The sequence below is a fragment of the Humulus lupulus genome, chromosome 1, assembly GCF_963169125.1.
Source record: "Humulus lupulus chromosome 1, drHumLupu1.1, whole genome shotgun sequence".
Taxonomy (NCBI): Eukaryota; Viridiplantae; Streptophyta; class Magnoliopsida; order Rosales; family Cannabaceae; genus Humulus; species Humulus lupulus.
This window is the reverse complement of record NC_084793.1, coordinates 166,997,195-167,141,373: the sequence shown is the minus strand read 5'-3', so window position 1 is coordinate 167,141,373 and position 144,179 is coordinate 166,997,195. Positions and strand designations below refer to the sequence as shown.

Below are 144,179 nucleotides of genomic sequence, written 5' to 3'. Positions count from 1 at the left end.
TGAACTCCTGTTTGTGTTTATTGGATCTTTTTATTCACTCATTAAGGTTTCTTAGTATAGTGAGGCTAATGACTTTTGTTTTGGACATTCAATATCATTAATGGATGGGAACATGATTTACAATAATGGAATTCATACTTTCCAGATTTTTTTGGACTCGCGTTGCGAGATCTAAAAACATTCTTTTAGGACTCGCATTGCGAGTCCTAAAAAACCTCAGTTTTTAAGGCTCTCAAATAGAGGACTCGCGCCCCGCGAGTCCTAAAAAACCTTTTTTATAGTAGTAGTTAAAATACATAAAAATTCAGTAGGATATGGGATCCAATTGTTTGAAAATAAAACATAACTTAAATCTTAAAATTCATTACAAAACATAGTGCGGAAAATACATAGAAACATAATAAAATGAATAAAAGCAACTTCATCCTCGAACCATTCACGCAGTCCACCGAATCCATTCTCCCTCAATACACAATCCCAAGCTGCCAAGAATCTTACCGCTGCACATATAAAACAAAGGAATTAGCCTAATGCCCAGCAAGGAAAATCTACTAAAAGCATGAAACATAAACAAAAACATAACCTATAAACATATAACATATAACTATAAACATATATCGTAATTCTAACCCATGTACATGGTAATCATTGGGGTTTGCTAACTAAGCAACTATAAGCCTCAAACTACAATGAGGTTTGCTAGCTAAGCGACTATAAGCCCTAATAACATAAAAGTGTTTGGGTTTGCTATTTAAGCAGCTATAAGCCCCAATAACATATAAAAAAATAATCATATAAGCATATAATACTATCCTATTTTCCTTACCGAATACCGGGAAGTGAGAACAAGGACGTGATTTTGAAACACTCCTAAAAACAATTTATGAGAAAGGTGAGTACTTTTAAAAGAAGGAGGTGATAAGATAAATGAACTAAACCACCGAGAAGATACTTACCGACAAAAACCCTCAAGTTCAAGGAACTTAGATGCCTAACCAAGAATGGAAAATATTGAGTTAGGATTTGAGTAGAGAAGAACTATAAAAACTAATGAAATATACAGAAATGAACTACGAATAGGAATACCTTTGAATGCACTATAACCGAACTACACCTTTATAGAAAATCACACTATTAATCTTACTTCCCATGTGTTTAATAAGCTTAACATGATAAAGCTTATAACCCCAACCCAAGTGTTTAGCACTCTAAAGTAAACCTAGCTACTTTAAGGCTCTGAACTCAGCTTGAAGAATGAAAGAAATGGATGGGTACTAGGTCCTATTTATAGAGTTCAAGAATGAAAAGATCTTCTTTTAGCTTGAATAAAAATAATGACTTTTTAATTGAAAAATATTTGAACAATCGTTAAGTAGAGGCTGAAGACTCGGTCAAAAAGATTCTGAGCTTATCAAGAGGTTATGGAATAAAATGAGCTCGGTTTCAAAATTATTCAAAAATAATGCCCTAGAGCCGATATATCGCCCATGCTAGGCAATATATCGCATGGGCTTATGTTCCCGAGGCTCGTCGAAGTGTTCGTGCGAAGTTTCGTGTTTTTCGTATTCCCCGAGTGGCGATATATCGCCCCCTAGAGCTGCGATATATCGGCATACGCTGAAATATTATACACGTAATTGCACTTTTTCAGCCTAATTTGAATTGAGTAAACAGCTTTGACTGAGTCCTATAACGATTTCAAAGCTGCTGGCAGACTCAGGGATTTTCAAATATTACTCTAAATAAACTATTCCTAAAAAATACTTAATTTCTTAATAAACATGCACATGAAAAGTGTCATTATCTTATTGGGTCTATCTAAACCTTATAGTATAATAAATATAATCTTTATAATCAGCTATATTAATCAAACCTTATATTATAATTAATATTTTTAAACTATATGTTAAACTTATAAAATCTACAAGTGTTGCTACGAGTGTCCAACTAAGTCCCGGCTTGAACCAAAATCCACAGTAATAAACATACTATAACTACTACTAGCTATTATTATTACTACTTCTATCTAACTTGCTAAGTAAAGTTCTTGGACTCTACAGCGGGTGAGTAAAAATCTATTTGAGGGTGTCGCCCTGGTGGCCTGCATTCAGCATGCTTAATGTTGATCCTAACCCTTGTCACTCCCGGTCCTTGCCAATCCCGTCCTTTGCCGCTCCCGGCCCTTCCCGATCCTAGCCTTTGCTGCTCCCTACCCTTGCTGATCCTGGCCTTTTTCGCTCCCAACCCTTGTCGATCCCTTCACAAACACAGGTATGACGTAATAAATACAAACCATACACACAATAATAAGCACAATTAAGCTTTACAGGCACAGATAATTTTCTTACCTTGTGTCCCGAGCTAACAACCCAAAGCGATCCCGAGCACCCTAAGCTCGAGCCTGACCTGGAAAACCTGGCCACAGCAAAATGATATATATCCATCACGATCTAAATCAGTAAAAGTCTTTGGAACAACATACTAGCCTTTGGGACCTCGAATTCTACTAAACCAGGTAGTAAGATCCTTCCCGAGCCTTAAGATTTGAGTTCCCGAGCTTATAATCGTATTTTGATCATTTCCCCTAATTTGAGCCATGGTCCGACCCCTAGGGCCGCGACCCGCTGCAAGTCAGAGAACTCTAGCTCTCTTGTCTTGGGACACAGGTCGTAGCGCACTTCAGCCTGCGCCGCAGTGCCTGGGCAAAAATTCAGAAGCTCCCAGCCTCTACGCATACATGGGCCGCGTCGCCTGAAGAACAGGGCTGCGACTCAAGCCCAAAACCTATAATTTCCTACATTTTTTCTTGAGCCTACCTTACTAAAATATACCCTAAACAATAATCAAACTCAGAATTACATCTCAGCCTTATAACCACACATTATAACCATCCAAATACAATAAAAAAAACAAAGCTAAACCCTCAACCCAACATAGCACCCCTATCCTTAAGTTCAATGCTGAAGAACACACAAGGCCAACCAGAAAATTTACGAAAATAGAGGATAGATCTTACCTCAGCTGTGTAGTCCTGACCCCAGGCTGCTCCTAATCTAGTTCTAGTCCCAACCTTCAACCACAGCCTCAAGAACTCAGAGAGTTCCCAACCTTCCTTCAATTCTCCAAAGTTCCTCCAAGAGTGAGAGAGAGAGCCCCCAAACGTGAAAGAGAGAGTGAGAGTGTGTGCCTTATCCTTTTTTTGTTCTGATTGTTCTCAAGGCTTCTAGCCTCAATCAAGGTCAGCCAAACACTAGCAAAAGACCAAAAGGCCCCTAGGTCCAAAACTTACCTTCTAATGCCCCCAAGGACAATACCGTCATTTGCCACAATTTTTCCCGTTAAACCTCAAATAACTCTATAAATCCTTGACGTACCTAATAATTCACCAAATAATTACTTGTTACCCAGTAAACCCCCAAACACACGCCAAGTTCCCAAAATACTCCTAGGCTCATCCGAGCCAGGTATTTAACCCTGTTGTGACTATTCCACTAATCCCCTCCCTAGGTTCTTCTAGGACCACACATCTCAAATATATCCCCATAACACTGGGGTCTAACTCACAATACATACATAATTACATTTATGTCCTTAACTGGCAAACATAACAAAGATGCCCAAATTTACAGAAATGAGCCCACATACATGTTTAATATACATAAACATGCATATCTAGGCACATTACCATACAAATCACTTGTATCACACAATCACACATATAACTCATAATCACACATATAATTCCAATTAGTTCCTCCAGGCACAGTAATCAAGGTAATTAGCCTTAATAACAAATTCAGGACGTTATAATTTTTGTAAATTTTATTTTTGAAATTTAGATTTGAAAATTCTGTTAACAAAGAAAAGAAAGAACCCAAGTGTTGCACCTAGAAGGCACACAGCCTAAGCTTCTAGCCAGGCGTGCAAGCCCCGCAGCTCCCCTCTAGCCTTTATTAATCATGCATCTTTTGGAACACATGATTATTTAGGATTTTCCTAATTGTTTATATGAATTGTTTGGAGGAATCAATTGCATGCAAACTACTAAGTATTAAATTAGTTACAACTTGGTAACTCACACCATAATAAATGAAATAGTTATTATAGGCCTTTAAGATAACCAACTTTATTTAAAAAGTGTTTTAGTAAAGTTAGATGAATGTAATGAGAAATTATCTAGATCACATTAATTGTAGAAACATGCTCTTTTATAATTAAATGTATTTTGTAATTAATTACATTCATAGGGCTATTAATAAACTAGTAATTAATTTAGAATTAATTGATTAATTAATAAAACACATTATTTCTGAAATAGTAAGTGAGAGAAGGTGAACATCTCAATGTGATATATGGTCTCCATTATTAGTATAACATTGTGCGATATGAATAGGGCCTCGAGGTGGCTTTGTTTCTGTCCCCATAAGGAAGGTTTCTAAACATATTAATACCAAGGTTGGCTTCTTCCGGATATAGGAATGAGTGATGTATTTTAGGCTTGACCAACCCTAAGGCGGCACTCTATAAGTTAAGTCATGAATTCTGAAATAATGAGTTACACTTACAAAGATGCAATTAAGTTTTTGAAGTGGATAATTGCATCTTGACCAAACCAGCGGTACTTTATTTTTAAAAGAGAAAATAAAGAGTTATTTTGAGTTTTAAATTATAAAGATAAGATTGTCTTATAAACTATCTGAATTTAACATGATCGACCCTAAGGTGACAGTTTATTTGTTGGGTAGTTTTATCGTGGAATAGAAAATGTTAGTTTATGTGTATAGATTGTTGCTTTCATGCATCATATTTACTTTCCGAATTATTGATATTTTTCAAATAGTAATATTATTGTATTTTATTTCTTGTAGTAATGTCGAACAATCACAATCCAATAACTGCTTTACTTTCCCTTGAAAATCTTAATGGTGATAAATTTATAAGATGAAAATCGAATCTGAATGTGATGTTAATATGTGAGAACCATAAATTTTCCATGGCCAATGAATGTTCTGAAGAGCTCATTGCCAATGCCTTGAAGAATATTCAGCGCAAATATGATGCCTGGATTCAATCCAACAATAAGGCTAATTGTTACATGCTTGTGAGCATGAATCATGTTCTAAGAACAAAGCATGAACCCATGGAAACTACTTTTGGGATAATGGAGTCTCTGCAGGCCATGTTTGGGCAATAATCTGATCAAAGTAAACATGGGGCTACTAGAGCCTACACGACTACTAAGATGAAGAGAGATGTTTCTGTGTGTGAACATGTCTTGAGCATGATTAATGTGATGCATGAAGCATAAATATGTGGGGTCTTCATTGATGAGCGTACACAAGTAAGCATAATACTTGAATTACTCACTTCTGCTTTCTCTGCGTTCACGACCAACTATATTTTGAATAAGTTGGAATTCAACATGACCCAGCTATTGAATGAACTAGAGACATTTGAGTCTCTTAACAAAACCATAACCAAAGAGATTGAGGCAAATGTGGCAGAGTAGACAGCTTCAACCTCTAAGGATAAAACCAAGAAGAGGAAGAAGAACAATGACAACGAAAAAAGTAAGGAAAAGAAGGCACCAAAATCCAAGGAGAAGAAGACTGACAAAAACTCAAAGAAGAAAGAACCAAAAGGAAAATGTTTCCACTGTGGAGTTGAAGGTCACTGGAAGAGAAATTGTAAAAAGTATCTCGCTGAACTGAAAAAGAATGGTAAATTTGATTTGCATGTACTTGAAGCTTGTGTAGTGGAAGACGATATGTCATCCTGGGTTTTAGATTTAGGAGCCACTAACCATGTTTTTTCTTCTATGCATATACTTGAGTGGTCAAGGGAACTGGCAGATAGCGAGGTGACAATGTGAGTTGGAAGTGCAGCGCTCGTTTTAGCTTGAGCAAATGGAACAATCTATTTAAATTTTGGGAACAATTATCTTGTTTTGAACAATGTTTGTTTTATTCCTGGAATTTCTTGAAACTTAGCCTCTTTATCTATGGCATGAACAATTTTTTTATATTTCTTTTAATAATAATGCGATTGTTATTTCAAAGAATGGTTTCAAAATTTGTCCAACGGAACATACAAACAGACTGTATATGTAATGCCCTAATTTATTATAAACATAAACATTGCTTTTTATTGAATGAAAAATAAAATAAGTAAATGGATCCATGGTTTTACAAAAATAAAATAATTGTTTTTAATATACTAAAATGAGCAACATTTAATTAAACTTTAAAAGAAACATGCTTTAATAAAAAATAATAAAAGGCTCGCTTGATCTTCCTCGACTATATGGTCCCTGCGAGTACATCACGAAGCTCCTAGGATCAACTCGTCACCGACCTTTCTATCTTTAATTACCTGAAGCATCTACATCATAATGGGTAAGCTTCGAAGCCCAGTAAGGAAAATACAAACAAGAGTCAGTCATGTAATCATATAATTAAACATGTCATAAATTTCACAGGCATCATAACAAAACTTATTTATACTAACCATACCACATCGTAAAACCCTAGGTCATATTATATCCTAAGTCATAATCATAAATCATAATCTAAATCATAGTTCATAGTCATAAGTCATAGGTCTTAAGTCATAATCATAACTATAGGTCATAGGTCATAATAACAAGTCAGATATAATAAAAAGATAAGTGCTTATACAAGGGTGGCAATTAAGCCCCGGACATAAGTCTGCCATACACCGGATATCAACTTAGGTCCGTCATAAAGTTTTGGCAACTGAGCCTACCGGACATAAGTCTGTCATGCATCATTGGACACCTTTGGTCCAAATACACTTACCCCTTTATTGTAACTGAAATGTTAGGTCATACAAAACATAAACTAGGACATAAACTAAACTAACAAATTTTCCTCACTGAATTCGGGATATTGAAGACAAATGCGGGATCAGAAATTCCTAAAACCAAACATAAAGAAACCATAAGTCCTCTAGAGAAAACAAGATGAAGAGAAGATCTAAACCATCAGAATAAAGACTTACCAAAAACCTTAAGTTTCAAAGAAATCGAGCACTTAACCAAAAATCATTATAACGAGTTAGGTTTTAAAATAAAGGAAAGATATGGAAATGGACTAAACCCGAAGATTAAGAGTACCTTAGATAGCTTAGAGATTTGATCTATACCACCAAAACTAAAATTGTTATGCCCTACTACCTAGAGACCATTACACTGTGTATTTTAAATAGTGCTAAACTTGCGAAATGAGTCATTTGGCCATAATCGTGTAACTAAATGTAATTAATGGTTTAGGGTTAAAAAATTTGGTCAAAGATACAAAAGTTTCACTAAAATGTTTATTGTATACATGGTATCCCAAAATACATTTGAAAGGTTAATTACAATAAAAGATTTACAACCTCCCGACCTAAGCGGGAAAATAGGGTTTAACCCTAGTTCCTCTTAAAACCCTCGGTCGTGGTGGTCGAGCAGTCGCATATGTACACATCGTCGCCTAAGCTCTCCAACTTAAGGATGGTCCAGCTTTCTTTTACCTTCACCTGCACCACATAGCACCCGTGAGTTGAGGCTCAGCAAGAAAACTTAAACATGCTCATAAACAGTTAATAATGTGTCACCAAATCATAATAAGCATGCCTAGCAGTAAAAACCCTATTCATGCATGCAAGAAATTACAAATAAATGATTGTGGGATTATTCTGGGGCTTGCAGCCCTAATAAGAACCATGGGGTTAACCTGGGGTCCTTTGCCCTTAATACATGACTGTGGAGTCATCCTGGGCTCCCTTTCCCTATTAGATGACCATGGAGTCAACCTGGGGTCCTTTACCCTGAGTAGATGACCATGGAGTCAACCTGGGGTCTTGTGCTCTAAATAGATGACCATGGAGTCAACTTGGGGTCCTGTGCCCTGAATAGATGACTGTGAAGTCATTCTGGGGACCTGGGCCCTAAGCCATGTAACCATCAAGTCACCTAAGCCTTTGAGCCCTAACTCTGAGTAACTAACCATAGACTAGCCAAGCGCTTTAGTTTTCTTCGAACAAAGGGTCAGACGAGCATATAATGCTCTGTTGATTAGATCTAATCATATCGACCAGCGCTCGATGCTCTATTACCGCTCTTGGCTAATAAGTCAGTGCTTTACGACCAGTGCTCAGTGCAATTGCCATCCTTGACTAATAAGTCAGTGCTTCCTCAATGAGGTAATGCAAACAAGCACGTATCATAGGTCAAATATCAAGATATAAGGCACTCAACATGCTTAATCAACAATCACAAGCACAATCATAATCTTGCACATTTACAGAGACTCAAGCTCTAATCAATTCCTTATTAAACATTCATGCCATGCCATAATCATTTGTATCACATGCATCACATATTGGGTGCAATTTTCTTACCTTTGGTCCAAGCACAGGTTACCAATATACGACCCTCGAACACGATCCTGATTCTGAACTCCTAGCGATAACCTAGTCACAACCATAATATAGAATCCCATAAAAAACGAGTAAATAAAGACATTCGGACCGAGTCCTAGCTACCGGGACGTCAAATCCTACTAAACTGGGTAGTAGGATCGATCCCAAGCCCTTAGGTTTAAGTTCCCACATTTAAACAAAACTTTGGCCAAAACTTCCTTTAAGCGCCGCGGCCCCCCAGCCCTGAGCTGCGGCCCGCCTTCAGACAGAGGTCAAACCCCTTCTTTGCCTGAGCCTCACGCCGCGGTGCGCCTACCCTGCGTTGTGACCCTAAATTCCCAAACAGCAGGCCTCCTTCTTCATCAAGCCTAGGTCGCGGCGCCCAATAACAGGGTCGTGGTCCAACCAGGAACCCAGCCAAAAACCTTTGTTTTCTTCATTAAAAATCTTCCAAAAACCTATCTAAATCCCAAAATCAAAGTTCCCAAACATCCCAATGGCCCAAAAGCATTAAATCCCAAGCCTTAAACAACCCAAAAACTCATCAAGACATAAGATCCAATTAAAGCTTAAACGCTCAAAAACTTAAAATTGAAAACTTGGATTGCCTCTGATTGAATCGTTTCAATTAAATCTTCTAGCTAATAAGCTTCTAATCTTCCCTAGAATCGTTATTACTCTAATGTTGCTTGAATCCGAGTCCTAAAACTTGAGTTTCCTTCGAAAATGCTAATGGTGTCAAAAATAGAACAGAAGAGAGAGAATGTATTGAACGTTCCTTTTATGTTTCTGGCATGTTACTTCGAGCTTAAGTAACCTCAAGCCAATCCTAATGCTCGGGGTCCCAAAAACGCCCCTGGGGTAAAATAGTCAAAATTCCCATAATTCCCTCCCGATCTCACTAGCTCCCAATATATCATCAAATAATCATTCCCCTGCCCAATATCTCGATAATGTGCTAAATACCCAATATACCCCTTGACTTACTCCTAGTCAAGTATGGGCCCCGTTGTGACTTTCCCATTAGCTTACTCCCTAGGATTGTCACGTGCCGAGTAACCCAAATATATCCACATAGTAATATATTCCCACACATATATCACATATATGACAAATATACCCATAACATGCCAAATTACGAAAATCGCCCAATTAATAATAAATAAGCCCACATGCATATTTAATACACCAAAACATGCATATCAAGTCATATTATAATATAACTCACATAATTACATAATGATACACATATATATCACATAATCACATAATTCAATAATTTGCCATCCTAGCCCCCTAATCAAGGCCCTAAGCCTTATTAGGAAATTTTGGACGTTACAAAACTCACACAAAATCTTACTTCCCAAGTGTTTAGAAAAGCTTTAAATTTGAAATTTTAACCCCAAAACCATAGTGTTTCTCTCTAGAACGAAATAGCAGCTTGAAAGCTCTGAAAAATGTTCGAAAGATGATGAAAATGGCTGAGTGGAAGGTGATATTAATAGAGTTCAAGGAGTGAAACTAACTCCTATTAAAATGAATAAATAAATGATTAAAAATAATATTTTCCGCTCAACAGATGCCCTGAACCCGGTCAAAAACATTCAGGAACAAGTCCAAGTTGTTAAGGGCTGTTTCTAGCTTCAGATTCCATGGAATTTAAAAAATGGCCACTGGAGCCAATATATCTCCCCCTATAGGCGATATATCACCTGCACCATATTCCCGAGGATCTGTGGTTTCGTTCATGCAAAGTCGACATTTTTTCCATAAAAGCATAGGCGATATATCGACCCCTATAGCTGCAATATATCAGCTTAAACTTATATACTAAACCACGTTTTTGCACATTTTAAGCACACTTAAAGTTTGTTTAAACCATATCGACTGATTAGTACGAGATCCTAACATCTAAGGGAAAGTTCTAGACTTCCTAGACTTATCCATGATTATTCTTATTCAATTAAAACCTTAAATCTATAATAAACATACATGTGACAAATGTCACATTCTTAATTATTCTATCTAACCATAGGTTATAATAAATAATATTTATAGGAACATCTACATTAATCAAACCTTATGATAAAATTAATATTTCTAAACCATAGGCTAAACTATATAAAATCCAAAACTAGTTTTATGAGTTTCAACTAAATCCCAACATTGAACTAATATCCACTAAAATTAAATACTACAGCGTAAGATAATACTATCTAACTAAGTAAAATTTCAAGGCGTTACAGTATATGCTCAAACCTAATGAACGAACACTAAATAACTTGGAATTATTTAAAGTAGTTAAACTGCAAGGAAACAAAAGACAAAAAGTTTCAAATGGGGATGACACATATATTTGGCATCTTAGACATGGTCATATAGGACTAAATAGAATAAACCGCTTAACAAAAGATGGACTTGTGGGAGAACTAAGAGTTTGAACACTTTCGGTTTGTGAATCTTGTCTAGAAGGAAAAATGATCGAATGTCCTTTCTCAATAAAATGCAATAGAGCTAAAGAATCTTTAGAGCTTGTACACAGCGATGTCTGTGGTCCAACCAATGTACAAGCAACATTTGGGTATGAGTATTGTTCACTTTCATTGCACGTTACTCAAGATGTGCTCGTACTTATCTAATGCTTATGAAATCTGAAACCTTTGGTAAGTTTCAAGAATTCAAAGTTGAGGCTGAGAAGCAAGTAGGTAAGACTCTTAAAACACTTCGATTAGATTGAGGTGGTGAATATTTGGGTTTAGAATTTAAAGATTTCATGCTGGAGCATGGTATTCTATCCCAACTCACAACACTTGGAACACCACAACAAAATGGTGTTTCAGAAAGAAGACACAGGACATTGTTGGACATGGTCAGGTCTATTTTAAGCTACTCTTCACTTATCCCTCTCTCATTATGGGGATATGCACTTCGAACAACGACTTACAATTTGAATGTGGTCCCATTTAAAGACCATAAGAAAAATTCCACTAGAACTGTGGAATGGAAACAAACCTAGTTTGCACCATTTCCACATTTGGGGCTGTTCTGCTCATGTTCTTAGGCCTAAATCAAGGAAACTTTATTCGAGGTTTGAAGTGTGCATATTTGTGGGCTATGCTCCAAAAACAAGAGCCAGTTATTTCTATAGTATCAATGACCAAAATGTATTTGTTTCTACAAATGCGACATTCCTTGAAAATGATTATCTGAATAACTATAAACCTTGGAGCAAAGTAGTATTGGAGGAACTCACAACTGATAAGATTCCATCACCTACATCCTCATCATTAAATGATAACGACTAACCGAGGAGACCACTATTCCTGGAAAGGAAACCCCAGTGGAACGTCGTCGTGGGAGAGGATTGTGAGACAACATGTTTCGTACGAACATGGGGCACATGTCCTTGTTTCTGATACAGGAAAGGGCAATCCATAAACCTTCTAAGAGGGTATGGATGATCCTAAAAAGGAGAAATGATAAATGAACCAAAAGTGGAATCCATGTATTCCAATTTTGTCTGGGAACTTGTAATCCCACTTGTAGATGTCAAGCCCATTGGGTGCAAATGGATATTCAAGAAGAAAATAGGTGTAGATAGGAAAGTGGAGGCTTTCAAAGTAAGGCTAGTAGCCAAAGGTTACACTCAGAGAGAATGTGTTGATTATGAAGAAACATTTTCTCCTGTGGCCATGCTGAAATCCCTTCGCATTCTTTTATCCATAGCTGCCACGTAGGATTATGAGATATGGAAGATGGACGTCAAGAGAACCTTCTTTAATGGCTTTCTTGTTGATGGTATCTATATGGTACAACCAGAAGGGTTCATCAAAAATGGGGAAGATCAAAAGGTGTGTAAGTTGCTAAAATCCATGTATGGATTAAAGCGAGCAAGTAGATATTGGAATATCACATTTGATGAAACAATGAAAACATATGGCTTCGAACCTAATGTCGATGAAGCATGTGTATATAAATATATTAAAAGAAAAAGGGTGATTTTCTTATTTTTGTATATGGATGATATTCTCCTCATTGGCAATGATGTAGATACACTGTCAAACGTAAAGAAGTTGTTTACTAAAAAGTTTCAAATGAAAGATTTGGAAGAGGAGAGCTATGTTATGGAAATCCAAATCCTATGGGATAGGAAGAACAAGCTCTTGGCACTTTGTCAAACTAATTATATAGATAAGGAGCTTGAAAGGTTCTTTATGGAGAATTCAAAGAAGGATTAGTTACTGACCATACATGGAATTACTCTTTATAAAGAGCAATGTCCAAAGACACCTCAAGAGGAAGAGGATATGAGAAAGTATCCCTATGCTTCAACAATCAGGAGTCTTATGTATGCTATGTTGTGTACTAGGCCCAAGATATACTATGTAGTAGGGATTGTGAGTCATTATCATTCAAATCCAGGAATGGAGCACTGGATTAATGTAAAGCACATTCTCAAGTATCTTAGGAGAACGAGAAATTAAACACTTATTCTGTTTTCCAATCACAAAAAGACAGTCGTAAGCCGACATCTAGGTCAATACTCACTCTTAGTGGAGGAGCTGTAGTCTAGAAAAGTATTAAACAATCCAGTATTGCAAATTCAACCATGGAAGCCGAGTATATAGCTGCTTGTGAAGCAGGTAAGGAAGAAGTTTGGTTGAGGAGGTTCTACATTGATATGGAAGTAGTTCAAGATATGGATAAGCCATTAATCCTGTACTATGACATTAGTGGAGCGATAGCTAATTCCAAGGAACCTAGAAGCCACAAGAGAGGAAAGCATAAAGAAAGGAAATACCATATGGATAGAGATATTATGCACAGAGGTGATATGACTGTAATGAAGATAGCGTCGGAGCAGAACCTGGAAGACCCATTTACCAAGACCTTTCCTGCAAAGTCGTTTATGGGTCAGTATGCAACATGGGATTAAGGGAGATGCCTCACTTGATTTGAGGGCAAGTGGATGATTGTTAGGATTAATTTCCTAAAAGCATGTAAAGACATTTTATTGATTTAAATAAAAATACTCTTTTATTATATTTGAATGTTATAATTATTGTTTGAATTAATTATATAATAATATCAAGAAAATTACTTATTCATTCATGTGAATATAATCTTATATTAGTACAAGAAAATTATGATCATATATAATAAATAAAATAGCCAGTAACATAGTAAAGTATGAAATCTTTAATGAATTGTTACTAGTGCAGTTTACTAAGCATTCGGGATACAAACGATCTAGATTTGGATTACTGATGTGGATATACATCTTTAGTAAATGTGTCGTATATAATAGAGATTATATATGACAGGACTGATGATAATTAATTATCTTTATAAACTTGTCGTTTGACATAAAGATTTAAGTCTTATCATAATAGATGATCATTTGTAGATCAATGATCATTTTCCATAATTATATTTGATTTAATTAATATCATAAATTAATTATTTTTTCAACTTTACTTAAAATAAACAATAAAGTTTACTTGAAATTTAATTATTATTTTTTAAAATTAATGTTAATTTTCCTAAGACAAACAAAATTTGAGCAACATAATGACTATATTTTAAACTATCCCAAAATTGTATAAAACCTGCAAACTACACAAAAAAAATATACAGAATATTCCCAGAGCATACACAACATAAAAAAAAGATTAATTACATATATCAAATCATTTTTTCAAGAAAATCAAAAAAATTTATTTAATAAATATTTATAAACAAAAATACAATTTATAATACAAAAATACAATACAGCATAATAATATAATCTGTTTTTTAAGGAAAAACCTAAACATATAGAGCATTAAAATAAAAAAAATACATATTCCATTTTTTTTATTTTACAAAAACTATTATTTTTTAATTACTAATAACATAAATTATAAAAATAACTTAATTATAGAGAGAAAAAAATTACAGTGGGTATGCTCGGGGTCGACAGCAGTAGCGGGGTCATCTCTACTAAAAAGAAAAAAAATAATAAATATTTAAATAAAAGAACATATCGTATGGCTCGGGGTGGGATGGTGTTGTGAGGTGGAGTTTCAGGTTGGGGACCACGTCTTTCTTCGAGTTTCACCTCTGCAAGGGGTGAGGAGGTTTGGTAAGAAGGGCAAGCTAAGCCCTAGATTCATTGGACCGTTTGAGATCCTGGAAAGGATTGGTCAGGTGGCTTACAGGTTAGCTTTGCCGCCATCCTTGTCTGGAGTTCATGACGTGTTCGATGTCTCCATGCTTCGGAAGTATGTCTCAGATGTGACTCATGTATTGAGGCATGAAGATTTGGAGTTGCAAGCAGATTTGGCTTATGAAGAGCAACCAGTTCAAATCTTGGACCGGAAAGATAAGGTGTTGCGGAACAAGACGATTCCTTTGGTTAAAGTGCTATGGAGGAATAGTAAGGTCGAGGAGGCGACCTGGAACTTGAGACAGCTATGCCGGGTCAGTATCCGGAGTTGTTCAGGTAAATTTCGAGGAAGAAATTCTCATTAGGAGAGGATAGTTGTAACGACCCAAATTCACTAATTAGGCTTAAGGGCCTTGATTAGTGTGCCTGGAGGGCATAATGGAGATTATGTGTGATTTTAATAATTAAGATGCATGATTATGATTTAAAGCATGTTATATGGCTATGTGTATTATGTTATGTGATAATTATGCTATGTGATTTGTACCACGTGGGTGTGGTGATATCAATGTGATGCACGTGCCGAGACGGTCCTAGAAATCTAGATAATGGTAACTGGTGATTTGGTAACCTGCGTAACTGTTAGTAACCATAGAGAGTAACATGTTTTGTTGGAAAAGTGGTAAAATTGTAAAGTTAGTAAAAGGACAAGTGTGCCCTTGAGGTTTAGTTAGAAATGGGTATTTGTGGAGGGATAAAGTGGTATTTTCTCAATGGTTTAGATAAGTTTCAGCTAAGGAAAATGCAATCACGTATAACACTTTGGGAAATTGGTTTATGCTGAATTTTGGAGACCTAGATATAGAGCAGAAGAAAAAGAGAAGAAGGAAGCTGAATTTGGCTCTTGGAAGGAGAATCAAGGGGTTTAGAGTTATCAAATCAAGCCTAGGCCAAGAATACTCAGAGGTAAGGATTTATCTAAGATTTGTTTAAGTTTCAAGTCTGGTTTTTAGAGGATAGGCATGAATTGAAGCAAGTTGGTGGCTGGTTTTGCATGAATTCACAGTTGGAATAATCAAAAGAGAAGGTGATTTGAAGCTAGAGTTGAGGAGAATTCAAGCTGGGTTCTTGACTGAGGTAAGAGTGTATCATGTTTAATTTTCGTAGTTGTTATGGTTTAAGAATCTAAAGGGGCTGGTTTACACTTTTCTCAAGCTATGGCTCAAGGGTTTGAATATGAAATTTAAGTGTGAATTCTGTTGGTGGTTGTGTAATTGAGCTAGATTATAATGTTTATAGGTTGTGGTTTGGTCTATGTGGACTTTTAAATTTGTTTTGGGGCTTAGGTATGAATTTGGGATGGTTTGGAGTGATTTGGGTTCGGGAAAAACGTAAGGAAAAACCCAGAAATCTGGGCTCGCGAAGGAGCGCCGCGGCCCTGTTCTTGGGCACCGCGACGCGAGGCCGCTTCTGGGCAGAGCAAGCTCTCTGACTTGCTGGGCGCCGTGGCGCTAGGCCAATTTCAGGACATGGGATTTTGCAATTTTGAGCCTTTTCTCCAGGGGTTCGGGGGATGCCTTCGGTGCATTGTTTTAGGGATTTGGGGGTTCCGAGAGTGTGGGATTGGTTCCGGGAAGTAGTTTTGGATTGATTAGTGACAAAGGATGTTTCATTTGTGTTGTGATTAGGTCTTTGGAGAGGCTCAGGGTAGTGGACCGTGCTCGCGGCTTCGTGGCATCATAAACTAGTGTATTGAAAGGTAAGAAAACTGCACCCGGTTGTATGATTGTGATGGAACTAAGTGCTCCCGAGAGTTGCATCGTGTCAATGTTGGTATTACGCCATGGGACATGTAAAAGCGGTCTAAGGGTGCCGTACATGATTTTAGCACGCAGGGCGCGAATTGGCCACTGGTAGCCAAGAACAATGGGATAACGGAGGGAGCAGCCTGAGGGTGCTAGCCCTAGTTATCATTTGTAAACTGTGTATGTTATGAACTGATATGCCTAGTATGTGGAATACTTGAATATACTGACTGATGATATGTCTGAGTTTATGCGATGCAATGTGAAATTTTGACTTGTCTGCTAACTGTTCATGCTCTGTTGTTGTTGTGTTTTCTTGCTGGGCCTTGGCTCACGGGTGCTACGTGGTGCAGGTAAAGGCAAGGGCAAGCTGGACCAAGCCTGAGGTGGAGAGCTCCGGGGTGGAATGTACATGGCCAGCGGTTTGATCGCCACGGTCGAGGAGTGGACTAGGGCAGGGATCACCTAATTACTTGTTTTTCCTTAGCATGGCCGGTTGTTGTATATAAACCTTGAGTCTTTTGTAAATGGTCTTTAAACTTAGTATTTTTGGGATCCCATGTAACAGATGATACTTTTTAATGAAAATGTGGCTTTTGAGACCAAAACGCTTTTAACCCTAGTTCCTTTAAAGTTTCAATAACACGATTTTATTTAAATGGCTTGATTAGCAAGTCTGGCACTTTATAAACACACAGTGTAACGGTCTTGGCTATCCAGGGCGTTACACAAACATATATATTTTTAGAAAAAATTCTAGTTTAATTATTAAAATTATTTCAATTGTACACACACAATAATAGAAGCATTTTATTGTCTAAACAAAAAAATAACAGTTCATATGCTCAACATACTACTAATTTTGGGTGTTATAGCTGCTCACCCTTGAATTGGTCAATGACACGGAGTCAAGTAAAACGATAGAAAATGAGATGAAATCAAGACGAAACGATAAATGACACAAAATGTTTATAGTGGTTCGGCCCCAATAAAATGGTAACAACCTACCTCCACTCAGTGTTTCCAAGAACTGTGATCAATGAACTAGGGTTCACGAGTTTCACAAGCTTTTAGATGAATACAATTATCATGGATAAAAACACTCTATTCCTCTCTTAGAATTCCAAAGTTCAAAAAAAGTCCCCTCTCTTGAGCCTTTTGATTCTTATTTATAGGCTCAAGGAGTTCTACCTGGGCCAATGAGCCTTAATTACAGTTAATACAGGCGTATCTAAATAATAATGGAAATTACAATTAATATGTAATTATAAGATTACATATCTGCAGGAAATAGAGGAAAAGATACGACCAGACTGGTCGCCCATAAATATGATGTCTGATGAGCCAATGATCTTTTGGTCGATGGTCGAACATATTATAGTCACTTAAACTGCCACGTGTATTCCACGTGTAGGCTAATTCTACCACGTCATCAGGTAGTCCTTATTTGGGTAAACAATAGCGAAGGAGATCGAAACAGGCATGCACTACCAAGAAACTAGGTTAATTATGAGTAGTGCTTAACATTTACAATATTTTAACACTTACGGTTTAAAAAAACTATTTATAAGTTCCATAATTAATAATATATACTAAATATATCTAAAAATTGATATGCTTAACGTACTTTTCGGGTGTTATATCGAACTAGATCGAAACATGCACTACCAACAAACTAGTTTAGCTAGTAGTACTACTTAACATTTTGAATATTTGAATACCCCGGGTCTAATCGAACTATTTATAATGTTCATAATTAATAATAAAATACTAAATATATCTAAAAATTAATGAAATTTGATGACATACAACAATATTTATATATCACATGAATTTATCTACTTACACATTCAATACAATTACTATTAATTCTTGTTAATAATAATAAAAGTTCAGTGGTATTATCGACTATTTCTTTATTCCTCAAAAAATGAATAATTATTTAAAGTTTTAAGAAGTTATCAATAATGAAACATACATACATATATATATCAACAAAAGAACAATACTAGGTTGAGTAAGACCAAGTTGGTATATATTCATAAACTTATGTGTAATACAACAATTTATTATATCTATGATAGCAATTTTTAAAAACAAGTGATAATCGTATGGTTATATAAGAATAATTGACAATGATCACAAAAATCTTAGTTCAAAATTACAAAGTAGATTATTATTATTGTTGATCTTAGATCAATCTAACAACTTTATACCCTTGATTAGATGTTAAATAATTATTAATTAATGAATCATACAATATAAAACTATAATCACTTATAAAAAGTTTAAAAAATTGTGTATTTCTATTATTTAATACTTTTACCGGCGCAACTTTATGTTTTCTCGGCGCGTTTATGACTTTTATTGGTGTGTTTAGAGGACTTTTTTCCGATGCAACATCGTAATGCGTCGGAAAAATACAACCCTCAAAACAAGGTTCGTATAAAAATTACTTTTTCCGGCGCAATAATTCCTTGTGTGCTGACAAAAAGTAGGTCGTAAAATGTGTGCAAATTTTTGCTAGCGCAATTCGACATGGCGCCGACAAAAGTTTCTTTTGTCGGCACGTTTCGTAATTGCGCCGACAAAATCCACTTTCGCCAACACAAATTGCCACTGGTGAAAGTGATGTTTTTTTCCTGCGCAATTCTAAAACGCGCCGGCAAGAGTCCCGTTTCTTGTGGTGAGGTATTCTCTAATCTATTTGGATGTTATATAATATATTTAAAAATCCTGAGTGGTATTAATAAATTTTTAAAAATCCATTATGCTGCGTACTCTGATTAACACTTTCAATACCAACATGAAGTTGGTATCTTTGTCGGGAATCAAAACTGCCAAATAATCCTTACTCCTATAATTACAATTCTGGTTTGAAGAATTACCCTAGTTTTTTCATGGAGTAACAATTCAGTTCCCAATATGCCATTTGGACCAAATGCACCATTGAGATTTCAGCAACAACCAAGGCCACAAGAGAATGAGAAAAAACCAACAATCTAGACATTCTTCTCCGATATTTGCAGAAAACTGATGCGGTGATCCAAAACCAGAATGCTTTAATTTAGAGTCAAAGTGCATCCATGAGAACTTTAAATATGCAAATGGGCCAATTATCTAGTGCGATCAATAATTGTCCTCACGAAACATTGTCTATTGATACTGAGATGATTCCTGGAAGAGAAAGGATATAGCAATGTAAGGCAATTACCTTACGAATTGGTAAGAAGATTGAAGGTAATACTAGAACAATGGATGATATGGTTGATGAATCTTATAAAGGTCCTAGTAAGTTGGTGTTGGCTATTTGTGGCTAACACTTTCTAAATCAACAATGAATAACAAGAATAAATTTAATAATACAAACCCTAGAGACTAATCAAGAATCATATACATAGTATGAAGGCAAATCTCAAAAATTCAAAGATTAAAGAAAGATCTTGAAAATTATGTAAAATGGAGAGTAAAATTATACCTCATAGATAAATGAAATCCTCACATAAAATATTATAGAACTATAAAAGGTTTAAACAAAAAATATAATAGGAAATCCAAAAACGAAATCAAAATATTTTATCTCAGATAGTTAGGGTTCTAAACATTGAATTGAACAATTGAATCTTCAAACGTAGGGAAGCATGAAAAGGCTTATACACGAGGATTATTGTTGTTCAAAGTTACTTAAAGCTTAAACAAGATGGAATGAGATATGGGATTTAACAAGCCTTTGAATCTCACACAAGTCAAGCAATTCTTGGTGAGATTCTTGGAGAAAATGAGTGTTCTAAGAAAGCTGGAGAGAAAGAGAGAGAGAGATAGAGAGTTGAAAAGTGTGATCAAGAACAACTCTAAATGACCATTTTATATTGTAGATACCATCATTAAGCTTAACCAATAGGAAACAATCTTTTAAACACACCTTTTTGGAGCCAAAACACACATTAATTTAATGTGACAAGCGACATGTTGCCTGTCGTAGCCATTAAATATTTTAATGGCTACAAGTAACATGTCGCCATATATGCTACAAAATTTCTTCATCCCTCTGCCTAAGGTATCCAAAAGTGCCTTTAAACACCTCCAAATTACTCCAAACTTTTAGGGTAAGTTTAGATACCTCAGTGAATAATTTTAGACCTATAAAAGTTAATTTCATATGCTTACAATAACAATTCATATTTTCACTTCAACTTATGTAAAATCGTTTAGTGTTTTGCATTACATTGTGTAAACAACTTAACCATTATATTTATTCAATCAACATTCCCTAACTTGATTAAACACATTCCTCTATTATAAACTTAAACAATATTGGTGCATAAAGTTAAGTATCTTTCGATTTGAACTTTACTATAGTGAAAACATTAAAAATCCTTATGAAAGTGATTATTATCTTAAAGATTGAACAAAGTACTCCTTATTGATAAGACCGGCAACACCTCACAAACCTCCACTTGACTATTCATTTGTTGGGTTTTATGCCCTTGTAAAACCCTATATCTTATGTTACACATTTCATTATCAATAAAGAATAGAAATCATTTTGTTTGTCAATGCTTTCCTCACATGTTTAACTAGTTATAATTATGTGACTAGGTCACGATGGATTATAATTGTAATTATATGTTTAAAAGAATTAGTCCTAAGATTAAATCAGTGCGCAAGATTTTCACTAATTTAGTAATCTACAATATGATCCACTTATACAATGGTGTGGTGCCTTATCCAAGACATTGACCAAGTAAATAAGATTGGATGTATCCAGTTACATCAGACTAGGACCATCATTAATTATTGATAGATAAATACGTATCGTTATTGTCGAATCTAATTAGTGTCACAACGTTGACCATTTGTCAAATCGATCTCAATTCTGAGTGAGGGTATTTCTATTAATTATATTATCTGAAAATTTTGACTTGTTCGTTAAAAGCTTACCCTACAGCATAGCCTATACTTACATCTCGAAGATTCAATGATGTAATTGAATGAGAGTATTTATCATACATATGAAATCTATAGCTTCCGTAATATAAGTGAAAAGATGATTTTGAAGCTTAGTTCAAATGGTTAATTGATTAAGTTTCATTTTTGTAATTAAGTTTATGGAATTATCATTTACAAGAAATTTAGTGGGGATTTATCAATGAGGGTAAAACAGTAAAATTTAACTAACTCATTAGTAGGTCATCGATAGAGGATTGACTAATGGTAATGGTTATAACAATGAATAACTTATTTACGTTAGTGGAAATACGTTCTATGAATTAAAGAGTTCAATTTTGAGTCTGTAGTGGAGTCATGAGAAATTAATCAGTTATGAGATAATCTATTCTATAAATAAACTCACGAGAACTTATTGTAGCTTGTATTCATGGATTCATGGTTCCCACGTCGTCTTTGATTAAATCAAGTCTAAATGTCTCAATCAATTGATTTAATTATAAATTTAGAATATCAAATCGACTAATTCAATTTTATGATATTTACATGAATTGTGAATTAGAGAAAAAAAGAGAGTTATTGTAAATATCTAGCATATTTATTAATAATGATAAACTAGTCCTAATATTAATAAATAGTATTAAACCAAGGTTCAAATTATAAATAGTTAATTTAAATAAGAATTTATTTATTTAATTAATTATAATATGGATACATATCATGAGCCTAATCCACATGGTGTGGTTGGCCATGATAAGGCTTTATTTAACATTTATTTTACAATTAATTTAATTAATAAAATATGTCGAAGGTTGTGTCTATAAATAGAATGTTATAGCTAAGGTTTTCATATAATATTTTGGGTAAGTGCTTATTTATAGAAAAATCCTAGCGATTACACTTTTCTAGCCACTCTCTCTTCTTCAAAAGTTGGTGAGGAAGATTGTGGTTGTATTCTCTAAAATATTTAAGTTCTTGGCAATTCCTAGCAATCATAAAAGGACAAAAGGATAAAGAACTGAAAGAGTGGAGTCTCTTTAATTCTATTGCATATAATTAAGTAATTTACATTATCTCTATGTTTATAATTTAATTTTAATAGAAAGCATGTTCTAGGATTTCTATTTATGTTTTGATTAAATCAGAAATCACATGATAATAAACAAGATTCAGTATGTTTTTCCTACAACTAGCCTCAGAGCTCTAGGTTGCTAGCTTATTATCATGTTCTTGAATATGTATGAATTGAAATTTTAACATGTTTGGAATAATAAATGGATAGTTGTGTATTGTAAAAGCACATTTAGATTTTATGTAATTTTTTTCCCTAAAATAGATTATTTTTTTTATGTTTTTAAAATGTTTAATTTTTATATGTGTTTTATTAGTTGTATAAAACATCTATAACTTATTAGAAACACCTTTAGAATTGATTTTGGCGCAATTTTTTTTTTGGCATTTTGCACACGGTGTGTGTGTTGGGTGCTCGTGGTGTGCAAGCGTGAGTAGCCAACCAAAAAAATAAAATTTGTTACAAAAAATTTCAGAATTTGTTAATTTTTTGTGGAAATATTATTTTTTTAAATTTATATTTAATTTTTTTATGGTCATTAGCATTATCATTTTTTTATGGCTGCCTTATTTTAATTAATTAATTAAATTTTGTTTGATAAATTCTTGTATTTCATTAATTATTTAAAATTGATAAATGCTTAATTATGATTTATTTTATTTTGGAAATAATTGTCATAAATGAGAAACATGTCATGTAGAATAATATGCTAGGCTCATCCAATTATTAATATGTTATGCATCATTATATTTGAAATTTTTGCAATTGGACTTAGATGTATGTTATGCTGATGGCCCATATTTTTTTAATACGTGGAAAATTCAAATAAAATTTTTCATAAAATGTTAGTTTTTATTTGGGCCCAATGGAAAATGTGAAGTTAAAATTTCTCTCTTGTGGGTGGTTCCACTTGTGAATGCACATTTGCTTTTCATGTTTAAATTGTCATGCAAGCCCAATTGTTAAGACCCATTTAACTGAGTTGGACTTGATTGTGTTAGGTTAATTTTTTTAGTTGGACCTAATAATTGATTAGAAACATATTAATTCTAATTTTGAATCGGTATTCAATGAGTAATTTTAGATTTAATAGAAAAATTATAAACTATGGTTTATTAATTATTTTAATAATTTGGAAAACCTAAGGTAGTAATTTTTAAAGAATAAAATACTGAAAATAAAAATTTAAAAATATTAGCTATTTAAAATTAATATTAGATCTCCACCGTTAATTTAACAAGGTTAGAGTTTAGTGGGACCTCATGGAGCTTTGATTTGGTCTCCTTACGGATGGTGTTCATTGGACTTATAACATGATTAAATTTCTTAGGATAGATGGTCATAGATAAAACTCTTATAGACATATCCCTTTTGTTGACGCGGTTCTTCGCTAACAGGTAATTAAGAAGATAAGAGAAAGGGATTAGTGCTTATGTTGAACCGAAATAGATGAATGATCTTGGAAATGGAATGGTGACACAAAATATGTTTTTTTAGGTGGTTCAAAGGTTAAAATCCTTCTACTCCACCAGTCGATATTATTGCTATATGCTTGGTATTCTTTTTCAGGGTATTCTTTACATAATAGAATCCAACCCTTTGTAACTCCCAGGGTCTCCATATTTAAAGGAGAAGGCACCTGGGAGTGGGTAAGAAGGTCATCCCGTGACCTTCTTACCTATCATGTCAACTCTGTGACATTCATGATTAATTCCTAAACCTGACACATAAGTGTGGTCAAATTAATAGGTAAGGGGATAATGGGCCGCACGGCCCAACCTAGTCGTGGGTGTCTGAATACGCACGTTCATGCTGCGTGTCCGAGAAGTCAGGGATATATAAGACACGTGATGTCTGATATATGTACGTTTACCTTGCGTGGTTGACTTTATAAAGGGTCACAGCCTCCAACTCTAGCTCGTACCACGAGCTGGATGCTTCCCTCGACCTGTGGTCTTCAGAGTCCAAACTCAGTCTATTCTTGGTGAACCCTTATGTTATCTCGAGCTGAGGAGGTAGGGCCTTTCTATGGCAGCTCCGGTCTTGGGGATGTCCACGTGGTAGACATGATTATGCCGACTCTCATAATTAGGCCGTGTCTCAGCTTGCTAACAGCCCGTGGGAAAACCAGGGCGTACATCTGCCCCCCAAGCCCCTGCTCGTGGTATACGACGTCGCATAGGGCCACAGTATGGGCTTTTAGGCTTCCCCATGAACTCTTCATGTTCCACATTCTACGCAGGCGCCGAATACGTGGAACAGCGTGGTTGGTGACGGTACGTTTTCCGAGAACCGCATTTAATGGCTTAGACTATACTCAGCCGTCGTTTCGTCTTTCGAGTGGAGGGCCTTGGATCCCACATCAGGGCAATCCAACGGTCCTCCTCATGTGGCCCTTCACGTATATAAAAGGGGTGGCCACCTTACGCATGGGCCACCCGTTCATTTGAAATTTTCCAGAGTTTTCTCTTCTTTTTGCTCTCAAAAATCCCCCCTTTTTTCCTTCTAGTTACCATCTTCGGCGTCCCTGAAATTTAGGTGCAAGGGTTCCTTTGAAGCTTTGGAATCAACTACTCCGATGAAGTCCCTACCTAGGCGGTCCCTTCATCCTCTTCTCAACCAACACATACTGTAAGTCTCCTGACTGTGCACGTTGTGAAATTATTTTTCACTGTAGCTTAGGAAGATATTTACTGTAGCCACATGCAGGGTTCTGTTGGTTTTTTGTGGGAACGAAGGGTAAAAGCCTTTTAGGTTAAGGTATCATTTGTGGTAGGAAATCCTTTAACAACACGGTTTATAGGGTGCATTTTCTGGGGAAATTTTCTGGGTAGGACTTTTGGTAGGCTTGTTCAAAATATCCAGTATTTTGGGTGCAAAATCGGGTAGCTTAGGGGACACGCTTCACAGGCGGTTTTGCCTCTCTTGCCTACTGGAACTTTCCCTCCAAGGAAAAATTCTACCCTGACCCTCCTGACACATGAATTCCGAGCAATCGGGGATTTGTTGGGAGCATAGGCGCGTGTTCATAGAACTGCGTGGTCTCACACTCCAAGGGTTGGGCTTACCTCAGCTCGTGTCATGGAAACACAGATTTTTCTCCAATTTTAGGTCGCCTTCTTCTAAAATTTCTTTTTTTTGTTCGCTAGGCGACCAGATGGGACCCAAGAAGAATGCTCCCAAGAAGCCTATAGGCAGCTCGTCCTCCCAACAAGACAAAGGAAAGGAGGTGATGGCTGAATCCCTGATCCCCAACTTCGGGCCAGCAGTGGAACAGGAGCTTGAGGTGGCTCCCGACGCATTCTTTGAGGCGGAGAGGATCGTTTCAAAGATTACTGACCAGGCGAGGGTAAACAGAATATTCCTCTCCCACAACATCGAGCTGGGGAGAGGATCCGTGATTGCCCGACCTCCCGCAGAAGGCGAGCAGAGCTGCGTGCCGCTTGATGAGGCGTTCTCAGCCTGGAGCGACGAACATTTCAAGGTGGGGGCCTTCCTCTTGTTGGACCAGTACTTCGCCGATTTCCTTAATTACGTGAGGTTGGCCCCATTCCGCTCCCCCCCAACTCTTATCGTTTGTTGGCGGGGTTAAGATACTTGTTCTTGAAACAGGAGTGGGAGGTCCCCACTCCTGCGGACATTCTTTATTTCTTCTACCTCAAGGCCAGCCTGGAGCAGCGGTGGCGAGGTGATGGGTTTTATTACTTAACCCGGTTCTCCAACACGGTCGCAGTCATCGAGTTGCCCAGCCACCCCAACGACTTTAAAGATCAATTCTTTATGTCGATGGGGTTCTGAAACTGCGAGCTGCACTACTTCAACCGTCCTCGTAAGTGCCTTTCAATCTTAGCTCGTAAGTTAAGTACCATTTAGCACCTCCTGTATCCCTTTCTGACTTAGATTAATTCTGCAGCTATCTTCGCGACGACAAAGAAGTTTGTGGTCCTCGGGAACCAGTACGAGACACTGGCGGGCTTGCCCCCCAGCGAAAAGGACTATCGTCAGCTCGTGACAGATGAGACGATGCTGGCCTGTAAGCTGATCTCCCCAGGCCAAACTCTGAACCTGAGGAGGCTCCGGGCGCTTCCCCCAGCTCGCGATACCAGACCTATCATCGTGGAGGAGGTCGCGGGGCATGAAGATGAGGAGTACGAGGAGGACGAGGTGCCTCTCGTGAGGACGAAGAAGCGGGCGTTGGAGGTCGCCCAAAGAACGGACGAGGAGAGGATCCGGTCCAGAGCAGCCGCGGGTCCTTCTGGCCAAGGTAACCCATACATGTTTAGGAGCTTAGATAGGGCCACTGCCAACCCCCGGCTAGCTAGGTACAATCCCAAACAGATCGTCAAACGCCATCGAAGTGACCCAGACTTAGATGAAACCCTGCTCCACTGCGTCGACCAGCCCGTGCTGGATTACGAAAGTAGCCGCCCTAGGGGGACCATAGTTGTAGATAACACCCTTGCTTTTAGGTCGGTCCTATTTGAGGAGTATGGGACTAACCTTCGGTCATGGCCATCACTCCGGGAGGGTACCGTAGCTCCAGGACTTAGGCAATATGTAGAAGAGACTAGTCCTGAGCCGGCCTCGGATCCAGAACCCGCGCCAGCTCGAGAAGTGATTGTCTTAGATTCCCCCGAAGAGGCTCTGGGGTCGACGGTCGTAACCATAGACTCTTCCTCTAGCTCGGGGGGTAGGATTCCCTTTAGTACATATATATACTTGAATTTTGCTTCTTTTTTTTTTTTTGTATGACTACTAACTTCTGTACTAACCATATCTTTGTTTTGACAGAAGAGATGTCTCCGCCCGGAGGAAAGAGTCTGGGAGCTGCGTTCACCGGGGGGAACTCCCCAGCTGGGCCTCTGGGCCCAAAATGAAGAAGCCCCGGACGCTGAAGAAAACCGCTGGGACCCCAACCAAGTCTCCTGCAAATGAGAAAGAGCAGCCCCCAGCTGCCTTGGTCGTGGGAATTGTTCCTCCTGCTGCAGGGGGGAGCAGCATGCCCCCACCCCCTCTGTGAGCTCCGGCCTTCATCCGGGACACAGAGGCAGAGCCCGGGACTTCAGCAATTGCACCTTCCGAGGTGCGCATCTCGGTTGACCCCAAGGACCTGGAGAAGATTCCAGAGGCCTTCCGGGGGACGGTGTATGAGACAGCGAACTACGCTGTCAGCCACATCTACAAATTCAACGAGAATGAGCTCAGGGCCATCAAAACAAGGAGCCTGGTGGGCGTGCTGGAATCTTCATTGGGCATGGCCCTAACGGTAAGCTGACCTTACCCTTTTATGGTGGTTAATTATCATGCCTTGCCCTGTTTTTCCTTTCTCCATTCTCTTTTTTTTTTCTAAGGCAGTTGCCTCTCCGTTTTCACAGAGCGCCGTTGCCCTTCATCGGAGCATAGCCAGGACCAAGGCCCAGCTCGAGGATATGAGGAGCGAGCACCAGGCGGCTGTGGCCACTCACCAGACTTCCTTGCAGACGACTAAGGATGCCCTGGCGGGCGCGCAGGCCGAGCTGGAAGAAGCCCTTCCCAAGCTACAAGAGATCGAGGCAACCAAAGCTGCCCTCGCCGCTGCGCGGGCAGACCTGGACACTGCGAAGGCTGAAGCCAAGGCCGCCCTGGAGGCCGAGTAGGTAGCTTCAGGCACCTCCATGGAGGACATGTTCTACCATTGCTGGGCCTATAACCAGGACGGCGACTTCTCCTTCTTGGCAGCGGACGTCTGAGAGCCCTTGATGGAGGGGTTCAAAGCTCGCCTCAAGAAAGAAGCTCCTTCCGAGGCCGGGGAAGTCTCCGACGCAGCTGAGTAGGGCGAGACGGCGACCTCCACGGGGCAGCCTGGCGGAGCTTAGTGGTCTTCCTTTAATATTTTCAATTTCTTTTTTTTTTGTGTAACTTTTGCATGAGGTGTTTCCACCTCGAGACAATCTCACTATGAATTTTATTCTTAATTGACTTATTTCCTTTTGTCTATGCACTTTAGTTACTATTTTGAAAAACTTAGTTCGCTTTAATTTTTATCAATATCCCGTGCTCTTTAGGAAGAATAACAATCAATCGATTTAAATTAACTTCCAAGTTTTATGACCTGGTTATATCCAGGAACTTAATTTGAAAACTTTGTTCGTGTTAACTTTTATCAATATCTCGTGCTCTTTAAGAAGAACAACGATCAATCGATTTAAATTAACTTCTAAGTTTTATGACCTGGTTATATCCAGGAACTTAATTTGAAAACTTAGTTCGTGTTAACTTTTATCAATATCTCGTGCTCTTTAAGAAGAACAACGATCAATCGATTTAAATTAACTTCTAAGTTTTATGACCTGGTTATATCCAGGAACTTAATTTGAAAACTTAGTTCGTGTTAACTTTTATCAATATCTCGTGCTCTTTAAGAAAAACAACGATCAATCGATTTAAGCTAACTTCTAAGTTTTATGACCTGGTTGTTTCTAGGGACTTAATTTGAAAACTTAGTTCGTGTTAACTTTTATCAATATCTCGTGCTCTTTAAGAAAAACAACGATCAATCGATTTAAGCTAACTTCTAAGTTTTATGACCTGGTTGTTTCCAGGGTACAGCTTAGTTCGCGTTAATTTTTGTCAATATCTCGTGCTCTTTAAGAAGAACAACGATCAATCGATTTGAATTAACTTCTAAGCCTTTTAAGGCGACCTGGTTATATCCAGGCACCATATGCCCCCCAAGTAAATGGGAAAGGGTCTTTCGTGGTTACTTTAGATTACACTTGTAAATATGTACAATCGTAAACGAAAGGTCAATTCTCATTGCGTAATACATATAAAATTGCCTTTTAGGCCTTACAAAGGTTTTGCCTCAGCCCACTTTGTAAAGTCAATGGCCACCACGGCATAGTGGACCCCGCCTTTTCCAGTAGGGAGGGCGCCAACTAAGTCGATTCCCCAAACAGCAAACGGCCATGGGGAAGAGATCATTTTCAGCTCGACTGGGGGAGCTCAGGCAACTGAGGCAAACCACTGGCACTTGTCGCATTTTTTGACATAAGAGATCGAATCCTTGGATAGAGTGGGCCAGTAATATCCTTGCCTCAGGACCTTCAGGGCCAAGCTTTGCCCCCCAGTGTGATCTCCGCAAAATCCCTCATGCACTTCCTGCAGGATGGCCTTTGCCTCGCCTGGAAGAACACATTGCAGGAGAGGTAGGGAGTGCCCACGTTGGTATAGCACCCCGTCCACCGTCGTGTACCTGGGAGCTTGATACAGAACTCGCCGCGCAACAATACGCCCTTCAGGTAGCTTTCCTTCGACGAGATACTCAAGGATGGGGGTCATCTAGGTCGGCCTAGCGTCGATCATCTCGACGTCCGTCCGGACTTCTTCTATACTTGGTTTCTCCAAGAATTATAATGGCACTAACCCCAAGGTCTTCGTTTCCCCAGAGGTGGCGAGCTAGGCAAGAGCGTCGGCGTTAGCGTTCTGCTCCTGAGGTATCTGCTCGATTGAGCCTCGCCCAAACGCGGACAGCTCAACTTTTACCTTTTCCAGGTAGGCAGCCATCTTGGGTCCTCGTGCCTAATATTCACCCAGAACCTGGTTTACCACGAGCTGGGAGTCACTGAAACACTGAACGGAGCTCACCTTCAGCTCCTGGGCTATCCTCAGCCCGGCCAGCAAAGCTTTGTATTCGACCTCGTTGTGGGAGGCTTTGAATCCGAATCTCAGCGCCGAGTGGAATCTATATCCCTCAGGGGATATCAAAATGATTCCAGCTCCGGAGCCGTTCTCGTTGTACGAACCATCCACGAAGATCCTCCACGACGCCTGGGCCATGGTGACCTGGGGTGAGTCTTCTGCAAGATCCTCCTGGAATCCCGTGCACTCTGCTACAAAATCGGCCAGGGCCTGGCTTTTTATGGCGGTTCGTGGGGTGTACAAAATCTCGAACTGACTGAGTTCGATGGTCCACTTTAACAGACGTCTCGATGCTTCAGGTTTTTGCAAAACCTGCCTTAAAGGTTGATCGGTCATGACGTGTATTGAGTGGGACTGGAAGTACGGCCTGAGCTTTCGAGAGGTCGTGATGAGGCAGAACGCCAATTTCTCCATCAACGGGTACCAGGATTCAGCTCTGAGAAGTCTCTTGTTGATGTAGTAGACTGGTCTCTGAATCCAGTCTTCTTCTCGGACCAATACGCCACTAGCTGCATCCTCTGTGACAGCTAGGTAGAGAAAAATAGGCTCTCCTACTTTAGGTTTGGATAATACGGGTGGCTCGGCCAGATGTGCCTTCAGGTTGAGGAAAGCGCTTTCGCACTCTTCTGTCCATTCGAACTTCTTATTTCGTCGGAGCAGGTTGTAGAATGGCAAGCATTTATCGGTGGATTTTGAAATAAACCGATTGAGGGCTGCCACTCTTCCTGTCAGGCCTTGGACAACTTTGCGCGACCTCGGTGAGGGAAACTCGAGCAATGATCTGACCTTGTCGGGGTTTGCCTCGATTCCTCGGGTATTGACGATGAAACCCAGGAATTTTCCCGACGCGACTCCAAAAGCGCACTTCTGCGGATTAAGCCTCATGCCATACTCCCGTAGTATCTTGAAGCATTCTCCCAGGTCGGACACATGGTTATCGGTAGTCTTTGACTTGACTAGCACGTCATCAACGTACACTTCCATGTTCTTCCCGATCTGGTTTGCGAACATTCTATTTACTAACCTTTGTTACATATCACCGACGTTCTTCAGCTCGAACGGCATGACCTTGTAACAATAAACGTTAGTCGGGGTCATGAAACTGGTGTGCTCCTGGTCCGCCGGATTCATGGCGATCTGATTGTAGCCTGAGTATGCATCCATAATGGACATGAGCTCGTGCCCTGCCGTGGCATCCACCAGTTGGTCAATCCTTGGCAATGGAAAACAATCCTTGGGGCAGGCTTTATTCAGGTTGGAGAATCGATGCAGGTCCGCCACTTCCCGTTGGGCTTCGGGACCAGCACGAGTTTAGCGGCCCAAATCGGAAACTTGGCCTCACGAATAAAGCCGCATTTCTTGAGCCGGGCTACTTCCTCCTCTAAGGCTTCAGCCCGTGGTTTTCCAAGGCGCCTCTGCTTCTGGGCCTTTGAAGGAACACTTTTATCCAGATGAAGGGTGTGCATGATGACACTCGGGTTGATTCCCACCATGTCCTCGTGTGACCACGCAAACACATCCATGTTGTCCTACAGAAATTTAGTCAGCTCCGCCTTCCTCTTGCTACAAAGGTTTTTCCCGAGCTTGACCATCCGTGAAGGATTCTGCGGATCGATGTTTATTTCCTCGAGCTCCTCAATAGCCTGGAGCTCGGACTTGTCCTCGCCTATTCGGGGGTCAATATCCTCACTTAAGACGATATTTTCCCCTTCGGCGCTCTGAGGTTTTTCAATCTCAGGATCAACTAAGGGTTCCTGAGATTCCTCTCCACCACCTTGGATGGCCATTGCTAGCTGCCCGGGTTTCGATTTTCCCTTCATGGAAATGCTGTAGCATTCCCTGGCAGCGAGCAGATTTCCATGGACAGTGCATATACCCGTGGAAGTAGGGAATTTCATCGCGAGGTGGCGAATGGAAGTGACGGCCTCAAAGGCTATGAGCGTGGGTCGTCCCAGAATTGCGTTGTATGGGGTGGAGCAGTCGATGACCACGAACTCAAGGAGTTTGGAGACTGTCCGAGGTCCTTCTCCTAAGGTGATCAGCAGCTCGATTGTCCCTATAGCCACCGATCCTTCTCCCGAAAAACCATACAGCATCATGGAGGTCGCCTTCAGCTCAGCGACAGTCAAACCCATCTTCTCCAGCGTGGACCGGAATAGAAGGTTGACCGAGCTCCCATTATCGATCAGCACCCTCCTAACCCTCCGGTTAGCGAGCTGAACTGCTATGACCAGAGGGTCGTTATGAGGGAACAGGACATGGCCCACATCTTCTTCTGTAAAAATGATTGGTTGCTTCTCCAATCGCTGCTGCTTTGGCAGGCACTGCTCCGAGATGAAATCTACTCCAATATGTGCCTTGAGTTCGTTTACGTACCTCTTCTGGGCACCCCTGCTCGTGCCAACCATATGCGGACCTCCAGATATTGTGGATATCTCTCCTCCTATTACGGGAGAAGGGACGTCTTGATCTACTCGAGACCCGGGCTGACTGGCTGGGACTTCCGGAGCAGGTCGACTTGCTAGAACCCTATTCCGCACGTACTGGGCCAAGGGGTCGGCTCGGATGAGAGTCTCGATCTCATCTTTCAAGTGCCTACAATCATCGGTATTATGGCCAACATCGTTGTGAAAACGGCAAAACTTGGAGGTGTCTCTCTTCCCCTTTTAGTGCTTCAACGGCTTCAGCCTCTTCCAGGGGAGGCGAGTAGAATTTTCCAGGAAGATATTCTCCCTAGAGTGGGTGAGCTCTGTATAAGTTTTGTAGATGGGCTTAAACTTGTCTACGGGCTTATTCTTCTTTGGGCCGTGCTGGCCGTTCTCGCCGTTCCCCTTTCTTTTGCTTCCACCGAGTTGGTTATTCTGTGTGACGTTTTGGGTCGCTGCCATGACCTCTGTCCCCACTCCAGCGGACTGCTCAAGGACCTGGCTGGTTCCTGCAGCTGAGGCTTCGGCCTCCTCTAAGTTGATCCATTCCTGGGCCCTATTAAGGAATTCGTTCACCGAGCTAACTCCCTTCCTTTGTATATCTTTCCATAGTTCCCCTCCGACGAGGATTCCAGTTCTCAGGGCCATGAGCTTGGAGCTGTCATCCGCGTCTCTGGCCCGAGCAACGACGTTCGCGAACCTGCTCAAGTAAGCTTTCAGAGACTCGTCGGGCTGCTGCCGCACGTTAGCCAGAGAGTCGGCCTTGACGCGGGCAGCCTGGGAGGCTCGGAATGCCCTTTTGAAGTCAGCTGAGAAAGTCTTCCAAGAGCTGATTGATTGTCTTTTGCTTTGCTTGAACCACTGCCTGGCTGGTCCAGTCAGTGTGGAGGGAAATATTAGACACCTCAGCTCGGGGCCAATGTTGTGGGCCATCATCAGGGTGTTGAACATTCCTAGATGATCCAACGGATCTCCGTCTCCATTGAACTTGGACAGGTGCGGCATACGGAATCCGGGTGGGTAAGTCATTGCTGCTATGCTGGGGGCGAAGAGCTCCATCTCATCCCTCGAATCATATTCATCTTTCTCCTTTTCCGACAGGAGCTTCCTCATTAGCTCCTCCATCTGAGTCAGGCGCTCAAGGGTTTTGTCCTGATTTCCTTGGTTATTCTGGGGCTACTCAATAGCTCCAGATCCATTGTACATATTTGGTGGGCTATTGCCCCTCCTATCTTGAGATAGGTTATTTGGGGCATTCCCACCGTTATGTACTTCGGACAGGTCTCCCCCTGAACGAGCATGGCTACCACCTCCTACTGGCTCTCCTCTATGAGAGTTAAGGCGATCTCGCAGGTCGCCCCCTTGGGTGGCTTGAGGTCTTTGTGCCGAGCTTAAATGCTAGTGCAAGTCTCCGCCAGAAAGGTCACTCCGGCGACTGCCGGTCCAATAGCTCTCGTTAGAAAAACTTGGAGTTCGCCTTTGGTGGTGAGGATTTGTGCTTTCTCTCGGCGCCCTGCTATGTCGGGAAGGCCCTGCAGATGGCGGGTTTCTCCTGCTACTTCCGTAGGCTGGAATATCTAGGATGGGCCGAGGAGGAGATGGATATCTTATTGGTGAGGGAGGATGCCTGACCGGAGATGCGATCCAGTTTCCATCAGGTCGGATCAAGCTAGGTGGGGGCCTCGCGGCCCTGCCAACCTGCGGGTCCTGTGCCAGGCGATCTGGACGAGGCGCAGGACGGCTGGTGGGGACGGGCTGATGCTGTGAGCCCTCCCCGGATCTCCTTCTGGAACTTCCTCGAGCTCTCCTGGGCGCTCGAGGCTGGTTGGGAACTGGGAGTTGAAGTTCGGACCGAACAGTTGTACTGTTTTTGTTCGGCTCTGGGCATTTCGTCGAAGTTTGCCTCTCGACGGTGTGATGAGGGAATGGAGTTGGCTGTCGGAGGCCTGTCCGAGTGGCTATGCCTGGACTGATTACCCCGGCGGGACTTACGAGTCTCACCTTGCCTCTTTCTGACGTTAGCGTCGGTTGTAAGAGGGGGCAGTCGGGCCAACACATCCTTGATCTGTTGATTAGCTGTTGCTAGCTGGCTCCTCAGCTGAGCATTCTCCATCTCCACTGTAGTGTAATAACCTGGGTTTGGATTAGGTGGCCGGGGCGCCGAACTTCCAGTGTCATCTTGGCCCACCGGCTGCTTGCCCGGCCGCTGTTGGACCTCAGGAATTTGTTCGCCGGGGATGGCAGTATGATGAGCCTCCTGCCCATCATGTTGTTCCATCTCGTTACCATGTTTGGATCGAGTGGTCACCATAGTTGGATGTTTGCGACAACACCAATCTAACTAGCTCTCAATGAAAGCACCAAACTGTTGACGCGGTTCTTCGCCAACAGGTAATTAAGAAGATAAGAGAAAGGGATTAGTGCTTATGTTGAACCGAAATAGATGAATGATCTTGGAAATGGAATGGTGACACAAAATACATTTTTTTAGGTGGTTCAAAGGTTAAAATCCTTCTACTCCACTAGTCGATATTATTGCTATATGCTTGGTATTCTTTTTCAGGGTATTCTTTACATAATAGAATCCAACCCTTTGTAACTCCCAGGGTCTCCATATTTATAGGAGAAGGCACCTGGGAGTTGGTAAGAAGGTCATCCCGTGACCTTCTTACCTATCATGTCAACTCTGTGACATTCATGATTAATCCCTAAACCTGACACATAAGTGTGGTCAAATCAATAGGTAAGGGGATATTGGGCCGCACGACCCAACCCAGTCGTGGGTGTTTGAATACGTACGTTCATGCTGCGTGTCCGAGAAGTCAGGGATATATCAGACACGTGATGTCTGATATATGCACGTTTACCTTGTGTGGTTGACTTTATAAAGGGTCACAGCCTCCAACTCTAGCTCGTACCACGAGCTAGATGCTTCCCTCGACCTGTGGTCTTCAGAGTCCAAACTCAGTCTATTCTTGGCGAACCCTTATGTTATCTCGAGCTGAGGAGGTAAGGCCTTTCTATGGCAGCTCCGATCTTGGGGATGTCCACATGGTAGACATGATTAGGCCGACTCTCATAATTAGGCCGTGTCTTAGCTTGCTAACAGCCCGTGGGAAAACCAGGGTGTACACCGTCGTTGAATATTAAGAACTAAGTCTGTGATAATCAAAATCGTAGGTCAAGCTCATAAAGTAAGAAATAGTTGATTTCGTTACTTTGATCGAATAGGAATGTTTTTAGTTAAAAGTTATAGTCTTTTCATTAATTGAATGTTTCTCTATTTAACTAGATGATTTTGTTACTCTCGCCTACTGAGACACATGTTTCATGGCTAGTTAAAATACCTTAGAAATGGTTATATGTGTTTTTCAGTATTTTGCATATCTGTGCATATTTCTATATGTTGTGCTATTTCTAAATTTTATGTGATTAGATGTTTGTTGAGCAATGCATTGATTTCTATTTTATTGGTATATATATCTCTATGACTTCCAACCCCATCATTTCTCTACTCTCTAAGGAGTTGCTCACTAGAAACAACTTTAAGAAGTGAAAATCTAACATGAACATTGTGTTGATTGGTGATGATTCCAAGTTCGTGATGTCTGAAGATAGTCATGATTATCCCGTTGAAACAATGCCCAAGTTCGCGCGAGAAATGTATGAGTGTTGGCAGGCGGCAAACAACAAGGCTAGCATGTACATGCTTGCTAGCATGTTGATCACGCTGCGGATGAAGTTGGATGATGCTGCAACTGGATATGACATAATGGAACAACTTCAAGAGATGTTTGGACAAAAATCTTGGCAAGCTCGTTTTAAAGCCACCAAAAAGTATGCAAATGCTAGGATGGCATCGACAATGCATGTTCGTGATCATTTCATAAAGATGAGAACTATTTTCTAGAGGCTTAGTTACATGGAGCTACCATAGGTGAGGAGACTCAAGTAGGGCTGATCCTAAATAGCATTCCTCCTACTTTTCTGACATTCGCCACAAACTACTTCATGAACAAGCTGAAGTATGGGATGACTTAATCACTGAATAAACTTCAGATGTATGAAGAGATTAATGGTAGATCAAGCAAGAGAAGTGAGAAAATGGCTAGTACTAGTGAGGCAGCTCAAGCTAGGGCTAATCTAGCTACAACATCAAAGAGGAAGAAGATGAAACAAAGATATACCAAAAAGGCCAAGGCCATAGCTACTGCAAAACCTGCTGGAGGTGCTGCGAAACTTGCTGGGGCAAAGCTCGCTGCTAAGAAGACCAAATGAGCATGTTTCCACTGCAATGAGACTCGGCATTGGAAACAAAAGCCCTCAAGGCTAATGGAACCCAAGGTAATGATAATAGTTCATTAGTCTTAATTGCATGTGTCTTGGAAGATGATAATTCTATTTTGATTATAGATTTTGGATCCACTGACCATGTGTGTACTTCTTTACATCTACTTAGAATTGACAAGGTCTTGAAAGATGGCTTTTGTTTCTTTGGGAATAAATTTTTAATTTTAAACGATGTTTATTTTATTCCAAACATAAGTTGGAATTTAATTTCCGTTTCTTTATTACATCAACAACATTTTCCTGTAACTTTTACAAGTTTAAATATATCAATTTCATTGAATGCATTTGAATTGTGTGTTGGATGTATGGAGAACAGGCTTTATATTTTTCCACCAAATGAACCCTACATGCTTAATAATGAGTTATTTAAGATAGATAAACGTAGGACTGCTAAACGACAAAGGTTGATAACGATGACATGTCGTACGTTTGGAATCTTTGCCTTGATCATATTAGCTACGATAGGATTCAAAGACTAACAAATATTGGGCATTTGAGGGAAATCATTATGGGTGACCTACGTGTCGTGAATCTCGTCTCGAATGCAAAATAACAAAGTGTTCATTCTTTCAAAAAGAGAAAGGGTAAAAGAACCTTTAGGCCTCATTCATTCGGATGTATGTGGATCTCTGAATGTTCAAGCGAGTGGTGGTTATGAGTATTGTGTCACTTTCATTGATGATTAGTGAAGATACTCATGTCTTTACATAATGCATAGGAAATCAGAAATTTTTGACAAGTTTAAGGAATTCCTTGCAAAGGTTCAAAACCAACTAGAAAATCCCAGAGCATACATACGGTTTTAACTAGTAACATACATACTTACTTACTTAGTCGTATCATAACATACATACTTAGGGTTCCGAAGGAACCTTCAACATAGCTTAACATATCTCAACACATCTTAGCATATCTTACCATTGCGTCGACGGGTATAAACTAGTTACACCGGTGACCCAGACTCCTATAGGAATTTGGCATACTTTATTAGCCATAGATATTTGATTCAGGAATTAACTTACTTACATGTCACAGAGTTTAATCGGACTTTTATGTCACGGGTGTTAAGCCGAACTTCTTACATATTGTGATGGCCAACCGACTTTAGCCACACAGGCATCGGTGGAAAACCAAAATTTTTACATATCACGATGGCCAACCGACTTAGCTACACAGGCATCGGTTGTGAACCAGACTTCTTATATATTGCGATGGCCAACCGACTTAGCCACACAGGCATCATTGGTGAACCAGACTTCTTACATATCGCGATGGCCAACCAACTTACCCACACAAGCATCGATGGCCAACCGAACTTTTTACATATCATGATGGCCAACCGACTTAGGCACACAGGCATCAGTGGCGAAGCAGAATTCTTACATATCGCGATGGCCAACCGACTTAGCCACACAGGCATCGATGGCGAACCTGACTTCTTACATATCGCGATGGCCAACCGAGTTAGCAACACAGGCATCAGTGGCGAACCGATTTCTCACATAGTTCCCTGGTGGCTAGTCGAAGTTCATAGTTGTCACGGTAGCTAGCCAAACTGCTTACCTTAGTCATGAGTATGCGAATTCTCTAGGACCACGGTCTTGAGTAAACCTTCTAGGACTAGTTAAAATTATTAACTATTAACTCAGTTATCTAAACTTGTCATTAACATATTGTAGCCAAACATATCATAAATTCTCTTACCCGGATTCTTTAGCACTTGCTTGTGGAAACCTTTTATCCAGAAGTGAGCCTTCACGCTTAGATAACACTGTAGTGAAACCACATAGTGACTCGGATTAAACTATGACATATTCTTATAGTTAATATTCCACAATAGCTACATGAAATAAATTCTTAGGGACTCTATACTATAGTCTCTTATACACTAAGGCCAAATTTCATTTCAATCTTAACGATATCATAGGAAAATCGGTCTCTCCGCAACACGCTCACCGCCATGAATTTTAATATTCTTTGAATGAAGAACTCACTTATCAGATAACTCATATTTTGGTTTTAGGAAAAAGAAGTTATACTCAACACATATCTTTAGAAAATACCAACTTGTCGTCTTCTTAAGAAAATTTACCATTTTTATCATTTACCAAAATACCGCTTATTGATCTATTTCAAATAATATTTAACAATGGCATATCACTCTCTTAAAGGTTCTACAAAACCCAAACTCTCATTCTTACCAATTCTTACTCATAACCTAGGATCTCTCTTTATGTTTTTTTTTTTTTTTTTAAAGAAGGGCCATTGGACCCTTAACTTATAAAATGGTAAAAATCAAATTTTCTTTAAGGTTTGAAATTGCTACCTTTCTGTTTTTAGGGCAACCTTAGAAACATTATTTCTCTTAAACCGTAAAGTATTTTTCTCTAAAATTTTACAGGAGTCCTTGTACACATCTTAAATAATTCCTTTCAAAATTTTATAATTTTTGGGATGGAAAAGCCCATTCGAATTTTTAAAGCAATTTGTGTAGTGCCTCCTGCCCATAAGTTTTTTCAGTGTTTATGGTAAATTTGAAAATTTATTTCTCTTACACCGTAGCCCAGTTATTTCTGAAATTGTACAGGAATATTTATACATTTCCAATTAGCTTAATAAAAAATTTCATAATTTTTGGAAGAATAAAACTCAACCAAATGTTTAAAGCCATCTGGGCAGTGCTTGTTGCCAAGAAGTTTTGTTTCTAGATTCTAGGGCAAACTTTGAAAAATCATATCTCTTATACCATAACAAATTTTCATTTAAAATTTCACAGTGACCCTTAAAATGTTTAAGATAACATATTGCAACATTTCATAGGTTTTTTATTATTAAAACCTGTTTAAAAGTCAAAACAATCTGGGCAGTGCATGCTGCCCAGAAATTTTCCAGATTTACATCAAGATCCCAAAAAGTATATAACTTCAGTTTGAAAATACCTGTTTTCGATTTTCAAAAGCCTAAACTTAAGTAATCATCTAGAACTATGCAAAAATACAAATTATTTCCAGAAACAGAGGTAGCAGGGTACGATCTGACCCGTTGGAAGTCAGACCACAAAAACTTGGCAACATGCATTTTTACACATTCTAGCAAAACTAAACACAACTAGCAAAACCCTAGCCACATGCATGCATGCAAATAAACAAATCAACCAATCTAATCCTCAAGCTTAAAATAAAATTCAAAAACCAACAAAACAACCTATACAACAAGATTTAACATCAATAACCAAAAACAACTCAAAACCAACCAAAAATCTACCTTTGATAGTTGTAGCTTGGAGATGATAGTCCTTAGCTTGATCAAACTTCCTTCTTGGATTCTATACCCTTAAACCGAGCCCCATAGGTTTCACATTCAGATTTTTAAAAGAGTGTTAGAGTAGGAGATTTTAGATGAATGGAAAAACACAAAAACTTTAGAACCCTTACCTTTGTTTTCATTAGATCACCAAAAAGCTTCAAACTTTGAGATCCTCCTTGAACAACCTCCCTTGAACCCTAGAACACAAGATCCATGCCATGCATAGCTATTAGATCACATGCATGCATATTCCACCCCTTAGGGTTTCATATTTGAAGAAGAAAAGAAGAGAAGGAAGAGCAATGATCCAAAACTTACAATGCTAGAACTCTTGAAGATCTATTTCCTTCAATGGAGAGTGAGTGTTCTTGCTTCTTGGAGAGAAAATGGCAACCATGAAGGGTAAAGAGAGAATAGGGTGCGGTTTTGGGGAGAGAAATGGAGAGAGTTATTTTTCTTTTCTTGGGGAAAAAGGAAATTAGAAGAAAAATAATGATTGGATATGTAAGAAGGGAATGTTTGGAGGTTTAGCCAATGGGTGAGGTAGCCTCTTACTCTTTCTAGGGTGGGAGTCATAGACACTTGAGTACACTAGGGCATAGCCTAGCTGCCCATCATATCCTCTCTCCTCCTTTGGAAATGACTAAAATGCCCTTGCCTCTTTTAACTCACTTCTAATTCACTCAAGGGGCTTTTGGTAATTTCACTTTCCAAATTTAACCAAATTTTTACCCTATAGTTTTTAAACATCCCAAGCTAAAATTAATTAAATAAATGTGACCAAAATTAAATTTTGTCACATAACACATAATTTTGGTAATTTACACAAATTGACCAAAATACCCTTAGAGGCTCAAGCAAGAATTTTTATTCTTAAACCCGGTCGATTGGAATTAAATCCTCAATATATTTTTCTTAAATTTATTGGCTCGATTATAAAGTCTCAGTGTCAGGAAAAGATATTATTTTTATGCCATAGTATTTCTTATTTAATTAATCCGAGTTTTTTACCGAAGTAGGAATTTTGACCCAGTCCATGACCAAAGGTCTCAATTTCTAAAAAAAAAACTGCACTTAACACAACACGGAAAGCATTCACACATCACAACATCTTTTAACATAAAATGTTCACCTGACATAATACATAATAAAGGGAATTAAAATACCCGAACTAGGGTTTTAACCAATGCCCTAAACACGAGATGTTACAGTTAGAAGGGAGAACCCGAGACCAGCCTCGCCATGAGCTCAAGAATGAGCCCCAGAGGAGCAAGGGGAAGTTAGAAAAATATTCAGAGGTGCTAGATTCAGAGAAGATTCGAGAAAAAGAAGAGATCGATACACCCAAGAGGCCAAGAGAAGCCCACCTTCTTGCACAATGAGCATAACATAACATCCCCCCAAAGAGCTTTAAAGAGGAAAACGATTCGATAACTTGCACAGAGGAAGATACCTGAGGCGTGCACTTCCCTCACAACGATCCCCTGGTGCTGACCATCCAACCTTGCCATTATGAGAATACACCGGGCCCTAGTGGAAAATGGTAGTTCGATAGATATCTTATATCGCCGAACCTTAGAGAAGATTGGGTTGGGCATCAAAAATCAGAAACCATGTAGCACCTCCCCATATGGAATCACTGGGGACTCGGTACAAAGTTTGGGAACAATCAAGTTAGCCCTCACCAAGGGAGACAACGTAGACAAACCACTATTACACAAATTTTCATTGTAGTCAATTGTGCCTCAAATTTTAATGTGGTATTAGAGAGACCTTCCCTGAGAGAATCAAAGGCAGTGACATCCATTTATCACCTATCCATTAAGTTCCCCACCCCTGGAGGAGTGGCAAGCTTGAAAGGCGAACAAAGAGAAGCCAGGGAATGTTACAACACCTCCCTTAGGACATCTACCAAACCACGAGAGCTCATGATAATGGTGATTCTTGGGGAACAAAACCCACAACAATTGGACTCCCGAGTCAATGAGGAGATCATAACTCGAACCAATGAGAGAGAGAGATAGATTTGCAACGCCTAAAAACCAAAAGTTAGAGGAAATGGTGTAAAAAATGCTAGAAGTGCTCAACTGCATGGCACAAGCAAATTCTGACGTACCTTTCACCACATACGCAAGATAAGAACATGGAAGGAAGGAAACAACTGTAACGCCCTACTACCTTAGAGCCATTACTAAGTGAGTTTCTAAAGTGCAATTAACTCGCTAAGTGAGGTTTTAGAACAAAAGTGTGATTAAACAGGAAGTCAAGGCTGCAATCTTTAAAAGTACTTAATTTCATTAAAATTCAAGAGTTTGACATTCGGGATCCCAAAATGAGGTTTGTAAAATATTTACGATTCAAAATAGGTTTACAGATGACTAATTATCAAAAACATAGTTTAATACAGCCATTTCTCAAAATGCCCCCAACCAAAGCAGTCGGGCAGGCCAAACATGTATGCGCCGCCCCCACGCTCTCCGTACTCATGGCTGGTTGACTTTCTCTTTGCCCTTACCTGCAACACAGAGCACCTGTGAGTCGAAGCCCATCAAGAAAACTCATACAGCACATAACATATGCATATCATACAATCATTATAGCAGATAACTCATATCTAATCAAACAGTCCATAAGATTTAAACACACATATATACGGCCATGCCATCCCAGTAGCGTTACCAAAGCCTGGGATCTCAGTCTACACCGTAAGGATATCCCATGTATCCATTGGGTTCTCACCCTAACCACAAGCACTCCATGTGCTAAGTGGTATTCCCGGCCCCACTGCAATTCTCAGCCCTTCACCGTTCCCGGCTCCTTTGTCGTTCATTTAGCTATAACCACATTTAGCATTCTCAAACAACAATCAAACATATAATAATTCATTTAAAGCTACATCATAGCAATAATACATCGTAGGTCCGCGCCCTGCAACAATACTATGGGCCCAAGCCCTACTCGACGAGTGCTACAGTTTTTCTTACCTGTATCCCGAGCTTTCCGATGCACCAAGGTCACAAGCACGGTCCTCTATCACAAGCCTCTCCGAAATCCTAGTCACAACACATATAAAACACTTTTAATACTAACCAATCCCAAAACCACTTCCCGGGACCAATCCCGTACTCTCGGGAACACTAATTCCCTAAAACAATGCATTGGAACCATCCCCCAAGTCTCGGGCAAAAGCCCTAAAAATACAATATTTGGCTGTCAAAAATGGCCTAGGGCCGCGGCACTCCCATCAAGGGCCGCGGCGCCCAGAAGCTTCCCCGAAATCCTAATGCATGCCTAAGCCGCAGCACCAAAGAACAGGGCTGCGGCGCCCCTGCGTGAACCCAGATTTCTGGGTTTTCCCTTGCATTTTTCCCAAGCCAAAACAACTCCAATTCAACCCAAACAAGTACCTAAGCCCCAAAATCAATTTGAAACCCCAATTGAACCCTTTAACAACCTATAAACATCAAAATCAAACTCAATTACACAATCACACCCAAAATCCAATCTTGAGTTTCATATTCCTGAAACTTAAACCATGTCTTCAAAGACTTAAACCAGAGCTTGAAAACTAGAAATCATGCCTCTAAAACCTTAAACCACATCAGATACGAAATTTAAACATGTTAGAACTCTTACCTCAATCAAGAATCTGGCTTGAACTCTTCTCAATTCCAGCCTCCAACCTCTTTCCTCTTGATTAACCTAACTGAATTTCCAAGTAAGAAAGACACTCTTTCCTCTTGGTCGTTCCAGCTAAGACACTCTCTCTATGCTCAACTAACTGGGGATCCTTTCCCTGTGCTTCCTTAATCCTTTCGAGGAGCATGGACTAGAGAGTTATGTTGGCTAACCTACCAACCACTAACTCTATACCTGCTCTGGCCATCTCCTCAGCTAGTCTGTCTGATACCTGTCTCGAACTAAACAACTATCCTGGGCCTTTCCGGCTCAATGCATCATCCACCACATTAGCCTTCCCAGGATGATACAGGATGTCACAATCATAATCCTTTACCAATTCTAGCCACCGTCTTTTGCACATATTCAAGTCTTTCTGAGTAAAGAAATACTTTAAACTCTTGTGGTCAGTATATATCTCGCACTTTTCACCATACAGATAATGCCTCCAAACCTTAAGTGCGAATACCACCGCAGCTAATTCCAGATCATGCGTGGGATATCTCTGCTCGTACTCCTTTAACTACCTTGATGCATAAGCTATCACTTTCCCAGCTTGCATCAACACACATCCCAAACCCTGTCTGGAAGCGTCACAATAAACCACAAACTTTTCATTGTCTGTCGGCAGGCTCAACACTGGTGCAGTAATTAATCGCCGCTTCAACTCCTTGAAGCTATTCTCACACTGATCTGTCCACACGTACTTGGTCTTCTTTCTAGTTAACTCTGTCAATGGGGTAGCAATTCTGGAGAATCCCTCTACAAACCGTCCGTAATATCCTGCCAACCCAAGAAAACTTCTGACCTCAGGAACACTGCTCGGTTTAGGCCAATCTCTCACTGCCTCTATCTTTCTTGGGTCAACCAGTATCCCCTCCTTACTAACGATATGGCCCAGAAATGTAACTTGCGGTAACCAAAACTCACACTTGCTAAACTTAGCATATAACTTATGCTCCCTCAATCGCTGTAACACCAAGCGCAGATGACGTTCATGCTCTGTTTCTGACCGGGAGTATACTAGTATATCATCGATAAATACAATCACAAACTTATCCAGATAGTCCTTGAAAATTCTATTCATCATATCCATGAAAGCTGTTGGGGCGTTGGTTAATCCAAAGGACATAACCAGAAATTCATAATGCTCGTACCTTGTCCGAAAAGTTGTCTTCAGTATGTCCTCCTCTTTAATTCTCAACTGATGATAGCCTAACCGAAGATCGATCTTTGAAAACGCCGTACTCCCCTGTAGCTGATCAAATAAATCATCAATCCTAGGCAGTGGATACTTATTCTTAATGGCCAGTTTATTCAACTCCCTGTAATCAATACACATCCTAAGCGACCCATCTTTCTTCTTAAAAAATAGCACTGGAGCACCCCATGGCGAGAAAATCGGTCTGATAAACCCCAAATCCAACAATTCTTGTAACTGGATCTTTAATTCCTTTAACTCCGCTGGAGCCATTCTATAGGGTGCCCTGGAGACTGGCTCCGCCCCCGGTGCCAACTCTATGACGAATTCATTCTCCCACTGTGGCGGCAACCTCGGCAAGTCCGCTGGAAATTAGTCTGGAAACTCACATACCAATCTGGTTTCATTCGGTCCCACTGTCACCACCTCAGAGGTATCTACAACACTCGCTAGGAATCCTATGCAACCATCCTGCATCAGGTCTCTAGCCTTCAGTGCTGAGATCATAGGCACTCGCGGTCCACTCACCGTCCCCACAAACAGAAAAGGTACCTCACCTTCTGGTTCAAAAGTCACCATACGCCGCTTGCAATCAATCGTCGCTCCATACCTTGTTAACCAATCCATCCCTAATATCATATCGAAGTCATCCATGTAACTGGATCTTTAATTCCTGTAACTTCGCTGGAGCCATTCTATAGGGTGCCCTGGAGACTGGCTCCACCCCCGGTGCCAACTCTATGACGAATTCATTCTCCCGCTGTGGCGGCAACCCCGGCAAGTCCGCTAGAAATTAGTCTGGAAACTCACATACCAATCTGGTTTCATTCGGTCCCACTGTCACCACCTCAGAGGTATCTACAACACTCGCTAGGAATCCTATGCAACCATCTTGCATCAGGTCTCTAGCCTTCAGTGCTGAGATCATAGGCACTCGCGGTCCACTCACCGTCCCCACAAACAGAAAAGGTATCTCACCTTCTGGTTCAAAAGTCACCATATGCCGCTTGCAATCAATAGTCACTCCATACCTTGTTAACCAATCCATCCCTAATATCATATCGAAGTCATCCATGTCCAATTCAACCAAATCAACGAACAATTCTCTACCATTTATCTCTACTGGTAATGCTCTAACCCATCTCCTAGAGACTACCAGTTCACCTGTTGGAAACAAAGTCTGAAAATTCCTAGCATACACAATACTAGGTCTACAAAGCTGGTCTATCACCCTAGCAGATACAAATAAGTGGGTAGCCCCGGAATCAATCAATGCAGTATACAAAGAACCAGCGTTAGAGATCTGACCTGTCACAACTGAGGGACTAGCCTCCGCCTCAGTCTGAGTCAAAGGGAATACCCTGGCAGGAACAAGACTGTCTTCCTGCTTTGGCCCTCTTTCTTAGCCTGTGGGCAGTCTTTCTTTAGATGGTTGGCACTCCCACAGATAAAACATGCCCTAATCTGGCACTCACCCTGATGTCGTCGTCTACACCGAGGACACACTGGAAAACTCCTCTAGTTGTCACCACTGCCCTGACGGCCACCAACAGAACCTCGCACCCTCCTATCAGAACTAGGAGGAGTAAATGAATCTGGAACCCTTCTTTTCTGCTCACTGGGGCCACTATCCCGACTAGACCCAACAAAAGGACGCATCGTCCTCCTGGCATCGCGCCTAACAGCGCTGTCCTTCCATATCTGATCCTCAACCCTCTCTGCAGTAAGGGCCTTATCCATCGCTTGAGCGTAAGTAGTAGTCTCTGGAGTCAACGTAATATTCACACACGGGCGATCATCACATTCAACCCCCGTATGAATCTATCTCTCCTTGCCGCATCCGTTGGCACTAAGTCTGGCGCAAACTTTGCCAGTCTGTCGAATCTCAGGGCATACTCAGTAACTGATAACCTGTTCTGAGTCAGGTTGCTAAACTCATCAACCTTCGCAGCTCAAACTGCTATGCTATAGTATGTCTCATTAAAGATACTCTTAAATTCTTCCTAAGTCATGGTTGTAACATTCCTCCGCTGACTTACTAAATCCAACCAGACGCGGGCATCCGCCCTAAGCATGTAGCTAGCAGAGGCTACCCTTTCATTTCCTTCAACCCTCATAAATTCTAAGATCAAGGAAATCATATTCATCCACTGCTCGGCCCGAAGTGGGCTGACCCACCCTCAAAGGTAGGAAGTTGCTGCTTCCTGAATCTTTCGTACAAGGGTTCCCACCTGTTCTCAACCACAGGTTGAACCAGCACTGGCGCTACATTCTGCTGAATCGGTAACCCTGTGACCTGTGAAGGGGCCTGCTGCCTCATCTGATGAAGTTCTTCCTCCGTACTCTGTAATCTAGCCTCCATTTCGGCCAATATCTGCTGCCAGTTCTATGGAGCAGGTGGAGGGTCCTGACCCTGGTTGTCATCCTCGGCTCTGCTGCTGTGGAGTCTAGATGATTATCGAGGCATTACAACTATATGCCTGCAATCAGTGACACTGCTCATCAAGCATGATAACAAAATCCAATTCCACCTCCCAGTCTCAACAACAAACCAAGATCAACAATCCAAACAAGATACAAATAGCATATAACACACACAACGGGCCTTGCCCTGGCATCATGCATATGTTATTTCATTCATCATGCTCTTTATAAGCTAATCAGGCAAACAAGGCATTCAAACACATATTTAAGTATATTAATCAACCATACCAATCAACCCTGAGTCGAGCTTTTCAATGGCAGCGTGCGTACATGTTCGGTCAATCTCCAGAACCAATAAACCTTGGCTCGCTTTGATACCAAGTTGTAACGCCCTACTACCTTAGAGTCGTTCCTAAGTGAATTTATAAAGTGCAATTAACTCGCTAAGCGAGGTTTTAGAACAATAGTGTGATTAAACAGGAAGTCAATGCTGTAATCTTTAAAAGTACTCAATTTCATTAAAATTCAAGAGTTTGACATTCGGGATCCCAAAATGAGGTTTGTAAAATATTTACAATTCAAAATAGGTTTACAGATGACTAATTATCAAAAACATAGTTTAATACAGCCATTTCTCAAAATGCCCCCAACCAAAGCAGTCGGGCAGGCCAAACATGTACGCGCCACCCCCACGCTCTCCGTACTCATGGCTGGTTGACTTTTTCTTTGCCCTTACCTGCAACACAGAGCACCCGTGAGCCGAAGCCCAGCAAGAAAACTCATACAACACATAACATATGCATATCATACAATCATTATAGCAGATAACTCATATCTAATCAAATAGTCCATAAAATTTAAACACACATATACGGCCATGCCGTCCCAGTAGCGTTACCAAAGCCTGGGATCTCGTTCTACACCGTAAGGATATCCCATGTATCCATTGGGGTCTCACCCTAACCACAAACACTCCATGTGCTAAGTGGTATTCCCGGCCCCACTGCCGTTCTTGGCCCTTCACCGTTCCCGGCTCCTTTGCCATTCATTCTGCTATAACCACATTTCGCATTCTCAAACAACAATCAAACATATAATAATTCATTTAAAGCTACATCCTAGCAATGATACATCTTAGGGCCGTGCCCTGCAACAATACTATGGGCCCAAGCCCTACTCTACTGGTGCTACAGTTTTTCTTACCTGTATCCCGAGCTTTCCGATGCACCAAGGTCACAAGCACAGTCCTCTATCACGAGCCTCTCCAAAATCCTAGTCACAACACATATAAAACACTTTTAATACTAACCAATCCCAAAACCACTTCCCGGGACCAATCCCGTACTCTCGGGACCTCTAATTCCCTAAAACAATGCATTGGAACCATCCTCTGAGTCCCCGGGCAAAAGCCCTAAAAATACAATATTTGGCTGTCAAAAATGGCCTAGGGCCGCGGCACTCCCATCAAGGGCCGCGGCGCCCCTACGTGAACCCAGATTTCTAGGTTTTCCGCTGCATTTTTCCCGAGCCAAAACAACTCCAATTCAACCCAAACAAGTACCTAAGCCCCAAAATCAATTTAAAACCCCAATTGAACCCTTTAACAACCTATAAACATCAAAATCAAACTCAATTACACAATCACACCCAAAATCCAATCTTGAGTTTCAAATTCCTGAAACTTATACCATGGCTTCCAAGACTTAAACCAGAACTTGAAAACTATAAATCATGCCTCTAAAACCTTAAACCACATTAGATACGAAATTTAAACATGTTAGAACTCTTACCTCAATCAAGAATCTGGCTTGAACTCTTCTCAATTCCAGCCTCCAACCTCTTTCCTCTTGATTAACCTAACTGAATTTCCAAGTAAAACCAGCCATATCTTCTTTAAATTCCCACACTCAATCTCTGAGAATTTTAAACTTAAATTTAACAAAAACAGAGCACAAATTCTTACCTTTGAAAAATCCCTAGCTTAAATCTGGTTTTGTTTGCCTCAAACTCCTTTGAATTTCCTCCTAGGTTTCAAGTTCCAGCCCTCCTTCTTGCTTCCCTTTCTTTCTAGCCTCTTCTTCCAATTTTCAGCTTAAACCAACATATGACCAAGTGTTATACGTGAACCATCCTTCCCTTCAGCTCAAACCTATCTATCCTTAGCCAATTGACCATTCTACCCTTCCCTAGAAATTCTCTCCTAACTAAACCTCAAGGGCACTCTTGTCCTCTCACCTATATTACAATTCTACCATTTTTCCATCTGAACTTGTTACTCTCAGCAGTTACAAATGGTTACTCAGGTTACTCAACCACCAATAACCATTAACCACTAATTCTCAAATTTACAAGATTCCCAAAGTACCCCTAGGCTCCTCCCAAGCCAGGTATAAAATCTCGTTGTGACTTTTAAGTTAACTGTCTCTCTAGAACCGTCTCGGCACGTGCATCACATTAACATCACCACACTCACGTGGTACAAATCACATTTATGCCCTAAGCGGGCTAAAATTACCAATTTACCCCTATCATGCAAACGGGATCCACATGCATATTTATACCACCTAAACATGCATTCTAATCACATACTCATTTGAATTCATATACTTTCATGTTAATTCACTTATTGCCCTCCAGGCACGCTAATCAAGGTCCTAAACCTTATTAGCAACTTGGGGTGTTACAACAACCTTCCCCGTTGGTAGTGGAAGGATGTTAGGATTAACACCCTAAAAGCATGTAAACACATTTTATTGATTTAAATAAAAAGTACAATTGTATTATATTTTAATGTTATAATTATTGTTTGAATTAATTATATAATAATACCAAGAAAATTTCTTATTATTCGTGAGAATATGATATTGTATTAATACGAGAGAATTAAGATCATATATAATGGATAAAATAGTCAGTAACATATTAAAGTAAGGAATCTTTAATTAATGGTTACTAGTGCGGTTTACTAAGCATACACGATGCAAGTGATCTAGATTCAGATTACTAATGTGGATAGACATCTTAGTAAATGTGTTGTATATAATAAATATTATATATGACAGGACCGATGATAATTAATTATCTTTATAAACTTAACATTTGACATAAAGATGTAATTTTTATCATAATAGATGATCATTTGTTGATCAATCTAAATCCTGAGTATTCATGAACTCCTGTTTGTGTTTATTGGATCTTTTGATTCAATCGTTAAGGATTCTTAGTATAATGAGGCTAATGACTTTTGTTTTGGAGATTCAATATCATGAATGGCTGGGAACATGATTTACAATAATGGAATCCATACTTTCCTAACAAATCGAATATTGGTTCCCTTAAGGGTTAATTCTGAATCTGAATTGTTATTGAGTTCAAATCTATAATTTGATTATAGATTAATTATTCGCTATTGAATTAATAGTACTTAAGGATCAAGAATTAATAAGAAGGGTAAACAGTAATCTTGACCAGCTCTAATTTACAAACCAATATATGGAGGACAAAACTACATTTATTGGTTAAATCAATGGACTACAAGAGAAAACTTTGTAAATATAATTCGATAAATACTTAGAGTACAATTTCATATTTATATTGGAGTAATCGTGGAATGAATAGATAAGATTATTAGATTAGAGAGTTTAATTAATAATCTAGTTTGTTGGAGCTTCGTATTATAGGTCCAAGATCCCAGATCACCTTGGTCCTACACTGTCAATGGTAAGGATGTCAAAAGAAAGATTTGTAAAGAGAAGAGCTTGATTGTAAATTAATTAATTTTTAAGGGCAAGAAAATAATTGTGTGATAGTTATGGGAAATTGATTAATTATGAATTAATTAATTATTTAACTATATACTTTTTATTCTAAAAGACTATATGTTAAAATAAAATTTGTTCATTTTTGGATTAATATAGAGATAGATTAATATTTATCTTATTTATAATAAGATATTTATTTATTTATTTGAAACTGATATTTTAAGAAAAAATTAATTTTGAATTAACTAATGTTAATTTTGGTATAAATATATTGTCTTAAATATTAATTAAACAAACAAATGAGAAAATTAGGGAAAACCCTAATGTGGCTCACGCCACTCACTGTATTGCACAGTCAGTGGCACCACACTGAGATATTTCCTATCTCTGTGATTTGAATTTTGAGTTTTGAATTTCAAATAATTTGTTTATTTAAAAATTCTTTTTAAATATGATTTAAAATAAATAGGTTATAACTCATCAATTTTATTTAAAATAAAATAAAAATTATTTAAATTAGTTAATTATCTTTATAAACCTGAAAAGAAGTGATACGTTTCAAAGTTCTTTTTCAGAAGTTTTGACAGTTAGACTCTCTCTTAGTAAAGAAAGCGATAGATTTTTCTAAACCTGAAAATCTATTCACATTATGCTCTCTCTATCAAACCTCACTAGATCTCTTGTGTTTGGTACATCTAGTGAGTTCAAAATCAACCTTTTGAATCCTACGTGCCCACACACATATTTGTGTGTTTCAGGATTGGGTTGGAAGATCAAGGTGTGAGTTTTCAAAATAAGAATAGGAAGATCGTTGATTTATAAAAATAAAAATAAAAAGATTTGTGGACTCTTGATAGTCTACAAGAGGTAATCTCAAATCTATTTATTTTTTATTTTAATACATCTATATATGTATGACCCTAACTGGTATTAATAAAAAAAATTTAAGAGAACACATTCAGCTATGCAATCTGATTTTCAAATGTAATAACAACAATTGGTACCAAAACAGTCTATACATATATATTAAATGTTATGTGAGTTTCTTGCATTTTCTATATGTATGTTGATATATATATATTGAATGGATGGATGTGTTTTTTGAATGTATAGTTGCATGATGGGTTATTAATTATATGGTGCAATTGGGTTAGGATTTTGAATTGATAGATCTTATTTAAATCATAAATGGCATAGAATTTTTTGTAATTTTATTTTTAAAATATGAGATTTGAAAATCTGTACACAAGAAAAAGAATGAAAAGGCACCCGATCTATGCACCTTGGAGGCACATGGCCCAAGCCCTGCAGCTGCTCCACATGCGCACATGCAAGGACCTAGGCGAGCCCCTACTCTCGTGCGTGTTTCCCAGCCCTAGCCAATGCTCCGCCCTGCTGCCCTGCCTCCAACGTGTACCCATCCCAGCCTATACGCACGCACGACTCTGCGCGCCTGCAGCCAGCCTGCGCCCTTGTGCCATGTGGTTCCCCAGCCACCTGCGTTGCCCCTGCCGAGCCCTTGGCTCACCATGCCGCCGACCCCTTGGCTCACCATGCCGCCGACCCTAAACCTGTGGTGCCCAAACTAATGATCCTATTTCTATGATTAAATCTTTTATTTAATTAATTTTTAAATTGTTGGAATTTAAAAGATCAATTATATTATTTTATTTTATTAGAATAATAAAATATCTTTTAGTTGATTAAGATTTAATCTTAATAAGTTTAAATAATTACTTTAATATGATTCTTCAATTATTTAAATTCAACTAAATTAAAAAGATAACAAAAATGGTTATTTAATTAAAACTTAGTTTTAATTAAATAAATTAGTTAGAAAGTTAGTTTCTAATTAGTTAGTTAGGCCTAACAAATTTTTAAGAATTATAAAGAAAGCCTAAAAGAGAGGAGGAACATTCTTGGAGTCTTGCAAGCAACTTAAGACTTTTTTTTATATAATTTTATTTCTAATTTTTCAAAGGGTTGTAAATTTAGAAATACCCAATTGTACTCGGATCATCATTTATTGTATTTATTAAAATAAATATTAACTAATGTTTGATGATAACATGAACATGCATTAGCCAATTACATGTCATTCATGAAACCCCACACAGTTTTCATTAATCATGCATCTTTTAGAAACTTGAATATTTAGGATTTTCCTAATTGTTTATATGAATTGTTTCAGAGAAATCAATTGCATGTAAACTACTAAGTCATAAATTAAATAAAAATTGGTAAGTCGCACCATAATAACGGCAATATATTTTTATAGGCCTTAAGATAATCAAGTTTATTTAAAAAGTGTTTTAGGAAAGTTAGATGAATGTAATGAATAATTATTTAGATCACATTAATTGTGGAAACAAGCTCTTTTATAAATAAATATATTTTGTAATTAATTACATTCATAGGGTTATAAATAAACTAGTAATTAATTTAGAATTAATTGATTAGTTTAATAAAATACATTATTTCTAAAATAGTAAGTGGGAGAAGGTGAACATCTCAATGTGACCTAAGGCGACTTTGTTTCCGTGAGATATGAATAAGGCCTCGAGGTGGATTTGTTTCCATCCCCTAAGGAAGGTTTCTAGACATATTAATATCAAGGTTGACTTCTTACGAAGATAGGAAAGAGTGATGTATTTTAGGCTTGAGTGACCCTAAGGCGACGCTCTCTAAGTTAAGTTATGAATTCCAAAATAATGGGTTACACTTAAATATATGCAATTAAGTTTCTGCAGTGAATAATTGCATCTTGACCAAACCAGTGGTACTTTATTTTAAAAACATAAAATTTATTAGTTATTTTTAAGTTTTAAATAAAAAAAGATAAGATTGTCTTATAAGCTATCTAAATTTAACTTGACCGACCTTAAGGAGACACTTTATTTTTTGGGTAGTTTTATCGTGAAATAGTAAATGTTAGTTTATGTGTTTTAATCGATTGCACTCATGCATCATATTTACATTACAAATTATTGTTATTTCTCAAATAGTAATATTATTGTATTTAATTTCTTCCAGTAATATCGAATGGTGGCAATCAAATAACTACTTTACTTTCACTTGAAAAACTTAGTGGTGATAATTTTATAAGACGGAAATCGAATCTAAATCTTATGTTAATTTGTGAGAACCATAAATTTGTCCTAACTGAGAAATGCTCTGAAGAGCCCGCTGCCAATGCCCCAAAGAATATTCGGGACAAATATGATGTCTGGATTGAATCCAACAATAAGGCTAAGAGTTACATGCTTGTGAGCATGAATGATGTTCTGAGAACAAAGCATGAACCCATGGAAACTGCTTTTGAGATAATGGAATCTCTACATGCCATGTTTGGGCAGCGATCTGATCAAAGACATGAGGCTACTAGAACCTACATGACTACTAAGATGAAGAAAGGTGTTTTTGTGCGTGAACATGTCTTGAGCATGATTAACGTGATGCATGAAGCAGAAATACATGAGGTCGTCATTAATGAGTGTACACAAATAAGCATCATACTTAAGTCACTCACCCTTGCTTTCTCTGCATTCACAACCAACTATATTATGAATAAGTTGGAGTTCAACATGACCCATCTGTTGAATGAACTAGAGATATTTGAGTCTCTTAACAAAATCATAACTAAAGAGACTAAGGCAAATGTGGCAGAGGAAAAACCTTCAACCTCTTAGGATAAAACCAAGAAGAGGAATAAGAATAATGACAAGGACTAAGGTAAGGGCAAGAAGTCCAAGAAAGGCATGACGACACCAAAGGACAAGGAGAACAAGAATGACAATAACTCCAAAAAGAAAGAACCAAAGGGAAAATGTTTCCGCTGTGGAGTTGAAGGTTACTGGTAGATAAACTGTAAAAAGTATCTCATTGAGCTGAAAATGAAAGGTAAATTTTATTTTCTTGTGCATGAAGCTCGTATAGTGGAAGACGATATGTCATCTTGGGTTTTAGATTAGCCACTAACCATGTTTGTTCTTATATGCAGATACTTGAGTCATCAAGGGAATTTGCTGATGGCGAGTTGGAAGTGGTGCTCTCATTTCAGCGAGAGCTAAAGGAACTTGCTAATGTTTCTTTATCTATGTTGCATGAACAATTTTTTTATATTTCTTTTAACAATAATGCGACTGTTATTTCAAATAATGGTTTCAAAATTTATCAAGCAGAACTTACCAACAGACTGTATATGCTCAAACCTAATGAACGAACGCCAAAAAAACTCTGACTTATTTAAATTAGCATGGTATTCTATCCCAACTCACAACACTCGGAACGCCACAACAAAATGGAGTTTCACAAAGAAGAAATAGGAAATTGTTGGACATGGTCAGGTCTATGTTAAGATACTCTTCACTTCGTCTCTCATTCTAGGGATATGCACTTCAAACGACGATTGACATTTTGAATGTGGTCCCATCTAAGACCATAAGCAAAATTCCATTGGAACTGTGGAATGGAAACAAACCTAGTTTGCACCATTTTCGTATTTGGGGTTGTCCTACTCATGTTCTTAGACCTAAATCAGGGAAACTTGATTCAAGGTCTGAAGTATGCATTTTCGTGGGCTACGCTATCGAAACAAGAGGCGATTGCTTCTATAGTCCCAAGGAACAAAAGGAATTTGTTTCAAAAAATGCGACCTTCCTTAAACGGGAATATATGAATAACTATAAACCTCAGAGCAAAGTAGTTTTAGAGGAACTCATAGCTAATAAGATTCCATCACCTTCACCATCATCATTAAATGATAAATGACAAACCAAGGAAACCATTATTCCTGGAAAAGAAACCCCGGTGCAACGTTGTAGTGGGGGGATTGTAAGATAACATGTTCGCTACGAACATGAGGCACATGTCCTTGTTTATGATATAAATCCATTAACCTTCAAAGAGGCAATGGATGATCCTGAAAAAAAAAAAAAAAAAAAAAAAAGAGAAATGGAAAGAATCCATGAACCAAGAAATGGAATCTATGAATTCCAATTCTTCCTAAGAACTTATAGATCCACCTGAAGATGTTAGGCCCATTGGGTGCAAATGGATATACAAGAAGAAAAGAGGTGTAGATGGGAAAGTGGAGACTTTCAAAGCATGGATATTAGCCAAAGGCTACACTCAGAGAGAAGGTGTTGATTATGAAGAAACATTTTCTCCTGTGGCCATGCTTAAATCCATTCGCTTCCTCTTATCCATAGCTGCCTCTTATGACTATGATATATGACAAATGGATGTTAAGACAACTTTTCTAAATGTCTATCTTGATGAAAGTATCTATATGGTACAACCAGAAGGTTTCATCAAGAATAAGGAAGATCAAAAGGTGTGTAAGTTGGTGAAATCCATTTATGGATTAAAGCAAGCATCTAGATCTTGGAATATCACCTTTGATGAAACAATTAAAACATATGGCTTCAAACAGAATGTCGAAGACGCATGTGTGTACAAACACATCAAAGGAAAAGTGGTGGTTTTCTTTGTTATTAACATGGATGTCATTCTCCTCATTGGAAACGATGTAGAGACACTGTCAAACGTAAAGAAGTGGTTAGCTAAAAAGTTCCAAATGAAAGATTTGGGTGAAGTGAGCTATGTTCTAGGAATCCAAATCTTAAGGGATAGGAAGAACAAGCTCTTGGCACTTTCTCAAGCTAATCATATCGATAATATGCTTGAAAGGTTCACTATGGAGAGTTCCAAGAAAGGTCAGTTACCGACCAGACATGAAATTAATCTCTCCAAGGAACAAAGTCCTAAGACACCGCAGGAGGAAGAGGATATAAGAAAGTAACCCTATGCTTTGGCATTTGGGAGTCTAATATAGACCATGTTGTGTACTAGACCCGACATATGCTATGCAGTAGGGATCGTGAGTCGTTATCAATCAAATCCTAGTTTGGAACACTTGATTGCAGTAAAGAACATTCTCAAGTATCTTAGGAGAACAAGAGATTATATCCTTGTATATTCAGGGGGTGGGTTAAACCCTACTGGATACACTGATTCTGATTTCCAATCAAACAAAGACAGTCGTAAGTCGATGTCTGCGTTAGTGTTCACTCTTGGTGGTGGAGTTGTGGTCTGGAGGTGTATTAAACAATCTAGCATAGCAAATTCACCATGGAAGCAGAGTATATAACGACTTGTGAAGAAGCTAAGGAGGCGGTTTGGTTGAGAAAGTTCTACACTGATATGGCAGATATGGATAAGGCAGTAACCCTATACTGTGACAACAGTGGAGCAATAGCTAACTCCAAGGAACCAAGAAGCCACAAGAGGGGAAAACATATAGAAAGGAAATACCTTTTGGTTAGAGAGATTGTACACCAAGATGATGTGACTATTATGAAGATAGCGTCAGAATAGAACCTGGCAGACCCATTTACCAAGACACTTCCTGCAAAGTCGTTTGCCAACATGATGGTGAAAAGGGTGTTGGTCGACACAGGAAGTTCGGTCAACATCCTGTACAAGTATTCACTGGAAAGAATGAAGCTGTCCGTCAAAGACCTGGAGCCATGCAACCAAACCATTTATGGTTTTTCCGGTGAAGGGCTCGCCCCAATAGGGTCGATTAGGCTTCCAGTTACAGCAGGTACTGCACCTGCTAATAAGACATTACTCATTACTTTGATAGTAGTTGATTGTCCTTCAACATACAATGTTGTAATTGGGAGACCAATTTTGGTCGACCTACAGGCCGTCACTTCAATATGGCACCTTGCCATGAAATTCCCGATAGACGCAGGGGTAGGATTCGTATTGGGAAATCAGCGGGAAGCAAGGGAGTGCTACAACGCCTCGATCACCAAAGCAATGAAGGGTGTATCGAGAGATGTTCTTGGAAAAGAGTTGCAAGTGGCAATTGATGCTTAGGCCCACTCAGGTGATAATGTCACCAAATAGGGCATTGCCCAAAGGGAGGATAGAGACTTGGATCCTCGCTTTGGGGATTTTGAAAAAGAAATTGGACCCATCGAGGACCTTGAAGAGGTCCAACTCGATGAAGAAAATTCGACCAGGGTTGTGAAAGTCGGTAAAAACTTAGAGACAACAACAAAACAAGCATTGATGGAGATTTTAAGGAGGAACCAGGAAGTCTTTGCCTGGTCGCACAAAGACATGGTCAGGATAGACCCTGCAGTTATCAGTCATGTCCTGAACAACGACAAGAGTTTTCCACCGATGCAACAAAAAAGAAGGATGCTCGACAAAGATAGATCAAAGGCCATAAAAGAAGAAGTCAAAAAGCTGAAGGAGAATGGATTCATCAGGGTGGCGTTTTATCCATCGTGGGTCTCTAATCCCGTGCTAGTTCCCAAGCCAAATGGCAAGTGGCGCACGTGCGTGGATTTAACAGACCTTAATAAAGCCTGCCCTAAAGAAGGTTTCCCACTCCCATGAATCGACCAGCTGGTCGATGGCACTGCAGGGCATGAGATTTTCTCATTCATGGATGCATACTCCAGTATAATCAGATTAGTATGCATCCCCCTGATGAGGATCATACTAGCTTTCGGAGTGATACAGGGTTGTACTGTTACAAAGTAATGCCTTTCGGTTTGAAAAATGTTGGTGCGACTTACCAGCGACTAGTCAACCACATGTTTAAAGAACTAATCGGCACAAACATGGAGGTCTACGTCGACAACATGTTGGTCAAGTCGAAGCAGGTAAGAGTGCGTCAACATCTTGAACAAATATCAGATGAAGTTAAATCCCCTTAAATGCTCCTTCAGAGTAGGATCAGGGAAGTTTTGGGGATTTATAGTTAACTCGAGAGGAATTGAAGCCAATCCCGAGAAAATTAAAGCCCTGATCGATATGAAATCGCCAGCAATGATTAAGTATGTTCAAAGTTTAACCAGAAGAATTGCCGCTCTCAGTATATTCATTTTGAAGTCAACAGATAAGTGTGTTCCATTTTTTAATCTACTTAGAGGCAACAAAAAGTTTGAATGGACAGAGGAGTGTGAGCAGGCGTTTCAAGCATTGAAAACTCATATGGCGCAACCACCGGTCCTATCGAAACCAGTTGATAAGGAAACTTCGTTCATCTACCTAGCGATCACGGAATATGCTGCTAGTGTAGTTTTAGTAAGGGAGGAAGAAGGCGTGCAGAAGGTTGTTTACTATGTAAGCAAAAGGCTAATTGGAGCAGAACAGCAGTACCCTCCAATCGAGAAGCTAGCCTATTGCATAATTTTGGCCTCCAGGAAGCTGCGGCCTTACTTTCAAGCTCACCCAATCGCGGTTTTGACCGACCAGCCTCTAAAGCAAGTCCTGCAAAAACCAGAGGCTACGGGTAGATTGTTAAAATGGGCAGTCGAACTTGGGCAGTTCGATATATCTTACTTGTCGCGAACATCGATAAAAGGGCAAGTCGTGGCTGACTTCATTGCAGAGTTCACTGAACTTACATATAGCGAGCAGACTGAAGAGCCTAATGAGCTTGAGTCTTAAAACCAAGCTCCCTCGTGGAAATTATTTACAGATGGTTCTTCTAACGAGTGCCATGCCGGAGCAGGAGTGATATTGATAACGCCGGAAGGGCATCGATTTCACTGCGCAATCAGGTTTGACTTCACTGCTTCTAACAACGAGGCCGAGTATGAAGCATTACTCACTGGGTTGCAGTTAGCCAGGGACATGAATATAAAGGTGCTCGACATCTACAGTAATTCTCAGCTGGTGGTGAATCAAGTCATGGGACAATACCAGGCGCGAGGTTTAAAGATGGTTGCCTATTTAAACAAAACAATAGATCTATTTTCTCAGTTCGACAAATACAACCTCCAGCAAGTACCTCGCGACCAAAATTCCAATGCTGATGCTTTGGCCAAGTTAGCAAGTGCGAAGGATGCTGATACTCTGAATATAGTACCGGTTGAGCGGCTATCTATGCCAAGCATCCGAGTAGAGGAGACCACTATGGTGATCCAGATGGCGGATACATGGATGGCACCATATATAGAGTATCTGACGCAAGGCGTGTTACCAACGGACAGAAACAAAGCTATGACCCTTCAGCGGCAAGCTGCTAGGTATATTGGTCGATGGAATCTTATACCGAAGGGGATACTCAATGCCACTACTCAGATTTATTTCAAAAGAGAAGGCCAAAGAATTGATGAAAAAGGTACACGAAGGCTTCTGTGGGGACCACGTTGGGGGGCAAAGCTTGTCAACAAAGATCCTGAGGCAAGGATACTTCTGTCCCACGATGAATGAAGACTCGATGGAGTTTGTACGGAGGTGCGACAAGTGCCAGAGGTTCTCCAAAATCCCACAAGCAACCCCTAATGAGCTTAAACAGATGCAAAGTTCATGGCCGTTTGCAGTTTGGAGCATAGATCTAATCGGATCTTTGCCCACAGGAAAGGGCGGTGTCAAGTATGCTGTGGTTGTCATTGACTACTTCACTAAATGGGCCGAAGCCAAGCCGCTCACAACCATAAAGACCAAGAAGGTGCTGGATTTCGTGATCAAAAACATCGTTTGTCGCTATGGATTGCCAAGGAAAATCGTCTCGGATAACGGCACACAGTTTGATAGTGATTTATTCACGGACTTTTGCGAACGACATGGTATTATCAAGAGCTTTTCTTCAGTCGCTCATCCCCAAGAAAATGGACAAGTCAAATCAGTCAACAAAATGCTAAAGGATACTCTGAAGCAAAGACTGGAAGAAGCTAAGGGGGCATGGCCAGAGCAATTGCCCGAAGTCCTTTGGTCGTATAGAAATTCCCACTGAACAGCAACAGGGCATACTCCATTCTCTTTAGCTTATGGGTATGAGGTTATGTTGCCTATTGAGTTAGATCCGCCTTCGCATCGCAGAATAACGAACGATCAAGGTTCGAACAGCCAGCTATTGATGGAATCTCTGGACTCAATCGATGAGAAACGTGAACAAGCCCAACTCCGAGTAGCTGTGTACCAGCGAAAAGGCGCACGGTATTTCAATTCTAAAGTGCGAGAAAGTAAATTCAATGTTGGAGATCTAGTACTTTGAAGAGTTTTCCTAAACACATGCGACCAAGCTGCTGGAGTACTTGGACCTAATTGGGAAGGGCCTTACCAGATTGAAGAAGTCCTCCATCCAGGCACCTACAAACTTGCTCGCCTAAATGGAGATCTCATTCCTTGCTATTGGAATGGAGAACACCTGCGCAAGTACTATCAATGAATAATCCTTCTTAAAGGATTGGCTTGTATTAATTTTGCTTTTTACAAGTTATGAAAAAGGTTTGGTCATTTTATGTGACTAATCGCTTATAAGTGTAAGATCATTTTGATCATTCGTACATACATGTTTTGTCCATTTATTACGAGAAATATAGGGGACTGTGCGCAACCAGTCATTCTTGTCGATTATTGTATTTTATACAAGTATTTGCTCATTACGTGTGTTGTTTTGTTGTATTACAATTTTAATTATTTTGCTCCGAGCAGTATTGTTCGAACAGGTTTTGGTCAAGGCATGTGACCAAGACCTAAAGCTCCTCGATCACTTGGGGGGCACATAAGGTATCTAGTAAGCAAAGCATATCGAAAGGTATGTAAACACATGAGCAAAATAAGTAAAAGCATGCTAAGGTACTTAGAGTATTTTTCAAAATTTTGTATTTTGTTAAATCAAACCAAAGTACTATGCTAAGTTCGGTCATGCGAACAAATGTTATAATAAGATGCAAATATATTATAATATCAAAATGGATCCTTTGACACCGCGAGCAGTCGCTGCTCGGATGTAATTGTTCAATTAAAAGTAAAAGTTGCCCGTGCAGCAATAAATATTCAACTAGAAAATAATAGTGTCTTTACATCACGACCCGTTGGCCGTGTACTTAAATGATTAAAGAGAAAGAAAAATAGCAGACTACGAGGCTGGAGGATCTTGAGGGGTGCCCTGATCGACGACAGTTGTAGCTTCATTGTCCGCCCCATCCACGCCAGTGGCCAAGGAGATTTCAGGCGAGGCAGGTACCCTCGTTCTCTCTTCTTCCACCAATCGAGCAACGCAGCAAGCTGTCTCAGCATGCCTTGTGCGCTCGAGAAGATAGCTGAAATCATCCTTTTGTTTGTGTTTCCAGAAGTCATAGAAACACTTAACTGTGGCATTCTTGTACCTTTCCAAATTGCTGGCGTTAGCTTTTTCAAGCTTCTCGATCCGGCCCTCCAATGTTGTAGTCTTTTGTCTGCTCGCGGTCAAGTCCTCCTGGAGCTTTCTAGCCTTATGGTAGTTGACGCGGTTAGACTCCTTGAACTTGTCTCTTTGCTCGACGACCTTATCCAGAGCAGTCTGCTTCTCCCTTAACTCCTCAGCCAGTTAGTTCCTCTCCTCAAGCACTTCCTTAATCTGTTCAGCGTATTTCGCTTCAGCAGCTTTGAGTTCTTCAACATGTCGTTGCTCCGAAGCCCTAGACTGCTCGGTGATAGAACCTGAACGGAGCCGGCCGGCAGTAAGGGTCATCATTCCCTGCGATCGGAGCAAAAGTTAAGCTGACTATAGAGTATAAAAGGGCTGTCTCCACATAAAAAGATAACTTACACTGGCAAACTCATTTAATGCACAGTTTAAGATCTGGTCGACGTCCATCGTCTCCGTCCCAGCCATCACCTCTCAGCAACGTTCATGCTTCAAAATTTTGGCCACCCTGTCTTTGACCGATATTTAGGCGCGACTCAATATGTCGCCCCTTATGGAGGCAGGTGCAGCCTGCTGAGTTTGGTCGGTTGGGGCTGGTGGAGAAGGTGCGACCCGACAGGAGTAAGGGGAGTTTGCTGCTCGATAGGAGAAGGAGGTGGTGTTACATTTGTTGAAGGTCCATCTGCCGAAGGGACTACAGTATGGATTTTCTTGGCTTGAGGCGCTTTACTGCTTTCCCCAGGATGTCGCTTGCTCGTTTTCTTCTTGCTCAAGGGAGCTTTAGGAGCCTCGGGGGCACTGTATATGTCGAACACATTCTCGGAGTCCATATCTATAAGAAAAGAAAATACACGAACAATGAGATGGTATAAACAATTAAGTATGTTATATCAGGAAAAGAAACAAAGAAAATTGTAAGTGAAATACCTGAGCTATCATTACTGGTCACTACATTATATACTCTACTAGTGTTACACTCACTCTCTAGCATGAAGAAGTCTGAATCTAAATTGGGAGCGTACTTAAAATTGCCATCCCCGTCAAATAAGTGACAGGGAATTGGCAAACTATCTAAGAGCGAGAGATCAGTACCGTTCTCATCTGAAGATTCTTCGAGAGGCTCGAGAGGTTCGATGGCTTTCTTTTTTCCCATTCCCGTTGGGGCGGGGGGAGCAGTAGCCCGCGGGGTTCTGGAGGGTTCCCTTATCGTCACTCCATTTTCCCTCCTCGAAGGGGGTTGTGACACGTCCAGGTGCTGCTTGGGAACCTCTCCACAAGTGGAACTCCCCGTTGTTGACTCCCTCACATCCTGGTGAGGGGCCAAAAGGCCAACCCGTCTCAGATTGGCCTCTATGACCAGCTGTTTGACACTTTTACCTATGTCGGTCATGCTGTCCAGGAGGGCTGATCGGATCTCCATGTTCAGAGTAGGCTCTGGTCGCAACCGTGGGCTTGAAACGCATTAAATTTCTAAGGGAAATGCAACAAAAAATTGAAGAAAGATAAACGACCAGTGGTACAAATACTTTACCTCCTTTTGTGAAGGCCAAGTTGTTCGCGACCATGTCAGTGGTCAGAAAGTACTCCAGATGGTACTTCCCCACGTTCGAGATATATGTGGTGTCAGTCAGGAAAGTGCGACCTGTTTCTTGGTGACAGAAGTGGAAAAACCCTGTGTTTTCCTGGTTGGGGTTAGATTTTAGGTCGAATAGGTAATTGACCTCATGTGGCGTGGGGATGGTCCATTACTTATGGCTATAGAGGATATAGAGTGCAGCAAGAATTCTATATCAGTTGGGAGTTATTTGAAAAGGGGCGACCCCGAAGTAATTGGCCACCCCCTGGAAAAAAGGATGAAGAGGCAGGATCGCTCCTGCCTCGATGTGGTACCTCGACCAGGTGTTGAAAGCACCTCTAGGCAAGTTCGCCCATTGGTCTTGAGTGGATTGGACTAGTGTCACCCCAGGAAGTCCATATTTTTTAATATAATTAGCGATCATCCTAATCGTAACTTGACTAGGAGGGGCGACGTACCATTCAACGTCTGGTTGAATGGCGTTTCGAGGTTGAGCGCGAGTTTGAATGTTAGGGTCAGGGATATTTCTTTCCCGACCACTGGTCGAGGGAATTCCAGCCTGAGGAGCAGGCTGATTTAAAGGGTTGGAAGGTATCTTTTTCTGGGCAGTGGATTTTACTCTACCCATGGCTGGAAGGTTTGACTGAGGTCTATTTGGTGGGGTTCAAGAAAAAGGAATTTCTAGTATCAACAGCGACGGTTTCTCCTCGTCTTCAAGTAATTGGGCAAGCAAGTCGTCATTGATAGGCCTTTCACCTCCCCACGGATCTTGCATGAAAAGCTGCGAACAGAGAAAGGGGGAGGTGAGAACGTAAAGCCTAAAAATCTGTGTTGAGAGTTAGAATAACGTTGCTCGCATATAAAAGTTAAGCTTTTATACGGCCAGCAAAATTCTAGCAAAAACACTAAGTTCTATATGAGTAGTTTGAAAAACAGATTGAAAAGCGAAAGTAAAAAGTTTTTCGGGAAAAAAGATTTTTCGACTCCAAAGGGGCGGGAAAAACCCAGTTTATTCGATTTTACGCCCTAAATCTACAATCTCGACTAACAAACTAACTCCTAACTCCTACGAAACATTACTTCACTACCCTATCAAACATCTATTGATATACACACAATCCCCATAACAGTTTCATCCAAGAACATGCAAAGGTTCAGAGATAAAAATAAGTATGAAACATTTTTGCATGGCAACTCAAACGTCTAAGAAGTTCGTGAAACTTACTTAGATGAAGAACGGAGTCTGAACACGAAGTCTGAACACGAAAGCTTTCGAGCGTCCAGATGTGAGTTCCTGGGAATTTCTGGGCTTTGAAGACAGAAGTTCTTCGAAGTTCTTGGAGAGGAGATGGCAAGTGAAAAGTTAAAAGTAAAAATGTGGATTTGGGGTATTACTTATAGTGACTGCGACACTGTAGAAAAAGTAATCATGAGTTACCTTTTTCAAAGCATGGGGAAGTGTAATGGCCGTCAGACAAGTTATTGGGAAACTGAAAAGACTTGATTGGACATGATTGATCACTTTTTCCAAGGAAGCACGGGGGGCTCTGACAAATTTCGTGGGGTATTCGAAGGGTCAGTTTCCTAAGTTTACTTATTGCTGGTTGCAATAAATAAACTTGGGGGCAAATGTTTACCCAAAAAACAGCTGCTGATGACATGGCAGGGATTTCTCACACGTGGTTGACATGTGGTAGAAGTGATGTTCGACTATCGACTAGAGGCACATCGCTTCGTCAGGGCTTAACTTTTAGATACGACCAGGCTGGTCGTATAATTTGATTTGTTTCCTCCTAAAATTGTAATCTTATAATAATTGCATTGAATATTTCCTCATTATTACCTTGATACGCAGTTATTAAGGAAAGATATGGCCCGTTGGCCCATGTAACCCTCCTTGAGCCTATAAATATGCATGAAATAGCTCAAGGAGGGGACTTTTTGATCCCAGAATTTCTTTGCGAAAATAGAGAGAGAAAGAGAGCTATAGTGCAATTATCCATCGTTTCATTGTATTTCTTCCAAGGTTTGTGAGACTCAAGAACCATAGTTCTTTGATCACGGCTTTGAGATTCAATATTAATAATAGCACTAAGTGGACGTAGGTTATTACCATTCTTTGGGGCCGAACCACTATAAATCCTTGGTGTTTTCTTCTTTTCCATTGGATTATCTTTCTTAATAGTCGTTTTATTTTTTGTCGTACATTTGACTCCGTGTTGTTGGCCAAATCAAGGGCCAACAAGTATAAATTAAAATAATAGTTTTACAAGCATACAACTTTATTAATATTTTTTTTATAAAATAAGTAGAAATTAAAATAATACTCTTTAATGGTAAATTAATAAATTTATAATGAAATATTTATTTATTTAATTAATTTTATAATATATTAATAAAATTTGATAATATATGTAGATAAAATAGGTAATTAAGTTAAATTTACTCTAAAAATTAAGTTAAAATTAAAATAATAAAACTTTTTTTTATTTTTTAAAATAAAAAGTGAAAATTATAGTAAGAATTTGATAATTATTAAAGAACATAATAATAATTATAATTAAATATTTGTTTATATAATGAAACTTTATAATACATTCATAACTAACAATAATATATTCATAAAATTTAATAATTTATTCATAAGATTCAATAAGATTTCATAATTTATTTTTAAAAAATTAGTAAATAAAAAATATTATTAGCAAATAAAGGTAGAGTTTTTTTTTTATTATCACATTGTGATAATTAATTTTCCACTTGAATCAGTTATGCCAATTGACAATAGTTGGATAACTAATAGACGACATAACTCTAATAAGTTTTGGAATGTTTTTCAAGCATTTATAAAAATGGCCAAAAATCATGTGAATGTTTCCAGAGAAGGCAGGTGCCCATGCGTTCAGTGTGTCAATATGATGAGTCAGAAACTGGATGTGGTGGAGGCTCACATACATAGATATGAGTTTCTGCAGCGATATGTGAAGTGGACCTACCACGGTGAAGTTAATATGCCTCTAGTAGTGGACGACATGGCTCCAATGACTGATGAGGATTGACATCATGAATGATGTTATTGGTGAACAAGACACTAAAAAAGAAGGAGTAAATGAAGGAATTTCAAATGGTGGTGTCAATAGTGCGGAGAATCAATTTAATAACCTGTTTCAAGTGACCGAAGCTGAGTTATACCCTGATTGTACTTGGTTGTCTTCCTTGAATTTCTTGGCGAAGATGATGCACATGAAAGTTATGAATAAATGGACAAATAGTTCCTTTGATGAACTTTTTAAGTTTATGAAATTTTCATTCTCGAAGCCGTAGCTGAGTTATACCCTGGTTGTACTTGGTTGTCTTCCTTGAATTTCTTGGTGAAGATGATGCACATGAAAGTTATGAATAAATGGACAAATAGTTCCTTTGATGAACTTTTTAAGTTTATGAAATTTGCATTCCATAAGGAGAAAAATATTTCGGCTTCATTCTATGAGTCTAAGAAAAAAATGAGGAAGTTAGGGTTAGGTTATCAATCAATTCATGCTTGCAAGTACGACTGTTGTTTGTCTGGAAGGAGAATTCCCAAAAACAGAGTTGTCTTGTATGTGGTGGGAGCCGATGGGTTGACAAAGACACAAATGGGAAAAAAGTAGCTCACGAAGTGTTGCGGTACTTCCCTTTGACTCCTAGGCTGAAGCGTCTTTATGGTTCAAGGCATACAGCAAATGATATGACCTGACATAGTATGGGACGATCGAATAAAGATGGTGTGATGCACCATCCTGTTGGTGGGGGTGCTTGGAAACAATTTTACTTTAGATATCTAGATTTTGCCAAAGAACCAAGAAACGTTCAATTGGGTTTAGTTGCTGATGATTTTAATCCATTTGGTAACATGAGTCTATCTTACAACATGTGGCCAATAATATTCTACACGTACAATATGCCTCTTTGATTGTGCATGAAAGAGTCATCATTAATCCTGACCTTATTGATTCCCGGTCCGAAATCACCTGGAAAGGACATGGATGTCTTTTTTAGGCATGTGGTAGACAAATTGAAGGAGTTGTGGGATGAAGGAGTTCAAACCAGAGATTCTGCAATGAACAGTGTATTCAGAATGCGTGCAACACTATTATGGACTATCAATGATTTTTTGGCCCGTAGTAGTTTGTCTGGTTGGAGTGGCCAAGGATATATGGCATCTCCTTCATGCAACGAAGACACTCCCTCATGTTGGGTAATTGGGAAGACAGGTTATGTTGTTCATAGAAGATTCTTATCTTCTACGCATAAGTGGAGGAAGGGTCGCTTGTTTGATGGGAATTATGAAAAAGGACGTCCTCCAAGAAAATTCAGTAGTCAAGACATACTTGAAAAATTAGCGCATGTTCTAGATCATTTTCCGGGTAAACCTGTCAGTTTCAGAGGTGTGAAAAGAAAGCGAGATCCAAAAGAGCTTAATTGGAGTCAAAATAGTATTTTCTTTGAACTTGATTAGTGGTCCGAACTTGAACTGAAGCATAATTTAGATGTGATGCATGTAGAGAAAAATGTTTGCGATAGTTTACTCGGTACTTTTCTTATGAATGAGAAATCTAAAGACACCACAAACGCACAAGTAGACTTGAAGAATTGGAGTATCCGAGAAGAGTTGCACCTCAAAGAAGATGGTACGAAGTTGATCAAACCGCATCCTATATACTCTTTCACACCGAATGATAGACGGTTTTTTTTGTCAGTTCATAAAAGGAGTTAGACTTCCTGATGACTTTGGTTTAAATTTCTCTAAGAAAGTAACTGACAATGATGGAAACATTGTTGGGTTGAAATCCCATGATTGTCACATTCTTATGCAACGCCTGTTGCGGGTAAGAGTTCGAGGCTACTTGGATAAGTCTATTTCGAAGACAATCATTAAGCTTTGCAATTTATTTAAGCAAATTTGTACTTGTACAGTGGTTGTTAAGGACATGGAGAATGCATAAGATCAAACGATACAAATTTTGTGCAAGTTGGAGTTAATTTTTCCTCCAGCCTTTTTTGACATAATGATTCATTTAATTCTTCATTTACCGCAAGAAGCTATCCTCGGAGGACCAGTTTACATGAGATTGATGTATCCGCTTGAGCAATATATGAAGAAGTTGAAAAAATATGTCAAGAATAAGGCATGCCCTGAAGGTTCTATAGAGAAGGGTTATGTTGTCGATGAAGCTTTGAATTTTTGTTCGCAATATCTTTAGGGCGTAGAGACTAAATTATATCATCTAGAAAGAAATATGAATATTGTTATTCCTAAAAGAAAGTTGTCAGTTTTTGAATCACAATGTCGTCAAGTAGCATAAAGAAAATCATATCCCTTGACTATCTTCATCGAAAAGAAGTGGAGTGATTCGTACTCAACAATTGCCCTGAAATCCAACCATTTATGGAGTAAGTAGCTCAACACATATATGAATTCATTAAATTTTATTCTTAGCCAACTCTTATCTTACCTTAATCCTTGTGCTATACAGTGAATGCCTTTGAGAGAATTCAAACATAAATCTTCAAAATGATTTCCCTATCTGGTTTAAATTGAAGGCAAATTATCGAAACTGTAGAATTCTTATGAAATTTGTATTGATTAATACTCATCTCATTGTGTTTTCTTTTTTTGTGTCATACTCTATAGATGGGTCGTATGCGACAAGTATAGTCAACTGAGTGTACTGACGAATTTTTTGCTTTAGCAAACGGGTCCAATCAGAATGCATACTCCTACACTGCTTGCATTGTTAACAGTGTGAAGCTTTTGGTACATAGTCGTGACGAAAGACGTACCACTCAAAATAGTGGAGTTTTGGTGCCAGGAACCGATGATTTCACTTTCTATGGCCAACTTGAGAAGATTGTAGAGTTATGCTATTCCCATGGTTACTCGATAGTATTCTTTTGATGCAAATGGTTCAACACCAATGCAAACAAAGGTCTAAATGTGACTGAGAATAACATAACTAATATCATGATTAGTTATGAATGCTACAAGAACGAGTAGTTTATTCTTGCCACTCAAGTAAAACAAGTTTTCTACTTTGAAGTTCCTTAAAGAAACAAAAATTTGAATGTAGCAGAAGAAGTCAATCATCGAAAGATCTGGGATCATCCAAGTATCGATGATGGTAACGAGGTTGATATCATGTATGATAGTACTTCATCAATTTTTGTACTCATTGTGGAATTAGGAGAGTTGGAGGTTATGCATTTGGATCGACCTGGTCACACCAGCATAATTGGGGAAACATCTCGATCTGTTCCGGGTGTGGATGATAATTTCATCAATCACAATGATGATGATGAAATTATTGAAGATGAATTAGAAAGTACAGATGATGATGTAGGAATCGACATTGATGAGGAATAATATTTTTTTATACATAATCTTATTGTATGTTTAATGTGTATGTTTTAATTTCAAGACTTTTCAATCAATATATGACTTTTCTCAACAATGTTTATTTTTCAATAGTTTCAAATGCATTAACGAAATTTTAATGAAAAATGCTTTACATTTTAATCTATGTAATTAACCTCCAACTATAACTAATTTTAAGCTAACAATTATTTAAACTATAAGGATATGTCTACTGTTGTTGCTCGTTCTCATGGTGGTGATGGAGTGGCTGATCCTCCTCCAGATCCTACACGAGCTCCTACTTCCTGTGAGACATGTAATATACTATAATTAGTCTATTTTTTATCAATAAATGACAAATTGTTATTATTTTATTCAATTTTATTTTACTGTTTAATTAAAATATGCAGCGGCTACCGTGAAAAGAAGAGGTTGTAGGAAATACATTTTGCAGGATCTTTATTTATTTTCATGTGATTTAAATATTATCAAACAAACATGCAAATTCCTAGAACATGATCCTATGAAATTGATACAAATACAGAGTAAAGTAAAAACTTACATTACACGGCGGAACTGGAACAACTTCTTCCTTCAATCTCTCTAACCCTTAATTCCTTTCTATAGTATAGTATTATCAAGCGATTAAACTAGATCAGCAACACAATCTTCCTCACCAAGCCTTTGATCAACCTAGAACTAGTGTGGCCTGGTTCTCAACACATGAGATAGAGATCTAGAAGAGAAGAAGAGATAGTGGCTAAGAAATAATTAGATTGTCTAGGTTTTCACTTTCCCAATGAATCAACTGAGACTAACTTTTTGAAAACCCTAGATATAATATTCCTTATATAGGCAACTTAATGGGTTTTATTTAAATTTAAAATTAATGAAAAATATTAACAAAAATAAAAGCATTGAGCTGCCATAAATGGACTTGGGGTCAATCTCTTTGTTTTGAATTTAAATAATAATCGGGCCTAAAATCAAAACCTTTTATTTATTTATAATTAATTAATTAATCCTTATTTAAATTAACTAATCATAATTTGAAACCTAAATTAATATTATTTATTTATATTGACACAAATTTATCAATATTAATAAATTTACCCAAAGATTCTCTTTTATTCTCTAAATCTCATATCTCTGTAAATTTTCTAAAATTGACTTAGTCAACTTTAAAAATCCTAATTGATAATTAAATCAATTAATTGAGACATTCTAGATGATTTACTGAATGGTGATGCGGGGACCATGGATCCATGAAATCGAGCTCCAATAAGTTACCGTGAAGTTTTTACGAATAATTTCACTACCTTATTAATTCCTCATGACCTCACTATAGACTCGGAATTCAACTCTTGAATTCATAGAACGTATTTTTCAAACCATAAATACATTATCCATTGCTATAACCATTACAGTCAGTCAATCCTCTATCAATGACTTACTAATGAGTCATGTGCAAATTACCGTTTTATCCCTCATTTGTATTTTATCCTTAACTCCCACTAAGTCCCTTGTAAATGATAAATCCGTGAACTTAATCACAGATATGAGCGCTCAATCATTTATCCTTTTAGACTAAGCTATCAAGGAAGTCATACTTTTACCTCTCATATAGAAGCTATAGATTTTATATCTATGATTAACACTCCCAATCAATTACACTACTAAATCTCCAAGATGTATGTATGGGTTAGACCGTAGGGTAAGCTAGTAACGAAAAAGTTAAAAGATTTAAATAATATAATTAGCAGAATATTATCACTCGGAATTAAGATCAACTTGACCTATGGTTAACGTTGTGACATTGATTAGATTTGATAACAACGATACTTATTTATCTATCAATAATCAATATCGGTCCTAGTCAAATGTTCTCATATACATTCAATCTTATATATTTGATCAATGCCTTGGATAAGACATCACACTCTGAATGTGTAAGTAGATCATATCGTAGATTAACAATCAGTGAAAATCCAATGCACTGACTTAATCTTAGGACTCGTTCTTTTGAACATATAATTACAACTATAATCCATTATGACCTAGACACTATAATTGTAATTATCCATATGTTCAAGATTTATAAATGTTTATATTATTTCAATAATCATGTAATAAAACAAGAAAGCAACACAATTGTCAAACTAAATGATTTCTACTGCTTTTATCGACAATATAAAACCATGTTACATGTCCGACATGGTTTTATAAGGACATAAAACCCAACAGAGGTCAGTCTAAATCCAAAAATTTGCAGCAGCTCGTCAATGACAATAAAGGTTTGTTGGCTCTACAATTTGATATGAAGGAGGGAACCTACAAAGCACTTGTTGATTTTGGGACATTGTTCACGAGACTTATTGGTAACCTTACTGGTCACAATGTCCAGTTATATTATGACTCGTGGCAAAGTGTTCCGGGTGAGCACAAGATAGGATTGATGCAAAAGAATGAGGTAAATTTATCAAATTATTCACATGTAATGTTTTTTTATAATTTCAAAATTCTAACTAGTATAATTTTGTTTGAAGGAATTTTTTATTCTTCCTCGAGCTCTCCCTGAGTGGTGATTGATAGAGACTGGGATTGAGCGAGAGTTTCTTGATCGCTACAAGGATAGAAAAGGTCGCAAGAAAAAATACTTTGATGAACATGGAGAGTATGATGATATCAAGACAGCCAAAAAGAATCCACCAGAGGACATGTACAACAAGAGTTGGCAGTAGTTGATTGACCTTTTCACCACTCCAAAGTTCATGGCATGCTCAAAGGGAAATGCTGCCAATAGAGCAAAACAGAAGTATCCAAGTCTCCATAAATCGACCTCTTATGCTTCTGCTTAATTTAAGAAGGTAAATAAAAATATATAGATAATTTGAAAAAAAATTAGTTATCTTAATAATAATTTCAATATTTAGTTACATTTTTTTTCTAAAGATGAATTTTCAAACTAAGGAATTGTCCAACATTATTGATACGTTCAATGAAATGCACAATCATCTGACATGTGGATGAGTGAACACGAATGTTAAGGATGCATATGTAAGTTGTTATATTATTTTATAATATAAAGTTTTAGATTAAATAAATGTGACAAAGAGTGTCACATATTGTAACATATAATAGAGAGTTACAATATTTAGATATATGTGAAATATCCAAATATGTAACATATTTGGTGTCACAAATTTGTAACTTCCAAATATTGCCCATTATTGTGTAGATTTGTTGTTACACAATATTGAGATGAATTTCTTAAAGCCATATGTGAAATGGATGTTAGAGATATGATTTTAACCCCAATAATGTGTTTTTAGGGTTACAAAATAAATTGGGAGGGTATTGGAACCGTTTGGAAAAACAGCACATTTTTGTGTGTTGAAATTGGTCGGTGGTCGCGGCCACAGAATGTTGGCGGCTGTGAATTTCACAGGATTTAGATATCTCATTTTTAATTCCATAAACATCCAATTAATCATTGGTAACAACCATCGGGGTTGGTGGAATTTGAAATTCAAAGGGTGTCTCTAAACTCTATAAATAGGAGCATATTGCTCACTTGTAAGACACAACTTTTCTATCAATTAGAGCACTTGGCTAGAAAACTCCTAGAGGCATGATTATTCCAGAAAGCATTTCCAAAATCTATGAGAGATCCCTTAGTGCTTGAGTTAGGGGGAAATAAGATTTTGGACAAAGGTTTCAAACCTTGTTCAAGTTGGTGATCACCAACACTCTTCACTTTGGTTGTGTGAGTGAGAGTTTCTTGGTTTTTGTTCTTGTTCTTACTTTTTCTTCTATTGCTTTTCTTCTCATTATTCTTGTTTTATTTACTTGTATCTTTGTTTAGAGTTATAATCTTTTATTTCTTTTGTTTCAAACACTTTTCTTCTATTGTTTATTTGTATTTTCAGTCATAGAGTTGTAACACTTTTTAATCAATAATTTTTTATTTGTAATATTTTGTCTAAAGTTGTATTTTTCTTACCAATTTCCATTGACGCAAATTACATTTTCCTAACATTCAAAAGCTTACCCTTTGTTTGTTTCAATGGAAGGTGAGACTATCAATATCATGAATCAAGACCTAGTGAGGTTGGATAGGTTTGTTGGGTCCAATTTCACTAGATGGCGAGAAAAGGTGAGATTCCTTTTGACCACTCTCAAAATCGCCTACATTCTAGAGTCCACTCTAGAACCTCTCCCAACGCCATCTGACGATGACACTCCCGAGGAGGTGGAGAAAAGAAGGAAGAAGGAGTAGGACAATCTCCTTTTTAGGGGTCATATCCTCAATGCCCTTTCCGATAGGCTCTATGACCTTTACACCGAGACCAAACCAGCATAGGAGATATGGGATGCACTTGAGACAAAATTCCAAGCGGAAGAGGAAGGTACCAAAAAGTTTTTGATGTCTCAATATTCTGATTTCAAGTTTTTTGGTGATAAACCTATTCTTCCTCAAATACATGAATTGCAAATAATTGTTAACAAACTAAAATTTTTGAAGATTGAGCTTCCCGAGGCCTTTCAAGTTGGTGCTATAGTGGCTAAATTACCACCAACTTGGAAGAGCTATAGGAAAAGAATCCTTCATAAAAATGAGGATTATTCTTTGGAGGAAATCCAAAAGCATATTCGAATCGAGGAGAATTCGATATGTAGAGATAAACTTGTGGAGGAGTCTAATGAAGAGACTTCCAAAGCAAATGTGGCGTCATAACCAAAACATCCCAAAAGCAAAGGGAAAGGCAAGAAGGGTAACGAGACATCCTTGGGTCCAAGAACCAACCCAAACAAGTTTAAGGGCAAGAAAGGTCATTGATTTGTGTGTGGGAAAAATGGTCACTATGCTAGAAAGTGTAGGCATAGAAAAGACCAACAAGGATCTAAGGTAAATGCAACTCAAGAGGAAAACATAGTTGCTACCCTTAGTGAGGTGAATGCGGTCCAAGGCAAGGTGAAAGAGTGGTGCTATGATACATGTGCCACCGTCCATGTCACCTATAACAAATCATTGTTCAAGACCCTTGAAGAGTCAAAGGGCAACCATGAGATTCAAATGGGCAATGAGGGAAAATCCAAGGTGCTTGGCAAATGTACCATTGAAGTCTTTTTCACCCCCGGCAAGAAAGTTACATTAGTGAATATACTTTATGTTCCCTAAATTTGTAGAAACTTGGTAAGTGGTGATTTGCTTGGCAAGCCCGGCATTAAAGCCATTTTTGAGTCCAGTAAACTTATTCTTACCAAATCCAATGTATTTTTGGGAAATGGGTACTCTTGTGAGGGTATGATTAAGTTGTGCACCAATGATGTAACTTTCAATGTTATCAATAAAAATACTAATTCTGCCTATATAGTTGAGTATGATTCTTTATTTTTGTGGCATCTTAGACTATCTCGTATAGGTTTTTCAACCATGAAAAGAGTAGTAAAATGTGGTCTGATTGCATGCAATATTAAAAACTATGGTAAATGTGAAACATGTGTCAAGGCAAAAATGATTAAGAAACCATTTCCTAGTGTTGAAAGATCATTAATTTACTAGATTTAATCTATAGTGATCTTTGTGAATTAAATGGTCCTTTAGCTAGAGGTGGTAAAAGCTATTTTCTTACTTTTATAGATTATTTTAGTAGATATACCTATTTATTTCTCGTAAAGCATAAAGATGAAACTTTTGATGCTTTTAAAGTATATAAATTAAAAGTTGAAAATTAACTTAATAAAAAGATTAAGGTGCTAAGAAGTGATAGAGGAGGAGAGTACTTCTCTAATGAATTCAATACATTTTGTGAAGAAAATTGTATAATTCATGAGTGCAGCGCACCTTATACACCACAACATAATGGTGTGGCCAAAAGGAAAAATAAGACTTATCTAGAGATGATAAATTCTATGTTGGTGTTTTCTAAGTTAAATTTCAATTTATGGGGTGAAGCATTGTTAACCACTTGTCACATTCTTAATCGAATACCGATAAAGAAAAATGAGATATCTCCATATGAGTTATGGAAAGGAAGAAAACCCAACATAGGGTACTTCAAAGTGTGGGGGTGTCTTACATATTGCAAGAAAAACGAACTTAATAGAACAAAGTTAGGTTCAAGAGCCATAAAGTGTGCTTTTGTTGGTTATGCCAGCAATAGTAAAGCTTATAGTCTATTAGACTTAGAGTCTAATGTTGTGATTGAATCTAGAGAAGTTGAATTTTTTGAGAACATGTTATGTGACAACAATTCTCAAGCTTCAACATCTCTAAAGGAGAATTTGTTATATGAGAACAATTCTCAAGCTTCTACATCCAAAAATGATTCTCAAGAGGAGAATTCTCAAAAGAATGTAAAGCAACCCTTTGAACTTAGAAAAAGTCAAAGGCTTAAAAAGGAGAAAAGTATAGTAGTGGATGAGATAGATTCTCAACGAATTTCATTCTACATGGTTAGGGGATATAGAGAGAAAGTCATTAGGAAAAATCCTATTGTACTTCTAATTGAGGATGATCCTAAGACTTATAAAGAAGCTATGCAATCGAGAGATAGTGCATTTTGGAAAGAAGCCATCAATGATGAGATGGATTTCATTCTTTCCAACAACACTTGAGAATTGGTAGACCTCCCACCGGGGTCTAAGCCAATTGGGTGTAAGTGGGTATTTAGGAGAAAATACCACACTGACGACACTATCCAAGCTTTTAAAGCTAGATTAGTAGCTAAAGGGTTTAGGCAAAAAGTGGGTATCTATTTTTTCAATACCTATGCACCTATTGCAAGAACAACTTCTATATGAATTTTTTTCGCTTTAGCTTCTATACATAACTTGTATGTTCATCAAATGGATGTCAAAACGGCATCCCTTAATGGTGACCTCAATGAGGAGGTCTATATGGAACAACCCGAAGGGTTTGTCCTACCAAAATATGAACATAAAGTATGTAGACTTGTAAAATCCTTATATGGATTGACACAAGCCCCTAAGCAATGCATGAGAAATTTGATCAAGCAATCATGTCTAATAGGTTTAGACATAACAATGAAGACAAGTGTTTGTGTTCCAAAACTTGTAAGGGATATGTGATCATTGTTTGCTTATATGTGGATGACATGCTTATTCTAAGTGATAGCATGAAAGGTATAGAAGAAACGAAGAGGTTTCTATCATCAACTTTCAAGATGAAAGATCTTGGAGAAATTGACATCATACTTGGTATCAAAGTCAAGAAACACAGTGAGGGCTTTGTGTTAGGGCAAGCCCACTATGTTGAGAAAGTATTGAACAAATTTAACCATCTCAAGGTTAATGATGGCAATACTCCATTCGATCATAGTGTAAAACTAGAGAAGAATGAAGGAAGAGCGGTGGCTCAATTGGAGTACGCAAGTGCTATAGGGAGTCTGATGTACGCTGCCCAATGTACTAGACCTGGTATAGCATTTGCGGTGAGTAAAATTAGTAGGTTTACAAGTAATCCAAATGTGGATCAGTGGAAGGCTATTGGAAGAGTCCTAGGTTATCTCAAGAAAACCAAAGGACTAAGCCTTCACTACTCCAAATTTCCTTCAATCTTAGAAGGATATACAGATGCAAGCTGGATATCCAATCATGGGAACAACTTGTCCACAACTAGTTGGGTATATACACTTGCTGGGGGTGCAATTTCTTGGGGTTCCAAGAAACAAACTTGTATATCTCATTCCACTATGGAAGCAGAGTTTATAGCTCTAGCTGCTACCGGCAAAGAGGCTGAATGGTTAAAGGATCTATTGATAGAGATACCCCTAATCAAAGAGAATGTATCCACTATATCAATACATTGTGATAGCCAAGAAACATTGGCTAGAGCACACAGCGGAGTGTATAATGGGAAGTCTAGACACATTAGTCTAAGACATTGATATGTAAGATAATTGATTCAAAGAGGAGTCATCTCAATATCCTATGTGAGAACAAGTGAAAATCTGGCGGATCCTTTCACTAAGCCACTAACGAGGGATTTAGTGGCTACATCATCTCGAGAAATGGGACATAAACTCCCTAAAGAGATTCACGATTGATGGTAACCTATCTTAACACTAGTTATTTAACTAGTGTTAGGTTCAATAGGTAACAACAAGTCAGTCAAGTGAATATTAGTTGTACTCAAAACAAGTCTCATCTGAGATGTTGAGTACTTGTGAGTTACCAAGTTGAGGATTAAAACCGAGAATTTTTTTTAATAGAATTCAGCCTTGTGAAGACAAGTATTTTTTGGTAACAAAATACTGTAAGAATTCTACCTATATGGACCTAGGGGTGGTGCCGCCTCTCATGTGAATTGGGAGTATTCTCAAGAACGTCCATGAATGGAAAGTGCACATGGTCATTAACGGTGCAAAGCGAGACATATTGGTCTCAAGTAAACATTGCAAAGGTATGTGTGTTATCACCAATTTGTTTACATGAAAAGATGGTTCAATGCCTAGTGCAACCAAATTTTCGACAAATTTTGTGATAATTACACTATAGTAAAGTTCAAGTTGAAAAATACTTTATTTTATGCACAAATGCAATGACTCCTATAAGAAAGAGTTCTTATTTAATCAAGTGGGGGATATGTTACTTTTAAAATATAATAATTGAATAAATAAGTGTTACAATAGATAACTATTTAATATAGTGGGGGAATGTTATATTATTTTATAATATGACGTTTTAGATTAAATAAATGTGACAAAGAGTGTCACACATTGTAACATATAATAGAGTCATATGTGAAATGCCTGTTAGAGATATGATTTTAACCCCAATAATGTGTTTTGGGGGTTACAAAATAAATTGGGAGGGTGTTGGAACCGCTTAGAAAAAGAGCACATTTTTGTGTGCTGAAATTGGTCAGTGGTCGCGGCCACAGGATGTTTGTGGCCGCGGCCTGGGGAACAGAGGCTAGTGGTCGCGGCCACAAGTGAAAAACTGACCAAGTTTTTTCAGTTTTTTCCAACCTTTTTGAACGGCTCCAAAAACCCAAATAACTCTCAAATCTCATTTTTAATTCCATAAACATCCAATTAATCATTGGTAACAACCATCGAGGTTGGTGAAATTTGAAATTCAAAGGGTGTCTCTAAACTCTATAAATAGGAGTTTATTGCTCACTTGTAAGACACAACTTTTCTATCCATTAGAGCACTTGGCTAGAAAACATCTAGAGGCTTGATTATTCCCGAAAGCATTTCCAAAATCTGTGAGAGATCCCTTAATGCTTGAGTTAGGGGGAAATAAGCTTTTGGACAAAGGTTTCAAACCTTGTTCAAGTTGGTGATCCCCAACACTCTTCACTTTGGTTGTGTGAGTGAGAATTTCTTGGTTTTCGTTCTTGTTCTTACTTTTTCTTCTATTGCTTTTCTTGTCATTATTCTTGTTCTATTTACTTGTATCTTTGTTTAGAGTTGTAATCTTTTGTTTCAAACACTTTTACTTTATTTGTATCATTTTGCTTAGAGTTGTATTTCTCTATCCTCTTCTTCTAATTCTTCTATTGTTTATTTGTATTTTCAGTCATAGAGTTGTAACACTTTTTAATCAATAATTATTGATTTGTAATATTTGGTCTGGAGTTATATTTTTCATACCAATTTTCATTGAGGAAAATTACATTTTCCTAACATAAGTAACTTTCTAAGATTTTTATATATGAATATTATTTAATTATATTATGTATTAATTGTCTTGTTTCTAAACTGCAGGATGCCTTGCAACAAGAAGTCCAAACACAATCTCAATCCCAATCTCAATCTGAATCTTCAGCAGGAAGTGTCTCTGTAACGATCCAAATTTACTAATGAGGCTTAAGGGCCTTGACTAGTGTGCCGGGAGGGCATAATTGGAATATATGTGATTTAATGATTTAAAGTATGATATATGACTATTTGAATATTTGAGATGCATGACTGTGTGTATTAGTATGCATGTGGGCCCTGATTAGGTTAGAAGGGGCATAATTGTAATTTTGGCCCGTTGCGGGCATAACTGTATATATGCGATAATTGTTGAGACCACATTATTATGTGGATATATCTGTGATCTGTGATTCGAGACGATCCTAGTGAGCAGATTAGCGAAAAAGCCACAGTGGAAATTTATACCCGGCTCGGGGCGAGCCTGGGGGTATAAATGGGAATTTAGTGAATATATTGGGGTATATTCTGACATCGAGGATTATAATTGGTGATTAATTAGGTATCGGGAAGTAAGCGGAAAATATTTGAGACACTTGAGGAATTAGCGGGAATTGGGTAAAATGACCAAAATATCCCTAAGTGGATTAAAAGACTTAGGATTAAAAGGGAGGGCATTATGGTCATTTGGTTTACAAGAGATAAGTATGTTGAGGCTTTATACTTAGTGGAAATGGTAGAATAATGTAGAAGTCTGAGGAAAGAAAGAAAAGAAGGAAAAGAAAGGGAAGAAAACAGAGCAATTTTTCTAAGGGTCGGTTGGTGATCTCCTTCACCATTTTCTTCATTTTTCTTGGAGCAAAACTCAGAGGGGAGCTAGGTTAGGCTGAGCAACAAGAATTATGAGCTAAGCTTGAAGGGTTGGCAAGGGATTAGCAGGAACACACCAATACTTAAGGTAAGACTTTGGAGTTTTCAGTTTCTGGTTTGGCTTGTTTAAGCTATGGGGTCTAAGCTGAGCTGATGGGAACTTTAGGGGAATTCAAGCCAAGGAATTGAGGAAGAACAAGATACGGAGGTCTAGAGGCTAACTTGAAATTGAATTTCCATCAAAGGTATAAAATTCTAAGCTTTAAACTTTGAAGTTTTGATTGTGTTTGCTGAATTCTAAAGTCTAGGAGCAACTATGGTGAATTTTGGGATTAGGGGTGCATGTGGTTAGATTTTGTATGATTATGATGCTTGGGATGAGTTAGACATGTTAGTGAGCTCGATTTTGAGTTTGGTGAAAGTTTGGGGAAGTTTTGGTTAAGTTTGGCTCGGGAGAAATCGCAGGAAGAAAGCAGTTTGGCAGTCTGTGACTAACGCTACAGCGCTAGCCTTTGGGCGCTTTAGCGCTAGGCCAAGTTTGCTGAGGGCATTTTGGTTCTGTTTGTAGTGCTGTAGCGCCCTCCAATGAGCGTTGTAGCGCTACCCTGTGTTCAAAAAGGGATTTTAGGGTTATTCTCAAGGGTTTTTTACCAAGGGTTCGGGGTTCGATTCCACCACCCTATTTGGTGGAATTAGGACTTCCCGAGGGCTCGGGATTGGTCCCGAGGCTAGGTTATGGACTTGAGTGTTGGTAATGACTTTGGTCTATGATTGTGGCTAGGTTCGCGCTAGGGCTCGGGAAGGATCGTGCTTGAGGATTTCATTGAACAAAGCTAGCAAATTCAAAGGTAAGAAAACTACACCCGGTTATATGTTTGTGATGGGACTAAGAGCTCCCGATATCTGTATAATGTCAATTATGGTATTATGCCATGGGACATGTGATAGCGGCTTAAGGGTGTCGTACACAATATTTGCGCATAGTGCGCGGCTTGGCCACTGGTAGCCAAAGACAGCTTAATATTCACTGAGCTCGGTTTAAGCGGGCCAGAGTCATTGGGATAACGGAGGGTGCGGCCTGAGGGCACTAACCCTAGTTATCATTTGTGAATTGGTGTGTGATATGAGTTGATGTGTTTAGTATGCTGAATACTTGGTTATCCTGAATATTTATATGGTTGAGAACATGGTTATGCAATATGAGATATTGGATTGTCTGTTGATTGCTTATGCTCTGTTATTGTGTTTTCTTGCTGGACCTTGGCTCACGGGTGCTACGTGGTGCAGGTAAAGGCAAGGGCAAGTTAGACCAGTCCTGAGATGGAGAGCTGCGAGGCTGAATGTACATAGTCAGCTGTTCGGTCACCTTGGCCGAGGAGTGGATCAGGACAGGGATCGCTGAACTGTCTATTTTGCCTTAGTATGGCAAGTATTGTATTTGAATCGTGAATCTTTTGTAAATGGTTTTAATTCTAATGTTTTTGGGATCCCGTGTAAATGGAAAATGTTATTTATAAGAAATGCGACTTTTAAGACCAAAATCTTTTAACCCTAGTTCCATTATAGTTTCAATAACACGTTTTTAATCAAATGACTTGTTTAGCTAGTCTAGCACTTTTATAAACACACAGTGTAACGGTCTTGGCTATCCAGGGTGTTACAGTCTCTGTCGATGTAATGACCCAACTACTCTAGACTTTGGACCATTAACAAAAACTATCCATAGACACTAATCCTTAATAAAACTTACAAGTGAAATGATCATAACTTTATTAAAAACTTGAAAAAAATAAACGTTAAACTTACATAAAATTTAAAGTAGGATATGGGATCCCATTGTTTTAAAATCAAAACATAACATAATTGTAATTAAAAGGGATTACATAATAAAGTGCAGAAAAATACACATAAAACCATAAGTAAAGAAACTTCATCCTCGAATCGAACTCTCGGCCCTTCGATTCCATTCCGCCTCAATACACATGCCCAAACTACCAAGAACATTTCCCGCCATCAAAGCTATTTTCCTAGACATATAAACATAAAAGGAGTGAGCCTAATGCCCAGCAAGGAAAATCTAACACATAAACCATATACATAAATTTGGTAATGTAACATAAACATATCATAACACATATGTCACATACATACTATAATGGCCATTATTACTTGGGGTCCCATAAACTAAACAAGTCATATGCCCATTAGATTAGTGGGGCTTGCTAGCTAAGCAAGTCATATGCCCATAATTTATTGGGGCTTGTTAGTTGTACGGGTCTTATGCCCAAGTCTAAAATTATACATATTATAGCATATTACATAACACATAATCATAAGATAATATTTATCATAACATATAAATCATATAACACATAAATCCTATCCTATTTTCCTTACCAAAAATACCGGGATATGAGAACAGATTTTGGGACTTTGGAACACTCCTAAAAACCATAAATGGAAGGGTGAGTATACTAAAGAGAATGAGATGAAAAGAATGGAAGAACTATACCATTAAGAATATACTTACCAAAAACCTTATGTTCAAGATCTTAGATTTCCTATCCAAGAATAAAGAATAAAGTTAGGGTGCTGGATAGAAAACTACAAGAACTTAAAGAGAAACAATACCAAATGAGCTAGAGTTTGGAATACCTTGAATGCTTCTATGACCAATCTAAACCTTGAACTGAAATGTGCTATAAACCTTACTTCCCAAGTGTTTGGTAAGCTTATAATCCCCAACCCAAGTGTTTACACTCTCACAATAACCTAGCAACTTGCAGCCTCTGAACTTAGTTTGATGAATGAATAAATGGCTGGGTACTAGGTCCTATTTATAGAGTTTATGAATGAAAAGATCTTCATTTAACTTGAATAAAACTAATGGCTTTTTAAGTGAAAAATATTTGAATTATCGTTCAGCAGAGGCTGAAGACTCGTTCAGAAAGATGTTGGACTTATCAAGAGGATAAAGATTTGAATTGAGAACATTTTCAAAAACTTTCAAAATGCTCTGAAGGAGGCGATATATCGCCCCCTGTAGGCGATATATCACCTGGGCCAGCATGCCCAAGGCAATCGTGCGAAGTTTCGTGTTTTTCGTATCCCCGTACTGCGATATATCGCCCCCTATAGCAGCGATATATCGGCATACGCTGAATATTTAAACACGAAATTACACAATTTTAGCTTAATTTGAATTGAGTAAACAGCCTTGACTAAGTCCCCCTAACGTTTTCAAAGCTGCTGATAGACCCTAGGATATTCAAATATTACTCTTAATAAACTTATTCCTCAAAAATATTTAATTATCACTAAACATACACATGACAAGTGTTACTTTCTTATTGGGTCTATCTAAACCTTATAATATAATATTTATCACCACCAATATCAGTCATATAGTCAGACCTTAGGTTAAAATTAATATTCTTAACTATAGGTTAAACTTAGAAAATCTACAAGTGTTACTATGAGTGTCCAAATAAATCTCGGTCTAAACCAAAGTCCACAGTCATAAAAATACTACTACTATTACTATTATACTACTATCTAACTAGCTAAGTAAAGTTCTTGGACTCTACATTTGATGAGACACAAGTTGTCTCAAAGGTACTTCAACATCGTGGCCACAACCGAGATACTGGACGCAAGTTGAAGGGCACTAGTACCTTTGCCGCAAGCGCCACCAGATTCTCTTCACAATCAGAGGCATCACCATTTCCGTCCACCACAGTCGACCCTCCAATGGTACCAGCTAAGGTTTTCTAGTCCATGGTTCAACACTTCAGTCAAGCTATTATGACTCAGAACAACAATTTCCTACAAATGCAATAATTTATGCAAGCTACAAATCCGAACATCCAAGCTCCACAATTTCATCTTATCAACTTGGACATGAATATGATATAGTCCACGATGGTGAACTTTCCATGCTTGGGCCAATTTCAACCATAGCACCCACAACCACCACAGCAGCCACCACAACAGCTCGATGATGATGATGACTTTGGAATTGATTTAGATGACATTTAGTTTGGTTATATTATTATTTTGAACTTATTAATATTTTGTGTTTTTTTATTATTTTGGAGCCTATACTACTTATGTTTTGTTTTTTTTTTACATTTTTGAGACTATATTAATTTTAAATTGGTTTTATTATTTAATTAATAAATTGATTTTACCATTTAATTAAATACATTGGTTTTATTTCTTTAATTAATATTTAATATTTTATTAAATAAATTTTAATTAATATAATTAATTAATTTTTTTTTTTAAATTATATACCTACAGTAACGACACTGAACACGAAAATCTTAGATTTCGCGACCCTACACCAACGACACGTATCGCTGAAGGCATATAAACTCTACAGCGATGACATATCGTCCTTGTAGATGTGGGCAGTCGACGGACCTACAACAGCGACATGTGGTCGCTGTAGGAGTTTTTTAAATTCAAATTTTGCAACCACCTACAGCGGTGACATGTCGTCGCAATATCTTAGTCCAACCGAAAAAAATAATTTCCTACTGCGACCGATATGTCGTCGCTGTAGTAAAACACTACTGTGACGACTGCGATTTGTCGTCGTTGTAGGTTGCTACACATACGGACCTACAGCGATGTCGTTTTGGCGACGACATGTCGTCGCTATATACCTACAAGGACGACTTCTGGATCTACAACGACGACTGTCATCGCTGTACAGTCTTTTTCTTGTAGTGATTGGGCATTTGTGACAAAGTTTTTCCACACTGAAACCCTTTAATGTTGTAGTGTTTGCATGAATGACACGACTGAATTCACACAACTAATTGCTGTTCCGCCTTTTGTGCCTTTAACACTCTTTTATTACAAAATTATATATTAGATGCGTCGTAATAATATACAGTACTTGTATATTTTCATGTGTAATTTTATTATATATATGTGTCGATACCGTGAGATTGATCCCACAAATATATATATATATATATATTGCTTTACATATAAATAACTTAACCTATTCAATCACATGGGTATTAATAATGTTCTTACCTTGCATGTGTATATATTGATTAGAAATATTAAATAAAAAAATTATGAAATCAATAATCCTTTGGACATGTCACACATTTATATAAAGAGAGAGGTTAATTAAAGACGACCACAATCATAGCTGGAATGGGCAAAAGGATCGGGAAATAACAAAGCCATGGCAATACCAGCTAGGAATTTTAGCAGTGAAGAAGGCGTATCAACCATTAACCCGACAAGGTAAGACTCCATGCAAAGCTTAAATACTCTCTTTTTTCTCTCTTTTAAGTACTCATCGAATGCTTCTTCCACCATCTTCGTATTACTTCTTATAAGATGTGGATGTGGTGATGGCGATGATGATGATGAGCAATAGTAGTATTCGTACAACTTTGGTGCCAAGCATCTAGCGAGGACCACTGCGTCTTCTAAAGCGGCCGAACCCCCTTGTGCAAGGAATGGCCCCATGGCATGCATGGCATCTCCGGCCACCGTCACTGTCCCTCGTCGGAACCTTGTTCCTATTCCTAGTAAACTCCAAGGCGCTCGATACTTGATTATGTCTGTAAGATGTAAAGAACTGAGCACGCTTTTACTTATCATTTCCACCACCTCTTTTGGAAAACCTTTCATTGTTCTCAATGTTGACTCTTTGATTTCCGCAGGACTATCATAATGATCTGTTATATAAATATATATTTATATAAAATAATGAACTAGTTCAAGCATGAATTAAATACTATAATAATATGTAAACTATATTTATATGTATACCTCTTGTACTTGATTGCGATGATGGAGGAATCGTGCATTTTCGTGTAACAAACCAGTAGACGAGATTGTGGGTGACCGGCATTCTTCCTAATTGAGCTTTTCCATCACTCATGACCACAAACTTATTGCCAAATCCATGACTATATTCGTAGTTTGTGAAGCCCCTCACGACACTAGTGGAAAGGTACTTTGTATAATTTTGCCCAAAAGTGTCGTTGCTAATCAACGACTTCACTCCATCACATCCTATCACCACCTGCAAAAATTATATATATTAATATATATATATATGGGAATTCTCCAATCGGAGATTTACTTACTGGTGGTAGGGCTCTTAGTATTTACCACCTGTGAATAGTTTTGGCGCAATTTTTTTTTATGACCGTGTATATTGTAGCTATTTAGAGCATCCTGCAAATTTTTAGAAAATTCCGAATAGTTTACACTACTGAAAATTAGGTTCAACCATGTTGTTGCACGCGTGACTAATTTTTTTTATGCGCATGGAAAACATGTGTTGAACCTAGTTTTCAGTACTGTAAACTATTCGAAACTTTCTGAAAATTTACAGGATACTCTAAATAGCTACAATATACACGGTTATAAAAAAAGTCGCACCGAAAACTATTCACAGGTTGAGAAACACTCAAACTCCTATAGAAGAATTGTCATATATATATATATATATATATATCGACATTCATATTCATATACATATCTCTTCTATAATATAATAAGCAATAAGTCGAGAGATAAAAGAAATTTTTGGTTTTGAATATTTTTTATTTTTTTAATGTTAATTTTAATAGAATATTTTTATATTTAATAAAATATTCCTATATTTAAATATAGTTTGTAAACACTCAAACCTAAATAAAATAAAATAAATAATTAAAAAAATCAAAATAAGGTATTTTTGAGATATTTTACAATGATAATTATTTAAACATTTTAAATAATTAAATAAAAATGGTAGTTTGTAAACACTTAAACTTAAATAAAATAAAATAAATACTTAAAAAATTAAAATGAGATATTTTAGAGATATTTTACAATAATAAATAATTAAATAAATTAAAATATGATATTTTTTAGATATTTTATAATGATAATTATTTAAAAATAATAAATAATTAAACAAATTAAAATATGATATTTTTGAGACATTTTACAATGATACTTATTTAAAAATAATAAAATCATACGTTTTATAACTTAAATAAAATTTAATTAAACTTGAACTCACTTATTAGAATAATATGATATTAAACGTATAATATAATCTATTGTGAATTAGCAATAAATTACTTTTTTTAAAAATTAGCAAGAAACTTAAATTTAAAATCAACGTATAATATTTAATATTACATTAAACAAATAATATGTAATGTCTTGTTGTCACTCTCAAATTCAAAAACTAGAACCAACATAAACTTAAACAAAAATAAATAAATTATTTATTTAAAATGAGATATTTATTTGAAATTTATATGACATTAATATAAATTTAATAAAAATAATTAATAAATTCTATAAATAAAACTAAATGCATATTGCACGTTGCATGTATCTATTATATATATATATATATACTAGGTAGAAGCAACGTACAATTGAGTTTACTTAGTTTTAAAGTTGTAAACATTATCTATAATTTTAATAAAAATGTGTTTATTGTTTTCTTAAAATATATATAGATATAATATAATGAATTATATTTCTATAGTATATATATAAATATTTATATCAATAATCTTTACATATATAATATCTAAACATAATGTTGACAAAAATATATATTTACATGGCTACATGATACATATATAATACAATAATATTTATAAAGAAATTAATAATAGAAATAAAATAACAATAGAAAAAGTCATAGTGTAAACAGTAGTATTCATGTATCAACTATTTTTAGTTTCTAATGTATATCATCATAATGTTCTTTGTTGAATTTGATGAAGAAAAAAGAGCTACAATCACTTGATAAAAAACAAACTATCACAAAAATTTAAGATAAAAAAAATGATATGTATGCATTTATTATTTTTAAATAAATACGATTTAATTATTTAAATTATCGTAAAATAGCTTAAAAATATTATTTAATTATTATTTTTTTGTTTAAGTTTATGCTTGTTCTAGTTTTTGAATTTGGCAGTGACAACAAAAGATTATATATTATATGTTTAATATAATATTAAGTTTAAGTTTAATTAAATTTTATCTAAGTTGTAAAATATATGATTTTATTACTTTTAAATAATTATCATTGTAAAATATCTCAAAAATATCCTATTTTAATTTTTTATTATTCATTTATTTAATTTTATTTAAGTTTAAGCCATGTTTACAATCTGTCATTAAATATAAGAATATTATGTTAAATATAAGAATATTTCGTTAAAGTTAACGGAAAAAAAATACCGTTTAAACCAAGAATTTTTATTATCTACACAGTTTTTATATAGAAAAGATATACACACTAGATACTACACTTCACGTTTTTCTTAGTTTTATTTTAAAAAAGTATTAAATTTTTATAATTGTCATATAAATTTTAAATAAATAAATAATATTATATCTCTTCTATATAAAAAAAAAATGTATAGATAAAGAAAATTATTGTTTTAACGATTTGTTTGTTAACTTTAATAGAATATTCTATATATTTAATGGAATATACCTTTAAAACTGACTTAAAAATATATATTTATCAATTATATTAATATAAATTTAAATATTATAAAATATCATTATAATAATATTTAATATAAGACTTCATATATAATAATTATATTAATATAAATTTAAATTTAAATTCAAATGTTATAAAATATCATTATTATAATAATATACACAACTAGATATTTAATAATAATTATATTAGTATAAATTTTAAATATTATAAAATATTATTATTATAATCCTAATTTTTTAGTAATTATATTAATAAGAATTCAAATATTATAAAATATTATTATTATAATAATATTTAATACAAGACTAGATATTTAATATTTATATCAATATATATTAAAATATTATAATAACATATAGTACATATTCTTAATTTTTATTAAAAAAATTATCAAAAGTTATCATGTTATATATATATATTTAAAAAAATCATAAATAGTGTTTTGGTTTAATTTTTCAATTAATATATTTATGTCATTCTTTTATTGTAGCGTCCCAGAATTTTATTTAGCTAAATAGTAATAATATTAGTAGCAGTAGCTGTAGAATTTTAGTTTTCGTGGATATTGGTCAAAGCCAAGATTTAGTTGGAAACTCGTAGAAATAGTTATGGATTTTGTAAGTTTAACATATGGTTTAGAAATATTAGTTTTAACATAAGGTTTGATTAATATAGCTGGTCATATAAATATTATTTATTATAACCTAAAGTTTAGATAGAATAATCTTGTCCATGTATGTTTATTAAAGATTTAAGCATTTTAGATAAATAAATTAATAAAGGATAGATCTAGAAGGTCTAGAACCTTCCCTCATCTGCTAAGATCATGTTTTACTCAGTCAAAGTGGTTTAAACAAAATTCAAGTATGCTGAAGTGTTCAAAAACGTGTTTAAAAGTATCAGCGTATGTCGATATATCGCAGCTATAGGGGTCGAAATGTCGTCTATGATTAATATGAAAAACACGTTGACTTTGCACGAACGAAACCACAGACCCTCAGGGCATAGGTAGGGGCGATATATCGCCTATCCTAGGCGATATATTGGCTCCAGTAGTCATTTTTGAATTTTCATAGAATTCTGAACTAGAAACAACCATCAACAGCTTTGACTCGTTCCTGAACGTCTTTGATCGAGTTATGGGCATCTGTTGAACAGATAATTCAAATTTATTCAATTTTTAATCATTTATTTATTCATTTTAAAAGGATTTAGTTTCACTCCTTAAACTCTATAAATAGGACCCTTCACTCAGCCATTTTATTTATCATTCAAGCACAGTTCAAAGCCTCGAAGCTGCTAAGTTCATTCTAGAGAGAAACACTAGGGTTTTGGGGTTAAAGCTTTCAAATCTAAAGCTTTTATAAACACTTGGGAAGTAAGTTTTTGTGTGATTTCGGTGTTCGAGGTATAGATCGAGGTTTTAAGCTATCCAATGTATTCTTTATCTTCAGGTTTAGTTCATTATAGTTTATATTATTCTTTCATTTTTCTTCAAATCCTAACTTGTGATAGTGACTTTTGGTTAGGTGTTCAATTTCTTTGAAACATAAAGTTTTCGATAAGTTCTTATCCCGATTGTTTAGATCTTCTCTTCAACTTATTTTTCTTTAGGAAACTTATGGTTTCTTATGTCTGGTTTTAGGAGTTTCAATCCCGCTCTTGTCTCCAATATTCCAGTTTTTCGTAAGGAAAATTAGATAGTTTAGTATTATGATATGTAGTTTATGATCTAGTTTATGTTTGTATGACCTAACATTTCAGGTACAATAAAGGGGAAAGTATGTCTGGACCTAAGGTATCCAATGATGTATGACGGACTTATGTTCGGTAGGCTCGGTTGCCAAAACTTTATGATGGACCTAAGTGATGTCTGGTGTATGACGGACTTATGTCCAGGGCTTAATTGTCACCCCTATATAAACACTTATCATTTTACTATATCTGACTTGTTATTATGACCTATAGTTATGATTACGACTTATGATTATGACTTATGATTTATGATCTATGACTTAGATTATGATTTAGGTTATGATATGACCTAGGGTTTATTGTTGTATGATTAGTATTAATAAGTTTTGGTGTCACTTTTGTAAATTTATGATATGCTTGATTATATGATTATATGACTAACTTTTGTTTGTATTTTCCTTACTGGGCTTAGAAGCTCACTTCTTATGATGTTGTTATTTCAGGCAATTAATGATAGAAAGGTCGGTGGCGAGTGGAACCTAGAAGCTTCATGATATACTCGTGGGAACCATATAGTCGAGGAAGATCAAGCGGGCCTATTTTATTAAAGCATGTTATTTTAAAGTTTTATTTAAATGTTGCTCATTTTTATGTTAAAGACAATTATTTTATTTATTTTTTGTAAAACCATGGATCAATGTAGTTTGTTTTTTAAGTTTTTATTCAATAAAAGACCAATATTTATGAATTATGATCTAACGATGTATTCTCGATAATCTATGAGAAATTAGGGCGTTACATTTATAGATATATAATATTTTTTATTTAGTTAAAATTTATATGACAATGATACAAATTTAATAAATACAATTAATAAATTCTATAAATAAAACTAAGCAAATATGCATTGCACATTGTTTGTATCTAGTATATATAAAATAATGACATAAACATATTCAAATAAAGATTAAACTTAAATATTGTTAATAATATTTTTTTAAGATATATTTTAGATCATAAACTACAATATTTAATATATTCATTACATTATTTAAATAACATATTTATAGTTGAAGAACAAACTTGTTTGTTCTTGATAGAAGATAAATGTTATTCTAATTTATTATATGGTTACACAACCATAATACTATTTGTATATACTCGACACCAATATATAATGTATTTATAATGTTTGTTGTTATTTAATATAAATATATATTTAGTTATAAGTTAATATAAATAATAAAAAATAAGATAATGTATTACATAATATTATAATAATGATATTATTTAATATTTAAATTTATATTAATATAATTATAAAATATCTAGTTTTGGATTAAATATTATTATAATAATAATATTTTATAATATTAATATAATTAATAAATATTTATTTTTAATAACTTTTAAAAGTATATTCCATTAAATATTTGTAATATTATGTTAAAAAATTATTAAAATAAAAAAAATTTGTTATGTACACATTTTTTTATATATAAGAGGTATATAAATGATCATATGTCCTACCATTAGTTATGTCAAGTGGTATAGCTTTTCATTTCATAACACATTTTTTTTTATCTTTTCAATATTTTTTTATTATCAAATCAATTTGTCACATCATCACTTGCATAAAATTTTTAAACAATTTTGTTTCTACACGATAAAAAATGAATGGCCAAGATTATGAGTAGGATGGCTATATATAGGGAATGACTACAACGCATCCCCTTTTTTTGCAACACCAGTGCATCCTTTTCTATTTTCAGCACCTGGATATATATAATCCCAAAAAAATTTATATGACAGTATACATTGTAGGTATTTAGAATATCCTGCAATTTTTCAAGAAATTCTGAATAGTTTACGAAGCTGGAAATAGAGTTCAAACTGTCAAATTTTACACGTGTACACAAAAAAACAAGCACGCATGCAACAGACAGTTTAGACTCTGTTTCGGTACCATAATTGATTCATAATTTCTTGAAATTTTGTAGGATATTCTAGATAGTTATAATGTACACCATTATATAAAAAAATTTGGAATTATAACTATTCAGGTACCGAAATAGAAAAAGGATGCCCCAGTGTTGCAAAAAAAAAAAGATGCGTTGTAATTGCTCCATATATATATTAGTAAATTTTAGAAATTGTGACAAGATGAATTTGCTTTTTAAATATTTGAAAAAATAAATAGCTTGAAGATGATCAAAGTGTTGTTCATTAGTTTCTATAACTAGTTTGATTTGTTTTTTAATTGGTTTGATAATTAATTATGTAGTTTACTGATTATGTAAGTAATGTTTTAGTAGGGTCGTCAATTGAGTGGTGAATTTGTTGTCCATTTCGGGTGAATTGAAGAGTAATATTGAAGATTAGTTATTTTTTATTTTTATTTATATTACTACAATATTTATGTATAAAGATAAGGTTAATTAAATCATGTATTTTGGATTTAGTGAAAGTTATGTTTGAAAATTAGTGAAGTAGGCTTTGGGAAATTTGTGTATTGTTATGATATAAGGATGAATTCATTTATGCTTGATTATTGTGTTTCTTTGTGTTGTTTTTATAGGAAATTATGAAATTGCGGTATGCTATAGAAACAGGGGATACTCTGCTGAATTTTTTAAAATTTTTATAGGACTAGAATCTAATAATGATGTATTCATCTATGCTTGATAATTGTGTTTGTTTGTATTGATTTTATAGGTAATTATGAAATTACGGTATGCTATAGAAACAAAGGAAACTCTGTCGATTTTAAAAAAAAAAAAAATTATAAGACTAGAACCTAATGATGATGGATTCATCTAAACTTGACTATTGTGTTTGTTTGTATTAATTTTAAAGGTAATTATGACATTATGGTATGCTATAGAAACAGAGGAAACTCTGCCATTTTTTTTTTTAATTTTATAAGACTAGAACCTAATAACATGCCTAAAATTATCGTGCATAGAGTATAACTCTTTACATGATTGAATTGTTTTTTAAACTTATATAAGTTTTTTTCTAACTTTTTAGGAATTTAATATTGTTATTAGTATGGAAAAATCATGGATGCTTGAGAGGAGAGAAACACTACAATTTCAAGATGGATTCAAAAAAAATTTAGAGTTTTGCCTAAATGATTGTAGTGATCCACAAAAAATTCGTTGTCCGTGTATCGATTGTGGTAATGGAGTAAAAGGGAATATTACCATGATAAAGGATCATGTATTTTGTCGGGGATTTGATATAAGTTATACTAGATGGTATTGGCATGGAGAATTATTAAATGATGACCCATATCCATTAGGCAGGTGAGGTGTAGATGATTTTGAGAGTAATGATTTTGATGATTATCCTATAGAATTGCTTGATGAAGCACAAGAAGAGTTTGTTCATAATCCAGAAAAATTTGATAGTCTGGTTAGAGATGCAAATAGACAATTGTTCAGTGGTTTCAATAAACTAAGATTGCCAATAATGGTTAAATTTTATAACATAAAAGCAGGTGGGATAGATGATATGGAAGAACACAACAACGATGACGAGCAGAATGACGAAGAATATCACACACCGTACATGTAGGATGACGTGCCTCCACAATTTACAATTGATGCGTTACTTTGTTGAGATAATATTCATAATGTGGTGGGTCCACTAACTATTCATGGTGTTCAACTGACAGACGAATACGCGAGGGTGCGAGTCACCAAAATGTTACAAGAGAATGCTGAAATCACATATTCTGTTGGGGAGATACGCTATGTTCGGGATACCTATGACGTATTCATTCCTTGGCCAAAAGAATGAATTATGACTAATCAGGTATAAAAGAATACTTTAATTTGTTACCTATTAAAATATTTGTTGGTTTGTTATTTTAATATTTGTTTTACTTGATGTTGTGTAGGGTCCTCTAAAAAAGAGACCTCCTATGTCAACAAGCTCATCCAAGAATAAGACGAACCGTAATTCTACGACTAGCCCACATCTGTCATCGATTGGATATCACGTCAATCCAGAAAACACTCCGATAGAAGGCCAACCATTTGCCGATCACATCATGAATCACATCCATGTTAGCCTTCAATTTATGGTGAGAGAATTTTGCAGAGTTAAGGGAATAAACAAAGTAGTCTCAGTTCCAGTGGACCCATCATTCATGAATCGCGAGTCAATCTTTATAACTTCAGAGAATGTAGAACAAGTTGCTACTTTGCATATGATTAGAGGCTCAGCAATGATATTCAGACTAAGGTATCCCTTCAACTAATTCTTTGGAATGATATGAAATTTAGAATGGTTATGAGTATTGCTCTATGATCTGTTGCATATTTTCATAGTAAATTGAACGTTTACAGGTTTTGGTAGTCCTATTTATAAGGGAAACTCTGCCGAAATTTTTCAACAATATTTAACACTTAAGAAAATTTTGCAGATGCATTTGGGAGTCCCTATTTCCAAATCAGCATGTCTTTTACAAGTTTTTTGACACTGAGCGTCTTAGCATTAATAATGCTAACGATGTAGAACGATCAACCATTGACTTGCAAAATTGGTTGATGACCATGAAAAGAATTGGTCAACTATACTTTATACCTTGGAACATACGATAAGAAATACTATAAACTTTTCTTATTTGATTATTCATATTAAAAATTTTATTATTTTATTTAACACGCTTATTATTTTAGGGAACATTGGATGTTGGTAATTGCTATGCCAAAAGGAAAAATCGTGTTCTTGGATCTACTGAAAGCACACAAACGTCCTAAAGAAATTGATTCAATGATAATGAGGTAAGTTTTAAATTTTTAAAAATATTTCTTAATACGCAACAACTATTACATGTTACTACATTTTAATAACTTTTGTAATTTTTCTTTTTAAATAGTGCATATTATAAGGCTTCTTCCAATGAATTACTCGGAAATCCTACAAAGATATTCAATGTTGCATATTCAAAACAACCACAAAGTCATGAATGTGGTTTTTATGTGTTGAAGTACATTAGAGATCTTGTACGGGCATCAAATGCAATAGAAACCCTAAAAGAAAAAGTAAGTTGATTTTTTGTAACTTATTTTGGTATCGATAATCTATAAAATAATCAATGTTGTTATTAATTAATTTATATTTATTATTTTTACAGTTTGATGGGAAGAAGGAATATTGTGAGATTGCAGACCTCTTGCCAATCCAACAGGAATGGTTAGGTCGATTGATGACATACATTTATTAGTAAGCCTATTTTGTTTAGTTCTAAGTTTAGTTTTATGTAAATGTATTAATGTTAAGGCTAGCTATCTTACTTAAGTACTTGTGTTTTATGATTATGTATGACATTTCTAATTAATGAAAGTTAGCATATTTTCATTAAAAAAAATTCATACCTATTTCCAAGAGTAAATATATATATATAACTATAAATTCATATAATTAGACCATTTAAAAAATTAGGGCAAAATATATATATAAATAGAATTTGGCCATTTTAAAATAATCAGAAATAATTATTCAAAAAAAATGGGGGAAAGCTTTCTAATTCGGTTATTATGTGAAAACCGAAGAAGAAAGTGAGGATTCTAATTCGGTTTTTACATAATAACCGAAGTAGAAAGTTCCTAGCAAGGAAGTGTACCCCACTTTCTACTTCGGTTATTATGTAAAAACCGAAGTAGAATCCCCACTTTCTACTTCGGTTTTTACATAATAACCGAAGTAGAAAGTCTATTTTTCACTTCGGTTTTGAACTACTTTTTACTTCACCCCGAACTACTGTGGTTGCGAATTTTAGCGAAAATCGAAGTAAATCCAGCTTAAAAACCGAAGTAAAAGCCCTTTTTTCTTGTTGTACTAGAACATCCTACAAATTTTCATGAAATTTTGAATAATTTTCGATGTCGAAAACATGGTTCAAACTATCTGGTGCCCGCGTGCCTACTTTTTTGTGTACGCGTGTAAAATTTGATAGTTTAAACCTTGTTTTTGGCTCTGTAAATTATACAAAATTTCTTGAAATTTTGCAAGATGTTCTAAATACTTACAATGTACACTAACAACTTAAAAAAAATTGGAACTAAAACTATCCACATGTGAAAACACAAGAAATAGATGCATTGATATTGTCAAAAAAGTAGATGCATTGTAGTCACTCAATATATTTATATAAGTTAGATTAAGTAATAAAAAAATATGTTTTTAATAATTTTTTTTGTAAAAATTAAGATTATGTGATATTTTATAACATTTAAATTTATACTAATATAATTATTAAATATCTAGTCTTCTATTAAATATTATTATAATAATAATATTTTAAAGTATTTCAATTTATATTAATATAATTTCTAAATATTTATTTTTAAATTCTATTAAAGTTAAAAAAAATTGTTAAAACCAAGAAAAACCATTAAATATACATTTTTTATATAGAAGATATTATGGATATTTGCTGCAAAACTACCCAATGTTTGGTATTTTTATACGCGGCATAGATCCAATATATTTTTTAGCAGAAAAAATACCCAATCCAAAACAAGATTTGAAGCCAAAACAAAAAATGCAAACCCTTATATCCTTGATAGACCCACAACAGCCCCGCCCCCTGTCCTCGTCGACCCACTACTGCCCCACCTCGCCCTAGCCTCATCAACCATTGTTGAAGCCTCTAGAAATGGAGGACCATCGTCGACCATTTCCCCGAAATGTGTTGCTCATGTTGGTATCATCTGAAATGGAGGACCTTTGGCGACACCGATGGGCTCTACAGTGGCGTCATCATCGAGGAGATGGAGTACCTTCAGTGTTGTTGCAAAGGACCTTCTCCGAGGAGTCGCGTCATGCAAGGTTATAGAGGAAGCTCGAAGCTCGTCTCCCACGTGTGGCTATCATGCATGGTTTAGAGGAAGAAGAATGAGAGGGGGAGAGGTTGAAGATATGATTGAAACTCGAATCCCATTTATTTTAACTTCAGTTTTGTTTTAAAAAAATTAAATCAGTTTTCTTATTAAATGTGTACATATCTACTACTATTAAATATGTTTTATTTTAAATATATTTTTAATTGATATTCTATTTTAACAATGACTTTTAATTGTTTTTCTAATTTAAATTGGCTTTTAATGAACTTTGTAATTTAAAACTAATTATATATTATATTTTTTTTAAATTATGAGATGGCCTAATTAGGTGGTGACACGTGTCGATCCAATCACTACCTAACAGAGTGTAACAGACGGAGACTAACATAATTCTTTCTTTGTCCTAGTTTGCAGGAAAAACATATATTGAAAATTTAGTTGGATTGTGATGTGAAGATGGGTAAAGAAAGTGAATTGTGATGTTATATGGGTTTTGAAAAATTATTTTGGAGAAAGAGGAAAATAGTGGCATTCCTGGTTGTGTTGAAAAAAATGTATTGAAATAAAAAAGTTTGGGGGAGTGTTAATCAATAAAAAATAAAAAGCAAATGTGAACTCTATGAGAGAAAGAAAGATTGGATAGTGAAGGAGAATTTTTTTAACATGTTGTTTGAAAGTTTGTGTGTTTATGGTGTGAGTTAAGTTTAAATTTCCTTTCTTATTGTTACACCCAGATTTCGAGCTATGCAAATTATGACCTCGAAAGTTGGATTTGCAAATAAGCGGACTCATAAGGATGGAATCATGCTCCAGGATTGTATGTCGAGCTTACAGGATGTAGACGACCTCGAGTATGGTGACCTCGAAGTATTCATGATCTCGAAAGATAGCTCCGGGAACACACTCATCTTCAGGGACGACTTCGGATCAGGGGTCCCGAGCTCGACCCACGTACGATCTCGAAAGCCATGTGGCCTCGGGAGATGTTTCTAGCTCGATAGATGACGGGAAACCTGGGAGGCTAAAGCCTTAGAGATACGCGATAACCACCTTGAATATCTACAAGTGTTATAAATATGAGATGTAATCCTCATTTATTATTGTAATCCCCTAGAATCATGGGATATTATTTGGTCAGTTATACGTCCCCTGATCTTCAGGAGACGTTTCCTTTTATATCTGATTATAGGCATTTAAAGCCATTTATTTTATTTACACAAAAAGAGTAACTACACAAAATATGTGGGATAGTATTCTGCAGCCTTCCCTATAAATAGAGAGGCCATGCACCATTGTAAAGGACCGAAATTCTGATTCTGGAGAGAAAACTCTGGAGAATTCATTCTTGAAGAATTCCTAGAGATAATCTTGAGTTTAATAACAAAGACTCGTGGACTAGGCAGATTTAATTGCTGAACCACGTAAAAATCGTGTGTTTACATTGTTTTATTTCAATTGGTCATTTTCAGTTATTGTTTTCGTGCTCTTCTTTCACTGTTTGACGAAAAACGGCGTCAATAGTTTGGTGCTTTCATTGAGAGCCTTAAGCATTCATCCCTGAGAAAATCATGGCCACAAACAATCAGAACACCCCTGAAGGAAATTACCCAAGACGTCCTGGAAAACAACCAATGGAGAACTCGGACGTTGAGGAGAGGAGTGGGTCTTCTGATTCCCGGGGACCACCGCCTCCACCAAGGGATGAGGATATGTACTACAATCCTGAGCGTTACGTTCCTATTGTAGAACTGGAAAACCAGCAATTGAAACAGCTGTTGGCAGAGGCCAACAAACGGAATGAGGAGTTGACTAGGATAGCCACAGAGGCGCAGGTGGCTCAGCCCCCGCCTCCGCGCGAGAACCAAGTCCCTCCTCCAAGGGACGTGCATGTTCCTCCCCAGAGGCCCCGTGGGCGTCCGCGAAAGGATGCTGCCACAAGAAGACCGACTCAACCCTCGGCGCCAACAGAGCCATCTGCTCCTCCTAGGCCCCAGAGGAATACCCGAGCTCGGGTCCCGCCTAACCCGCCTGTGGAAGTGCCTGCGGGAACTGAGAATAACCGAACCCCCGCAGAGGCTCGGACTTAGGTACCCGGGAGCGCACCGAACGCGACTGACCCATCTCGGGCAAATTCTGGACCCTCTAGGCCGCGACAAGGGCGGCAGCCACCGTCGCCTATACGGTTCCCTCCGTCACCCATAAGATATCATTCACCTCCCCGCAGAAACGCTCAACCTGTTCGGGATCAGGATCAAGGGCGTACGGGGGAAAGACAAGGAAACAGGGAGACTTTTCAGGAGCGGAGAGCCGCACCATCTGAGAGAAGTCAGACGTCTCGGCCTCGCACTGCGGAGACGAGGCGACGAGGGAAGAATCCATCACGAAATGACCGAGCAATGAGTTTCACCAGTGATGAGTCCGGAGAGGCCAGGTCTGTCAGTAAACACGACCGAGGTCGTAAAAATACTGGAAGTCACAAGAATCGTCCCGACCTGCGAAATCATCTGAATCAGAGTAGGGGGAAGGGAGATCAAACAAATCCGGACCTGAGGGATCGCTTGAATAGGCGTAGAGATCCCTCGCGGAGACGCGAACCTGGAATCACGATCAATGACAGTCAATTCCAGACAGCACTTCTTACTGACCCAGTCCAAGAAATAATCGATCAGCTCGAAAAAGCCTTTAGGCTTTTGAAGAATGAACGAGGATTGGGTCGATATGAGGACTCTGATGAGGAGCTCGAGCCGTTTGCTCCCCATATTTCCAACACTCAATTTCCTCAAGGGTTCCAGATTCCTCATGTCCCAGCGTTCGAAGGAAAGACCGACCCATGTAGTCACCTGAGTACGTTCAACACTATTATGAGAGCCAGTAACGTGGGTTACAAGCTCAGGTGCATGTTGTTTCCAACATCATTGGCAGGACCTGCCAAAAGTTGGTTCGAAAAATATAAAAGACACTCAATAACTTCGTGGGAGCAGTTGTCTAGAGACTTTAAGAAGCAGTTCCGAGCTATGATGGGAGTCAAACCAGAGGCATCCACCCTAACTAATGTCCGACAACAGCCGGGCGAAACACTGAAAAGTTACTTGACAAGATTTAATCTGGAAGTCGCCCGAGCTCGGGACGTGGATGACAGTGGGCACTTAATGGCTATCCAAGCTGGTGTTTTACCCGGAAGTGCCCTTTGGGATGACATGCAAGGGAAACCGGTGAGGTCGATAACCGAGTTTAACAGACGTGCGCAGAGATTTGTCAATGTAGAGGAGGCGAGGTAAACGCTCAAAGCGACCTCGCAGACCGAAACTACAACGATAAACATCAACTTTGGCTCAACCTCGGCTGACCCAGCAGCTCCACAGCCTACCTCGGAGAATCCCTCCAAGAGGAAAAAGAATGAAGGAAATAATCCCGAAGCTGAGGGAGGAAAGAAAAAGAAAGGAGAGAGGTATTTCTCCGTCTATAAAGTGCACACCGAGCTCAGCGAGTCTCGGGAAAACATATACCTGGCTAATGAAAACCAGGTCCCCTTCAGGCGTCCGGACCCAATGAGAAATCAAAAATCCAAGAGGGATTCCAGTAAGTATTGCCGGTTCCACAGAGACACCGGACACACAACTGATGAATGTCGACAACTGAAGGACGAGATCGAAGGGTTGATCTCGAGAGGTTACTTCTGGTAGTATGTCAAAAACCAGAACACTGGTCAGACGGCCGCAAGCCAGAGAGTAGCCGCGCCTCCGACGACACAAAATAATAACTCCCGATCTCGGGAAGAGGACAGCCCCCCCCCCCCCCCCCCGATAGATGGAGAGGACGTAATAACCATCTCGGGAGGGCCTCATCTCGCAGGAGGGGGCAGGAATGCCCAAAAGAGATATGTTAACGAGCTTAAGACAGGGGACGGGTCTCCTTATGAACCCGAACCTAGGGCCCCTAAAAGCCAGAGGATTGAAACACAACCCATAACCTTCAATGAGGAGGACGCCTCCCATGTTCAGTTCCCACATCATGATCCGCTGGTTATTACTCTTCAGCTCGCCAACAAAAGAGTCCGCCGAGTTCTCATAGATAATGGGAGCTCAGTCAACATTCTTTACAAAGCAACCCTCGAGAAAATGGGACTCTCCCTTCGCGACCTGAAGGCATGTGCAACTACTTTGTACGACTTTTCAGGAGAAGGAACTGCCTGTATGGGATCCATTGAGCTCCCTGTGACCTTGGGAGACTACCCAGTCTCGGTGACCAAGATAATGGAGTTTGTGGTAGTAGATTTACCATCTGCCTACAATGTGCTGCTCGGGAGACCCGTCCTGGTCGGGCTGGGGGCAGTTTCATCTGTAAGGCATCTGGCCCTTAAGTTCCCGACCCCTAGTGGAATCGGGACATTAAAAGGAGACCAACTGGCAGGGAGGGAATGCTATAGCATCTCCTTGAGGGGAAAGAAGCAAACGAGCGCTCAGGCACACGTTATCATACAAAATAAAGATGGAACGGTCTTAGAAATCAACGAGGAGATTGATCCAAGGATTGAGGAGAAAGTTGACCTCGAACCTCTAGAGGAGCTCGAAGAAATCCAGCTCGAGGAAGCTGGACCCTTGAGAAAGGTGAAGGTCGGGAAACACCTCCCAGATAAGACAAAATAGCAATTAATTTGCTTTCTGAAGGAAAACCAGGATGTCTTCGCGTGGTCACACTCATACATGGTGGGGATAAGTCCAAATGTAGCGAGCCACGCACTGAACATAGACAAAAGCTTCCCCCCGAAGCAACAAAAACGAAGACAGCTGGACGAAGACAGAAAGAAAGCATTAAAGGAGGAAGTTGACAGGTTAAAAGCAAACCATTTCATTAGGGATGCCTTTTACCCTGACTGGGTGGCCAATCCGGTGTTGGTCCCAAAGCCCAATTGGATGTGGAGAACCTGTATTGACTACTCGGATCTCAACAAAGCTTGCCCAAAAGACTGTTTTCCGCTGCCAATGATTGATCAGCTCGTGGATGCCACGGCGGGGCATGGCCTAATGTCATTCATGGATGCCTATTCTGGATATAACCAGATTCCCATGCATGCCCCCGACCAAGAACATACGAGCTTCATCACAGATAAAGGGCTCTACTGCTACAATGTCATGCCGTTCGGACTCAAGAATGCTGGAGCCACGTACCAGCGGCTCGTAAACATGATGTTTTCGGAACAAATTGGGAACAACATGGAGGTTTATGTTGATGACATGCTTGTCAAGTGTCAACTTAACAAGAACCATGTTGATGACCTCGAAGAGTGCTTCGGCGTGCTCAGAAAATACAACATGAAGCTAAATCCTCAGAAGTGCACTTTTGGGGTATCTTCGGGAAATTTCTGGGCTTTATTGTGAATTCTCGTGGAATCGAGGCTAACCCCGACAAGATCAAGGCCCTGATTGACATGCCTTCACCTCTGAAGCATAAAGATGTCCAAAGCTTGACTGGCAGGATGGCAGCCCTAAGCAGATTCATCTCGAAATCAACGGATCGTGGCCTTCCATTCTTCAACTTATTGAGAGGAAGTAAGAAGTTTGAATGGACAGAGGAGTGTGAGCTGGCCTTTCAGGAGCTCAAAAAGCACCTAGCTGAACCACCCATCCTGTCAAAACCTGAGACGGGAGAAGTATTGTACCTATACCTCTCAACCACCGAACACGCGATAAGCGCAGTGCTCGTTCGAGAAGAAGAAAGGGTGCAAAAACTCGTCTACTACATCAGTAAAAGATTACTGGGAGCAGAGTCAAGATATCCATTGATGGAGAAACTCGCCCTTAGTCTAATTCATTCATCTCGTAAGCTTCGCCCCTACTTTCAGGCACATCCCATTCATGTACTGACAGATCAACCACTTAGACAGGTCCTGTCTAAACCAGAAGCTTCAGGTCGACTTCTTAAATGGGCTGTTGAGCTCGGACAGTTCAAGATCACCTACCATCCGAGGAAGACCATTAAGGCACAGGCATTGGCGGACTTTATAGTGGAATGTATTGGAATAGCCGACGACGAGGTAATAACCGCGACCCACGAGCTATGGAAACTTTACGTCGACGGCTTGTCAAATGAAAACGGAGCAGGGGCAGGGGTTATTCTGATCACCCCCGAAGGGAGTAAATTTCACTCCGCTTTAAGATTTGGCTTTAAAGCATCGAATAATGAGGCCGAGTACGAGGCTCTACTCGCGGGACTACGAATAGCAAAAGAGCTCAAGGCTAAAGCTATACATTGCTATAGTGACTCCCAGCTCGTAGTTAATCAAATTTTGGGAGAATACCAGGCTCGTGGCACAAGAATGGCAGCTTATCTGGAGAAGGCGAAATCCGCATTAGAGTATTTCGAGTTTTATGCAATCGAACAGGTTCCCCGAGAACAAAACTCAAATGCAGATGCCTTAGCTCGACTCGCCACCTCCGCCGAAAATGAAGAGCTGAATGTTATACCCATAGAACACCTATCAACACCCAGCATTTAGTGAGCCGGAAGAGGAAGATGTGTGTATGATCGAAACAGAGCCAACCTGGATGACCCCAATAGTTGATTACCTCGAAAACGGAATTCTTCCAAAAGATCGGAATTAGGCTCGAAAGTTGATGTATCAACTTCCTCGGTACACCATTTTAGACGGAAAGCTATACAGAAGGGGATATTCCATGCTAAGAAAATCATTGAAGAAATTCATGAAGGGTTCTGCGGAGACCACACCGGGGGGCATAGCCTGTCCAAGAAGATCATACGCCAGGGATATTTCAGGCCAACCATTAAAACAGATTCTTTCGAGTATGTGAAGAAGTGCGACAAATGCCAGAGATTCGCCACGATACCCCGAGCTCCACCATCCGAACTGACCATGTTGACATCCCCATGGCCTTTCGCGGTATGGGGCATCGACCTCATAGGCTCTCTCCCGACTGGCAAAGGCGGAGTAAAATATGCTGCAGTCGCCGTTGATTACTTCACGAAATGGACGGAGGCTGAACCATTGGCGACCATAACTTCGAAAAAGATCCTTGATTTCGTGGTAAAGAACATCGTATGCCGATACGGAGTACCGAGGAAGATCGTATCCGATAACGGAACCCAGTTCGATTGCGATTTGTTCACCAACTTTTGTGAAAAGAACGGCATAATAAAGAGTTTTTCATCAGTGGCTCACCCTCAAGCGAATGGTCAGGTCGAAGCCGTTAACAAAACTCTCAAAAGTTCTCTAAAGAAAAAGTTGGAGGAAGCAAAGGGACGATGGCCCGAGGAGTTGCCTCAAGTCCTTTGGGGGTATAGGACCACAGCTCGGACATCAACAGGACATACCCCGTTCTCTCTAGCATACGGCTGCGAGGCAATGTTGCCCATCGAGGTCGAAATCCCAACGATCCGAACTCAAATTTACGATCAAAATTCAAATCACACTAAGCTCGAAGAAAACCTAGACTTGATCGAAGAGAAAAGAGAAGAGGCTCAACTGAGAAATGATGCTTACCAGCAACGCACTATCAGATATTTCAACAAGAGGGTTCGAGATCGAAAGTTCAGAATGGGAGATCTGGTGTTGAGACGCGTATTCTTAGCGACCCGAGATCCAGCAGCTGGAGTGCTCGGGCCGAACTGGGAAGGACCATACCAGATAGAGTCAGTCATCCGACCCGGCGTATACAAACTTGCGAGATTGGACGGGAGCCTAGTACCGCGAGCATGGAATGGCGAACACCTTAGACCTTACTATCAGTAGTGTAGGAAGTGTGTTGCCTGTAACCATGATTTTCTATATGTATTAGCTTGTCTGTTTTTGAATTCCATCAAATAAAAGATCTATTTTGTTAAATATGTAATCTCTTTTTGTTTTTTATTTTTGCAATCTCTCTTAATTTAATAACCTATGGTCACACTCATAGGATATTAAGGGGGCATCATTGGTATATATACCATCAGCTTAAAAAATAAAAAATATATATATAAAGTATTTGGATGTAACCAAGTACGCGAGCTTAGATAGTTCAGACATAACCGAATTATCAAAAAGTATTTGGATATAACCAAGTACGCAAGCTTAGATAGTTCGGACAAAACTGAATTATCAAAAACATAAAGTATTTGGATTTAACCAAGTACGCAAGCTTAGATAGATCGGACATAACCGAATTATCAAAAACATAAAGTATTTGGATGTAACTAAATACGCGAGCTTAGATAGTTCGGACATAACCGAACCATCAAAAACCTAAAACATTTGGAGTTAACCAGATGTGCAAACTTAACAGGTTTGGAACAAACCGGCCAAAAAATTAATCGATGATAAGTAGGAACCACAACCTACTTCGAGATGAGTCGAGATCAAGGCTGGAATATCTTAAAGAAAAATAGTTTCGAACTCTTAACCTCGGAGCAAAAACTGAGGATGAGGAAAAGTGACTAAACAAAAAGATACAACCAAATCATATACGTTACATACCATATAAGTACTTCCGGGTTCATGGTTAAAGTAATATCCGACCTTGATAAATAACGAGGTCGGAAGCGGATAATTCGAACAAACTATGCATGAATGCATCGAGTTTCGAGCCTAAAATCCAAACTATGTTTACATGAATAAATAAACATAACTGATTCATCAACATAAAATGTACAAAATATTTCGAGCCAAGAAATGTAAAGCTTGTAAAAGAATAGTTAAAGAAATTGTATCAGCCCCGTGGGCATAAATTAAAATAATTACAAACTAGGGGGACGCAGCCCCAATAAATGATCTCCCTGAGATCAGATTCAAGGAAGAGGAGTCTCCTTGGCCTTCCCAGCATCTGCAGCATCGGATTCCTCAGGACGAATAGCATGACTATCCTCCTGAACTCCCCCCGAAACGGCGTCCCGAACAACCTTTTCCTTCTCGAGCTGCTCAGCCTTCTCCTTCTCGAGCTGTTCAGCTTCTTCCTTCTCGAGCTGATCATTCCACCTTTCAAGAAGTGGCACCTCGTGAGGACCTAAGAAGCTGGTGTCCAGATCTTCATTGTAGGCCCACATCCGGTACATGGCCGAGTCGACCGCCTTCTCTTTCTTCTCTTTGTACTCGGCAAGGAGACGAGCTTTTGCATCCTCCATGATGTCGAAGGTGGCGGCCTTGTCCTCTTCAAGCTTCTTATTGGTCTCCCGAAGCTGGATGATCTCTTTTTTATGCTCCTCGAGCTCAGCCTTCAACTTCCCGAGCTAGGTGGCTATACCCTCACGCTCCTTAACTCCCGCCTCGAGCTTCGCATTCGCCGCCTTCAGATCATCGCTCGCCTTGAGGTGAAGATCTTTCACCTCCTGAGCATGAATCTTGCTCGAATGGATCTCATGGTTCAACTGGTAATTGAGCTGAGCAGTGAAGGCAAGAGCCTGAAAAAGAAGTAAACCACCATTAGCTCCAGGTCAGTATGATTACAAGTAGAAAAGGAAGGAGTATAGAAGAATGCTTACCGCGGCAGTGTGCTCGATACTCTTCTCATAAAGAGCAGTGCAGTCTCGGGTATCATTTAAGCACTGCCACTGGGGAGCTTCGAGGCTGTCATAGCTCTGGCCGATCCGGGACATGACATCCGAGACCAGCGTGGATCCATGGGACCCAGCAGCATTGTCCACCGCATATGCGTCCATATGGGTGGAGATTGATAGCTTCTGAACTCGGGAAGCAGAAGGCCTTTTGGAAAGCGGAGCAGAGGATGATTGACCCACCACAGGAGGTGGGGGCTCAACCAGGATGGGGGCACCAACCAGCGTAGTCGGTGCCACCGCAGAGGCGACGGCCTGCGAGGATGGCACCGTCGTGGAAGTGCCGGCCTGAGTAGTCGACGCAGCAACAGAGCTCGGAACCGGCGGAGCAAGGGGAGGTGTTTTCTTGGACCTCTTAGAGCCTTTGCCCGGTTGGCCGGTCTTCAGCGACCCCGCCCTAGGGCGTTTGCTCCTCTTGGCACCAGTAGTGTCGATGAGGGTGTCAAGGTCAGAGTCCATCTCGCCTGCACAAGTCACAACACGGTGAGTAAAGTGAAGCACACAAGTTGTTTCAGTATCACAGACATATAGAGTGATGATAGAAGAAACCTAACTGGAACTCTCCCCCGAGCTCGAGCTTGGGGACCATGAAATTCCCCCGTCTTCAGAGGAGGCGGGGGGAGTGCCTTCCCTATAAGTAGGTGATAACCTCGAGAGGTCCCTATAACCATTGGTTCCATACTGCACAGCTATCCCATTCCACACCTCGTCCATGGTGTACATGGTGTCGTATTTCCCGAGCCCACTATCAAACCTATGGACACAGTCATCTACCCAACTCCATATGTAGAAGTGGTATCTATCCTGTGGGCACGAGACTAACCTATTGGGCCTGTGTTTTAGTAAAGTGGGGGACCACATTCTCGAAGTAGGGAGGACTTTACCTTCATCTGAATTCGAGCTCGAAGCTTCATCATTGGCTTCATTCCCAGATCGCGGACTCCTCAGGCGAACTGGGAGTGATGGCCTCGTTTCTCTCCTCGGAGGAAGGGCGCCTGTGGGCAGTGGCACCTCCTCCCAGAATTCATATTTTTTATTGGACCAGTCAGAGGTTGACTGGCCCTCTCCCAACAGCCCACAAGCTCGGAGCTTGCCCTCATGTAATAGATACGAGAGAGACCTCCTGCCATAAGGGAGTTGGAGCAAGGCCTCTCTGTGCCCCTTCATTGCTTCATCAGGGGTGGGACGCTGAAAATTAGCTGAAAGGCGAGACACATTTCAACTAAATATGGATTTAAGAACTAAAGTCCCGAGCACAGAAATAAAGGTAACGAGAATACTTACGAATCCGCTTGAACGAATAATTTCGAGACGGGGACAGGCCATCTGTCCAGAAGAAGGCTCTTTTGAAATCAGGCGGGTGGTTGGGAAGATCCTCAAAAACCTTCGTCTCCTTGGGGTAGCTCGAGAGGTAGTAAAAGCCATCCCCTCCCCGAGCTCGGGAGGGGTTACTTTTTAAACAAAAGAGATATAAAATCTCTTGAGGTGAAGGTCCTTTCCACCCCAGCTCGTGGTACAAGGACCTCAGGGCAGACAGCACCCTGTACGAATTGGTGTTGAGTTGGAACGGAGCCAACCCAACGAAATCAGTAAAGTCTTTGAAAAAAGACTTCAAGGGCAGCAGTGCTCCCGCCCTCATGTGCTCCTGGCTCCATGCCGCATATTTCACTGTGGCGTCGCGGCCGCCAGGGGCGAAGCAGCTCCGTTCATGACCAGTCGGAGCTCGACACTTCAAGGTGGGCCATGGAAAGCCAAGATTTCAGTTATTTGACTGGTTGTGGTAACCAAGCTCTAGTAGAGCTCGGCCTCGAACATCTCTCTCCTCGACTGCGAGGATGAAGGTTCCCCCATTAGTGAAAATTTGAGCTCTCCGGGGTGGTATGCGACAGTAACCTTCAAAGCAGGATCGAGAGGAATTGGCCTAGGACCTGAATTGGATTCCGGATAGATGGCCTCCCGAAGAACTCTCCTCTTCCCCTCTATGACTTCATCTATCTGACGGCGGTAGTGAGCTCGAATGTCCTCTTGCTCGCGCGCAAGCTCGTATTCTCTTATCCGACGTTGATTCCGGGCAAACAGCAATTCTGGGCTCGGAGATTTTGGCTCGTAAGGGATTGCCAGCAATGACCCCCACCGTCTTTCCAGATTCTGTGACATCTAACGAGAAAGAAAAAATGGTGAGGGTCATGCATGCAAGAATCACGAGCTCGATGGGATGAGCTCGGAGATTTAGGAACAAGACAAACTAAATATTAAGACCCTTATTGAGGAGTCAGGGCGTGTGTTCCACGAAAAAGAAAAGGAGCGTGGATAATTTTTTGAAAATCCCGAAATTCAAGGGAAAGAAGAGTGGTGGTTAACCAGGAAAGGCATTCTTGGATTTCGTGCATATATCAAGGACAAGGGTTTTTACCCGAAAACTTAGTGTACAAGAAACGTCGCCTAATTTTTTTTTCAAAACCCAGAAAATAAGAACCTCATTCAAACATCAAAACTGGGTATGGACCAGAGATGTAAATCCAGGATGGAAGTCTAAAAAAGTATAAGAGCTTATCTGATCAAAACCTCCTATCGTATTATGCTAAGGACGTAAACCAGTATATACACGTACACAGCAAGAACAGCGTGAATAAAAACTGACAAAATGGAAAACAAAAATTGCATACTTACACAGTAACGCCGATTGCAGAGAGATTGTCGATTGAAGAAAATGTTACAAATAAGAACTCACTGACTCGAACAGACCAGGATTTCTTTGTTTCTTTGGCCGAGAAAACATGCGCGGGACAGAAGCTTTTAGGGAGGTCTCTGGTTTTCTTTTTTCTTCTTTTCTTGCTTATGGTGAACGAAGGTAAAAGTGAAGGTGAAGAGTGGAGTCTTGTATATATAGGTGGGAAAAAGGAGTTAATCTGGAACGTTGAACAAAATCCTTGCAAAATCCAATGGTCAGGGATCAATGACAAGATAGCGCCGAAAAGGTGTCAGACGGACGATCGTGGGCGTGTTTTCAAGGTACTCAAGTACCAAAAATGAGCAATACCCAATTGACGCGTGTCCATTTTCAAGAGTGTATGACGGTACAGTTCTCAAAGAAAGTAGTTCAAAAGTCTCATTCTCTCAGGATTCGAACAAATACTTTTGAGGGGGCAAGATGTTACACCCAGATTTCGAGCTATGCAAATTATGACCTCGAAAGTTGGATTTGCAAATAAGCGGACTCATAAGGATGGAATCATGCTCCAGGTTTGTATGTCGAGCTTACAGGATGTAGACGACCTCGAGTATGGTGACCTCAAAGTATTCATGATCTCGAAAGATAGCTCCGGGAACACACTCATCTTCAGGGACGACTTCGGATCAGGGGTCCCGAGCTCGACGCACGTATGATCTCGAAAGCCATGTGGCCTCGGGAGATGTTTCTAGCTCGATAGATGACGGGAAACCTGGGAGGCTAAAGCCTTAGAGATACGCGATAACCACCTTGAATATCTACAAGTGTTATAAATATGAGATGTAATCCTCATTTATTATTGTAAATCCCCTAGAATCATGGGATATTATTTGGTCAATTATACGTCCCCTGATCTTCAGGAGACGTTTCCTTTTATATCTGATTATAGGCATTTAAAGCCATTTATTTTATTTACACAAAAAGAGTAACTACACAAAATATGTGGGATAGTATTCTGCAGCCTTCCCTATAAATAGAGAGGCCATGCACCATTGTAAAGGACCGAAATTCTGATTCTGGAGAGAAAACTCTGGAGAATTCATTCTTGAAGAATTCCTAGAGATAATCTTGAGTTTAATAACAAAGACTCGTGGACTAGGCAGATTTAACTGCTGAACCACGTAAAAATCGTGTGTTTACATTGTTTTATTTCAATTGGCCATTTTCAGTTATTGTTTGCGTGCTCTTCTTTCACTGTTTGACGAAAAACGGCGTCAACACTTATCCACCTTAACTTTAGCCATTCATTATAAGCTTAATAAGTTCTATTGATCAGTGATTTTGTGTTTATCTATATTAGTGGATATTAGTTTGAAAAATAATAAGCTTATGGAGTGGTATCATAAAAAAATAATTAAAAAATATGTTCTTTTTGTGTATAAATTTATCTAGGTGCTAGTGCTTGAGTGAGATTGATTGCACACACACATGAGAATGGAGTTTGAGAAATTATCATGGTTTGAGTTAAAATTCTAATAGTTGTGGAATCTTGATTTTTCTTGGAATTATATTAATGTATGATCTATGAGACCAATTATACTTTTGATTAAATCATGGCTCGTGTTTGTGTTAGTGTTGTTAGTTTTTCCTTATGTTTGCTAGGGACTAGCAAAATCTTAAGTTTGAGAGTGAGTTAACTCTATGAAATAGAGTTGTTTTCATGACTTTTTCTTAGGATTTGCATTAGTTTAATGCGTTTTAGGTTTATTTTCTTTAATTTTTATTATTAATAGTTAATTTGGTGTTTATGGAAAATCTCAAAAAAAATAATGAAGTTTGGGCTTAATCTAAGATTTCACGTTCAAGTCTTGAATTAACTTGGTACGTGTTGCACAAAGCTAGAACTTCAACTCTAATTTTGACTATGATTTAAGAATTTTTAGGGAACATTTTGGGCAATAGAAATTGTATATCTCTTTCTCAGTTTTCTAAATCATGCTGAATTGTCTCATTTGGAGTTTGAATGAGAAAGTTATGCATGTGTTTACTGAACAATGTCAGATAAAAAAAATAGTTTGGACTACAAGCCATTCGAGCGCTCGTGGATTTCGTGCAAGGGGTCATGGTATCGCTACTTAAACTTATTTAAAGGCTTTTTAAAGCCCATTTAAGGGGGAATTCATATTTCATTAGGTTATCATATGAGATTAGATCTGAACGTGGGGAGAGCATGTTTTTGGAGAGAAAAACACCAGAAAAAAGAGGATTTTGAAGATTGAAGACGTATCTAAAAACTAGTTATATCCTTTTCATTTTATCTTGTTCTTTTAAATTTCAAACCATGATTTGTGACTATTATTTGGCATTTTTCATTATGATTATGAACTAAATTATTTTTCTAAGTCTTTAATGGAACCTATGTTTATAAATAAGTTTCCTTTTTAATTTTTTATTTTGATATTCATATATATTGTTTATATTGGTTTATGCTTAATACTTTTGAAAGAGTGATAAACTTTGAAATTGAATTACTAATTTAGGTTGAACTTGGAAGAAAAACTCTCATTAGACCTAATCAATATAACCTAGGACATTATAGATTGTCAAATTAGGGCTAGACTTACTGTTATTAATAGATTAATTTTTTTTATAGGAATAGTGAAATTAATCTATTGGTTCGATTTACTTGTGATTTGGAAAATCCTTGTGAAAACACTAGCAATTAGAACATTAAAATAAAGATCAGGGCAGATTAATAACCTAGTTTTTTATTAAATATTTGAATTATTTTTTTGTTGGGATTATTTGAATTCTTAATTTGTAATTAGTTGATTTTCTTGAATCTTTATTTGTTTTTCTTTATTTCTTGATTTCTTGATTTATTTAACTTGGATCTAAAGAAAATTAGTGATTGATATTTAACACTAAAATATTAGTCTATGTAAAATCGATTTTAATATACTACTTGTTATCATACGTTGATAAAATCAATAACAAAATTTTTAAATTATTTATATAAATATTTATTTTTATTTTGAAATAAAATTAAAAAAATTTCATTATGTTTATTATCCTTAAAAAAATTATTAATTTTATTTGAGAGTGCCAAAATATAACTTTTTCAAATAATAAACTATAGAAGTTAGAAAAAAATTAACAATAAAATTGTTTACCAATTAATCATTTCGTACCAAAAAAGAAAGAAAAAAATTAGCAAGCACCTATAGCAAAATGAAAAAAAATCTGCTGTCCCCAATTTTCTATTCCCTCTATGTCCCACCAATTATTGTAATTAATTGGTGGGACATGGAAGAAATATGAAATTGGGTAAAACAGATTTTTTTTTACAGGAAAATATCTAAAAAAGCAAAAAGTTGATATATTTATACAGGAAAAGTAGAGGAAAGAGTTGATAGAAAATTAAAATTGATAAATTTATGACCTTTGGGTTTAGACGGGTTCCATCCTGAAGCTGAATGATTGGATGAGAAGTGAAGGGATTCAGTTCAACAGAACACACTTGAGAATTAAATCGTAGGGTTTGAGGTGGCAGACTCTCAGCCAAACTTCTTATCACATCTGCTCGTTTTAAACATCGTAATTCCCCCTTCCTGTAATTACATTTTTTTTCTTCAATACATATATAAAACTATATATATGTATATAAAGTAATTGATAAACTCACCCAATAGCTAAGTTCTTCCGCACACCACTGTTGATTGTAATATATTGACCCCTGAAATTGTTAAATATTCCTTAAAATTGTGTATTCATATATGTAAATTTTGATATTATATATATAAAATTAAAGAAAAAACAATGAAGAATTAGCTTACGATTGTACGAGAATGGCAGTTTTTCGGAGATTAGAAGCAATGCCAAGTTGATCAAGTGCACGCCAGCCATTTGAGTGAACTATGATACCTGCACCTTTTGCTTTTATCGTTTCCGCTCTCTCTAATACCACACTTTTGATTCCTTTTCTGCTTATTATATAAAAATTTAAAATCTGACACTTTATTAATGTATTATCCAATTTATCAAAATCATTGTACAATGGTTATTATTTATTCAAGCCATTTATTAATTTCCTTATCTATTTAGTTTTATTTAAAAAAATTATTAATTATTTTATAATAATGATATTATAATAATATTTTATAACATTTGAATTTATATTAATATAATTAATAAATATCTAAACATATTTTATAATATTTGAATTTATATTGATATAATTAATAAATATTAATTTTTAATTAGTTTTAAAAGAATATTCCATTAAATATTTAAAATATTTCGTTAAAGTTAACAAAAGAAACTGTTAAAACTAAGAATTTTTGTTATTATAAGTTAGCCATCACCATTTATAATTAAAATATTATTTTATACTAAGCACAATCAACACAACATTTTAGAGAAAAATTGCACTAGATCTCCCTAAAAGGACTTGTCATTGGGTCATTTTTCTATTTTGGACACATGAATATATTGTAACTTTTTTTTACGTGACAATGTGTATTGTAGTGGTAAGAGATCTCCCACCATGGTCTCCCACAAATTTTCAAAAAATTATAAATAATTTTGAATTCTGAAATCAATATTCAAATAGTTTGTTGGACGCGAATGTGTTTCGGTTTTTATATGCATATGCAATAGACTTTTTGAATCCTTATTTAAAAACCTTAAATTATGAATTTCTAAAAAATTTATAAGAAATCATCTATAACTACAATATATATATATATATCGTTATATAAAAAAATTAGGATTACAACTTATGATCCTACCAGAAAAAATACCCTAACTTTTTATTTATTTATTTATTTAAACCACTAATAAAACAAAACAACATGAGAAATAGCTCATGAAAAATAAAGAGGACTTCATTTGATTTTTTTTTTAATTTTATTAAAACAAAACAAAACAAAGTGTTTTTATATGTATAGATATCAAACAATTAAACTCTTATAACAATTGTTAATTTGTTGATCATAACTAAAATTGTTTTTAAAAGAGATAAAAAAGAAAAATAAGAGATATTAATTTATAGGTATAGTAATTAAGAATAAATTTATAGGAAAACCTGTGAAGAGCAAGGGCAGTGGAGAGACCGCAAATTCCAGCCCCAACAATTACAATGTCGCAGATATTCTCCTCCTTATCCATTATAATCCCTTCTCTTTCACTTTTGTCGCTCTAGTTGGTAAAATTTAGCTTGCTCTCAATATTTTCCTTACGAAAAAGATTAAAAAAAAAGTATAATTAATTACAAGAACTAAACAAGTGTAATTATCTTGTTTTTGAATGCCTATTTGGTGAACTTTAAACAATTGTTCTATTTCCATATACTTCAAATAAAAATTAACTTCCTCTTTATACCTCCTCGATCGGTTTACTTTTGTCCTTTTCTTGCCAATAAAAAAAGTAGAACACACTCTCTCTACTATATATATTCCGGTGTAATCTATAAATTTCTTGTGACTTTCCACATTATTATCATCTTGCTACATTCTATTCCCGCACATCTATACTAGGATACTAGTGCTTTTAAACATGTATATCCAAAGCTTCTTCTTTTTCTTTGAATAAATGTAGCATAATATAATGAACACGCTAATTAAATGATGAAGCAATATGATTCGCATGTCCTCTACTTACATAATATTATTATTATTTCACAACAGAATTCAGTTGAGCACTTGTATGAAAACCAGAATCATTGAGATTTCACGGAGTATTAGTTGATAATTACCAATACAATAAAGGGAAATAGTGCCTCACGTGTTTGTCGCTTTCTTACCATTTGAATATACATTAGGAAAGTATCAATTTATGTGACAACAATCATAAACAACCTATTACATTATGGATAAAAATATAATTTGGTAAATACCTTTCTTGAACTATTCATTTTTGTCTATGAACTTTTATTACCAATTTTTTTTCGTACAAGAATTCCCCTAATTACAAAATATTGGAAATGGCTCATTTTATCACATTCTATAAAAAAACTGGACGGAAATGTGACGTGACAATCATGTATTGTAAAAAATATCTTATGAATTATAATATAACTAGGTAAGAACCGTCTTTCGTGCGGTTATTTAATTTTTTTTTAAAAAGAAAAACATAATATATATCTAATATAGTAAAAAGAAGAAAAAATTGTATTAATATAATATATATAATAACTAAAAAATAATAATTTTAATATATAAATTTATTTAAAGTATTTGATTGGCATAATATTGTCATTATTATTTTAAATTAAATTAATAATAATAATAATAATAATAATAGAAGTTCTCTTAGCTGCACATTGCGCAATTTTTTATAATGATTAAAAAATATATTTTTTAGGAGATTGTGTGTAAGTGATTTATTTTCACTTTATATGGATACGTAAGAACATCTTGACCGTAATTTTATTTTCATGATAATGTTCTTTATATAGCAAGCCTTATGCATGTTTTCGACAAATTCTAAATAATAAAAGTACCAAAAATAAAATCCAAACTACTTGTTGTACGTGTGCTTTTATTTAATATTAGTATTATTTTATATGCTCTACGTTATATTTTTATTATATATATACTAGGCAATATAACCGCGCCTCGCGCGGTATTTATAATAATTAGTATTACAATTATTTTTTGGAAAATAAGATTTTAGTTTTTTTTTGTAAAAATTCTAAGTTTTTTTTATATTTTTTGGTGTAGAATTTATAACTTAAGGAGTTGTTAACATTTTCACCAAATGAGTAACATAATATGATCATGAACTTTTGATGTTTGAGTATCATTTTAAATTAACAATGAATATTATATTTAGTAAATAATTAAAAGACTTAATGTAATTCGCTATTTGGGAAAAAAAACCATATGTAGTATTATTTTGATTAGATGAGTTGTGAAACAAATAAGGTAATGAATAATATTGAAATTAGTTAATACTTATATATTTTTTACTACTATGTTTGTATAATGAAGTTGATATTGTAATTTACAATAATATAAACACATGTAGCTTCAATATATATATATATATTGTACGCCCTGATTTTCCCACGGGCTGTTTAGCGAGCTGAGCTGCGGCCTAATCATGGTTATCTCGTGGACATCCCCAAGACCGGAGCTGCCATCATAAGATCGTGCCTCCTTAGCTCGAGGTAACCCCAGGGTTCACCAAGATCGCCTGAGAACTGAGTCCGGACTCTGAAGGCCGAAGGTCGAGTTAAGTGTCCAGCTCGTGGTATGAGCTAGAGTTGGAGGCTATGACCCTTTGTAAAGTCAACACACGCAAGGTAAACGTGCATATATCAGACATCACGTGTCTGATATGCCCCTGACTTCTCGGACACGCAGTAGGAACGTGCGTATTTAGACACCCACGACTGGGTTGGGCCATGCGGCCCATTATCTCCTTACCTATTGATTTGACCACACTTATGTGTCAGGTTTAGGAATTAATCATGAATGTCACAGAGTTGATACAATAGGTAAGGTCACAGGATGACCTTCTTACCAACTCCCAGGTGCATTCTCCTATAAATATGGAGACCCTGGGAGTAAATAAGGGTTGGATTCTCTCTTGTAAGAAATACCCTGTAATCGTATACCCAGAACACAGCAATAATATTGACTAGTGGAGTAGAAGGATTTTAACCTTTGAACCACTTAAAAAACGTGTCTTGAGTCACCATTTCATTTCCTAAGATCATATATCTGTTTCGGTTCAACCTAAGCACTAATCCCTTTCTCTTCTTTTCTTAATTTCTTGTTGGCGAAGAACCGCGTCAACATATATATATATATATATATTGCTAAAGATAGAATTGAACTATGTACAAATAGTTTTATTATATCATTTTCTAGAATAAATAGTTTTTTTATGAGTGAGTATTTTGAAATACTTCTTTGTAAACAATATTTTTTATTAAGGTTGGGTCTCCCACCTCATCATCAGCATTTAGTATGATCAATCCTTCTCTTGTGGTAACTCAGGATACATCAACATATAATTGACCGTGGGTGAATACTTGCTTAGGGAGGTACAAGCCAGCATGTTTAAGAGATTGTCCTTGGCTTTTGTTGATTGTCATGGCAAAACATGGTGCCATGTAATGACCCAACTACTCTAGACTTTTGGACCATTAACGAAAACTATTCATAAATACTAATCCTTAATAAAACTTACAAGTGAAAAGACCATAACTTTATTAAGAAACTTGTAAAAAAAAAAAAAAAGTTAAACTTACATAAAATTCAAGCTAGGATATGGGATCCCATTGTTTTAAAATGAAAACATGACATAATTAAAAAGAGATTTACATAATAAAATACAAAAAATACATGTAAAAACCATAAGAAACAAAACTACATCCTCGAATCGAAAACGCTCGGCTCTTGAATCCATTCCGCCTCAATACACATTCTCCAATCTTCCAAGAACCTTTCCCGCCACTAAGTCTATTTTCCTTCACATATAAACAAAAAGGAATGAGCCTAATGCCCAGCAAGGAAAATCTAACACATAGTCCATATACATAATTTCATAAAAAAAACATAAAAAAAACATAACATAACACTTATAACACATACATACTATAATGGCCATTATTACTTGGGGTCCCATAGACTAAACAAGTCATATGCCCATTAGATTAGTGGGGTCTTGCTAGCTAAGCAAGTCATATGCCCATAATCTATTTGGGGCTTGTTAGTCATATGGGTCATATGCCCAAGCCTACAAACATACTTAACATAACACATTTCATAACATAAAAATCATAAGATAACATATAAAAAGCATATAGCACATAAATCCTATCCTATTTTCCTTACCAAAATTACCGGGATATGAGGACAGAGTTGGGACTTTGGAACACTCCTAAAAACCATTTATAACAAGGTGAGTACATTGAAAAAGAAGGGATGAAAAGAATGGAAGGACTATACCATTGAGAATATACTTACCAAAAACTTATGTGCAAGTTCTTAGATTTCCTAACCAAAATAAAGAATAAGGTTAGAAGGCTGAGTAGAAGACTATGAGAACTTAAATAAAATAATACCAACGAACTAGAGTATGGAAATACCTTGAAGACTTGTAAGACCAATATAAACCTTGAATCGAAATGCTATAAAACCTTACTTCCCAAGTGTTTGATAAGCTTATGATGATCAAGCTTATGATTCCCAACCCAAGTGTTTACACTCTCACACTCACCTAGCAACTTGCAGCCTCTGAACTTAGAGTTAAAGATGAATAATGGCTGGGTACTAGGTCCTATTTATAGAGTTTAGGAATGAAGAGATCTTCATTTAACTTGAATAAAAATAATGGCTTTTTAAGTGAAAATAATTTGAATTATCGTTCAGCAGAGGCTGAAGACTCGTTCAAAAAGATGCTGGACTTATCAAGAGGTTGAAGGTTTGAATGGGAAACGATTTTGAAAACTTTCAAATGTGCTGAGAGGGACGATATATCGCCCCCTGTAGGCGATATATCGCCTGGGCCAGTATGCCTGAGGCAATCGTGCATCGTTTTGGGTTTTTCGTATCTTCGTGCTGCGATATATCGGCATACGCTGATTATTTAAACACGAAATTACACATTTTTAGCTTAATTTGAATTGAGTAAACAGCCTTGACTAAGCCCTCAAACGTTTTCAAAGCTGCTGACTAACCTTAGAGCATTCAAACTTTACCCTTAATAAATTTAATCCTCAAAATACTTAATCATTAATAACCCATACATAACATGTGCTATAATCCTATTGGTTCTTATTTAAACCTTATAGTATACTAAATATTATCCTCAATATCAGTCATATTAATCAAACCTTAGGTTAAAATTAATATTCTTAAACTATAGGTTAAACTTAGAAAATCTACAAGTACTACTATTTGTGTCCAAATAAATCCCGGTCTGAACCAAAAATCCACAGTCATAAAGATAATACTATTACTACTATCTAACTTAGCTAAGTAAAGTTCTTGGACTCTACAATTCTCCCCTACTAAAAAGAATTTCGTCCTCGAAATTTACTTACCAAGTAATTCCGGATACCGGCCTTGCATGTCCTCCTCCAACTCCCACGTTGCCTCTCGTTCAGAACTATTACTCCATAGGACTTTGACTATAGGAAAGCTCTTGGACCGTAACTGCTTCATCCCCCTATCTAGGATGCTAACCGGTCGTTCCTTGTAACTTAAGTCTTTCTGGAGTGCTATCGTATTGTACTTGAGGACGTGAGATGGGTCTGACACATATTTGCGTAGCATCGAGATGTGGAACACATTGTGACTATCTGCTAGTGCTGGCGGTAGGGCTAGTCTATACGCAATTTCTCCCACTTTGTCCAATATCTCAAAAGGACCTATGAATCGGGGACTAAGCTTGCCTTTCTTCCCAAACCGCTTTACACCTTTCATAGGAGATATCTTCAGGAAGACTTGATCTCCAACTTGGAATTCCACATCGCGTCGCTTGGCATCCGCATAGCTTTTCTGACGGCTTTGAGCAGCAAGCATACGCTGTCTAATAAGCGCTACTGCTTCTTGAGCTTGTCTAACAGCTTCGGGGCCTAGAAGCTGCCTTTCTCCTACCTCGTCCCAGTGCAACGGTGATCGGCACCTTCTTCATTATAACAACTCATAAGGTGCCATCCCTATTATTGACCGGTAGCTGTTGTTGTACGAGAACTCGATCAACGGCAAGTAATTATTCCATGATCCTCCGAAATCAAGTACAGACGCACGTAGCATATCTTCTAAAATCTGAATCGTACGCTCGGACTGCCCATCTGTTTGAGGATGAAAAGCTGTACTAAGGCTTAACTTAGTACCCATAGCTTGCTGTAAACTTCCCCAAAATCTTGACGTAAACACCGATCCTCTATCCGACACTATTGTCTTGGGGATTCCATGCATCCATACTATCTCTTGGATGTAGATGTCTGCATATTGGTCTGCCGTGTATGAAGTCTTAACAGGTGGGAAATGAGCCAACTTGGTTAGTCTGTCTATTACTATCCAAGCGGAATCATGCTGCTTATTCGTCCTTGGCAAACCCGTCACGAAGTCCATAGCTATATCGTCTCACTTCCATTCTGGTACGCTAAGCGGTTGCAATAAACCTGCAGGCCGCTGATGCTCTGCTTTCACTTGCTGGCATATAAGACACTTAGATACATATTCTGCTATGTCCTTCTTCATTCCTAGCCACCAGTAGATTGCCTTGATGTCATGAGTCATCTTGGTAGACCCTGGGTGAACTGAGTACGGGGTACTGTGTGCTTCTTCCATAATCGTCTTCTTAATACTTCGATCATTTGGCACGCATACCCGATCTTTATATCTCAATAAACCTTGGCTAGATATTGAGAAATATGTAGTCTTGCCTTCTCTGACTACATCCATATGTGCTACTAGTGTGTCATCATGTCCCTGACCAATTCGTATATCCTCTAGCAGATTCGATTGGATAGACAAGTTAGCATGCTTGCCTACAACTACTTCTATTCTGGCACTGATCAGCTCCTGCTGTAGCGACTTTTCTTTTCCGACTAAAGCTGCTAAATTTCCATAACTTTTCCTACTAAGCGCATCGGCAACTACGTTCGCCTTCCCCGGGTGGTATAGGATTTCGCAGTCGTAATCCTTTACTAACTCCAACCAACTACGCTGCCTCATGTTGAGCTCCTTCTGAGTAAAGAAGTACTTTAAACTCTTGTGGTCCGTATAAATCTCGCACCGTTCTCCATAAAGATAATGGCGCCAAATTTTTAACGCAAAGACCACCGTTGCCAACTCCATATCATGAGTTGGATAGCACTGCTCGTACTCCTTCAATTGTCATGAGGCGTAGGCTATCACCTTGTCATTTTGCATTAGTACGCAACCCAATCCTTGCTTCGATGCATCGCAGTAGACCACGAACTTATCGTTGGGTGTCGGTACACTGAGTACTGGTGCTGAGCAAAGCTTATCCTTAAGCAACTGGAAGCTTTCTTCACACTTATCATTCTAGTTAAACTTTTGTTGTTTCCGGGTCAGGTTGGTGAGCGGAGTGGCTATCTTAGAAAAGCCCTCTACAAACTTCCTATAATAACCTGCTAACCCTAGGAAGCTTCTTACTTCAGATGCGTTCTTTGGTCTGGGCCAATCCTTCACGGCCTCTACCTTTGATGGGTCTACTGCAACTCCTTCTTTCGATATAATGTGCCCGAGGAACGCCACTTCCGAAAGCCAAAATTCGCATTTCTTGAACTTGGCGTAGAGTTGATGCTCCTTCAATCGCGTCAAAATCAACCTCAAATGTTCCTCGTGCTCTACTTCATCCTTGGAGTATATCAAAATGTCGTCGATGAACACAACGACGAATTTATCTAAGTAATCCTTGAAGACCCTATTCATTAAGTCCATAAACACGGCTGGTGTGTTAGTAAGACCAAAGGACATAACCAAGAACTCGTAATGTCTAGAACGAGTCCTAAAGGCTGTCTTAGGAATATTTTCTCCCTTTACCTTGAGCTGATGATACCCGGACTGTAAATCGATCTTTGAAAATACAGTCGCGCCTCGGAGTTGAACAAACAAATCGTCGATCCGAGGTAGCGGGTACTTGTTCTTAATCGTTACCTTGTTCAGCTCGCGATAGTCTATACACATCCGCATACTTCCGTCCTTCTTCTTCACGAATAGCACCAGAGCTCCCCATGGTGAATTGCTCGGCCTAATAAAACCCAAGTCTAGGAGTTCTTGTAGCTGCGTCTTTAACTCCTTGAGTTCCGTAGGTGCCATCCGGTATAGTGCCTTAGAGATAGGCTCGGTGCCCGGTACTAATTCTATCGTGAAGTCTATTTCCCGAGTTGGCGGCAATCCTGGCAAGTCATCGGGAAATACCTCTGGAAATTCTTGTATAACACGGACATCTCCAACCTTAAGTGGTGTCTCCCTTTCCACATTCATGATGCTGGCTAAGAACGCTTGACATGCTTTCTCCATCATTCTTTGAGCTTTGAGAGATGACACTAACGGGGTGCGCAATCCTGAAGCTTGTCCCATGAAGCATAACCTCTGGCCGTCAGGAGTCTCGAACATTACCTTCTTGCGTTTACAGTCGATGGTTGCGCCATGCCGTGCTAGCCAGTCCATGCCTAGTATTACGTCGAAGTCCTTGATCACCAGTTCTATCAGGTCTCCTTCTAGTACTATGTCCTCAATCTTGATCGGCACGCCTCGTACTATCCGTGATGATAGAACTACTTTGCCCGAAGGCAACTCGGTTACAAACCTAGTTCTAAATCTTTCACAAGGTTTGTCTAGTTTTTCTATCATTCCTAATGAGATATACGAATGAGTGGCTCCTGAATCAAATAATACAGAACATAAGTTATTGAAGATAGAAACCTGACCTGTGACCACCTTATTGCTAGCATCAGCCTCTCCTTGGGTTAAAGTAAAAACCCTAGCAGGAACCATCTTTTCATCCTTCTTCCCTTCTGGCTTCTGCTGAGGACAATCTCTTTTACGATGCCCTTCCTGACCACAGTTAAAGCATTCCTTGGTGTTCGCGCGGCATTCTCCAGGATGCTTCTTCTGACACTTAGCACATGGCGGGTATTCCACGTAGCCCGGCCTATTTCCTCCATTATTCGTATGTGCTCTCTTATCGCTATCGAATTTCTTGTTATCCAGATGCCGTCTTTTCTGGCCGTTACCATTGTTACTGGACTGATTGTTGCCGTTATGGTTGTTGCTGGACTGATTGTTGTCGTTATGGTTGTTGCTCCGACTGGTCTGAGGTTGATTCTGCTGTCTAGGTTCAGGCTTTCCGGCTTCCTCTTTACTTACATTAGCCTGCAACCTCTCTACTTCTATTGCCGTCTCAAGAACATCGGCATATGTAGTGTTCCCCGGGTTTGCTAGTTTAACCCCCATCTCGATTTTTGGTCGAAGTCCTCTAACAAATTTGTTTACCCTCAGAAAATCAGTTGGAACCATCTCAGATGCGAACTTAGCTAAGCGGTCGAACTGACGAGCATACTCTGCCACTGATAAATTTCCTTACTTCAAGTTGGAAAACTCCTCAACTCTTGAAGCGAGTACAGCTGAGTTGTAGTACTTTTTGTGGAACAACTCCACAAATCTGGTCCATGTCATGGTGGCAACATCATGCGATTGCTGGACCAAGCCCCACCATATCCTGGCATCCTTCTTGAGCAATGATGAGACGCAGGATATGCGGTCCGCATTACTGAGATTCATGTGTGTCAGAATCGGCTCCACATTCCTTAGCCATTCTTTTGCCTCAAAAGGGTCTGTAGCCCCTTCGAAGTTTGGAGCGTGCTGCTTGCGGAACCTCTCATACACTGACTCCATGTTCGGTACTGGATATGGTGCGTAGTTCGTCACTGGCCATCCCCCATATGGACCAACTTGTTGGGGTGTTGGGGCCATTTGCTGTGGCTGCGGTTGCGACGGAGGTTGAGGCTGAGTTTGAGCCTGTTGGCGTTGTTGCTGCAAAAGTTCCTCGACTTGCTGTCGCAGTCTAGCGATCTCCGCAGTGTTGTCAGTTGGCGGTGCCGGCGCGTTGCGGCAGGCAGTAGCACGCACTCCTCTTCTGCGAACTGGAGGGGCTTCATTTGTTGCTGGGACGGCGTTCGAGGCGTTTCCGTTGGTGCGTGCAGATCTTCGGAGCGACATCGTAGCAGAGTCCTAACAGTTGAAAGAAACATGTTAGAACATTACCTAATAGGCTCTAAGGCAAAAACTTATTCTAAAACAAACATATCTCGGACCTATTTATTATGACTTCTTATGAAAAATTATATAAGTCTTTATTTATTATTTAGAGTGGGTTTCTATACTTAGAAAAACAAGTCATCTTTATTTTCTAAGTGTGTTTCTAATCATCCTATATGACTTAATTCTCAGGCTCGAAACTTATCTTTGTTCCAAAGTTAACCATATTGAGGGAGGGCTGGGATCAGTAAAATCGTTCCCACTACTATGGCCCCCTAACTCTCAATAAGGAAACTTGGTTCATTGATTTGTATCCACCCTCACCGAACTTAGTCATTATTCATTTTATTTATTATTTATTATGATTGCGAAAATAAAATCAAACTCATACATGATAATAAAATAACATGTTATTCATTTGGAAAAAAAAATTCACTTATTACAATCATAAAATAAAGAAATAAATAAAACAAACAATGAAAAACTAACTATTCTAAAAATCAGGATCTTCTACATCCGATCCTTCATCTAGCATGTCATCATCTATCTCCTCATAATCGTTGTTATCATGTACATCAAAATGTCCTCTAGGAAGGTTTGTGAAAATCCTATGTTTTTGCTCATTTGTAAACTGAAATTATGATTTTGCAGTGAACCTAATTAAGAGGAAATAATATCGCATCGCTAATGGCAGTTCATCCTCATCATTCATTGTTTCCCATATTTCTTCTAAGGCTGCTATTACAGGATGGAAATCTTTAAATAGTCTAATTATTAATACATATTGTTCCGTCGATCTCATCATTATTTGCTTAGACTCTCGAAGGTGACCTATCTCTTTGTGGAACAAAAGCAGTCTTTGTGTGATTCTTTCTAGTGCTCCTACGGTGTTTCTTGGCTCCCTTATTCTTTTTAAAGCCTTAATGGCTCGAATATCCTGATATGTTAAAGCTCCATTCATACTTAACTGAAAACATAAATACTAAAAATCGTTAGCTATACACATAAGCAAAATAACCATAACTTAAATACTTACTTGGTGGTCAGATTCAGAGCTTTTGAGTGTGTGTATCGAGGAGAACTTCATGCGAAGGAACCGTTTCTCTGATACCAACTGTAATGACCCAACTACTCTAGACTTTTGGACCATTAACGAAAACTATTCATAAATACTAATCCTTAATAAAACTTACAAGTGAAAAGACCATAACTTTATTAAGAAACTTGTAAAAAAAAAAAAAAAGTTAAACTTACATAAAATTCAAGCTAGGATATGGGATCCCATTGTTTTAAATGAAAACATGACATAATTAAAAAGAGATTTACATAATAAAATACAAAAAATACATGTAAAAACCATAAGAAACAAAACTACATCCTCGAATCGAAAACGCTCGGCTCTTGAATCCATTCCGCCTCAATACACATTCTCCAATCTTCCAAGAACCTTTCCCACCACTAAGTCTATTTTCCTGCACATATAAACAAAAAGGAATGAGCCTAATGCCCAGCAAGGAAAATCTAACACATAGTCCATATACATAATTTCATAAAAAAAACATAAAAAAAAAACATAACATAACACTTATAACACATACATACTATAATGGCCATTATTACTTGGGGTCCCATAGACTAAACAAGTCATATGCCCATTAGATTAGTGGGGTCTTGCTAGCTAAGCAAGTCATATGCCCATAATCTATTTGGGGCTTGTTAGTCATATGGGTCATATGCCCAAGCCTACAAACATACTTAACATAACACATTTCATAACATAAAAATCATAAGATAACATATAAAAAGCATATAGCACATAAATCCTATCCTATTTTCCTTACCAAAATTACCGGGATATGAGGACAGAGTTGGGACTTTGGAACACTCCTAAAAACCATTTATAACAGGGTGAGTACATTGAAAAAGAAGGGATGAAAAGAATGGAAGGACTATACCATTGAGAATATACTTACCAAAAACTTATGTGCAAGTTCTTAGATTTCCTAACCAAAATAAAGAATAAGGTTAGAAGGCTGAGTAGAAGACTATGAGAACTTAAATAAAATAATACCAACGAACTAGAGTGTGGAAATACCTTGAAGACTTGTAAGACCAATCTAAACCTTGAACCGAAATGCTATAAAACCTTACTTCCCAAGTGTTTAATAAGCTTATGATGATCAAGCTTATGATTCCCAACCCAAGTGTTTACACTCTCACAATCACCTAGCAACTTGTAGCCTCTGAACTTAGAGTAAAAGATGAATAATGGCTGGGTACTAGGTCCTATTTATAGAGTTTAGGAATGAAGAGATATTCATTTAACTTGAATAAAAATAATGGCTTTTTAAGTGAAAATAATTTGAATTATCGTTCAGCAGAGGCTGAAGACTCGTTCAAAAAGATGCTGGACTTATCAAGAGGTTGAAGGTTTGAATGGGAAACGATTTTGAAAACTTTCAAAATGTGCTGAGAGGGGTGATATATCGCCTGGGCCAGTATGCCCGAGGCAATCATGCATAGTTTTGGGTTTTTCGTATCTTCGTGCTGCGATATATCGCCCCCTATAGCTGTGATATATCAGCATACGCTGATTATTTAAACACGAAATTACACATTTTTAGCTTAATTTGAATTGAGTAAACAGCCTTGACTAAGTCCTCAAACGTTTTCAAAGCTGTTGACTAACCTTAGAGCATTCAAACTTTACCCTTAATAAATTTAATCCTCAAAATACTTAATCATTAATAACCCATACATAACATGTGCTATAATCCTATTGGTTCTTATTTAAACCTTATAGTATACTAAATATTATCCTCAATATCAGTCATATTAATCAAACCTTAGGTTAAAATTAATATTCTTAAACTATAGGTTAAACTTATAAAATCTACAAGTACTACTATGAGTGTCCAAATAAATCCCGGTCTGAACCAAAAATCCACAGTCATAAAGATAATACTATTACTACTATCTAACTTAGCTAAGTAAAGTTCTTGGACTCTACATTCCAAGAGAAGTTTTCGTCTATTAAGCTTGAATTTCCATCTTGATTCATTGGGAGACATGATAATTTTTGGAATTGTGACATTTTCACCAATATTTGTTCTAGAAATGATGTCGCCTCTAATGGACCATTTACCAAGATGCCTGATAATCAATCTTGTGCCATTGCATAGGCCTTCTGTTTGATTTAGATTTCTAAGGAGCATTATAGGAGCACCTTCCTTAAGTCACATCTCATGATTAGGGATGCCATTAAATTTCAAACCATGCAAAAATTCAGCTGGATACAAATGAACTTCATCATTTATCTTTACACTTGCTTTGCATATACTGTCTGAGCTAAAGTATATTCTCCCTTCACCTAGTATAATATTCATAATCATCTCATTTAGTTCATAGACCATTTCATTTTTTGGTGTTAGTATTGCTCTTTCTGTCAAATATGTAGGATCGTTGTACTTTTGTAAAAGTGATGGGTAGATAACTTCAACTATGGATTTCATTGGATCTTGAGATGGATTTATGGCGATATCATAAGGAAGCTTAATTAATTGTCTATCAATGTAATCATATAATGAACCATCTCCAAACTGCAACATCCATTTTTCAAAAGAAGTTATTTTAGCAGCCTCAAAACAACTCAAGCTTCCATTATAGAGCCTCATATTTTGGTTGAGCTCTATTTTGAAAAATGGCCACAAATATGATGAGTTAATAGAAGCATCAACAATATCAGCTCATGTACCTTTTGGGACAACTGGTAATATTTGTCAGAAATCACCACCACATACTATTGTAAGTCCTCCAAAAGGTTTGTTAGAGCTATTTTCAAACCTTGTTCTTAGAATATCTCTTAAGGTCTTATCCAAAGCTTCAAAGTAGAACTTCTTTGCCATAGGGGCTTCATCCCAAATGATCAAAGAAGTTTTCACAAGAAGTCCAGCTAGTAGGGTGCCTTGTCAAATTTCACAAGTTGACTCTGCTATAACATTGAAGGGAATATGAAATCGAATGAGCTATCCTACCATTAGGCAATAACAAAAAAGCTATGCCTAAAGTTGCTACAGGCAAGACTATTTTTTATTGTGATCTGAGCTTTGCAGTAATTGTATTCCATAAAAATGTTTTACTAGTACCACCATGTCCATTCATAAAAAATAAATTGCCTTGTTCATTATCTACTGAATGTACTATTGCTTTATAAGCTGATTTTTGGAAAGGATTTAGAGCAGCAAATGATTTCTCATGCAATATCTATAATTGATCTCGGTCATAATCAAGCTCTTCATTAACCAATCTATTACCTGAGTCTCTTATAAAAGACGAATTAGGCAGGGGCATTCTATCTATATCTTCCAAACTTTTCCCTATCTTCAGCATGATACTTTCAATCTTGAACAATGTGTATGCTTCAACTTGTTGTTCAGTTAACTTAAGATCATTCATTCTAAATCTCTTCCTTTGTAATGAAGTTATGTCTTCTGACAATGCAATATAATTAGATTTTCAAAGTTGTGATGCATCAAAAACCTGGCAGTGAATGAGTATCATGGCGAAAAGATGTCTTAATTCTTTTCCAGTTGCCCATATTGCAGCTTCAGTCAAGAAATCTATCCATTCTTTATCATCGTCTAACAATCCCACAGCATAACATGCGCCTTTAAAATTAGGATATGTCACCCCATTTATTGTTCTAATACTTTCATAAGAAGTGCTTCCTTTGACAAAATTTAACAACATTCTCAAATAGATGCGTTCTCCAGTAGAAGGATGCGCGAAGTAAATTCTTCCAATTGCCAATCCATTCTTTCTCCTAGTCCATGTTTTCTCCTTTGAATTCCAAACCCAACTTATAGGGAAATCTGAATAAGTTAGCTCTCGTGCATCATCATAATTCTTGTTTGCCTCCAACCACTGAGTGAACTTTGTTTTTTCTATTCCAGGTATGTAAACAACATTTTCAACACATTTGTTTTCTTCGAATATTAATGTGTGCTCTCCAGGTAATCTTTCGATTGCTGGCTGTCTGTAATGTATGTCAAATTGGAGTATTCTCCAGCAAGCTTCAGTTGCTGAGATATATCTGCAATCCAAATATGTTTTTATCTCATCTATTTCTTTGGCAGTGTCAATAGATTACATTGTTGCATTAGTTCTGTCAAGCCCTTTATGAACATATTTGAAAAGGTATTTGACTGATCTAGAGTAATTGCAAACCTCGACATTAATATGTGCATCAAATTTGACAATCAAATTCCTGTGATAATGGAATACATATCGATTATCTAAAAGGACACCTTTCTTTTCGAAATGAATACCTGTATTTCTCCTTTTGTAGACTGGAAAGCCATCTGTGTCGATGGTCATTTGATCATTTGAATTTTTTTGGAAAATGTTTTGTGCACCTATCTTGCATCATACATGGAGAGTTTGAATTCAGTTTTCCACAAGGTCCATGAATTATAAATTTATTAATGACATTATAACCATCAGGATCAACATTTAAGTCTGGAATTTGGTCGCTTATTATATTATCAATATGATCGGCTGAAGGATTTTTCAATGTCGAATGCAAGAAAAGTAGTATGTGTGCATGATGCAGTCCTCTTTTTTGGAACTCAATTGTGTATATACCTGTGACAACATAGATAAAAACTTTAAATTTAGAAATTTTGGGGGGAATTGTGAAATTGTTGTTGGTGAAAACATTTTTCATAAACAATTGAGTTGAGTTTGTTGTGGATACAAATGTAAAATAAACTTACATGTGATTATCTTTTCAAACGGTTGTTCTTTTTTCAGATCGTGCATTAGTTGGAATAGATTTATCTCAAATACTCTGCACATGATATAGACCCAATTGTTATCATCTTTTTGGCCTATTAAATGGAGCATGTCATTTATTTTTGGCCAATTTGGGTTGCAAGTGAATGTAAGAAATAAATCAGGATATCCTGCCCATTTACAAATTGCCATAGCATCTTGATAATTTTGTACTCTATATCGTGGTCGCCCAGTGTGTGACGAAGGCAAAATAATTGATTTCCCCACTTTTGAGCAATCTGAATCACCATAAGGAATAGCATCCATTAAACTAGAGAAAAGGTTTGATCTGAGTTTTTTTGGTTATTTCGTATCCAGCGAAATCTTTCTTCTTTAATAGCCACGTAAAAATCAATCATATAATGTTGCAGTAGTCTACCAGATCGAAGAAGAGTATGACCCTCATTTAATCTTTGTTGCAACCTAAAGCAATAATGTTGCCTCATTGTCAACTTTTGCCTCTTGAAAGAGCTTTCAGTTACGTCTCTCAAAGGTATGTCAAGTCTATATCCATCTTCACCATAAGGGTGTATTAACGGGTACGTCATAGACATGAAACTTGGATGCAGATCTGTGATTCTCTGAATTCCTTTAGTTCGGTGCTCTACAATAACGTCTCGTTCGAAGTTCGCTTCACTGAAATCACCAACTATTAAGCCTGCTACTTCAGATGATGTTGGCATATTGTATTGACGACCATTTGTTGTCCTGCTACTTAGGAGTCGTAAACTAAACGTAGGTTCTGGTTGTGCTTTGAATTTATCCCTTGCCATTCTAAAGGATTTGACCAAACTATTATGTTGATCCAACATTTGAGATAATTCATGAACGGTTTCGTGTTCAATCTCTATCTTCCTCCCGTGTCTTAGTAGTGTATCCATTCGGTTTCCTATCTCATTTTCAGTATCATATATATATATATATATAGTTGAACAAACTGTGATTTTTTCCCAACTTCTGGCAACAAAGAACCAATGTGATGATAATTCTGACCACTCATCTGAAAAATATAAGGACCTGCTGATTGATTGATTGACGTATCAACTCGACAACCCTTTCATGTGAATGTAACCATGGAGTTATAAGCTCTTATATTTTTTCGAAATTCAAACCTTTTTTGTCCAGATTCTGGTCCTAAGAGAAATTTAAGTAAAGGGGGTTCTTCTTTCAATAATGGTATCTGCACACGTCCTTCCAGACAACAAAATGTGAATTTGGGATGTGAGACCTTTTGTATTTTCTTTGTCCATTCCTCATACCATAAAATGGCACCACAATGTTGACATGTGTATGAAGGGATTCCAAAATTCCAAGGTGTTGTATAATGAGTTGTCAATTGAACAAATAATAATATATTAAAAAATAAAGGATGTAATTTCGTCCAACTGAATATTGTAAGAAAGTATTATAATACCTCTTTTACCCTCGAATTGGACAGGATTAAGTCCATGAACGGTAACTTGTTGTTTGAGCTTTTCAATTTCTTCGTTTGCGTCCTCATCATTGGACCGAATTATAACTATATTACCAATAAAACATATGTTACATAAATATTCCTAAATATACTAATAATATCATTAATTCTACATGTAGTTTTATGTAAAGAGGTAACATTATTTGAGCTTGCACCATCTAGTGAGAAGTGTGTGGACTCATGTATGTTTTCATTAAAAGAGAAGCACGCTCTTTTTACTGGTCCATGTTGAACTGCATAATTTTATAATTCCAAAAAAAAAGAATAAGTTATTAATTTCTAATATTAGAAGCATTAACAATAATTAACAAAACTCAACAAAAGTAAATATTAATGTGCCTATATGAAGCTTGTGTTTTCCTTTATTTTTTTTATTGTTTTGATCATTATGTAATTATTTATTATTTTCATTTGTAGTTGTACCATGTGATTGGAGGAGATTCCCACCTGAAACATATTACAAACATGTATTAATATACATTTAAAAAATGTTTATATTTATAATAAAGATAATGTTTTGTTTTAATTGTAAGTAGGAATAAAAAAATTATTATGGAGAATAACTTTCAGTTTGATTGAAGCAATCCAATGTCACTTTTAATGTTGTCCAACTTCATAAATTTTATGAAAAATTTCACAACTTGAAGGGTCAAGATGATTCGCTTATTTAACTCATGTTTGTATTTATCTTGGATAATTTGAATTTTTCGCTTCAACCTTGCGTGCTTGCATATAGTTTTTTGAATGATAGGTAAGTCATCATTTATTGTATGATACTGGACATTTAAGGCATATCTCTTGAGTTTTAATTTTTGAATCCTTTTGTGTTGAGTTAAAAATGAAAGTTTATATTTCAATAAAGAAATTTGTTGTAGAACATTGCTTAAGTGACCACAATCTTTTATAATGGCATAAATCAATTCCATGTATTCTCTTCCATCACCAAAAAAAAAGTAGAAATTAGGTGAAAAATGAAAAAAAAAAATTAAAAAATAGTGTCATACAGCATAGAAACTATACAAGTGAGAATTACTAAATGCTACAAATTTTTTAATGCATATTACGAAATTTGATGAAATATTTTCTCAATCTATCTAACTATAAAGATTATATTTAAGCATACAATAATAGTAATTTGTACAAAATCTTATTAGTATATGAAGAATGCGAACTTTGTTGTTGTCTCTTCATACTATTGTGCTGATTGCTAAAATTAGAACTATCCTAAGTAGATTGTATCATAATTAAATAACATGAAAATAGGTCATTAGGAAACTAGTTATGCAAATTAAAAGTGACAATATGTAAAAGCAATAGTAGTAATAATAATTGCAAAAGAATTATCACTAAAAAAAAAGAGAAGGATTGAAGAAGAGAGTGTTTGAAGTAATAGCCACTAAATAATACCTTGAAAGCACTTTCAGAAGAAGAATGAAAGAGGCTTTGAGATTTGAGGATTGTTGCTTTGCTATAAATATATGTAAACTCTAGTAAATAATGCATAAAAAAGACTTGGGCATTGTAAATAAAAGAATTAATATATCTTATTTATGTTTAAATTTAAATATAATAATTATAATTATAATTATTAATAAAAATGAATTAAAAAATTATATTAAAAAATATTATTATAATTAAAAAATTAATATATCTTATTTATGTTATAATTATAATAACATATAATATGTATGTCCAACTTCATAAGGTTTAAATAAGATAACTAATAATTGAATAAGTATGATTCAATATATTGTTTAAAAGAGTATACTATAATATATATATATATATTGTTTGATATAAAATATGATTATGGTCGATTAATGATATAAATATATTTATTTTGTTTATTAAATATTTTTTGGGTTATATATAAACTATGTATGAAAGTAACCTTAGTAGCTTGGTGTGGCAATTTGATTTAAATTTCAAAGAAAGAAAGAAATGGAAATATCAAAACAAAAAAAGATAATACTATTATTAAAAAATTAGTTATCAATAAATATTTTATTTAAATTCAAATCAATATGAATTAATTAAATATCAATTTATATAAGATGAATTTTAATTATAATTATTAAAAAATTAGTTATAACTAAATATCTTATTTATATATAAAATAAAATATTTTCAATTTGAAATATCAAAATAAATAAATATAGAATGAAAAATCTTGAAGATAAGTGCTATGATTGATTTTTTATTATAATTATTAAAAAAATATTTTATTAAATTTAAATTCTGATATGGTTCTCTCTCTCCTTTTTTTTTCAAATATATAATATTAGTATTATTAAAGTAAGTAATATTATTGAATATATATATATATACATATATAAGGTTGGTAGTGTTATAATCGATTTGTTTGGAAATATTTTTCATATTGCTTAATAATAATAATAATAATTATGGATAATAATTGCCATTCACAGTTGGTACTTTATTAGTTAAATATTGCACTATAATATTATAAAATTAGAATCCTAAAATTTAAAATTGCACTATAATATTTTAAATTCGGCAATTGTTAGAGCAATTATCACTAACCTAAAATAGTTTTTTTTTTCTAATCAAAAGAGAAAAATAATATATTTTTTATTAGTTATCTGTCTTCGAATAGTGATGGACCCAAAATGGGTATGTTTTAAATATTTATAACTCGCAAGCGCACAAATCGTATATGAAGTATAGTGTTCGTGTAAGCACGAGGTCGAACCCAAATGAGTTGTCTAAAATAAAAAAGAAAACTATTTTAAACTAAAATTAATAAATTCTAACCTAGCTCCAAAGATTGATGAGATTTAATGTAATGAACATAAAATAAAATATTAAAGCTATTTAAGATAATAAAAATAAACCAATTATGTTTTGAAAATAAGTTGTAAAAGAAAGATTATTAAGATACTAGAATTCACAAAATATAAGTTTAATAATACTTATTAGTATATTGATTCTCAAGTTTTAGTGATAGTTAAAATAAGTCAAACTATCATTTTCCAAATAGATTTATAATTTTAAGCACAAACTATTTCTAAAAAGATAGAATTTTTCTTCACTTTTTCAAAAAAATATAATTTCAAAGTATTTAACTTGAATCAACCTAATGAAACAACAAAAAATCAAATAACATTATTTATAAGGCAAAACATAATATTTTTGTTCTAAGCATTGGATGTGTATAATTTAATGACACATCTTACACAAAGAATATTATGTTTTGCAAAATGAAGAACAATGTGCAATATTATCTAACAATCCAAATATGAGATATTAAAGATGAAAGACATATATGAAGAAGAAAAATCCATAAACTTTGTTGCATTACAAAGGAAATCAACATACAACATAAATATTATCTAGTTACAAGTTGCTTCATCATGATCTTAACAATCTTATGAAAAAGATTAGAAGCACATAACTAGAATAGAAATTACAAAATAAATCAAATACATACTTGAAAATGCTCTTTAAAACACTAAAATGGAAGAGAGAATGGTAGAAAAGATGATGGTTACCAAAAATTAAGCACCCTAAAATGGTCTTAAAATTCCATATTTCTAGCTAAAATGAGATTATTAAATTAATTAAATAGATTAAATTAATAATAATATGGCAAGTAGGGGTAAATTTTAGGGTGTCATGATGATTTTGGAGTAAAATTTGTAGAAAAATTTGGGTAAAAATGTGACATTTTTGGACAAAGGACAAAGGGACATTGTTGGGCTCAAGATAAAAATGGCATGGCTACTGGTGGGCTGGCAGGCGGCTAGGCGGGGCTGATGTAGTTGGGCGCACGCCCAAGTGGGCTAGTGGAGCTTGGCTGAAGGGCTGCTGGCAGAGGTGGGCCGAAAGCAACAGGCCCGTGTGGCTGGGAGGCAAGCCCAGGCGTGTGGCTGGCTTGGTGGCTGGCATGCGGCTCTGGGCGGTTCCAAGCGTCGGCTCAAGGCAGCTTCTGGCGGCTTGTGGGCCATGGGACAAGAGGTGGACTGGCATTGGGCCTTTGGAAAGAAAAAAAAAACAAATTTCTTACTTTTCCTTGAAAAATACCATTTTTTCCTTCAATTTTTCTTGCTTTTCAAGAGCAAAAAATGCAACAAATTCTCTACAAAATAAACATAAATTAAATGATAATTAAATATTTTTAATTATAAAATAAAACATATTAATTCTTTGAAAATACTAATTAAAACTTAATTTAATTTCACAAGATCAATAAAATGCTCTTATTTGACTTCTAAATTAACAACAATAATTCAAATAGTTAGATTACAACATATTATAATAAAATATCTATAAAACACACAAAAATCTATAAAATTACAATAAGACTAATAAATTCAAAATTACTTAAAAACTCAATATACTAAGCAACAATTAACATAAAAAAATGTGGTAAAATAACTCTATCTTGTAGAGTTATCACACCCCAAACTTAAAGTTTTGCTAGTCCTCAAGTAAAAGAAAAATTAAATCACACATTTTTTTATTGGTGATATAAAAAGGATTTTCTCAAAAATTGCACAATGAAAATAATTATAAAAAATTATTATGGATAAAAGTTAAGCTTATGTAATTAATTAAATTGTCAATTTTGCTTTTAAAAAGAAGCTTTCATTAAAATTATTTTTCACTTAAACTTATAGGAAATAAAAATATTATTGTTATGAAAAATGTAATTTTTGTTACAAGCAAAATTGATCAAATAATTAAAGACAAAGCTTAAAAATTATTCATATTTTTAAGAGAATTAAATTCAAACTCAAGCAAGATTTTTATCATTGAAAATGAAAAATATCAAATTTTTTTTTTATTTTTGACTTTTTATGAAAATGAATTTTTTTTTTATTCTTTTTAACAAGACAACAATATATATATATATTTTACAAAACAGCACAAAAATTCATAAAGTTTTTCTTTTCAAACAAACCACACAAAACACAATAAAATAAAATTTAACACAAAACATAAACAATAAAAACAGCACAAAATATAAACACAATAAAACATACTCTCCTAATGATAATAACCCTATAAACTTAATACCCCCAAACTTAATTTAAACATTATCCTCAATTTGTCAAATATAAATATTAATTAAAATTTACAAGAGGTTAGAGTTTAGAATGATCGTACCTCATCGTGGTGTAACGTCAAGAGAGCAAGAAACACTTAACAAAAGTGTTTACCCAAAAAAGGTCATTGATGATGTGGCAAGGATTACTTACACATAGATTGACACATGGCAGAATTAAAAGGCAGAGCTGCTGTTCGGTTATCGACCAGAGGCGCGCCTCCTTGTCGGTGTTAATGTTTGTCATGACCAGGCTGGTCGTGAAGCCCGATTTATTTCCTTCTTAGGTTGTAATCTAATATTAACTGCATTTTAATATCTCTTCATAATTATTCTTGATACACGGTTATTAAGGATAAGATATGACATGTTATCATATGTAACCCTCCTTGAGCCTATAAATACACAAGAAATAGCTCAAGGAAGGGACTTTTGGATCATTTTAGCTTTTTTGCTTAAGATTGAGAGAAAACGAGCTAAGGTGAGTTGTTACCATCTGATTGTATTACGCCTAAGGTTTGTGAAACTCAAGAACCCTAGTTCTTTGATCACAACTTTAGGATTCTATAATAGCAATATCACAAAGTGGACGTAGGTCATTACCAATCACTGGGGCCGCACCACTATAATTCTTGGTGTTTTTTCCTTTCCATTAGATTATCTTTTCAAGCGTCATGCTATTTCCTGTCGTATATTTGACTCCGTGTCATTGGCTAATTTGAGGGTCAACATTCTGGTGCTTTCATTGAGAGACTGTGAAAGAATCTAATGGTAAAAACATCCAAGAAGACCGGACAGGTCGCTGGCGCTGCATCATCCCAGCCTCCTCCTCTAAATGTGGTTGAGGATGAACCACATTTGGAGTTTGAAGAGGAGGAGTTAGATTCTGAAACCTTGAAAGCAACACTGGGGGTGTTGCAGGATGAGTTGGCCAATCTGAGGGCCAATCAAGAGAATGTTGTAGAGATAATGGCGTCGCAGCAAAGAGAAATAGAACGCCAGCATCAGGAGCTGAGCGAGCGGCAGGCTGAGATGGATCATCGACAGAGGGATGTCATGGCCGCCCTTGAAGCAGCCATCTAGCTGGCTAGGAATCAGGCTACGCCAGCCTCCCAGCCAGACCAGCCACCGAATGGGCCACGTCAAAGGGGTCCCAATCCTAGTCCTCCGCTCCAACCAGTAAGCCCTCAAAGGCCGGAGCAGCCGCCTGTGGCTCAGGATGATGTCCCACCTAGGGATCCCAAGCAGCAGCCTCCATCTCAGGCTGGTCGAGGCAATCCCCTGCGCCCGAGGAAGAATAGGGCCGGGCAACCGCCCCGCAAGCCTAGACGGCCAGGGGATGAAAAGCGGAATCTACCGAGCAGGGGGCAGCGTCCTTCCACCAACAGGAGGAACTCCGATACAGGCTCTATGGTCAGGGTCCCCCCACGGCATAACAATGCACGGGGCCCCACCTACCAGCACAGGCCTCCCCCTAACGCTCGAGAAATGCCAGCCCAAGGAGGCAACAAAGTGAATAGCCAGTCGCACCATAGTCAGCCACAATTCAGAGATGGCCACGACTACAATGAGGCCGATTCTGGCAGAAGAAATGCTGGTTGGAGGAACGAAGAAAGAGATGGGGGCAGGAGCCCCCACCTAGAGAGGACCGACCAGTGGACCATAACGCTGGGGGGTAGCCCAGGCAGCAGAACGTCTTTAGTCGGCTGGGAGCCAGCGAGCAGCGACGAAGAGACGATGATCTGAGGGACGTACTTAACGACTGCTGAGAAAGGCACGATGAGTACGTTCCCCCGGCACTATAGGCCCCAACAATCCCAAAAGCTGTCCAAGCTCAAATCGATGCCCTGAACTAGGCGGTGCAGCAGCTGGTCGGGGGGCGAACATCCCACATTAAGTACGATCGGAGGAGAGGCACTCCCTTCGTATAGAGGATTGATGTGGCTGAAACCCCCAGCAAATTCAAAATGCCAACACTGCCGAATTTTGAAGGGTATGGAGACCCGGTATCTCACGTTAATAAGTTTGAGATACAAATGGATATACAAAAGGTGTCAGAAGATGCCCGCTGCAGCATCTTCCCGGCAACACTGTCTGACACTGCCCAGGAATGGTTCTTTAAATTCCCTCCTGCTAGTATAGTATCATGGGAAATGTTCGTAAAGGAGTTTTACAGAAAGTTCTATGCGGGTCGCGTGCACCCCATTGAGGCAAACCAACTGGTTGAGATACGCCAAAAAGAGGGAGAGCCTTTGAAAGAATATGTTCAGCGCTTCATGCGAGCTGCAGCTGGAGCCAAAACTATGGGCGATGAAGGTAAGATGTTGGCCCTAACTGTTGGGGTTAGACGCCATTCACTCCTCTGGAGCAGCCTTAGAAAGAATGGGGTAAGAAGCACCCAAGAGTTCTTAGATCGAGCTGATCGTTACATCAAGCTCGAAGACGCGATTGCCAATGAAGGGAAATCGCCAACAAAAGACAAGGGGCCCAAGGAAGAGCTCGCCAAAGCCGCCAATGGGTCAGAAAAACCCAATGGCAACGGTAAAGGCAACAGGAACGACAATGGTAGAAATGGTGGTAAGCGGGCGAGCAACGAACCCTCGACCCCCGAGAATAAGCATCCCAAAGGTAATCAGTACGAACCAAGATTCACCAACTACACTGCCCTTGTTGAAAGCCGAGCTGAGGTCTACCAGGCAACTAGCTTAAGTGTGCCTTACAAACGACCCGCAGCTATAAGGAAAGATATCTCCAAGAGAGATACAACAAAGTTCTGTCGTTTTCACAATGACTACGGGCACAACACCAATGAATGTAACCAGTTGAAAGACGAGATTAAGTTCCTGATTAGGCAGGGACATTTAAGAAGGTATGTGCGAGCCGCAGGAGGGTCTCAGCGAGAGGCTCAAGGTGGCAACGAGCAGGCGCCTGCACGCCAATGCTCGCCACCTCTACAGCCAGCTCCTGTGGCAGGCACTTTACTCACCATCTGCGGAGGCCCACATCTTGCAGGAGACAGTGGGAAGGCAAGGGAATGATATGCTAAACCCTACGCCATGACCAGGACATCGAGATGATGAGTGTGGAAGATTGAGCACCAAAAAAGGCTCGAACAGAGGAGGAATTGATAACCTTCTCTGATGATGATGCCCATCACGTGCGATTCCCACACTCAGATTCGCTGGTTGTAGATGTACAAATTGCCAACATGATGGTGAAAAGGGTGTTGGTCGACATAGGAAGTTCGATCAACATCCTGTACAAGTCTTCGCTGGAAAGAATGAAGATGTCCGTCAAAGACCTGGAGCCATGCAACCAAACCATTTATGGTTTTTCTAGTGAAGGGCTCGCCCTAACAGGGTCGATTAGGCTTCCAGTTACAGCAGGTACTGCACCTGCTAATAGGACATTACTCACTACTTTTATAGTAGTTGATTGTCCTTCGGCATACAACGCCGTAATCGGGAGACCAATTTTGGTTGACTTACGAGCCGTCACCTCCATATGGCACCTCTCTATGAAATTCCCAACAGACGCAGGGATAGGATGTGTATTGGGAAACCAGAGGGAAGCGAGGGAGTGTTACAACGCCTCGATCACCAAGGAGAAGAAAGGTGTGTCGAGAGACGCCACTAGAAAGGAGTTGCAAATGGCGACTGATGTTCAGGCCCACTCGGGTGATAATCTCACCAAATAAGGCGTTGCCCAAAGGGAGGATAGGGACTTAGATCCTCGCTTTGGGGATTTTGAAGAAGAAGTGGGGCCCATCGAGGACCTTGAAGAAGTCCAACTCGATGAGGAAAATCCGACTAGAGTTGTGAAGTCAGTAAAAACTTAGAGACAACAACAAAACAAGCACTGGTGGAGTTTTTAAGGAGGAACCAGGAGGTCTTTTTCTGGTCGCATAAAGACATGGTCGGGATAGATCCTGCAGTCATCAGCCATGTCCTAAACATCGACAAGAATTATCCACCAGTACAACAAAAAAGAAGGCTACTCGACAAAGATAGATCAAGGGCCTTGAAAGAGGAAGGCAAGAAGCTGAAGGAGAATGGGTTCATCATGGTGGAATTTTATCCATCGTGGGTCTCTAATCCCGTACTAGTGCCCAAGCCAAATGGCAAGTGGCATACGTGCATGGATTTTACAGACCTAAATAAAGCTTTCCCCAAAGATTGTTTCCCACTCCCAAGGATCGACCAGCTGGTCGATGCCACTGCAGGGCATAAGATCCTTTCATTCATGGATGCGTACTCTGGGTATAATCAAATTAGTATGCATCCCCCTGATGAAGATCACACTAGCTTTCGGACTAATATAGGGCTCTACTATTACAAAGTGATGCCTTTCGCTTTGAAAAACGCTGGTGCGACTTACCAGCGACTCGTCAACCACATGTTTAAGGAGTTGATCGGCACAAACATGGAGGTCTACGTTGATGACATGCTGGTCAAGTCAAAGAAAGCAGAAGGGCATGTAAGGGATTTACAGGAGTGCTTCAGCGTCTTGAACAAATATAAGATGAAGTTAAATCCCCTTAAATGCTCCTTCGGAGTAGGATCAGGGAAGTTCTTGGGATTTATAGTTAACTCGAGAGGAATTGAAGCCAATCCCAAGAAAATTAAAGCTCTAATCGATATGAAGTCACCAACAAAGTTCAAGGATGTTCAAAGCTTAACCGGAAGAATTGCTGCTCTTAGTAGATTTATTTCAAAGTCAACAGATAAGTGCATCCCATTCTTCAATCTACTTAGAGGCAATAAGAAGTTCAAATGGACAGAGGAGTGCGAACGGGCCTTTCAAGCACTAAAAACACATATGTCGCAACCACCCATCCTGTCAAAGCCGCTCGATAAAGAAACTTTGTTCATCTACCTGGAAATCACAGAATACGCTGCTAGTGCCGTCTTAGTAAGAGAAGAAGAAGGCGTGCAAAAGGTTGTCTACTATGTAAGCAAAAGGCTGATTGGAGCATAATAGCGGTACCCGCCCATCGAGAAACTAGCCTATTGCCTAGTTTTGGCCTCTAGGAAGCTACGACCTTACTTTTAAGCTCATCCAATTACGGTCTTGACCGACCAGCATCTTCGATAAGTCTTGCAAAAACCAGAAGCTGCAGGTAGATTGCTAAAATGGGCAGTCAAACTCAGCCAGTTCGACATATCTTGCTTACCGCGAGCAGTGATAAAAGGTCAAGCCTTGGCTGACTTTATTGCGGAATTGACTGAGCTTACGAATGGTGAGCAGGTTGAAGAGCTCAACGAACCTGAAAGTCAAATCCAGGCACCCACGGGGAAATTATTTACAGACGACTCTTCTAACGAGTCCCACGCTGGGGTAGGAGTGATATTGATAACACCGGAGGGGCATCGATTTCACTATGCAATTAGATTTGACTTCACTGCTTCTAACAATGAGGCCGAGTATGAAGCACTACTTGCTGGATTGCAGTTAGCTAGGGACATGAATATAAAAGTGCTTGACATCTATAGTGATTCTCAGCTGGTGGTGAATCAGGTTCTGGGAGAATACCAGGCGCGAGGTTTAAAGATGGTTGCCTATCTGAACAAAACGAAGGATCTATTGGCTCAGTTCGGCAAATATAGTCTCCAGCAAGTGCCTCGTGATCAGAATTCCAACGTGGACGCTTTGGAAAAATTGGCAAGTGCTAAGGATGCTGATACTCTGAACATAGTGCCAGTCGAGCAACTATTCGTACCAAGCATCCAAACAACAGAGACCACTCTAGTGATCCAGATGGGAGACACGTGGATGGCACCATATGTAGAGTATCTAACGAATGGCGTGTGACCAACGGACAGAAACAAAACCAGGAACCTTCGGCGGCAAGCTGCTAGGTATATCCTGGCTGATGGAATCCTGTACCGAAGGGGAAACTCAATGCCACTCCTCATATGTATTACAAAAGAGAAAGCCAAAGAATTACTGAAAGAGGTGCACGAAGGTTTTTGTGGAGACCACGCTGGGGGGCAGAGTTTGTCAAAAAAGATCCTAAGGCAAGGATATTTCTGGCCAACGATGAATGAAGACTCGATGGAATTCATGCGAAAGTGTGATAAATGCTAGAGATTCTCCAAAATCACGCGAGCAGCCCCCAATGAGCTTAAACAGATGCAAAGCCCTCGGCCATTTGCAGTTTGGGGGATCGACCTTATCGGATCTTTACCCACAGGAAAAGGCAGTGTAAAATATGCTATGGTTGCCGTCGACTACTTCACCAAATGGGCCGAAGCTGAATTGCTTGCAACCATAACGACCAAGAAGGTGTTAGATTTTGTGATCAAAAACATCATTTGTCGTTATGGATTGCCAAGAAAGATTGTCTCGGATAATGGCACCCAATTTAATAGTGATTTATTCACGAACTTCTACAAACAACATGATATTATCAAGAGCTTCTCTTCAGTTGCTCATCCCCAAGCAAATGGACAAGTTGAAGTAGTTAACAAAACGCTGAAGGATACACTGTTGAAAAGGCTAGAAGAAGCTAAGGGGGCGTGGCCAGAACAATTGCCTAAAGTACTCTGGTCGTACTGAACTTCCCACCGAATAGCAACGGGTCATACCCCATTCTCTTTGGCATATGGATATGAAGCTATGTTGCATGTTGAGTTAGATTCGCCTTTGCATCGCCGAATAACGTATGATCAAGATTCGAACAGCCAACTATTGATGGAATCCCTGGACTTGATCGATGATAAACATGAACAAGCCCAACTCTGAGTAGCTGCGTACCAGCAAAAAGTCGCCCGGTATTTCAATTCTAAAGTGCGCGAAAGAAAGTTCAGCGTTGGAGATCTTGTACTCTGGAGAGTTTTTCTGAATACCCACGACCAAGCTACTGGAGTACTCGGACCTAATT

At 37.6% G+C, this 144,179-nt stretch overlaps 3 protein-coding genes across 3 annotated transcripts; all 3 read right to left on the bottom strand.

The window, feature by feature from the left end:
* Window positions 1-85,912: 85,912 nt before the first annotated feature.
* LOC133824267 (monooxygenase 1-like) lies at window positions 85,913-115,338 on the bottom strand. The gene is made up of 6 exons (XM_062257138.1): window positions 115,256-115,338; window positions 114,006-114,152; window positions 113,855-113,905; window positions 113,612-113,780; window positions 86,700-86,955; window positions 85,913-86,605 (listed from the first exon to the last, which is right to left on the bottom strand). Exons 1-6 carry the CDS (start codon window positions 115,336-115,338, stop codon window positions 86,046-86,048), a joined length of 1,266 nt encoding a protein of 421 aa, XP_062113122.1. The 3' UTR covers window positions 85,913-86,045.
* Window positions 115,339-128,158: 12,820 nt separating this feature from the next.
* LOC133824259 (uncharacterized) lies at window positions 128,159-129,377 on the bottom strand. Its single transcript, XM_062257129.1, has 3 exons — window positions 129,236-129,377; window positions 128,723-128,886; window positions 128,159-128,521 (listed from the first exon to the last, which is right to left on the bottom strand). Exons 1-3 carry the CDS (start codon window positions 129,375-129,377, stop codon window positions 128,159-128,161), a joined length of 669 nt encoding a protein of 222 aa, XP_062113113.1.
* Window positions 129,378-129,437: 60 nt separating this feature from the next.
* LOC133824253 (uncharacterized) lies at window positions 129,438-131,635 on the bottom strand. The gene is made up of 5 exons (XM_062257122.1): window positions 131,134-131,635; window positions 130,697-130,993; window positions 130,337-130,565; window positions 130,072-130,188; window positions 129,438-129,957 (listed from the first exon to the last, which is right to left on the bottom strand). Exons 1-5 carry the CDS (start codon window positions 131,633-131,635, stop codon window positions 129,438-129,440), a joined length of 1,665 nt encoding a protein of 554 aa, XP_062113106.1.
* Between the last annotated feature and the right edge of the window lie 12,544 nt (window positions 131,636-144,179).

What these genes read in the sequence shown, in the direction of transcription:
- LOC133824267 (XM_062257138.1), bottom strand. Translation starts at nt 115,338, where the DNA reads ATGGATAAGGAGGAGAATATCTGCGACATTGTAATTGTTGGGGCTGGA. An exon ending in GAACCCGTCTAAACCCAAAG is followed by an intron (nt 86,956 to 113,611) that starts GTCATAAATTTA and finishes TAATTTTTGCAG; the next exon opens with GTGGTGATAGGATGTGATGG. An exon ending in ATCGCAATCAAGTACAAGAG is followed by an intron (nt 86,606 to 86,699) that starts GTATACATATAA and finishes TTTATATAACAG; the next exon opens with ATCATTATGATAGTCCTGCG.
- LOC133824253 (XM_062257122.1), bottom strand. Translation starts at nt 131,635, where the DNA reads ATGGATACACTACTAAGACACGGGAGGAAGATAGAGATTGAACACGAA. An exon ending in CCATGTATGATGCAAGATAG is followed by an intron (nt 130,189 to 130,336) that starts GTGCACAAAACA and finishes CCATTATCACAG; the next exon opens with GAATTTGATTGTCAAATTTG. An exon ending in GACAGAACTAATGCAACAAT is followed by an intron (nt 129,958 to 130,071) that starts GTAATCTATTGA and finishes CATACATTACAG; the next exon opens with ACAGCCAGCAATCGAAAGAT.
- LOC133824259 (XM_062257129.1), bottom strand. Translation starts at nt 129,377, where the DNA reads ATGAATGATCTTAAGTTAACTGAACAACAAGTTGAAGCATACACATTG. An exon ending in GTCTTTTATAAGAGACTCAG is followed by an intron (nt 128,887 to 129,235) that starts GTAATAGATTGG and finishes AAATTTGACAAG; the next exon opens with GCACCCTACTAGCTGGACTT. An exon ending in CTTTTGGAGGACTTACAATA is followed by an intron (nt 128,522 to 128,722) that starts GTATGTGGTGGT and finishes TGGATGTTGCAG; the next exon opens with TTTGGAGATGGTTCATTATA.